Below are 144,179 nucleotides of genomic sequence, written 5' to 3'. Positions count from 1 at the left end.
TGAGCAAATGGCTGACATCCATTTCTCGTAAAAAACAAAATCTGTCAATACAAACCTCTTCTCTGTGGAGGCCCATATGATCCTATTAGGATCGGACATGGTCGAAAGAAAAAAGAAAAAGAATACCATAAAAGCTCCATTTTTACCTACGCTGAGCATGTGGGCCGTTAAGTCTCTGTAAAGAAAACATGAAGAAATTATATGAACCTATAATTATGTCTGATTAATAAAATTACATACTTAATGTAAATATTATGATATAAATTTCATATATCACATGAGTATGAAATGAAATTTATGAGGAAAAGAATAAAATCCTTTCCACATAAATTTTAAAAAGATCTCATTGCTCCATCTATCTAGTAATCATAATAGTAATTCAAGAACCTTGTCTATCCGCTTAATTCAGCAGGGTGAAAATTTTTCTCAGTTCAGTTCATTCAGTTGTCTTGTAATTTGTTTTCAGGATTACAATCCAAGTCCAATAACAACACAGAGAATCAGGGGTTGTGTGCGGAGAACTGTTACTAACTTGCACGAGAAACCGCGACCAGGCTACGCAGTTTGCACTTTCTGCATTTGTCCTGCCGCACTTTGGCATCGAGCAGATGTATATCATTTTATCGGGGGGATTCAGAGAATGTATGTATATTTTATATCATATTTGTATAGGCGTACAGTTAAAAATATATTTTTTACTGGCCGTACAATCCGATGTGGATCTCGGCTGCCTCACGAAGAGGTCTCATAACAGATATTTTTTACAAGAAATATATGATCGTTTGCTCGGTCCACAGCTTAACAGTTGATATTCCTAAATAATACACGTGATTTAAGAATGTAACAGTCTACATTGAAAATATTTAACTTGGAACAGCCTCAGTAAAATACCCATTCGAAAAATCTTGGATCTTTTCAAGCTGACTCAGCTGGCATGCGATAAATCTAGGGTTGATTCCCATGTCATGTTCTAACATTTTTATCAATTAGGTTTGTTTCTGAACCTGTTTCGAGTTATGTATGGAAGATTGATGAATGTTTCATTGTTAAATCTTGTGTAACATCTTGAAGAATCTATAATTTAATTTAAACTATTAAAAAGTACTAGTATGTCAGTACGAAAATTCGAAGAGATCCTTATGCTATCTATGAATCAAAATTTGTATATAATAGAATATGACCTGGTATTCACCACTTAAGAAAATTGCTTTACAATAATTGTTTTGTTCACCCATACGCACTTGCGGCAGGCCGCTGCGGCTAGCCGGCATACAAAAAACGATATGCGGCAGGCCGCTTCGGCTAATATGTTCTAATGTTTTAGAATATAGTCATATTTCGGTACATAACTGTGCAGTGGTGTTAAGATTTTTTACATTTATTAATTTTTAAACGCATTTATAAAACCATTAGCATAATTTATTACGAGATAATTTTTGTAAAATATTCACGATAAAAAAATTATATTGATAATCTCTGTGATCCCAAATTTGACAAGAATTAGGCATTTTATTATTCAAAAAATCGGCAAGATTAACACATTTCAAGATGATTCTAAAGATATTTATTATAAGCTATGTCTTTGACCATTCAAGTGTGATAAACATCTTATGAATAATGATTGCTTTATAATAATTATTGACCTAAGAATAAGGTAGTGTTTTTTTGAAATACGCCATTTCTTTTGTCATTCCCCAGTGGTTAAGCTACAACATACGGCCGTAGCCATAAATTGACAAACTATAATTGAAGTAGGGAGTAAAATGATATTGACGTGCGTGTTTGAACATGTACCGTTTAAAAAAAAATAAAAAAAAATTCGGTTAGGTACATGTTCAAACACGCGCGTTAACATAATTTTACTCCCTACTTTAATTATAGTTTGTCATTTTATGGCTACGGCCGTATGTTGTAGCTTAACCACTAGGGAATGACAAAAGAAATGGCGTATTTTAAAAAAACACTACCTTATTCTTAGGTCAATAATTATTATAAAGCAATCATTATTCATAAGATTTTTATCACACTTGAATGGTCAAAGACATAGCTTATAATAAGTATCTTTAGATTCATCTTCAAATGTGTTAATCTTGCCGTTTTTTTGAATAATAAAATGCCTAATTCTTGTCAAATTTGGGATCACAGAGATTATCAAAATAATTTTTTATCGTGAATATTTTACAAAAATTATCTCGTAATAAATTATACTAATGGTTTTATAAATGCGTTTAAAAATTAATAAATGTAAAAAATCTTAACACCACTGCACAGTTCTGTACCGAAATATGACTATATTCTAAAACATTAGAGCGAAAGGTTTAAAAGAATACTATTTTATGTAACAAAAATACTTCATGCAGTCATCAAATGTTTAAAATAACTATAAAGGATAATAAGGCTTCAAAATTATATAAATAGATTATCTACAACGTTTAAGGAGTGTCCAGGATCATGGTTTGAAAATACAATAAAAACTAAATTTTGACCTTCGACGAGCATGTACCCCCTTAAGAGATTCAGATTCACAATTCACCAAGCACGTCTTTATAGCGAGCAGCAGCCATATTGTAGATCCAATCCATGGTCCGAAATATGTGTATCTATATGACAAGGGTGATCGACTAAATCTCATGGAGCAATTTGGGATAAAAAAAGTGTATTCTAAAAAAGTCTATGTGGATGTTAATCTGTAAAAGACTTGTTTTCGCAGGGTTTAATTGAATTTTAAAAACTAACCCAACACCATCTGTAAGTTGTCTTATTTCAATGAAAAAAATATGCATGACTGACAAAGTTTAATGTGCACTATTTATGGCAGTTCTTAACAGCCTACCTCCACCCTTCACCACTGCTATCTATCCCCAAGGCTTTCTATGCAATGTGCTGCTCACCCATCTAATGGTTAAGCAATCAATGAAATGTAAAAACAATAAATTATTGACTACGTAGTATACGTTTATACAGCAAATATTTTAAGTAATATTCTGTATAAAATCTATATCACGTTTGCTTAATCTTATCAATGCTTTTTTGTTTGCAGTATGAGAATTGTTTGAACAAATTCCACGCTCACCATAATGTGGATGATTTGATTTACATGGCCCGAGCTGTGTCGTATGCGAATCGGCTCCAGGAAGCCAATATAGCTTTGCTACGAGCCAGACGAGTTGGGCCTTGTAACGGCTCTCTACTCTACACCATGGTACTCATCCTGGAAGAATGTCCGCCCACGTTTTGATTGGTCACAGAAGTTTATTACTTTCAATACTTACCTATGTAACTACCTACCCACAGAAAATTGATTAATTTTTGTATCATAAATTTCATGATTTTTCCTTTATAACATTGATGATTTATTGTAATATATTTAGACCAAGCAAAGAAATTACACGTTACACCTCCTTACATTTTTAAGTTTAAGTCGACCGCCCAGTTAAGTACCTCTTGGATTGATGATTGATAATAGAAAGGTAGTTTAAAGTATTTTAATAAATAATTGATGTTTTATGATAAATGTTGAATTTCATTTTTTCACCCTTTCCTTTGCTCAGCTGTTAAGTTATAAAATATTATTATATTCGCAGAGAGCATAATATTCATAGACTATAGATACATCTAGACGCCACCCGTTGCATTGCTAAATGAAGCTGCGTGCCATGCGTTTGGTTTGTGGGCGAGCGAACGCATTCGTCTACAAATGTTCGAGACCATAGACCATTTCGGTAGTGCTCGCACTAGACGCTCAGAATTAAAATATAATTTTCTATTTTTTTTACGTTATATAGTATTTTTAAGCGGTTAAAATGCAACCATTAGGTAAAGATATCCATAATTTAAGTTATTTTAAAGAAACTAGGTCACTGATATTAAAATATATAATAATATACAAATAAATTATCACGAACATGTATCAACTTACCTATGAAACGTAATACCATCTGTTTGCTTATCAGTACGGCTACCATATTTTAATACAACACACAAAACCATCTTTCCTGCTTAAATAATTAAAAATATTTACCAATGACTATGTTTAACACAAAAAATAGCAATTTAGTAACACGAGCTACGACGCTACGTGAAGCGATTTACCACAATTTGTCGGCGATTCTTTTGGAAACTAACTCAAACATATGTAGACCTTTTATCTTACTCTAGCGCGTGTCGCAGAGATTATAAGGGTGCCGAATACTTTCCCACTCGCACTCATGCATCGTTTTTGTTCAGGCCTTGATAATATTACTAATTGCACTTTTGGAGGAGTCCACACTGCTCTAAAGGGATCTTATAGAATATACTATATCACAATATTTGTGAAGGTGACATTCTTTATGAACATAAAACACAATTTTAAAACATATCTGCTCGATTAATGGAACCGCTGGAAGCTGTGTCCCATTGTATTCTTACCAAGCCGCAAAGGTCAATAATACTAACATAATTTGTAAAAAGCTTCAGTCACATTACGGCTAGTTATGCCGTAATTGGATATAATACTGGTGACTAAATTGGTAAAGCGCATCGGCCAGAATTCAATGTATACAGGTTCGAATTCTGTCAGGTGTCTTATTTTTTTAAGTACCAATGTTTCTGAGGTGTTTTCAAACAGTGCAAGTAGGTAGGTATATTGTTCTTGTCGGTTTATAGGAAGCCAGCGGCAAACAAATTTTGAAAATAGCTGATATACCTACTGGATTATTTGTTAGGTTAGGTTTTCATTTTTGTGTTCATGAATTTTGCCAAAATCAGCAATAAAAATTGGCGCAGTTCCCGCCTGGCTTCCTGTAAACTGACTTGCACCGGTATGTAAATCAATGTCCCGCAACCTTTTCTCACCCACGACACACCACAGGTCTTCACAGAAGACAGTGACACACCGCATGTAAAACAATTTATACACCAAAACATGGACCCCACATCCTGAAGGGGGACCCCAGACTAGGATATTTGCCCCCCCTACCTATCGCTAAGGTTAAAGACAGTGTGATACTCTAAAATAGAGTTTTTAAAATGGTGTTTGAGGTATAATTAATGGTATTGAATGTTTGTATTTATTAATACATCCACTTGAATTATGGTTAGTTGTCTGGTTAAGAATATTTGTTTGTCGAATATTGACACAATAATAATAAATAATTATTGTAACCTACAATAGAATGTTTTAAATTATTAATACCAGCGTAGTAAAATAGCGCTGCAGTCAATTATTTTTAATATGTGAGCAAATTTGTAATTTATGTTTATCTTACTTATCTGGTTGACCTGCCACGCAGTCCCACCCCTGAGCCTGTTCCCCCAGGCTAGAGGCCTATCAGTCCCCCACCCTGTGGGGGCCATGCACCAAAATAACATTAGTTTATGTTTTTTTAGTTGATACATAATTAAATATACATAACAGACGAGGAAGAATATACATTTGCATGTATTTGTATTAATAACAAATTAATGTGATACCTGAGCTTCTTTCAATGAAGGTAAAAGTTTTATATATTTTTTGACTTGATATTTGAAAAAACAACCCGAAGTTCTTGGTTATACTACATTCTCGAAATTTTTAATTATAACTTGAGTTGAAAAACTTTTGCACACATATATCGTAGATATGGTAGCTGAACTGCAATAGCCTTGTCGGAAATCCAAGAATATTCTTTTTTAACCGAAATCCAGAAAATAGCCAATGGAACATCTGCAAAATTCAGTTTTTAGAGTCCCATCGTTTCTCAATTCAACTAATTCCTCTCAAATTTATAGAGAAAGCGCTTCCATAGAATTTTCGGCATTGGTTGCGAAAGGGTTTCGAATCCAGTCGTATTGATTGTATGAATGTAATGATGAAATTTCTTTTGCTGCAAAGTTAATTGTTTTTGAGACGGATCCAAAATTAATTGCTTGTTTTTAATGGTGGTCTGGTAGGTCCTTTGATACATTTGTAGAGATCCTTGTCTTAACTCCTTCTAGTTTATCAGAGCACATCAATATATTATTTTCGTTCTGACTTTGCATTGTTTTATTAAGTTCATGCAGGTGCTTAAATATATGAAGTACCGAACATATATTTTTATATGTACGCAAATTTGGTTATTAAGTAATTATCGTATAATATACAAAAAAATTTTTTTTTTGCAAGCAATGCACCGCGACACACCTACCAACGTCTAGCGGCGCACCGGTGTGCTATAGAGCTACAAGCCTCATGACAGTGTTAAACAGAGTATGATTCTCTCAGTTCAGATGGCATCCTAGTTATTTTCGTGGAGCGTATGTGGCATAGGTGCTGGTGCATTATGGCTCATCCATCAATATTGACCACGGCACTGGGTGTGTAGAAAATGATGGGTATTAAGAAATGAAAAAAATATCGACGTCATCGTGACATTATTACCATAGAATACTTCAATGTAGTTACTAGGTGCTGGGAAAATTCTAGGGAGAACAATAATTATTATCCACTATAATTGCTTAAGCAGTGATGTGGTAAATAGACGGATAAACTTGTATTAAATAGTATTTCCAGTACCCTAAACATGAAAGGCGCATCTCATAGACTAATATACTATATACTATAGATAAGCCACATCAATGTGTAGAAGTGGTTCAAAATCATTCTCTATATATCTCTCTCTAATTTGGACTGTAGGTCTTCGTTTTAAAAAATGGCTCGAATCTTGAACTGGAGGTCTTTGTTTTAAAAAGTGGCTTGAATCTTGGACTGGGACTTAGGCGGGAATTAAAAACAAAAAAATATTATATGTTTGACATTTTATTTTTTGAAATACACAGAACAGCATATACAATAAAAATATAAATACATAATATTACAACAAAATATCATCAAATTATCGAAAACAGAATGTAATATGACAAATTCAATAAAATCTTAAATCAAAGTAAGGTTTAACATTTTTCAATTAATCACAAGAAATTTTACTGAAGGCTTATATAATTTATATTAAATGAGATAGCATTTAATTGGAAGAATTCCATTTGCAATGCAATATTGAAACTATGTACACTGATAAATGAGCGGAAAACATTGCAAAAATAAATAGGTACATTTTCATTATAGACGATTAACGCCATGTTAATTTAAATACTTACACAAATTAATTCATGTAGTTTTATTTTATATATTCAAGGTTTAAAATGATAAAATGTCATTTACTCTTAAAGAGTATTATATTATGATTTTCGCTAGAGAATCGATTTTTGATGAACACATCAGTTTATTTTAAGTACCCCTTAAAATATCAAATTTATCAAAAATCATGAGAATTTTTATCCTTATGTATAAATAGGTAGGTACCTTCTTCTTCTTTCTCGGCACTACATCCCGGGGCGGGATTTGGCCTCCTCTACAATTGTCCTCCACACGCTCCTTTCCCTGGCTGCTCCTCTCCAGTCTCCAGCCCTCCCCATCTTTCTCCAGTCCTCTTCGATACAGTCAGCCCACCTCTTCTTTGGTCTGCCCCTAGACCGTTTCCGCTGTGGGATCCACTTGGTCATGATTTTTGGCGTCCTGTGCTCAGGCATTCTCTCAACGTGTCCAGCCCACCTTAGTCTTTGGGATCGACAGAATTTCACCACCGTTTCATGTTTTATTAACTCTTCTTACTCGTGGTTGGTAAATTATCACACCCTTTTACTGCACACCTATCCTTTGACATTATTTAATAAATTTTATCTAATATTAATTATTACTAGTCAATTATTACATACGAAAAGTATTTAATTTCACAAACGTTTTAGTTGATTTCAATGTGTTTTTCACCAAACCGGTTGTTTTTTGTTTCATATTCATTTGACATTTGAAAAATCCAGTAAACAAAATATAAATATTCAAAATAAGAACTCTCGACCTAATAAACTTATTTTCATAGGATAAATATTATGATGTATTATATTCCATTTTAACCTCTCTGCTGCGAATGTCTCAGAGCAGAGTACGTATGGTTAGTACGTTTGATTCCTGATCGGTGTGCCATCTGTTGAAAGTCACATTGTTTTTTTTTTTTTTTTGTAATACCTCATGGATTCATGAGTGTTTTCATTTTGGATATGATCTGGAGTTAAGCGAATGATGAATAATTATTTATTTGTAATTCAGTTAAGATGACACAACGAAAATGATAATTTACACATTATTATTTAAAATAGAAAGGCTAGATCAAAAAAAATGGCGCATCAAAAATGTTAAAAGATAAAAATATACAGTACGACAAACACTTATTAAATCAATAAGCACGATATGGTCACAGAATAAATTGAATCGAGATTAAGGTACAAATTTACTGACGTATATTTTTGTTTGGCCCATGATATAAACTTGTAATCTCTATCTGTCTATCCGTTTGTCTGATTTTAACGCAAAATCCACTCAACCGATATATCAATTATACAACCGAATATAGCAATTCAAATGACAGAAAGGAGTAGAATCAGGGTAGGGAGGCCTTTATCCAACAGTGGATTGGTTCAGGTCGATGTCGATAAGGATGATAGAAATAGGTATACTATCACAAATTCGTTTAACCGCTAGTAGTAGAATCAAGTTGCGGAACCCTTCATCCAGCAGTGGATTGATCCTAGTTGATGATGATGATGATAAAGGTATGAATATGTATATAAATATAATATCACTTATAGTAGGTATTGTATTTTTTTGCAACAATACTAACATCCATATATCACAAATTAAATAATATGTCACAATTTATTATAAATTATAACAATATACCTAATAAACATGCTGCACAATAAAAACTCTTTAATATGAAATATTATTAATAAATTATCTAGAGGATAATTAAATAACTGGAAATAATTGAAATAAGATTTCTCCACTTGATAAACACAAGGTTCAAAGAATATATTTATTTTATAAAGAAACATTAATAAAGAATGAAGAGATAATAAACATAAATTATAATTATTTAATCCTTCACGATCCTGCTGGGTGTCGTATTTGTTTCAAAAAGATCTTTTCTAGTAGTTATATATTTTTCAGAAGTGTTTTAAAATAACGTAAGTATGACATTTCTAAATCTTGTAATTATTCGTTGAATAAAAAAAAAAATTATTACACATGGCAAATATAAATGTACAATATAGCTGGATAACATCTATGATAGCTGGTCACATTTTTCACCGCCATTTTGTAACAGTAGTTCTAGTAGATTTCTACAATATCCAGTCACATGACATACCGCCATTTTGTTAAACAGTCGATCCAACAGATTTCTACGGTCTGGACTGCATACACATCATTTAATACCTCTAAGGCATAAAGCCCATTGACGCAGCGAGTGCGGCGCTCGCGCAAAATTTCTACAAGTGGCGCGTAAATCATCAAAAATACAACGTAATCAAATACGCCAGCGCCCACTGGACTTAACGATGCCTTGCGCCCCGCCTGCCGCATGAGTCACCGTTTTTCGCTTCTCGGCGATACGATTTAATGAAAATACAAAGAAGTCCATTCATTGAACACGGCTACCAAAATTACGCTGCTCGAGGCGTTGTCGATCGACGGGCGAAAAGCAATTATTTAATTACAGAGAAGTCATTGTTCCGTGTCCTATATTTCGCTGGTTGAATAATGTCGTCGTAAATATTAATGACAAGCCCCGAAATAATATAATATTTTTATTGCTTTGTTATGAGAGACACTGTAAAAATAATTATTTTGTGCTGCTTGGGCCGCTTATTACATAGGTGAAGGGTAATGCGCGGGAAGAGACGTGTGATTATGGTTATGAATAAACACTGCATTCGCCGACTTCGCCCGCTCGACGCGTTCTATGAGCACTATCGCTTAGGTGTATGCCTGATACACCCCCCTGGCGCATCTCATGTGACAGAAGATTTTGACGTATGATAGGCAACGACAACAAACTTAGTATACATAATATAATCATAGACAATATATGACAAAATACAAATATTAAATAATTATTAATTATACATGATTCATACGCTGTCATTCGAAAAGGTGGATAATATCTACTTATAATTTTGTTTATTGGTTGTCTTATTATTAAACGTACTTAAAATTGGGATTTTTAAAGTAACTAGCGTTGGATATAAACCTTGCTCATCATAAATTAATGCATAACGAAACATTTATGAACGCACAAGGTCTAAAGATACAGTGAAAGCCATCAATAATTTGTAAGATAAATAACAATAAATAGTATAATATTATTATATTGTGACATTGGAGTGGTGAAAACAGTTTTTGGTGACAGCTATGACTGTTGCGAATGGCTTTGCAAAATATATATTTTGACGACGCACCAATAAAAATATATACAGGTGCTTTCCAAATTGAAGCACGAAGATGTTGATTATCATTAATTAGTATAAATGGAAAACAGGTAGATAGGAGCCGTATTGGCTGTTTTGCGAAACTCTTTTGACCAGACCATCCATGCGGATGCGATTGTTTTTGTTCGGGATATTTTGACGGGGTACTTAGTGAAAATGGAAAAATGCGAATTTTTCGCGTAATTTACATGGAAAAACAATAAAAAATCATATAATTAAATTATTTAAAAAATGTTTGGTGTTAAAACTTGACGGCCACTCAAAATTAATTTTCTAGATTAATATAAAAGATAAATATTTAAAAAATCGTGTTAAAATTTTAAATAAATATACATAATCGTATGCACTTAACAAATTTTTTTTAAAGCAAATTTAATTGTTCAAGCATCAAGTCACTGAATTTAGAGAACTAATATCTCTCACGATATAATCTCGAAAACAAAAAAAGCACGTGCACAAACGTAAGCTAATAATAGGCAAATTGATGACCTAATAAAAAATTAAAAAAGTTTGTTGGATGGTTCTACTTAACGTTCATCAAATATATCATATCGAATAACTCACGCACTATATCAGGAAAAAATAAAAAAAAACGTATGCAGGATTGCGCATTAGCTATGCGACAAGAGATTTTACTAAAAGAAATATTTTTAAACCCACGCAGTCAGGTTTTGCATACAAACTTAAAAATTAAATAGCGCGCTGAATACAGATGAAAAGACAAAAAAGAATCATGCACTAACGTTCACTACCAACGCACTAGTGTTTACAATTTAAATTTTGAAAAAAATCCAAGTTTAGTGACACAAGTATCCAGCATTTAGCTGGGTCACCCAAATTGAAATGCAAATAACCCCCTTAATGTGCGTGCACAAACGAAAAAAACGCGTGCACAAACGTGCACTAACGATGCACAAACGAATGCACTAAAAAAAGTTGAAAATTCAACATTGGGTGACCCAACGTTTAGCTGGAACACCCAATTTGAAATTGGAATTTTTCGGTTATTATAGGTGCACAAACGTTGCACAAACAAATGCACACAAAAAAAGTTGGAGTTTTAACATTGGGTGATCCAGGTAAATGGACCTGATGATTATTTCACTTCTCTCCCTCCCTCCGCTAACCAGCCAATTACTAATCTACAATTAATGATTAGTCAATTATTGCTGTGTACTAAAGCTAATAAAATCCTGTTTCGATGTACCTACAATGACACACCATTGTGAAGCTGAGTTGTTCGCAAGCGTGGGAAATGTGGGTAGTTGTTTCCAAGCTTTTTCTTAACCTTTTTACATCCGCGGACCACAAATCAAAAAATATTTTGCGGACCATCAACATTGGAATAAAATATTAAATATTTATATTTACACTATTTTTGAAACAATTGTCAAATTCAACCTGACTTCAAATGTTCGGTTTCTAGGTAAACCACGTCCCCGTCCTTCTATGAAACGATTTATGACTATTATATACAATAGTGCACCGCCATCTTTAGATTAATAAGTGGGCAATGAATAATGTCATTCATTCCGGAAATGACTTTAATTCATTGTGAACCCTTATAGGTGCACGAGTTCTGAAAGATATTTATTAATTGAAATTTAATATAAGCTTTTAAAAATGGATACTAACTATTTTTGAACTGCAGAAATTTTGGCGGCCTACCCAAAATTATTCGCGGACCACCGGTTAAGAAACTATGATCTATGTCATATTTTTCAATAATTTAAATCAGAAATAATCCTGATATATCTACATAATAGAAAAACTTTGCAGCTCCTATATTAATAAATTAAACTTATGTCAAATGTGGATCAACTATAAAGCTCTCCACACACGATAACCTCCCTCTCTGGGCGGAGGCCTATATATGCTTCACGTTGGGAGTACCAATCGTATTTTAGCATCGTTGTTCTTTCCCAAATTTAAATAATCCATCTTTTCAAGAGATTCAGCGTTTACTTAGTAATCATGATAATTTCAAAAATGGGTTATACCAATTCAATTTACATAAATTGATAGTATACTCAATCAGCTCAAGATGGGCAGCGTGGAGAGACATCCTGGAGGTGGCCAAAATTCATACTTTCCAAGAACGTCGATCCGGTGTTGCGTATGAAGACCGCGCACATCTACCTAGCGAATCGCACGTAACCTTCAAAACATATGGATATTTGGATGCGGCGTTCTGGCGTCTTCGGCTCGCAACCCGAGAAGCATCCAACTTAAGCAACAAACTTAAAAGTCGGCGGAGCTCCATTTGGCAACGTGTGTTTTGTGAACAACGATGATATTACATTGACGTATTCGACACGTTTTGATGTGAGAGCTGGCTTAGGCTCTTCGTACACAATGACCGCTTTACCAATGCAGAGCATAAAGACCTCCATCCAGAGGGGAAGTGATTTTAACAAATATATTTCCTATTGACGTCCCTATGTAAAGTGCCACTCTTAAATAAACAGCATGCTGTCCCCTTTCATTTTTAGTAACAAATTCGTTATGTATACTTACTTACCTATTATATTATTTATTTTCGTTTATCTCAAACAGACAAATACACCAAAAATCTTTAAATTGTCATATACACCATCTACTGATAATAATTGGAGCATTTCCATGAAATCTAATCTCAAACAGTGATGATTTTAGGTACGTGGAGGTCTGTGGCGCTGACAGGTTTGGTGGCACTCTTGTAAATTTTTGCCTGTATGATAAACTGCCATTGCAATATATATTACAATAGCATAGTTAGATATGCTGTTAGGATTTTTATGCCTTCATTATTTTTCAAACTAAGATGTCGATACTTTCTAATGAAGCGACCTGCCGTCTGCTTCATAGAAAACCGTCACTGCTCTCAAAAGTTGTAATATTTGTGTCCGTTCCTTCATTGTCCACTATAGGTACACACTAATGTCAACGTCACACTAAATCGATGAAATTTCCATAGCTCACTGACGATATAGAATTGAGCAATGAATATAAATTATGTATTTTCCTATACCTACACGTAACATACGCCTAAAAATATGTCATCGGTAAATATAGCGGTATCAACAGCTCAAAATACAAACTAAACAAAAAAATAATATATACCGTAAAACGGGGTGAATAGGAATGTTTTCAGATTTAAAATTCAATTTAAACCCTATGCTGTATGACTGAAAAGCTAAATTCGCTGGCCAAAACTTGTGTCTGTGATTCAGCAGTATGGTTTGGTGAATGGGAATACTCAATATTCACTAGCCATCGATATTTTCCCAAAATTATGGTCTGTTCCTATTCAGCAGCGAAACGGGGAGTCAAAAACCGCAAATTTTATTAAAACACATGATTAAATAAAGAAATATTTATTTAGAAAACAGAAACTGTATTATTTCTTTAATCAGTGAATTAGCTGGAACAAAATTATGTATCTATTTAATTGTGTTGAGTTCATTCCTGGACACAGATACGTTCGACAAAGTTTTTCAGACATGCAAAACATGCGAATCGCAACAAACTTTTTCACATATGATGAATAACAAACGGTCAAGTTTCCTGTCCCATCGGAGTTTCCAAAAGGCAGAAAAATAAATTATCTGTCAAATAACATATACATTAGAATACAAACGATACCATTTTGGCAATTGCACCACTCTGGATCTTTTTACCGGGAACTGTTCCTATTCACCACGTCATTCCTATTCACCCCGTTTTACGGTATATATGTTAGTCTATGACTGAATTAACTGATAAATAATAATCACAAAATAAAATTATTAATCATTTTTAAAAATATTTTATCTTTTATATGACGTGATTGAACCCATAGAAATTTTTATTTTTTATTATCGCATTATTTATTATTTGAATGAAGCGCCAAAGCGACAGTCCTCGAAACTAAATATATCTGGAGATAAGCTTTGCCTTATAAGCTTATAGATTCGTATAAACAAAACCAGACTACCCCGATGCCCTTGACACGCATTTCATACAATAAGCTCGCCAAATTCATCTCGAGTAAATCGATATTTCAATGCTCGCTAGAGGCGCTGCGTTGTCGTTGATAATAGATGGCTCTTATTTATATTTTTTAAATTATTAATGCATATATTCAATTCAAAGATAGGCGGTAGATGGTAGGCTTCAAATAATCGGCTACTATGGAGCCTTCTCCACTGGTATACATATTGATACCATTGTTCAATAGAGAAATTGTTCTTAGATAATGGAGTTTGAAATATTAGCCAGAAATTCTCATTTCAATTTTAGTCTTGATTTTTAAGGGAAATATATTATTTTTTAATTAAGTCTAACGGAATTCAGCAATCCACAATATATAATTGAATTAATGAATACTCACAGTAAGGATTATTCGATTTTATGACTATGATAATTTTTACTTAGAGTAGAGGTTTCTACATCAAATAGCAATATTAACTCCAAATCTTGAAATTTTGAGATGTTCCCTATAAATAGAACTAGGAACTCCGTAAGGCAAACTAGTTATTAATGTGATAGTGAACACCCACTGTGGCCGTGCGGTTTAAGCGTTGGATTATAACGCCGTGGGTCCCAGGTTCGAATCCTGGGCCTGGCAAGTACACATATTGTTTTTCAATTTGTGCATGTCAGGGTATGGACCTAACAGGTTGAGCAAGTGGCTGACATCCATTTCTCGTAAAAAACAAAATCTGTTAATACAAACCTCTACTCTGTGGAGGCCCATATTATTATGATCCTATTAGGATCGGACATGGTCGGAAAAACTATTACTGTATTTCCTTGTTCAATTTCAATCCCAAGAACAAAAAAACAACACCAAGAGGCCATCCATAGACTGAAACCGTATGCGGTTTAGATCCGTGTGCCATACTAAACTTATGATTTCTGTTCATGAAAATATATTTTCCAATAATATAGTTTATGGATGTCCTCTAAGTAAATCACTTCAATTACTTTTTGTGATAACCAAGTTAACATAGTGGCTTATATAACTGTAATTCGTTCAATCAGTAGGTAGTTCAAATTAAATATTATCAGAATAATTTTAATAAAACCACAATAAAATTAAAATGAGGCGGTATGATGCTAAGTTGTCACTTGCTCCACTAACCACTCCACTATGAAATAATCAAAGAAAATGCAAACTCAGCAATATTTATGTTGTGTTTCAACAGCTATGTATAATTTTGTTTCAATGTAATTTTACATAAATTTACAGGAGTAAAATAACAATTTTTTGATTTTGGTCTGAAGTTATCGTTTCATTAGATATGAAAACTAAATTTGTTTTCCTATGTAGTCAAAAGTAGCAAAATTAAATGATTATATTTTCTTAATCATAAATAAGTATTTGTTTATATTTAGTCCCTAGGGTGCAAGAGAAGTATTGGTATTAGATGGAGAGGATTAAAAACAGTTCTCACGGTAAAAAATGCAGTATCAATACATTTCTGACCGTACTCTGATTCTTAATCCCTACACTGTGTAGTGGAGGCAATGAAAACTAACGTTACATTAAAACAATTTGATTTCATATTCACATATATTAGTATAGAACCTTTACACGAAAGCACTAAGACATCAAATAAAACTTATCGCCTAGACAGTATTTATAAATACACTGGAGTGTTTTCTATAAAAGTGATATACCCAAATATTCTTCATGAATATTTATTTATATTACATTTCTTATTTTGTTTATATTGCTGCTAACTAATGATATTTTAAAAAAATTATCAAATTATCATGGGATCTACATTTGACTAATTCCCAATAAACATATACTCGTCCACAAAATAAATTACAATTCATAAGTCTAGCACACAAAGTTTGATCACCGAATAATTTTTGCTAAATTATTATCTTTCTAATTTGTGGTCATCACGAGAAGCCAGACAATTTTTATTACTTAGGTGTAAGCATCGTATAATTAGGTAAATTGGCTTTCTTAACATGTACCCCAAAGGAAAGAAAAATACATTGCTGTTTCTGAATAATATCACTAAAATTATATATTCTAGCATTCAGTAAAAAAGGCAGTCGGTGTTCAACTTATTGTAAAAGAATATTTATAAATTTCAGACATAATATTATAATATAAATTATTGTACCGAAATAATTCATCTCGACCCGAGCGGGCCCCTCATATTATTTACAGTAAAAATGAGATGTATAATATCATAATAAAGTAAGTATACGACAATATACACTATAGATAATCCACAGTTTCGAAAATAACACGTTATCAATGATCGTTTATAATAGAAATCATTTATTCATATAGATATTTCAATAAAAAATATAGAGTGAATCTATCATATGTACACTGGTAATTGGAGAAGAGAAAATAAATAAAAATATTTGACAGAATTAATAAATTGCCAATTCCGTTTGAAATTATAATAAACTAGATATAATCATACCTAATTATTACTTTCGAGAAATGTCTATTTGAGCCCTATTATCTAAATGCAGTGCATTAAAACACTAAAGTTTACTTATAAATAAATAATTATTCCAAAATCAAACCTACCAGGTACCACACGCAAAGTAATTGTGATTACTTTGCATTCAGCTTACCGTAAATGAATAAAAAAGTGGTAATACTCTAACCGATTTACATGTAGTGTAAAATACCTCCCTAAAGAACTCCTGAGTTATTATGAATTCAATTATAAAAAAAACATCCAACAATAGGTACAGGGTGGATAAGTGGCCTACAGCAATGATTATTAAATTAAAATGAGATTCTGAAAATCACACGAAAACACTAAAATTTTTAGATGTACAATTTTTGTCAACGAGAGTTAGGAATCGTTTTTTAAAAATATTTTTTTTTATATTCCTGAACATTGTCATGAGTCATAACCAAATCTCTCAATGGTAAATGACATGACATATGAACAAAAATGAATTAATTTATAATTACTCGGCCACCTATTTACCGATTGCTTTAACTATTCCGAGTGTTTCAAATAATATGATTTTAAATTGGGCTCGTATAAATGTCGGCTTTTGTGCATACTAAGCTCCAACATAAGATCATTTGATTTCACCCAGCAACCTGAGGAACCTCGGCTCTCCTTATGCATAATCATAATATGTATGTATGTAAATAAGTGGGTTTATGCATTTATTATTATATTACATGGAATGGGTATGCGTTTTGTTATTATCTTCCCATTCCACGTAATGCAAAATTCCATTTTTTTACACACTTGCAACTATGAATAGGGCTCCAAGTCTGATCCTAACACTTAATTATCGGACAAATCAAACTATATTTTGTAAAACATGTTGCAACATTTAAAATAGCAACAATTTTTTAATGAGATTTCTAATTAAAAACGATATAATTTATTTTATACATATGATTTAATAATGCATCCATTGTCTTGATTATAAAACAAAAAATATTATTGTTTTAAATCATTAAAAAAAACCTAACCCAAATAAAAGATGTCAGAAATGAAAAATTAAAGTTATAGTAAGTTAGGTTTTTGTAAATGAGAAAAAATTGCCAATATTGTTAACCGTTTCGTCGCGGAGCATTTAATTACTATTTAATTACCACATTTAAATAACATGCTAATAATATTTATTGGCCCTGTGCCGTCAACGGTCAATGAGTTAATGATAAAAATGTTTGCAGTTGAAATTTAGTGCATGTTTAGTAACAGGGAATGTTTATTGACAAATAAAATTAAAGACATAAGACATATCGGGATATTCTGTATGAAAAATAAAGCATATCAGTGTTTTATTTAAAGAGATTTAGTTGAGACATATCAATAAACATTCTCTGGGTCTTTAGTATGCTGTATAAATAACTGAGCCAATGGATAATGATTATGATAAAAAAATTAAATGTATACTGAGTATGAATCAGCCAAATTTTTCGATGACTAAGTGTTAAGACTGATAAAAACATGAGCAATATCATTGCGGAAGTGATATGAATTGTTTAGGAAGCACTAGGTAAAAATATCAAAACATAAATTTACAATTAAAAAAAGATTTATGATTTTAAATGCAATATTTTCTATACAAATAAGTTTATCAATGCGCTTTTGAACGATTTTACTTTTGAGTCATTTCAACTATTCTAGGAGTCACTTTAAAGATCGGCTGAATTCTACCGACTGAATAAAATTTAAGGTACTTTTTTATGCCCGCATTAATTTATATTTTACATAATATTATCGATAAAAATAAAAAGTAAGGCAGTTCTAAAAAAATATTTAATTTCTCTATATTAATTTCACATCACACAAAACTTTGATTAAAAAACTAAGAATTAAGTTTTCGACGCGATATTTTATGATTTACAATAACAGTAATATTGAAAGAGATAAATAAAGTAAAAACACAAATATTAATTCTGTCATATACGAATTGGTCATAGAAATAATTTTACTATGTAGACCGAATATGCTTGTAATGTTTTTTTTCACTGGTACAATATGCTATGCTAGTGAACATATTATAAATACAAAACATTTTTTATAAAAACTATCAAAGAAATAACAGAATTAAACCAGCCTCTCAAAACTCTGCTACCGAGGACAACGAACATGCTACCGCTCCAAGAGAAGCAGTGTCACATGTCTCACTCGTCAGATCGTGCATTTCCAAACTCAAATTATATTCATTTCCATATGATCGGTGCTTACGGAACCTGTCGTTGTCTCCTGTCACAGTGGAAAAGTTCAAAAGGCAAGCTTTAGAATTCAACCATTTGAGCAACAACTCAACAGTACAACGATCGCAATGTGCAATATAAAATAAGTTTAAAAGAGAAACGGTAGCTATTTAATAAATAGATCATTTCAGACCATCGTCAGGATAGTCATCATTGACATTTTAAACATATTTTGCAGAATCATAACACATTCTGATTATTGAACTATTTAAAATGAAATCCACAAAATTAATGCCAACTTAAATATCTTTTATTGTGTTAACTGTCAATTCATGGTGGAAATGCATTGTAGTTAAGTACTAAAAAAATTGCATTTTATTAAATTAAATCAATAACTTAAATATAAATTTATTCAGATCTTGTCAAACCGAAGATGGCCATTAGGTACAAATGATAATGTGTAAAATTTTAAATAGTATATTTTGCGATAAAATTAAGTAGCATCATAAGAGAATCGCTTATCCTAATGGCCACATGGCATGGGATGTGGACTAAATATTGATTACAGGCGCAACTCAAGACAATATTATGTATCAATAAAAAAACTACACAGAGTAACCATTAGCTATCAGTAGGAATGTCATATTGAAAGAATTATATCGATAGTTTTTTGACATCCCTAGGCATAAGGGTTTTTAATGCTAATGTATTTTATCAAAACATTGGATATACTTTAGTATAACACATTCACATATCGGAAATATTTAACTTTAAAAAATATGAAAACAGAGAAGACACTGTCATTTGATGCATCAACAAAATAGAAAAAAAAATATGATAATCTCCTGATGGAAAGAATAAAATAAATTATGTAAAATGAGATGCAAAATGAAAAGGGATACCATTGAAGTTGATACAGAAATCCTACCAACTACATGGGCATCTTATCATTTCTTAGAAATCCAATTAAAAAATATATTCATTTAAATACTAAGGACACAAAATTATTGTCAGGATAATTGCTCAAAAATGAAGGTAACATAATTGATATGAAAAAAGGCATTATTTACAACACAGGATAATTTGGTATGTGATGGCATACGATTATAGCTGCTGTTTTTACACTTTTTTAGTTTTCTTCCATAACATATTCCAAATTGTACATTCTTTGATGTGGCAAAATATTAGAACTGCAACTTTATTGGTCAGAAAGTAACGTTAAAGGATATCTGCATCTGAACAAATGTGAAAAAAAGTTGATATGGATAAAATATTTATCTGCTTAAAATGCTAAAAGATAAATAAAACTTCAATTTTTATAAAAGAAATGATGTGATGTTTATGTTGGGATGCTAATTCTGCTTATTTTGATATAAAATACTTCAAAATATCATATAAACTAACTTTTGTCAGACTGATTTCAAAACTTTGTTTTCGCTCTTCTGTAAAATTGTGTAAACAGCAGTTATAACCGTTTGCCATCACAATACCGAATTATTACGACTGATGCATATCAAAAATAAAATATTCCCTGTTCCATCAAAACTGTAAAAGTAAAGTACGTAACGAACTTGCAACATTATGAACATTTTGTCGTTGTAAGCTATACAGCAAAAAAAGTCAGTTTTCTTTTAGAGTTACTTTATGTATAAAATTGAAAATCTCATAACAAAAGTAGAAAGCTAGAAATTTGGTGAACATATCAGGTTTCACTTTGAGATCAATAATATATTCCATCATTTTCAGTGTGGGCAGCCACACAAAAGTTTCCTTATTACTCCTCATTTTACCCATCTTTATATTATTAAATGATAATTGATTCAATGGTTTTATTTTGATTTAGGTATATAATTTTTATATTTATTATTTATCTTATAAAGAAAACAGTCCTGCTCACGTTATTTTGTGTTTAATCAATAGAAAAAACTTATTTATATGTAAAAAACTAACTAACGTTATATGAAAAAATATGTATGGTCAATTATTACAAACGTAATTCAAAATTTATTGTTAATATTCTGAAAGTATATTATAGACCAGTGATTTTTAAACTTTATTTGTAAAATCTCGCAGAATTCCTACCCGACTGACAAGTCATTATGTAGTCATAATTTTTTTCATGTGATGATCGCATCCGAATTGAATGTATACATTCAAATGGCAGTGATTTTACATGTGCGATGCATGCATAGCAGATACGTGTATTGTAATGCAACCGCACAACAAATCGTTATGATTTTGTAAGAATTACTTTACTATTATTATTATTATTACTTTTATTTTAATTCAAGGACTCCATTGAACAAACTAAAACATAAAATCGTCGGAAACAAAAATGGCAGATTCCATTGTAGTAAAATGTCAGCAGGTCAATCTTAGTTCTTTCTTTTAGGTAGACTTTAGTTATTAGTATACATGTTACACCGAATGTGCGAAATTGACTATTACATGAAATGGGCAAAATTTTGGCTAATTCATGTAATAGTCAAGCCTGTTGCCTTATTCATGAATTAGGTAATTTTTCTGCTGAGTACATGAATTCGCCACGGTATGGAATTCTTGAACTGTCAACATGACAGAAGAAAAAGTAAATTTAATACGGATGGTTTTATTATTTATAATTGGACATAATATAATATTATTATTATTAGGTTAGGTTAGGTTTTGTAATTCTGAATTAAATTATTCAACTGAATGTCCATTTTGAGGTTAGCTATCAAGTGTCAACAAACTATCACAAACATTCAATCGACCATTGCACAATTGATACCCAAACACGAATCAAATCGCGAAAATACTTTTCAATAAAATTCTTCCGTTATCATATTATAGTTCTAGATTTTTTTTTGCGCATAGTAAATGGATATGAACGTCATTCAAATCAATGACATTTGACACATTTGTTTAGTTGCAAAAAACACCACGGAGCGCGATCATCTATTTTGACCATAGATAATATAAATGTACATTTTGACCAATCCATGAGCATTTGATACATTTAGTTTAGTTGCAAAAAATACCACCGTAGCGCTACTATCTAATTTGTCCAAGACATGAAGTAGGCAGAAAAATTACTGCCGATTTCACGCACTCTCCAGATATTTTGTCTAATTTATGAATAAGGCAACGGGCTTGCATTTTTCATGATTTAGGCAAAATTTTGCCCATTTCATGTAATATTCAATTTCGCACATTCGGCGTAACATACATACAACATTTTAGAATAAATATTAGAAGATATACCTGTAAAAAAGAAATTATACACTTTTATTGACGTGTCAATATTTTAGGAAAATAGACATTTCCACTTTTGTTTCCAAAGCCAGAGATGCAGTGCGATGATCGCCTAAGTAAAATTACACGCGTAATGATTAGGTGGCCATTCGATATAATTAACATGCTATTTAAATGTGGTAATTAAAAAGTAATTATCTAGTCAGCAGTCAATGTGTTTTACGATCCAGATCCATTTTTCATCTGCATGGAATCGACTCTCAAAATTTGTACCTTTCACATTCCTTCGCAATCTTGGAAGGAAATCACTGTTATAGACAGTGGTATATTAAAAAGGAATACGAATCAAAATTAAAAAGCTCTGGCGCAACCGGTCCACAAGTAAAACTCTACAACCGTGACAAATGTCAACTTTATCTACTTTGTCTATGACTTTCCTCTGGTGGCCTACGTTTTCATGAACATTATTTTTATTCTAGTAGCTTTTTGCCAGCAAATTTTTCAAGAGGGAAATTCATTAAACTATGTCATAATAATAAATGAGTGTAAATTGATTATAATATTATTCATAAATGTGAAAAACCAAATACTTAAATGATTTTAAATTGATTGCCAAGATAAATTAAAATAAATTTGATGAGATACATTCCTACGTTTGTTGCGCCCATAACTGACAAAATGTAAAAAGAGAATATAAAACATTAAGCTAAATACCAAGGCCTTCTATAGTCAGGCCGAGGCACTAAATTGTGAATTTCGATTGTAACGCTAATTACAGCTTATACTTTGAATGCAATATGCTAGGGTTTGTAAAAAATAATAATTGTTTCATATTGAGAAGAAATGGTAATACGGTAATTAGTATGAAGCATCTGAAAATTTTCATGGTTACTGCAATGCATTCGGAGTTAAACAATAATTAGCATTACCATCGGAGCTTGCATTTATGTGACATGACCTGACTACACACGGCCTTGGTTAAATACTAAAAACAAATAAGAATTATAAAATCTTTCAAGCCGCTTTCTATGTTAATAAATTATATACACACAATAACACAATAGAGCTGAAAATATACGATACGGATATTTCAGGTTACAACTACACGAACGTCTCGGAATAGTTTAGATTTCTGTCACGATAAATTTATTTAAACAGTCCAATGTCGATATAATTCTAGCTATTCACCTTCGATCAATCAGTCGAACTCGTCAAAATGCGCACAATCTAAAACTGCACTCTCACCAATACAACAACGCAGCACTGATACACTAGAGATGAATTCAGGGTCGGGCAGCGCGGGCAGCCTCCTCGAGCGCCCGCACCTTGAGCTCCCGCTCCCTCTGCTGCAGGCGTAGGTAGTCGTCGTGGGGTGGCGTGTTGTGCTGAGCGTGGTGATGGCGCTCAAGCAGCAGCTGGCGTTGCAGCTGGTCGTGAGCAGCGGCCTGTTGCGCAAATTGTTCTGCATAAGGACGTGATAGAAGTTCGGGGTGGCCGAGGCGGCTTCGTTCCCAGCTCTCCTGCTGTGCCGCCGCTGCTGCTGCTTGCTGCCCGGGATGCAGGTGCAGGTGAGTATGCGAGTGGGCATGGGTATGCGCATGCGTGTGGGCATGGTATTCTGGGCTAATGCCAGCCATCTGCAGTCTCACCATGGGGTCAGTAGCAAGAGCAATGCGCTCGGCCGCCTCCAACTGCGCAGCAACGCCCCCCGGGTGGTGGTGGGGGTGGTGCTGGGAGTGCGGGTGCTGAGGCCCCCCTGGGGGGCCCTGCTGGGGAGGCGGAGGAATGCCGAGGCGTTCGAGCCGCTCTCTCTCCAACTGAGAGAGGGTAGCCTGGCCGGCGCCAGGTGGCCCACCGTACAGGGAGAAGGGATGGACAGGCATGCCGCCCTGAGGCGGGGGCACGCCGTACCGTCGGTGCATCTCCAACCAGTGTGGATCAACGCGTACGCCAGCCGCAGCACTCTTCATCATGTCCTCCTTGAGGCGGTCACTGAGCTCCCTCTCCCTGAGCTCCCGTATCTCGCGGTCCCGCTTCTCCCTCTCCAAATGCTCCAGCTCGCGGGCGCCCCCAGGCCCATACATGGAGTTGAGCTGATATTGCAGCATAGGGTCCATGCAGTGACGCTGAAGGTTGCCAGGACTAAAGCCAGCATGCGGACGAGCATATTCCGACAGCTGCCGTAGTGCGGGCGTATCCTGATATCCCTGCCGGGGAAACCGGTCGTAGGGGGACGGCGCACTCTCCAGCGTACCCCGTGAGGGGGGCTTTGTATCTGGCCGGTCTGGGGTGGAGATCTTTCTCGCATGGGCTTGCTGGGCTGTCTTCTCCCTCTCCTCCCGGTCCCTCTCAGCCTGCTTGCGAAGACGCTCCTCCCTCTTCCTGGCCAGCTTCGAATCGGGTACGGGTTTGAAGACAAGATCCGTGCGGGTGCAGGAGTTGTAGTCACCCCTGTTCCAGTGCCGCAGGAAGATGGCGGACTGGGATCGGTGGCACTCCGTGTCCTCAACTTTGGGCTCGGGGGAAGGCCCTTGAGGGATGTGAGCGGGGCTCGGAATCTCCTCCTCTTCCGGAAGATGGCCGGGCGTCTCGAGCTTTAGTACAGGGACATCGGAGGTAGGCCCCTCATCGAGCGGAGGACGCAAGCGGTGCGGGTGGTGAGGCAGGGAGAGGGGCGACCCAGGCTTCTGGTGCTGCTGTAGGTTGGCGGCCACCTGGGCGTGCATCCGGAGGCTTTCTAATGAGCTAGCGCCAGGCCCTGGAGGTAGCCCTAGGGCCATGTGATGGCTCAGGGGGGCGGGCTGGATCATCAGGTGGTGGGGATTCCCAGGATTCCCTGGCAGCAGCTTTCCATGGTGTCTGACCAGCATCTGGTCGGCAGGCGACAACCGCTCATGGTGGTGGGAGTGGTGGTGAGAGTGGTGGTGGGCATGGCTGTTGGCCACGTTAATGCTGGATGAGGTGCTAGTCGTCTGCGAAAGACTGGCCGAGAGGTGGCCATGTGGTGACCCCGAGTGCAAATTCTGTTTCTGCTGGGTATTGATCTTGTGCTGGATGGACTGTGAGGCGCTGCTGGAAGTCGAGTGGGAGATGGTAAGAGAGTGACTGGCGCCTGCCTGGTGGGGTTGCTTCTCGGTACTAGCATGCACCGAGCTGTGGTGACTGGTAGAGTGGTGCTGGGTCATAAGAGTCTCGTGCATCTGGTGCCTCTCAGTTGATAGATTGGAGTTACGTGGGTCCTCCGTAGTCTCCGATATCTCTCGCAGGGAACGTGTGGTCACAGACGAACTGGATGAACTGTGGTGTGACGTCAGCATCGTGGACTCGATGGATGGAGGCTTCCCGAGGGCCATGGCAGCCTCATGTCTCCCGGGTGCGCTCACCGGGGGATTATGCATGGGGGGAATAGGATGTGGCTGAGGCATAGGGCCATATCCATAAGGGTAGGCCACGGGGTAGCCAGGATGGGGATGAGCATAGTATGGGTGCATAACATGGGCGGCCGCCGCCGCTGCAAACAGGGAGTGGTGCAGGAGAGAGTGATGAGGGTGGTGCATGGGTGGTGCGAAAGGGTGTGGATGGGGGCCAGGCTGCTGGGAGGAGTGCATGACGGGACCAGGGATCGTGGTCGGCAGGGAAAGGGGTGTCGGGTTCATCAGATTTAGGGCTGAGTGCGAGACTGGTGGGTTTTGCTGCAGGGGTGACGGGGAGATCTGGCGGGACTGAGAGGGGCTGGCCGGATGACGGGAGAAAGGGGGCGTGGTGGAGAGAGGACTCGAGTTCAGGTGCGGACCCGAGAGCTGCATTTTGATGGGCGTCGGAGTGTGGGGGCTCTTGATAGGGACTGGAGGATTGGGCGCATCCATACCACCCTGGTGTGGCGTTGGTGGACCAGGGACGTGCGGCGCATAATCAGGCTCCTTCTTGATGCCATCTATCCTGGGGCCCGGAAATGCTCCTGGATGGAGGACGCCAAGGGACCCGCCGGGACGGTGACTGTTCCCGATATCCCCGGTGGTGTCCGGCCCATGGGCGCCAACCGGTGGATGACCGGGGACTCCAGAATATCCGGGGACCTTGACCTCTTTCAGTGACTGTAGTGGATCAGCTAGGCTCTGATTCGATCCAGGCGACATTCGATGCGGACCCACATCCGAAACTTCGAGCTTGATCTTAAGATCCTGAGGAACAAGTGTGTCAACAGCGGACGGTCGGACAGAGCTCTCCGATGAATGCATGGGAGGCATGCCAGGGTGCACAGACAGCATCTGAGGGATTGCTGGCCCTGCAAGTTTGTCGACGCTCGGATGCATCGGTGGCGGGGGGTGGCCGTAGGGATTGGTCACGTAGCCGTAAGGAGGTGCTCCAGTCGGTGGTGCGAGGGTGCCCGGGTGAAGAAGACCAGACATTGGCGGAGCTGAGACGGGCTGGTGACCAGTTCCCAGTGGCGGTTCTGGCTCGAATGGGAGTCGGAGGTGTGGGCCCTCCGGTCGGGGAGGGAGCCCAGCAGGTGTTGGCACCTTTGGAACTGAACCATTTGGCGGGTCAGATCTCTTACCCGAGGCAGAATTCTGATCGGCAGAGTTCACGTCCTCGGGTGCTGACTCTACCCCCCTTACGGGCCCGGGTGAGGGAGTTTCTCGGTCCCTAGGGTCAATCCGGGGCGGCCCGCCTGAACCCGGTGGTGGAGTACGTCGTTGATCAGGGCTGGGTCCTCCCCTCCGATTGGAGGCATCGTTGGCACCGCCACTTACTGTGGCCGTGTACACCGTTTCTGTTTTAGCATCCGGAGTATCATCCCGTGGCTCTAGCTTGATGACAGCGCTAAGCGGACAGGGGATGGTCCGCTTCCCCGAGTCGGTGGATGGCCCGTCCGCAATGAAGCCATACAGATTCATCCCTCCGCTGTACTCCTTGACGGTGTTCATGATGTTCTCATTCAGGGAACCATAATCGATGCGATTCAATCCGGTCACCGATTCCACTCCCGTCTCCGATGCGTATGCTATCCCGTCCGGATGATAGTCGGAATTGACAGCTCCGTCTGGAATGCAGTGCTCGTCGGGACCACCATACGGCAAGAGGTGAGAGCGAGCAAGGGGGTCCCTCGCGTACTCTTCTTTGACAGGCCGCCGGATAAAGTCCTCACAATCGACCTCCTCTTTGATTTTGACCCCGTCGACAGGGTCAGCCGCTGGTGGCGAAGTGATTGACTCTATCTTGATATCGGATTTCACCTCGCCCGATTTGAAAATGTCATCTGTCCTCTCAGCAGATCCGTCGGAGAGAGGATCGATTTTGATTTCTTCGGGAGGGGGACGGTCGTCCTTGTCAAAGAGGAGATCACAGCCAGGAAGAGGGACATCTGCCAAATCTCGATCGTTGATGGCCTCTTTACTATCTGAGGAGGGCGTGATTGATGCTGCATCCAAATCCGGGTGTTCGACCTTCGCCTCATTACCATTGGGAATTTTGATAATATCGACACTGTCAGGCGTTTCCTCCTTGACCGGAGTAAATTGTGCCAGCTCGGGGTCGGTCTCACCGTTATCAGCATCGTCAGCGACGGAGGCACTGTCATTGGTAAGACTCTCGGTTGGACTGTCAGAGCGGTCGGCAGGACGCTTCTTCTTGAATATGGTGACGTCGCCATCTCCGGCATTCTCTGTCTCGGAGTCGTCTGGGATACGTTTTTTGACCTTGGCGGCGTCCGCCCGCCCATTGGCAGCGCTCTTCCTCTTATCCTTGGGTGCCCCGGGGCCGGCGGCACTCTTTTCCGTTGAGTTCGGCTGAGTTTTAGGCGTTTTGGCTTTGGGCCTGCCGCCCTCGTCGGCATCGCTACCATCTTGGGTCCGCTTGGAATTAGGGGTCGTGCGCTCCTTGGTCTTGTTCCTGGTTCTCATCCTGGCGGGCGGGCTGTCAGAGCCGTCAGGGGTGGGGCGTGTCTCAACTTTGAGATCTCCAGCATCCCTCGAGTCGCTGTCATCTTCGGAATTGTCATCCTCTGTGACAGAGCTAGTCTCCCCGGGTTCCCTGCCGGGGGTAGGCCTGGCGGCGTCCTGAGGGGCAGGTGCCTCCGGGGCATCCCTCGGGGCGCCTGCCCTGGATGCGCGGGTGTTGCGGATGCGGCGCAGGGATCCTCCCCCCTGTCGACGCCTCCGGTGGGGCCTGTTGTTACTGGCGCCCGGGGTCTTCTTCCAGAGGTAGTAGAACTCAACGAGTTCAGATGTGTCCTTGTGCGGGAGCAGGTCTTTCCTTATGCGGAAGAAATTCTTGCCAAACTGCCGAATTCCCTTCACGAACCTTTTCGCTTCCTCATCAGTCCACTTCTTGTGGACACCTTTGGGGACGGGACACTTGACGAGGGCCTGCAGGGCGCGGCCCGGGTCGTACCCTGAGTCGTGGAGGATGTCCAGCGCGTTAATGGTAGTGTCGTCGCGGCTGGCGGCGACGCAGCCGTCGTCCGGGGAGCCGCCGTCACACATCCCGGCGAAGGCAGCCATGGACCTCGCGGCCCTCAGGTACATAACGAGGTCGCGATCGCTGGCCTGCGCGGGCATCCAGCGGAGCTCCTCGCCGCCGGGATCGGCCTCCTCGGGCGCCGCTCCGGCGGCCCGCATGTCCGGCAGCAGGGCGTAGATGTCTTTCGGCGACTGGTTGGTGCCGCTCGTGCGGACCTCGCCTTGATTCTGCGACATCGCGCCGTCTGCCGCCACATGTATGGACGACGCCGTCGAGATCCGCTCGTCCCGGACACCTCAGCGTCCCATTCGCTGTCCCGTCGACTGCGGTCCGACGGTCTTCACCGGTTCCTCGAGATCGCTTCGTTTTCGATTACTGAGATAAACTGTAAATGCCAAAATGCAAAATTGGCAATGGCCACCCCTATACAGCGAAACGGCAATTCAGTCATAGCGAAAAGCTATCGGCGCGAACTGATAAACTATTATTCATATTTACGTTGTAAGATTAACGCGATCATAACACATCGAAACTAAAGTTCTTCGCAATCGCAACATAAACCCGTCCAAATGGACTCTCGACAGCCTTTTGTTTAGCTTGATTGAGTTACGAACCACAGACATACCATAGATTTATTATGATGGAAGCATTTAGCATCCAATATTGGAATACCATATGGAATAAATAAAAATAAATATTTTTTTAAAGTTCATAATATTGAATATTTCAAAATATTAGGAATAATTATGTCGGTATGATAATGGTCGGGAATATTTATGCCATGTTGGATTAATTTTTTATATCTTTTATTTAGCTACATAACACTTCATTGATACCTAGGTAGGTACCTACTTAAATACTTTTTATTCACCATATTTTTTTAGTATTGACCTATTGACTAGGAAACGACTGAATTAAATTAATCGGCATCCAACAATATTTATTGTACCTACCTACATTATTTAGCATTTTATCTTCATATAGAAAATACAATATTTTATAATAATAAATTGTAAAAAGAAAGTTGAAGTGTGCCGTCCAAGAATAAGTTATGGAACAACTCACAGAAGCACAGCATTTCAGAAAACAAAAAAAAAACTTTTAATATGACGTTGATTTTATCTACCTATCTATTTTTAATTAATAATGTATGTAGGTATTTTTAAAAAATGTGCAGTGTTGAGGGATTGAAATATATGTGATAACCCAGTATTTTAACGTCATAATATTATTTTCTGGCTCTGCGTTCAACCGACTTGGACTCGCATAGAGGTCAAGGCTGTTTTCTGTTAGGACCAAATGTTTGTTTAACGCTTGCGTTCTACCTGTGCTCCTATATGGCTGTGAGACATGGCATCTTACTAAGCTTCAAGAGTTTCGGCTTTTGAGCTTTGAGAATCGATGTATCCGCCGAATCTTAGAAGTACATTGATACGACCGCGTTAGAAACACCTGAGTTCGTGAGCAGATACAACAGCCTTCGGTGATTGAAGTTATCACGAAGAGACGCTTTACGTGGCTGGGACACGTATTCCGGATGCCGCCAAAGAGTGCGACACTTCGTAGTGGCACAGCCTCAAGGGTTCCGTCGCCGTGGTCGACCCTCCCTCACCCTGCAGCGGTGCTACAAGAGCGACCTACGTGCTGCAGGTCTGACATGGCGGGAGACGCAAGAGTCGGCGATGGACCGATGGGAAGTGGCGCCAACTTGTGCTTGCCCTATGCCCCAATGTTGGAACGTGACAGGGTGGAAGAAGAAAAAGAATATTATTACCTACCGATACATAGAGTAATAATATTATTATTATCTAGAACTAAATTAAATATGTAAACAAATATATTTACACAATGGATCAGGAGCATTAGATATTTCATGATCGTATATTTCACTGAATGCAACATCACAGTTCGGTATCAAACTAATACGGGCGTCACGGTCTATGGATATAAATGTATATTATTTTGACAGATGTTTATTTGTCATTTTTCTAGTTTTGCATAATATTGTGAATTTGAGTATTTTCCGACCAATCTGGAAAGGAATTGTAACGGCGCAGTAGAGTAGATATTTTGATATTTTTTTTCGCTGGTTTTATTGCTGGATCAATGATATTTATAGCCTCGAAATGATTTGAGGCCGGAGATGAAAAAATAATAATGGCATAATTTTCAATGTACAACGGTGTAAACAAATCTACTTTTTTCGAAAATGACCGAAGCTTTTTGTACTAAGGAATCCGATGACTCGGATAACGAACCTCTCTCGCTGATAGTCACAGAAAGGAACGGGAGAGATGACGAAGATATGCCACAGGATTTATCAAAAAATGTATGCAAGAATTTATCACCTGAGCTACCGCAAAAATCGTGGAAAGATTTACCGCAGAGTTCGCCGCTAGAACTCAGCACTCGGCCATTATTCACTAAAATATTCGAAATAAAGAAATCATGGAGGAAAACAGAAAATACTGCCATTAGCAATGATCATGAAATTTCCATTGATAATGGCCATGTTGAAAACGGACAGGGGTATTCGAATACGTTTATTACTACATACATCATGCCGCCAATTAAGTTGGATGAAGGAATGTCAGATGTTTGGCTTGATGCTAAATCAATTAATCAGGTTGGACCAATGTCATGCGTGATCTGCTTAGATTGTTTCATAAACAAATCAAAATTGATCATGCACTACATATTAAACCACAACAAAGCTTATTGTGGAACCTGCAGGTACTAATCATATTATAAAATTCGAAAAAAATAATTCTGTTCAACCGAGGGTTTTAATTTCAATTCGAATTGATCTAAGATTTGTACTATTTCATTTGTACTACTAATTTGGGATGAATTTAGTTGTCACTTATTATTTATTAGCAGTTGTTACGTAATATAACGCTATCTATTCTAAAATTGTTCAATGCCTGGACAATTAATTCTATACACAATATGAATAAGGTATGTCAATTTTGTTAATTTAGTGTACACCCGATCCTCTTTTTGCACGGGATACGTTCCAAAGACTACCGTGTAAAAAAAGATAAGGTGCCCATACCAAAATGGTAGATAGGTTCCATTACTTAAAATCAACTCAAAATATGAAATTCTTCAACTCAAAAATAAATTGAATTTATTTATTATTTGTAAATAAAAATATTTATGCATAAAAATACATAGTTTTCGATTTAAATTAAATATATCATAGAGGAATATATTCATTCAGTGTCGCTACTTGACAATAAACGTGCCCGTTTACTGCTGTTTTTCGCTGGCAAAAAATCACTCTCATCTCTGGAAATATTTAATGACGCTAACGCTGAAGCAACGCAATTTTTTGATACATATGTACACATATATACGTAGTTTTATTTTTTTTTCAGTTTTTTAAACCGTGTTTAACCCTTTTACTCCCACGGGGCCGATATTTCGGCCCACCATACCTATGCGAAAACTCCATCTGGGCCGATCCATCGGCCGAAAGTTTGGAACCAAATTTACGATTTATTCCAAATTTTTTCCCGTCATATTTCGTTCATGTAGATGAAGCATTATATTCACTGTGTGTTGGGTGGTGACTAACATTTATTTTAGTGTCGGCATTGTTTATAATTATGCCATACCCTAATAACTCACAAGTCATAATTGCTCTGCTGTCGAACTTGAGACCAAAGAGGGTCATAAAAATAATAAAACATTATTTTTATGACACATTTTAAATTCTGATATTTCTTTTAGTTGTTTTATGATTCATATATCACATTACAAAATGAAATTTGTAATTTTTGAACTAACAATGGATGCCACTGTATTTTTGTTGCCACTGTATTGTTTCTATCCGTGGCACATAATTCGACTAACTTTCTTTTCAAATAATAAGTCTTTACCAAAGTACAAGTGAGGCGTCCAGTTTCAATTTTTGAGAAAACCATGAAAAATGTTTTTAACCATTTTTTGACATTGAAAATATTATTAAGACTTTCAATTTTCAATTTCAATTTATTTATTTTTACATATTGTGGACATTACAAATTATAAGTTTAAGACGTTCACAACATGACATAAAAAAGAGATAGATAATGTTATTAAACAGTAGAAATATGTACATACAAAAATATTAATTATATAGGTACATGGAAATACACCGGATGAGTTAAGCAGACCCTATATTAAAAATTTATAAAATAACGTCCACCTATACTCATCCTCACGTAGGTGGAATATATCAACACCCGAAGCAATTTCGTTGAACATAGTTATCGCCCTCCCAATTGGCATTACCAGTGGCAGGTTGGTTCTGCACCTTGGGAGAATAAACAACTGATGTTCTCTATTTCTAAGATAGTTATCAGGGACACACAGGTCAACACTGCCCAGAATGGCAGAGTTCTCATTTATACCTCGTATTATAGGACATATTATTGAATTAAGAACAAGATTCATTTAGATTAGTCTAACATTTCATGTCCCGATGATGTCTTTGTATATTGACAAGATCACTTCATCCCCCAAGTCTGTTTTTTATGAATCTATAAATTGTTTACAGATATATGGTTCAAGATAACAATGCTTGGCTAACGCATTGGCGTTATCACATGCCCCTGCGCTGTTCTCATTGTGAAGATGAATTTTTAGAAGAGGACGGATTAAGAATGCACTACAGGGCGTGCCATCTCCTCTCGCATTGCCGCATGTGCAGTCTGATGTTGCCATCCGGATCCGTTTACAACGATCACCTTAAAAAGAAGCACATGGTTACTGTGGGTCACATCGACGAACAGAGAGACGCTTGGTCCACTGTTCAACCGAATTCCTGGAATTTTTCATGCTCTCTCTGCGAAAAGAATAATTTACAGAATGGAGATTTCGTAAGGCATTTCTTGTACCATCACAAATTTTCTCTCAAGTGTCTGGCCAGTCTGGTGAACGCGAAAGATCTTGGATTTTCAGTGTCGGGGGCGAGCCTGGAAACCCTCACGGGGTCCGTCGAACCAGAGAGACCGCTTCAATCCGAAACCTCATGGGAAGAGAAAAAAATTAACGCGTCGCCTGACGCTAAAGACGCGATCGAGTGCAACGATAATGCAGATGACAATTACCAATTCATGGAAGCGCTGATTCCAGAAATCAAACAAGAAGTTGTGAGTGACGATGAAAACGTGCAGAGTAGTTTGAATTTTGACACAGCGGATGTTAAGCATGAGTACGAGACGTTGGAGCCAGGGACAGATCTCTCTCTTGCGAATGAGAAGTTTCTCCTCAGATATACCGGAAGAGAGGACTTTGACTTGTCGGTCGTAGAGTTTGTACCAATTAGAAAATTCGATACAGACTATATTAGCGATACTTATGTAGATATGAATATGTCTGTCGTTACGGCTGATAATTTTTTACGTTACGATGCCGAATGTAAAGTGGAAAAGTTTGATATGCTCTGTCCTCTGTGCTTTCCAGCAAAAATGTTTCCGTCGTTACTGGAACTCACCGATCACGTGATCAAAAATCACAGTTTGAAATACGTACCGAACTATACGTGCCGGTTGTGCATGACATTTTTTCACACTCACTCAGATATGCAAAAGCATATTGTATCGGAGAAAGAAGACTTTAGGCACTTGTATATGTGTCAGATCTGTGATACTGAATTTGAGACCAGGGAGTTGGCGCGGAGTCACCTCTCTGTCCATTGGGAAGTGATGATGGATGTGGAATGTACTAGTCCTCAAGTCGGGTTCAAATGCCGCTATTGTTACCGTTTGTTTTGGCACGAGATCGATCGCGAGCGTCACCATTGCGAAGAGCACTTTTCCGCGTTCAAGGAGAACTTCTATAAGTGCACTTCCTGCCAAATGATCTTCAGTGATAAGGTAAAAAATTTCACAGTACACAAAACATAAATATTTTGTCACAAAGCGCACACAAATTCTACACAAAAAAATCTAGTATTGTCACTTTGTATAGTTTATTTATTAATTACATTCCATTTTACTGTTTACGTTTTTGAAACAGGAAGATATTAATAATCTTCAGTTCCATTTTTAGCAGCATTTATTTTGAATTCACCGAATGGCTAATTTGGTAGCAGCTATCAAACCCAAAAATACCGACATTCTTCCAAAGTTACCCATTACGGACCATGCAGTGATACACTACCGTTGGGTTTGACATCTAAGAGCGGAATGCACAATCTAAGATTTCGTTCCTAAGGATAAGTCGCCGAAAAGCATGACTTAACTATAGACAATCCTGAGTATAGAGTTGAGGAATCCTTAACCATAGACTACTTTTGTTATGAACACGCCCCCTTCTGTATTACCATTTACCACTGACAGGTGCTGTCAAAATAATTTCGCATGTCTATAACACAGTCCATACACTCAAATTCATTTAACAATGTATCTCAATGTGGATATTGATAGTGTTAATTCGTTTGGCATGTACTTGCAGAATATTATTTTATTTTTATACGCCAGCCCGCAGAAATACAAAATACCAGGTGAAAAATGACACTTGACGCTAGTGTTACCATGTTAAAAAAAAATCTTGTGGTGCCTGTGGAATCACGTATAATGACTTATAACGGAAACATAAGAGTATTATAATTAAATATTAATATGTATTTATAGTTATTGCATTTATAAAATGCAGTTGTCATATTTTTGTCATCGTTTAACAATTATAAAATAATTTACCTAATTTACCTAACAAGAATTTTTAAATATGGTATTATTTTGAATAGAAATGATCTTAACTAAGGACAGTGTTTCTGCATAGTGTTTTCTGCTAAGGAAATTTTAGTTATGACAAATGTTTCTGCATTCCGCTCTAAGTAGTTATGAACTCTTAATGATTTTATTCCATTCCAAGCTGTGAAAAATGATTTTAAATTTGGTCGATAAGGTGTTTTCGGACAATGGTATATTTTTATCCAAATTTTTTTTAGCGAATATCTTCTTTTCTTTCTTTCGACCATGTCCGATCCTAATAGGATCATATGGGCCTCCACGGTGTGGAGGTTTGTATTAACAGATTTTATTTTTACAAGAAATGGATGTCAGCCACTTGCTCAACCTATTAGGTCCATACTCTGACTCATACACAAATTGAAAAACAATATGTTTTCTTGCCAGACCCAGGATTCGAACCTGGGATATCGAATATTCGAATATCTATCTCCAAGTAAAATAGTCTCAATTATAAATTCGCGGCAGGTGAAGTGACAAATAGTGCATACAACGGACAATTTTGATAGATAATTTATGCAGAGGATTCAGTTTCACTGTTTTGATTTATGTACTTGAAACTAAGAATGTTTAAGTTAACAATTCGTCAGCTGAATGCAGAACTATTCTAACCCACATTTGAAATATTTTGCAGTTTTTTGAAACAGCCTACTTCAGTTATTTTTATTTGTATAGAAAAGTGTATGCATCATTTTTTTCATCAATAATCCTACTAAAATATAATGCATACATTTATCCATAAAAATAATAAATAACTTCATTAAGTTTTTTCAAAGAACTCTCCTGTAAAAAAAGTTAAATGTATGTTAGAATAGTTCTGCATTCAGCTGACGAATTCTTTTATTCTGCGCCCTGTGAATCTTGAAACAAAAAATCAGATACAATATGTTTGGACATGTAAGTTCAAGGCTATGAAGGGCATCAAGCATAAATGTCATCGGCATTAACTCTGACAACTAATATAGGAGGCGGATTAGAGCGTGTAGATTTTGAAATTATTTGTTTACGGGCAACAAATGGTATGTAAAATTTTCTCGGTTGTCTTTTGTAGTTGTGGTGGGCATGCCACGTTACGGTAGAACACGGCGATGCGTCGAACATGGATGACAGTCTGGCGTGGTGCGCCTTTAAGTGTGTTCTGTGTTGCCGAGTGTTCAAAGCGGTTGGCGATCTCCGCGAACATTTCCTTGACCTGCATCCCACTGATCGCAGACTGTACTGCGCAGTTGCCGGTTGCATATCGAAGCCCTTCAAAATGGGGAGATATCTAAAGCAGCATCACGAGGTAAGCGAATTAGACCACAGCAATTATATGTTGAACCACTAGAGTGACTAGAGACTCACCGGCAATATGATGAAAGTGAATAGATGAAATAATGTTGATGGAAAGATATTGCATTAATTTAAACTTTTAATTGACTTTTAATTTGTGATAATTGATTGAATTCCTCATAATTATCTACATTATAAAAATATTAATATTCATTTTATGCAGCTTAAGTACCTAAATATGATTATACTAATGTTTCCTGAAAAGCCAGGTAGATTTAATTGAACAGAGAATGACTAATTATTGTATATCGTCTCTGTTCTGGCAGAACACACTAACTGGAGAATACTAGTTTTGAGTAATTTGACTTTGAAGTTGTTAAAATGTTTGAAATGGTCTATCATGTGAGTTTATTAAGTAATTGTAAAAGGATGACTTTAAAATAAAGACTGTTTATTTATTAAGAAGGTTTCCAGACGGTAAAGTTTGAAATAAGGAACATTTTGGTACGACTAACTCAATATGTCATTTTTTCGAATTAGCGTCTTCTGCCAGAACAGTGACGATATTATACGTATTGCTATTTTTGTTTCTTAAGCGCAGTATAATATCGGTTTCCATAGACTCAAGGTTATGTTGAACAGACTTATTTTATTGAGGGTATGGTTGTTGGTCATTCACCAAACCCAATAGTTATTTCTGTGGACATCAAATACATATTGAATTATGGCAGAAAGGGAATCCAAACATGTGACTCTCAACTTGGGAAACATAAAGTATCTAACTATTATTCAGTCATTTCAAATGTAGATTTTTTTTCAGATTGTCCACAACATCGGTCGCAGCAAAAGCTTAGCCGCTCTCGGTGGACTGAATCGGGCCCTACAATGCGAAGAATGCGGCAAAGTCATGAGGACCGTTCGAGCCGCGGCCACACATAGGACTGTTGTCCACGGCCACAAGTCGACCACACGATTTAAATGCCGTCTCTGCAACGTTGGCCTACCTTCCATTCAAGACAGGTAGCATTTGATGACTAGAGACCGCTATGTTAATTCTATATGTTGCTGAAATTGTGACAAAACATTTTAACTCTCAGGCCTTTGGGTAGTCTCTAATGGACTACAGAAAACTATTCATCTTGATTTTATTTCGAGGGAGTTATGCATTTGAAAGAAAACTATGTTTTTTATTTTATGCACATCTTTTACATGCTTACAGGAACATTCCAGACATTGTTATACATGGTAATACATAAACTTAAATTTTAGAAAGTGGGATGTCAAAGACCTGACTAAATATTTTCCCTAGCCTCCGGAGAACACAAAATAACATGGCTTTACTTTTTAAAAATCTTGATTTCTTTACCGCACCTCATCAACTACTTTCCCATGTAAATACTTCATGCCCAGATATTCCACGCTTTGATTCTAGTAATTAACACCCGTCCTGCAGTGACGATCACTGGTGGGATGCCCACTTACCTCCCATAAATATTTATCATGTGTGCGTGGCCATAATGTTATATTTCTTTTCAATAAAAATGTGTTTTCTTGCAGGAAACTTCACTACATGCTGTTACATCCAGGAATTGCTCCATTTAATTGTACCGTTTGTGGAAAAGGCTACAACAACAAATCAGCACTGTACACACATCGATCGCAGAGCCATTCTGTTCATCTCATGACCTACACATGCTCATTCTGCAATAAAAATTTCAATGTAAGTTTGTCACATAGATCAATTTTTTTGTTTTCTTGTTTATTTTCTAGGCCAGCAGCATGACAATTCTTTGGTTTCTTTTAATTTTACAGAAACGCGATTCATATAAGGAACATTTACTGATTCACATCGGCCCGAGACATGCTTGCCCGCACTGTTCGAGGATATTTGTCCAACGATCGAATATGCTGCGTCATATAAGACTGCACACTGGTGAGAAACCTTATCCATGCGTACACTGTGAGAAGACCTTCGCTGATAAAGGTGCCTGCAATGCACACATAAGGTTGGAATTGTTACTCTTATTTTCTGTCACTATTTCATTAATTTATGTAACCTATTTTACACATAATTTATGCATCGATGATAGTTGAATTGTTAGAGCAGCCGTCAATGAAGCTGTGGGTTGTGGGTTCAATCCCACAGCTGGACAAAAAAAATGCATGTTGTTTTTGAATGTATGTTGTATCCAGTGTAAGTACCCAATGGGTATGGTGAATGATTAATAAAAATTTATAAAATATATGTTAATATAACCTCTACTCTGTGGAGGCCCACATCCTCTGTTTAGGAGCGAACACACTAATTTACCTATTTTACACTGTCCTTTATCATAAAAAATATTGGTAATTGTTTTTTTTGTTATTATAATACTTGTTATTATAAATTTTATTTTTAGGACTCACACCCGTCAAGATGCTCATCCTTGTATGTATTGCGGCCAGGAATTTTTACAAAAACAGAAACTCAAGTATCATCTAAGAAAACATACTGGCGAAGGTGTGTACAATACATATTATTACATACCTATCCATTTATTAAAATTATGTATCTACTGTCCGACAACAAGAAATTGGCAATAACAGGAAGTCGCTGTAGTCTTCTCAGTGACATACCTGTCATGACGGCAACGCATGCTAGAGGCGTCTTTAAATAATGTATTGGCTTTTCTTTTAGATGCGACTCTTTTTCTTCATTGCAATAAACCAAGAGTTTACCAATAATAGTTCTAAAATCACTCCTGATCATTTTAGACATATGTTTATTATAAATAGATTCAAATTACGTAAATTGATAGATCCCTACACAATGGGAGCGTAAAATGAAATGATAAATTTCGGGGCGTTCCTCATTTGAAAACGAAAGTGCGTTTAGCTGTACTGGAGGGGATTGTTAGTTCACAGTTTTAAACACGTGGACAAGAAGTTCTTGTTCGACATGCATTACTTACATGTCAGAATGTTAACATAAAATTCGACCTTTAGCAGACACCTAGTGGCCAGATCGCAATGATTTTTGGTTGGAACGTTGGACATAAAGAGAGAATTGAGAATACGTACAACTCAATCATAGACCTATCTAAACCAATCTGCCCTGCACCACACCTTAATCGGGTGTAACAGACCACCCCAGTTTTACCCATACCCCACTTCTATACCCTTGTGTTCAGTCATTGAAGGAATGGTTAGTTGTCTAGCAAACTTATAATTAAGAATTGTTTTAAAGATATTATTTCTTCCATTGCGCAGAGCGCTCATTCCTTTTGTGTCATATTGATTTGCAAAATTAGTAATATTAGATTAAATTACAATGATAATACTGACAGTTTGTTATTTTTCAGATCTGGAAACATGTGTGGTTTGTGAGAAAAAATTCACCAACCAGACTAATCTACGAGAGCACATGAGGACCCACGATGACTCTTCACCCATTTCCTGTGAGCAGTGCGGTAAGGAATAAAAATAAGAAGTGTGACAAGTGATATTTCACTGTTTTCTTTTCTTGCATGTTGACAACCTGGAAAATATTGTTCCTTATAATAAAAAGATCAATATCAAATTTAAACAGTTTTCATTTTAATTAAAAGAAAACACAATATTTATAGTACTTATACCAATTAATTTAGCAAAGATCATGATGGTTTCGTTCACTGCTATTTAGGTTTCTGGGTGACCACTGTTCATATTGCCATGTGAAGTGTACCTTTGTTTTACTTTAATACTTTAATTAAATATTAGTTTATTAAAAATGTTGATGCCCCCGGACCCCCAAAAAATTGAAAGAGCCCCCGGACCCCTGAAAAATTAATAGAGCCCCCGGACCCCCGAAAAATTGATAGAGCCCCCGGACCCCTGAAAAATTAATAGAGCCCCCGGAGCCCCGAAAAATTGATAGAGCCCCCGGACCCCCGAAAAATTAATAGTTAATTTTGTCTGTGCATTTGTTTAGTGTGACCTATTAAAACTCACATTTTCTTCACAAAAAGAGTAACAATTACAACAATTTCAATTTTGTATTTAAAAAATATCACGCCATAGACCCTCTACGCCTTAGATTATAAACTAATTTTGTCTGTGCGATTGTTTAGTGTGACCTATTAAAACTCACATTTTCTCTCACCAAGTATTCACATAAACATATCTATCTTTCGAAAGAATCATAATTATTGGTTTATTCATACAATGTTTTTTATGAAAACAAGTGTCTCGAAATCTTGCAATTTTTTTATTTCACTCGTATAAAACCCTCTTAATGCATGATGAATGGAGTACCATCATTGAATGATTGATATAAAGACACCTGCATAATAACCAATTTCCAATATTTGTATTCAACAGGCAAGGTGTTCATGTCTCGGAGGTACATGGACCGACACATCCGTGACAACCACAGCAGCACAGCAGAAGTGCATCTGTGCCCCCTGTGCGGCCGAGCCTGTCCCCGTCTCAACGCCCTTCGACACCACATCCTTACCCATGCCACCCTCAAACAGATGCAGGTCTGACACCCTTCCATCTATTTAATTAGCAGATTGCATTGTAGTGAAGAATGCCATAAGCTTACCTTTATATAGCTTTTGAGCGTATTTGAAATTAACCATTTTCTTCTGTGGCATTACAACTTTAAATTTGCACATATTTTGTAATTTTCCGTCTGTCTGAGGGCGGCACTTTGCCGAGAGATGTCACGTGTACTGCTAGAATACGACAAGATTAACTTGGGGCTTGATATTATTCCCCACTTCCTTGATCAAAATAGAAATATAAAATACCATGACATAACATGGAAATTTTTCCCCATTGAGTATTTTTAGTTATATGGTAACATTTAAATGTCAAATCATTTTACATTTTTTTTGCACCACGACTTATAATCTTCTTACCATCATTTTTGAAAACTTTTTGCATTATTAACACGAACATCAAATGACTTACAGCACACATAAAAACGTCAAATGCTTTTATAGTGAGCGGATCGAATAGGGAAGCGCGTGGGGGGATTTTAGTACATCAAGCTGCTGCACATCAAGTTAAACTTTTTGCATTCTAGTTTTGTCTAATTTTTTGTCAATTTTGTTTCTGATTCAACTTACAACCGGAAAAAATTCATACGATATTATAAAAGAAATGCTTACATTTTTGTATGCCACCCAAATTTTCCTGGCAGCAAAGGGTTAAATTAAGCGTACTGTAAACACTTAGGCTAAGGCCACATAGGCAGGTGCCTTGCTTAGTGGCTACGTGCTAGGTGACATATTCTAGCGAACGGACGCACACTATACTATCGCAATGGCCACACTACACGCTTTGCGCCTCGCTACGTGATTATTAGTCACCTAGTGAGTCTCCCGGTGAACAAATGTGTTGGTTATTATTGTTAAGTGTTATTGTGTCACCTAGTGAATTTGCAAGATGGCGGATGTTTCTTCAGTATAACAAACTTCAAACACCGTATATTTTGAGGTTATGAATAATGACGCATGGGATGAATTGACATTATGCACCCAACAACTTCGAATTTGAGACTTTCGAAATTTTAAACATAAATTCTCTGTGAGAAGTAGCTTTCTGGTTAGTTTTGAGAGTGACATTTCGTTGTTGACTTGGGCGCTCCGAAATGTCAAATGAATTTGTACCTAAGCACGTAGCGTGCAATGTGGCAGTAGTGTTTTAGTAGACAAGCATAGTACCTAGCTCAGCATTGGCGAAGCACCTACCTATGTGGCCGAAGCCTTAATGTTCATACCATTCTCGATATAGCTTTAGTGGCCTCCTTAATCTTTATTTTGTAATTTTTCAGTGTCTTCTCTGTCCTAAACGTTACAATGGAAAGAAAAGTATGAACAAGCATCTCAAGAAACGGCACGGAGTAGGCCTAACAGATGATCGCTACAGCTCTAGTTTCTATCAGCTGGATCCAAGACAGTGCGGTTTGGGTCTCGACGAAGATACTATATGTCGAGTCTTCGGCCCAGAGAAGAATATCAAGTCGAAACTACCTATTGACCTGAGCCAGATGACTTTTGCCATTCACAAGCCACCCAAGAGTTCCAGAAAGTATGGAATCGCTCCGCAAGATGAGGATTCCGATACTGACTACAAACCTGCCCAAAACATTATTAAATTATTCAGAACGGATAAAACTGAACCCATTCAGGAAGAAGGACCCGTGTCCGGCTTGGAAATCGCCGCTATAAGAACCCGAGTCAAACGGGAAACCTCCAAGAATGTTTCCTACGCTTTCGGCTCCGATGACGATGATGACAAATTGTTGTTTGCAAAACAAAAGAAAAGTAAAGTCAAGTTAAAAAAGAAACATAAAAATGTGAGCATTGTAAAAAGCGAGATGCTCGATAGCTTTGTTAACAGTCAAGAAGAATGCGACATTCGAGAACCCATGTTTCCCTTGGTGGAAATTAAATGCGAACCGGCCGATTACGACGACGATGAGTGCAATTAAAATGATACTTGATTTATTTTTACCAATGTTCTCTCACACAACTCCAATAATAACTATAATATAATCAATTTAATATTATTGCAAACAGATTTATTTATATTTAAAGCGTAATTTTATTTAAAAAATCGCCATGGCCGTACAAAATTGCACCATTCTACCCAATAGTGTTATTATTTAAAATATATTTATTTATCTAGATTATAGGTGTACTATAATACTTATTATAGTACGTATAGAGCAGCTTTTGTAAATATAATGCAATGTTACCTTGCTGTGTAGTAGTTAAGGTTAGTAATTATGCCATTTATATTTAAATAGAAACCTATTGATATATGAAGCAGTACAAACATTTAGAAAATGCATAATATTTTAACTGTAATTTTTCAAAAATAAAATTAATGTGTAATAGTATAATTATTAATTGTGGTTTAAAAGTAAATAGTTATGTTAGATTTTTGTTACTCGATTTTTTTTACATTCCAAATATGAATATTGATTTATTGCTTATAACTGAGGTACTACTTTCTATTTACTAATTAATCAGATCTAATAGCGTAATGCAGATCCATAATTAAAATATTGTAAGTAGAAAAGGCAGACAATTTGTAACTACGCATTGCATGTTTTGTCTCATTTACACTAAGGCGTTCAAATAAGAATACCGTATGTTTTTCTCACTCAAATTAAATCGCTGATTTTGACATCGTAAGTTAGATGATTATGTTTTGGTTCTGCATTACACTTTAAATCTTTAGGTCGAGTGAAGATGTTTATTTCATATTATAATAAAATGGGACTATGAGCGTTTTAGTAAATAGATTTTCAGCGAGAAATCGTTGTTAGCCATTTCCTTTATCTATTGGATCAATGCTCTCAATCTAAACATGCTTGTGAAGACATAGTGTGAAATTGTCACCCGCGACCCACATCTTCTGAAGCAGAAATTCATCCACTCGGCCAATGGGGTGATTCTGTTCCTGTTTGAAGTGTAATATCTTTTATATTTTATAGATCGGCTTGTAGACGAAATTTAAATACAATTACACACTTAATTTAATTAATCCTGATCAGTGCTAGCTCGTGATCATATAAACATGGGGGCCACAGTTAAAACATATATTATATTCAATTCTAAAAATACGTTCATGACCAGTTTACATGGGTATCTTTATTTAGTATTTTGCATTTTTTTGGTATTTTCTAAAAACAACAAACGATGGAATTTTAAATTTAATTACCTTCGATTTGTCAACACAAAATATTAGTGGGGCCCGACCTCCGTGGCCCTTAAAGAAAAGCCGCCCCTGATCCAGATATTAAAAATACAGTCAATATTGTGTGTATCATATTAATAACAAATTATTAAATACGTAAAAATGTATTACGCCTAGGTACGTACATTATAAATAGTTTGTAATTGCGTAATAGGTATATGTGCTATGTAAAAAATTGTATATATTTAAAATTTAAACAAACAGCACATTCACTATTTAAAAATATCTTATTTTATCAAGTATTATCACTCAATAACCAATATTAAATTTCTAGGTACCTATTACCACTACCAAAGCAATATTAATTTCAGTGATTCACAATAATTATTGCAGAATTTGATACATACCATATTAAGGAAGTAATTATTATTTGTGCAAATATTAAACAATATTTTGATTGCATCAATCGGTACCTGATACTATATTAAATTTAATAATACCTACCTATATTCCTTTAATATTTTCAATTCTTCAAAAATGAGTCATGGAGTAATTTTTATTAGAATTTCCGCTGAATCATTTTTTCCCCTACCTTAATGATAATGAAAAAAAATCATTATAGTGATATTTTAAACTTAGATGTGAAAAATCTTTGTGTTTTAAATTGTTATGGGCATTATATTAAGTCAAAGTACTCAATAACCAACCACAATATAATAAATATAATGTAAATAGTGTCATTTTGTAAAACTCAAATGTCATAGATAATTAAATTAAATTAATGTTAATTCACCAAAGTTATTATTATAATACTTCTAAAATTCTTATTTAGGTAAATGTTTATGGAATAATGTGCAATTTTCATTAGGTAATAAATATAAAATGACAACACAAAAAAACTCATCTTTTCCATCACCGCTTTTTAAGTATTTTGATTTTTATTAGTTTGATATTTCTATAAATATATTTTAATTTCTATTTTGTACCTCACCGTGTTGATGTGAATAACAACGAATCTTGCTTGAGTATTTTTTAGATTGCTCTGACAAAATAATTTATTTCGTAAAATTACACATTTTGATATAGTTTTTCTAATGGATAGTTCCAAACATGTTGAGACTAGAATTTTTAACCACAGCCTTTGATTGGTTTTGATAATTAATCCAAAGACAATCCTATTCAAATCAAATGATTTGCTGTGTCTATTTCATTTTGTGTGATTTACTATTACAATGGAAATAAACAGCATTTAGGGCAGGAAAGAGAAAGAAAAGTATCAAGTCTTCAAAAAGGGTGTGAATCTTTTGCAAGTATCCGAATGCAAGAATTTGTAAAGCGACAACTTTACCTGTAAAAAAAGAAAATCCAGAATGCGGTAATTTTCTTCTTTTTTAGAACTTTCAATAAAAGTATTAATGCATTTTCAGCATTGTAGGACTGTACTGCTACGACTGTACAATGGAAACCCTATAATGTTTATAAAAGTGAGCCGTGAGAAAATGTATTTCCTTCCCCTCTCCAATTTGTTATTCTTTATGCTGGCGCTCTACTCTATTGATGAGAAAGTCAGGTGACCTAGGGCAATACCGATCACAACCAAACAACATGGCAGCCAGATTAGGCCATCGTGCGGGCATACTATAGAGCAGAGGTCGGTAACCTTTTGCACATGGAGGGCACAATACAATGCCATGTTGTTTTTCTGTGAAGACTTCTTATTTAGATTGGTATTGTCCTAAGTCATTTGACTTGGGTAGCAAATTAAATTATGGAACACTGAAATATAAGAAATATGTGAATATTGACTGCATGTTTGCATAATAAAATATTAGATGACTTATATGAAATTCATTTGTTTGTTCTTATTTACCATGTCAATATTATAATGAATGCATTACACTTTTTTTAAATACGTGTTTTAATTATTATATGAGTATAAATTTGTGTTGCTATTTCAGGAGAGTAGATTTTTGTTTATCATAATTAATAATATGTTTAGCTTCTATAGATGTTCACTATTTTTGTTGGATTTTTGAGGATATATTTTTATGCACATCTTGATAACTTTATATTGAATGTTACCATTTAAACATTACTATTGTAGTTTTTATTATAGTTTTCAGGATATAAAAATATATGTGTAAGATTAAAAATTTGTTTGAAAAGGGAATATTTTCTAAAAGTACCATTTGAACAAAACTTCTCATAATATTTTTTAAAGCTTTTTAAAATTTTATTTACTTACAATATGATGTTTCAATATTATATGAATTACATTGGTATTCAAATAGTCGAACAATACTTCAATTTGTAATATTAAAATAATGTAATCACATTATAATAAAGTAAAGCTGTAATGAGTATATTCTGGGTGATGTTAAAATCATCCACTTTGTGGTAGTTTCATTGATATAACACTTAACATTATGTTTCCATCTTTCTATTGTTAGTTTCTCAAAATTATTTAACAGTGGTGTACTTAAAATAATAGTATCAGGGTAGTGCTGTCACCTAAATCCTGATAATCATTGTTAAATGCATATTAATAAATTTTAATAATTTTGTAATACATTAATACCCCGCTTTATGGCCAACATACGCTCCTGGAAAGTTGGCTGTAATGTGAAATATTGTATAAAGAATCATTTATTAACATAAAAATCCACACAATTTTGGTAGGATCGCTTCCAATTTTAGAAAAAAATCACATCTGTCTGCGTGCTCAGCGGCAAAGTTTTACAGAAATAAAATCTGTTTATGGATCAGAAACATAGCAAAGATTATGTTTTAAAAATCGGTTGCATATTGTAGTATCTGAAATATCTCTGATTTCTTTACCGAAGTTAGACAATTCAATTTGCAAAGGAATTTAATTGCTTTTGATTTCCATTTCCACAAATGACGATTTCATTTTTATTAAACAAAATATTATTTTATCATTCATGCAATTACATTTATAAATGTCCAAGTTATCAATTGTTGTTTTTATTCTTGGTAACTTTCATAATTATATATTATGATAAGAATAAACTTTAATATGCCAAAATGCCAATGTTTTCATTTTGTTTTGAAAATACATACAATATTATATGTTACCAACCATGATTATTATATTTATATTATAATTTGCAATCCAATGTGAATTATTATTTCTTAATTGATGTGAGTATTTTTTAAATAAAAGAATTCTTATAAATCGAAGATAATATGGTTGTTTTATTACTTCCGTGTTTCACACTATGAATATTATGAACATAAGAATATCAATGTTATAGAAGGATGAAGGAACATTTTGGAGTTCTAAGTGAAGCAATATGGTTTTATGCGGCATAAAACTTATAAGATTAATTTTCCTGTCGATCTGTTTTTTATTTTTTTTTGCATTTTATTCATCTTGTTGAATTGTAGTGAACTTCAATGCAAATCGTTATCGTTGTAATCAGCCTCCCCCAACCGTGAGAATCGTTTGAAAGACAAGAAAAAAATGGAGGTTTATAAGAAGAATCACAATGGCAGTGGTGGCGAACCTATGGCATGCGTGCCACGAGTGGCTGAGTGGAGATGTTTTTGCATGGCAGGCGTTTGAAGGGAAAAATACCAATAATAATAATAAACACAAATGACAGATCGCATTGAATAAAAAATAGCAGGCAAATACAATTGCATAGGTCGGTCCTTAGGCTTTATGCGTCATATATAACATTATCGCACTAATCTCATCAGGCGGCGGGGGATGCCGTGCCACGAATCTCTAATTTTGATCGATTTACAATGCTTAACACCACTGTAGCGACATAATGCCTCATCTGATCGGAGCAATTCTGGTGTCAATTTGTGCGTAAAGAACCAAAGTAATGTATACATTAACAAACAATTTCATTTCTACCAAACAAAAAATGGTTGCTCCAAATAGGAAACTTAACAAGTGGTGGAGCTAGTAGTAGTAATTCTGGCAGATAGTTTTAAAATTGGTGGACCGAAATGTAAGGTAAATGTACCAGTAGTTGACCGTGTACCAGTAGTTGACCTTTTTTCAATAAAATGCCCAAAATAAGAAACGTAGACACGGGATTGCTCTAAATTGTAAAATTGAGACAAGTGAAGCCATCTGTGGTCGGATTGAGGAACTAACACATCACCATATGTCATAGGAGCGTCATAGCAGCTATTTGAAAACAACACATCACGCCGTAAGCATTTTATTTTTAATTTCTTAAGTAAACTGTTAAGGATATCAGTGGATGTAAGCATATGGCAATTTAATGTTTTTGACTTCATAATATCATGTTAATGCATTACGGGCAGTCATAACATTGAAGTATCGATATCATTTGTAATTTTTAAGTTATATTTACAAGGAAGCAAGTTTGTGGGGGGGTCAACTACTCAAACTTTTTTTAATACTTTTTCAGTAGTTGACCAGGGTGGTCAACTACTAGATAAATTAAATAAAATTATGTCACTTCGTTTTGAACAATTTTTACATTCATAAGTATGGAATAATGATTATTTATTAATTAGAAGTGTCTAGGGTGGTTCTGTCCAGTAGATGACCTAGGCGTCAACTTTTTTTTTTGGTTTTTTTGGTTTGTGTATTTTTTCTTCGGAAAACAAAAATTTCTTGAATTATAGCCCTGAATATATAGCAACTGAATGAATCAGGCCAACAATAGCCGACAACTTACGAGAAATAGCGACGCGAGAAAAAAAATGCAAGGCATCACGGAGGATTTACTTTGGTCATTATAACGTACCCATATAATTAATAATGTTAACGTTAGTTTTACCGCAAATTGTTTATCAGCCTACCTCACCATACTTTTTTATATAACCTGCCTGCTTCACCATACTTTCATATAACCTGCCGCTCCTAGGGGAGCAGGGTCTTAGCCAAAAAAGGAATCGAGACAGTGTACCAGCAGGTAAAAGCCGACGATAAAGAATGCATAACCGTCATAGTAACAGGGAGTGTCGGTGGGGCTGTCACACCAACGACAGTCCTCTACAAGTACAAAAGAATTCCTCAAGACATTTCCGAATATGTGGACTTTGTCCATGGAGCCCTTAAGCTGTAACAGTACCAGGAGAATCGTAAAGTGTGCTTTCAATGGTTACATCAGAGGAACCCAAGCGGTATTTAGAGGAGTTCCTGAGTAAAAACATTGATGAGGAAAATCTTGAATCATTCCGCAAAAACAATGAACCTGATAAAAATGATAAGTCACTGTTCGCACTGTGGCGAAAAGTAAAAAATGAGTTGGAAAATATCACTCCACCTGACCCGGTCAGACTCAGCGATGACTCAGCATTGCAAGAAGAGGAATCCGATGATATGATGTCTTTGGCCGCCTGGAATACTATGAATTATTATGATGTTTCATCTCCAATCGCTAGGGCACCTGTGGCTGGTCTAACGACTTGTGATGGTGATTCGTCTCCAATCGCCAGTGCACCTAAGGCTGGTATAAGGATTTGTAATGATACTTCGTCTCCAATCGCCAGTGAACCCGTGGCTGTTCCATCAAATATTCGTAGTCCATTCAAGAGACATTTTTTCTTCCCCGGTGAAGGGGAAGAAAAATTCAAGAAGATAGCAAAAAAGGGAAAAAACCCCCACCCCACTTGCCAGGAGTATTTCCTAAACAAAAAGAGGAAGAAAAAAGAAATGGAACGGTTGAAAAAAGAACGAGCTGCAGAGAGGCAAAGAAAGAAAGAACTAAATGAGCAAGCAAAGGAAGAAAAAAAATGGGGGAATTGAAAGCAGTCAAGAAGAAAATGCGTTTTTCTTCTGAGTCTTCTAACCCAAGTGTTGAAATTTCAGACTCAGCGGAGAGTGAATGGCATATATAAGTCTAGTGATGAAAGCTTTAAGCCTAAAACTCGATGGCTGCCCGTTATGAAAGTCATTAATGAACATTATATTATAATACTTCCCGGGGAAAATCGTTTATATTTCTAAAGTAAAAGCTACTATTTCATCGACGCAAAGTGCGGGAGACTATGGAAATGGCCAGAGCAATCCGATGTACTTAGCCATGAATGGAAGGCTGTAGTATCCGGAATTGGACTTTATTTGGAATATCTAAGGATTTTTATGTTAAGTTTTATTTTGGTAAGTACTGAGCCTATGCGTTACTATGTAGTATGTATGTACTTAGTTGCTAAAATAAATATATTTTTGTATTTTTAGTTTGAAGTAACTAATTTTGCACCTTTTGTTACCCGAACAAAGCTGATGATTGGCTGTCAAACAAAATCCTCTCCTATGTAACTTGTTACTAAACCGCCCATTGCTACCAAGTTGATTCAAGTAGCTATGGGCTAGAGTGGTCTGACAGGAAGCCCTAAGGCAACTCTGATGACAGATTTGCCATAAAGCCTTCGGATTAGACATGGTCAACTACTGAAAAATATAGTGGTCAACTACTGGAACCCCTGATTAGACATGGTCAACTACTGAAACATATAGTGGTCAACTACTGGAACTTTCAATTTTTTGGATGGTCAACTACTGGAACAAAAACATGGTCTTGAAAAATTGAACACAATTTTTTTGTAACAGACCCTTTCTTAATTTTTGTCTTGTCATATTAATTAAGACATTTGATCCATTATGAGTAGACTTGCTTTGCCAACATTCGGTGTAATGCTAAACGTTAATCGTTATTTTTGCTGAATTTTTTTCTTAAATGGTCAACTACTGGTACGTTTACCTTATGGCGTAATTGAAAAAAGCGATAAAGCTATGTGTGCTATATTCTGCGAGTGGTGTCTAGAAAATCATCATTTTGGAAAAGAGTTCTTAAAAACTATTTGTCCACATGAAAAACTGCTCGGCACTTCAGACAGTTGAAAAATAATATTTGGGAAATTTTGGCACGCGTACGTAAAAAGGTTCGCACACCCTGCACTATGGAGTGGTTGCAGATCATTTATTATAGAGGTGACATGGACTAATAATTATTATTATGTCGATGCTTTGTGAGCCAGCGAAATTTGACAAGCGGGTCATGTGTGTTGGCGCTACATTATTAAAAATCTTGGAAAACACTGTGTAGAAGATAAATATATTTTATTTACAGACATTGAATTATTATGACGTTAATTATTTAATATGAAACACCCTTAATTATTATTTATTATAGCTTATTAATTGTATCATTTCAAATAAGTATACAATAAGATTTTTGTGTGAAAAGTGCAATACCTACAATATATCGAATCGATATAAATGAATTGAAATTCGGCATTTTTTTAGAAAAATATTATTGACACTCATAGGGTGATTTTCGAAGAGGTTGAAGACTTTTTTTTGAAGACCCATTTGCTATTAACTGATTTGTGTTTAATTTTTCAAAATATTGTGTTTTTGTGTTGTTATTAAAAATAATATACTTACTTTCATTTGCATTATTCTTTCTTACCCTGGATCCTAATAAAGTTTTTATTGTGGGAACTTTTTATAATGAAAATACTTACGTTTATCATAAATTGGTTGTAAGCTGAAGTATTGACAAAAAAAATTCTCAGTAGGGCGTTTTTATGTCCGAGTACTACCCATTTGCAGCAAAGTGTACCTAATTTCAGAGGGATTTATTTTGGTTCACAAAACGAGTAGGTACACACTGACATTTGTGTGCTCCCTCCGTGGGAGGAGTCCAATCTCTTTGGTGATTTTCGGTTATTTCAGGGAATAACAATTTTTAGGGTAAATTTTAAGATTAATTTTCTTCTCTGGCAATTTTGAGTCCGAATCCGATGACAGCTGTCACTTGTCAGACTTTGAACTTATAAAAAGATTGTCGCGGCAATTATTATTTAATAGTAAAGTGTAAAGTTACGATGATGGTGATCTGATAAAGTCACATTTTAAATTGTTTATAACATGCAATTCAACAGAAGCTCCGTGAGACGATTGGATGTCCTCATTAGAATATTGAGTAAAAAAAAGGTTTCTATTTTGCCCAATTACCTTCGAGCGTATTCCAGCGGGAAAAAAGTGACAATTGGAGAAGTGTCCAAGGATATAAATTCTCCCAAAAATGTTGAATATGTGCCCCGAAACTATTGTAAGTACCTATCAGGTATAAGATTTTTTTGTTCAACATTCTTTATATACCACCGTTTTAAATATGTATTTAAACAGCATGGTCTTAACCAACGAGTTCAACCTTAACCTATTACATACTATCATAGCCATATCAGTTTTATGTCAATTTGAATGAATTAGAATATTTATCATGGATTGTATTTTCTGAGAGCAATTTCTTGTAGTCAAAGAGCAAAGTGTTTGACAGATTTAATTTGAGAGAAAAAGATATAGGAGAGCAAGTGACATGTCTGTCAGAGAAATTATTTAAAAAATGTTTAGTAAGTATCTTCACTGAGATCGAAAAGGCCACCCACTGTGAGTAAAGTATTCAATCCTGACTGCTTGCGTACAATTCTCATATTGTTTTTTGAATTCATAATGTATTTGGATCCGGGGTATGGGCTCCAAACAAAGACGTATTAAATGGACAACTCATTTCATATTGGCGATCACGAGAAATAGTGCACGAAACTTATTCACAGATGTATAGGTAGACGTCACGTGATCATATGACGTTGCATTTCCATTATACGATATCAAGCTTCGAGAATTTAGAGTAATATAGCCTTTATTGTAACGGCGTATTAATGTCATCGCGTTAGAATTCTCGGGTTACTTACGTCTTCCGGAGATTCAGCGAAACGCTTCCAGGCATTCAGCGAAACGATTCCAGACGCAAACTGGGAATTCTGCCCTTAATTAATAACTTTAAATATTTTTGTAACTCGTTATTTATATTATTATTCTTTTTGTTGTGTGTATAATAAATACATGCCTTTTATCAATTAATAACACAGTTTCGAAGTATGAATACAGAAGAAAGTAGGTACCTATGATAATAATACAAGAGAACGGAGGTAGATAAATATAACAAAAAAAAAATAGTCAAACACAATTAAATTTTTATTGAACGCCATTTATTCGAGATAAAAACAAGTTATAAAAATATATTATTATTGTATGTTTGACGTATGTATCTTCGTACATTTATTTTCAAACAGGCGATACCAGTTTCATCATCGTTGTTTAATTCAAAAAAAGGTTTGTCCAGTATTTTTGAGATAACCTAACGTGGACAAAAAAATATTTATAAGCAATTTATCAATAATATTCAGAATGAATTAACCTATGTCGCAATATGTGTACAAATATTTATAGAACTACCATTTATCTATTAATAGTATTATATTCACCTGCGTTGCACCTAAAACGGGGATTTCTATTGACGCGTCTTCTCCGATATCCATATCATCCATATTCACACTTTGGTATTCAATCGGCTGGTCCACTTCGCAAACATTTGCTTGATTTTCAATACAGTCACTATTTTGTGAATCGTCATCGTTATCGAATTCCAATACTGGTGTTTTCGTTTGTATATCAATACACTAAAAGAACAATAAAATTATGTATTATTTTAGTCAGCATTTACTTGGCAGAACTCCATTTTACAAAATAAATAAGTACCCAGGTACTTAATATTAAACATCAGAAATTTTGAATTTGGAATATCCGCCGCGACGGAAGTGATTACATACCTAAATCTGAAAAAGTCTGATGATTTTAATATATATAATATATATAAAAAACAGTTTATCATTAGTATTGTGAATGAATTAACCTATGTCGCAATATGTGTTTATATATATATTAATTAATTATTGTTCGCGTAATCACCAGCCAAAATTCATTCGTATGTATGTATTCATATGTATTTCAATATTATGTATATATATTCATTTTGTAACAACTATGTAAATTTATGATAGCATTTATATATAATAAATTTCTTTATAATATTAATTGGATATTTGTATGCAATCTTATAATCACCACTAAAGAAGGCACCGCATCTTTTGTTAATCGACGAAGTCCATTCCTTGTCGTGATGAAATGTTTTCTATCAAAATGATCAGAACATATTACACATTCATCCGATGGTGTCCAACATGGATCGCATCTTAATACTCTAAGTATATATGTCCAATGTAATCGCCTTTCTGCTTCGCGAGGAACTCTAAAATTTAATGAGAGATAATAATGACAATAAAACCGCTAAATCCATTGACATAATACTACTATTCTCCCTTCTTCATTATTTCACTTTTTAATTTGTAGCGATTCAATTATAAAAATATATACTTCCCAATACATTTATCGATTTCGTGACAAAAAGTATTTTTAATTAAACAAACGATGTCAAAAAATATGTTTAATTACATATAATAAATTGAAAATAATATTACCAGTCCGTTCATGCAAATCAATTAGCTGAAGTACGGTGCAAACAGTACTACCATATTTGAAAAATTGAACGAATATATACCTTACTGTCATTACAATACGGACCATATTTATAAATCACCATTTGTGCGTTGAGCCCTCCTAGGAATGGAGAAATCATCGCTGCCTGCGTAAAAATGTTCGGCCATTTCTGTCAAATTGTTCTGTCATTGAATTGCATCGAATAATATCGTTTGTCAATATCTAAAAATGGCATTTTATCAATAATAAATAATACTTACACATGAAAAGTTATCCCATCTTTCTTGGAGTGTTTAGTAGAATTTTTTTTACAATTTTTAACTAGGCACATTGGCATTTTGTAACACAATAATAACGGCGGTGTCGAAATGTAACGGACGCGAACGGCAATTAGTTCGATATTTTGTATGGGCAGACCCAGTGGTGTCGCCAGACCGCTTGCAAGCGGAATGTTCATTTGAGCGAAGGATACCGATATTAAAATATGAATTTCGCCATCCGGCAGACCCGACACAAAGTGAGTGTCATTTTAATTTCCACATGATTCGTCCATATAAATGTCATTGGCTCCAAAGGGGTTTAGTGAAATCCTAATAACCAATTTTAGTAGCAGTCTGCTAAGATTCCTTCCCACTGTTGAGGTCTATTTGTAAATTACGATTTACTTGTTCGAATTCTTTATAAATGGACATTTTTCCATTACCCGTGCATGATTAAATTAAAAATCTCATTGCCACATTGAACAGATAAAACAGGTTGCTTATATTTTTGTTCACAGTGCAATTGGAGATCAATAACGAAAACAATCTTCCACAGAGTAGACTGAGACATTTAAGATGGATGCTGCAAAAAGATTCCCTCGGGCAAGACATGTTTCTACTTGGCCCACCAGGGCCAAATAGGTAATTCAATGCGAGTTGGTTATTATACACTTCAAGACAGCCCCGGATAAACAATGGCTCACAATAGATTTTTATGCGGCTACCAATCTAAGCACTAAAAATAAGTACCTTTTGTAAGAAATATCAGAATTACACAATGTAGTGAATATATGGAATTATATAAAATTATATATACAGGTCGATCGCGGGGCATACGTTTTGGACAGTCATGAAAAATGAAATTTCGTGATCAACACTTTATTAATAACGGAATAACAAAATAAACGTAAACATAAAATAAAACTAATGTAACTTTGAAATAAACTGAAAAAATAACATTCATTTGTGTCCAGGTTGCAACAAAGAATCTTGTTTATGGGCATTTTCGCCAAAGTTTGTACATGTTTGAAATTTAGGTAATATTATTTTTTCACTCTAATTAACCATTTTTATATAGCTAGCAGATTCCTTGTTCTATTGCTGAATTGGTGATAGCAATTTTTCAGCAAAATATTGATGAATACAATATTTATATCATTTTTATTATGAAATTGGGCATAATAAGTTTCCGTTCCGTGACTACGAAACTAAGCTTATAAAACATGAATGAGACACTTTTTATCACTCAAAAGAGCTCTATTAGATTAAAAAAACCATACACTTAAAAATAAAACAACAAATAGTCAAAAAATATTATTGAATTTTAATTCTTGGGCACATTTCGTTCCACTCCGTTACCCTATGTCTAAAATGGCAGAGCATTTTTCCTTTAGTATTTGAAAAAACCAATCAATGTTCGTTCTGCTATTTTTTTAAAGACAGTAATCACTTTTACTAAATTTTATTGGAAAAATACATAAGTTTCGTTATTTAATAATCAAATGAAAAATAGTTAACGTTCAACTTTTTTGGGGACATTTTCGGAATGGAACGAAATGGTAACGGAATGTAATTTGTAAAGCTAACGTTACATGTTACCATAAAAACGAATTTTTGTTTTATGAAGTTTATTTGAATTTTTTGATAGTCAGATATTTATATTCAAGGTGCGTCACAATAACAAAACAAATCAAACTTAATCACTAAAATAGACATATTTTATAATAAATTTCACAATACTAGTAAAATAAGGTAGGTAATAATTTTGGCACACTATACATTACCATAACTTTTATTTGGCATTTATATTATTTGTAACTCAGATAAAAAATATTTTAAAGCAAATTAACAATATATGAAAAAAATTAAATCAACAAGGGATTCGGACGCGAGTTCCTAGCGCGGCACGGAGTATATAACTTTTACGAAAATAATTACAGTCGAACTCGGTTATTACGATCTCGGACATAGCGAGATCTCGGATGTAATAAGGAAACATTTGTTGACATTTGGTTTATGATTTTCGCCATATATTTAATTTATTCACTGTTATAACGAGCAACTTATCGGATATACCGAGCTAAAATACTGTTAATGTGTCGATCGTTTTAAAACATTTCGACCCTAAACATTAAAATCCGATTGGACAGGATGCCGCCAGGGTCAGATTACGTTTATGACACTAGTAAAGTGTCTAAGTACCTACCTTATTGGTGTTTCGCCGACAATAATAAAAAAGTATCCACGCATATGGCTGAAAAATCCAAGGTTTGTGAAGTCCGTAGGTACCTACCAGCGTTCATTACAATAAACAACTTCTTTTGTAGTTTATGAATTTCTTTTATTTTGTTTACTGTCAATTCATGGTGGAACTGCATTGTATTGTTGTTTTTATTTAATAAAACGCAATTTTTTTATAGTACTTATTCCACTTTTAATTAATATATTAGGACCGGTTTCGTCCGCCTCAGTGGGACATGTTGTTGACACGGAGTTGAAAATTAATTAAATTAAAATTAATTAAAAGTGGAATAAGTACTATAAAAAAATATAAAAACAACAATAGTTTATGAATGCCATGCTCGTTTCGGGGATTTTTACGATGGTTTCCAAATTTTTTATTTTCGACTTTTTGTGTAATGTGACATGCTCATTTGAAAATACCTATTCTCTGATATAACGAGTAACGCTTATAACAAGAAAATTCAGTCGGTCCCATCTTCCTGTAATAACCAAGTTCGACTGTATGTTGTCTTGAAATTTACTTGTATTCATCAACATAAAACGTAGCTATACAGGTTGATTGTAATCAAGACGTACTTTTCTGACATTTCGCGAATACCTACAGTTCCAGGTATTAAATCTAATAGGGTACACATTTCTGTTAAACGTGACAAAAAATACTTTTTCATACATTTTTATAAATTTCTATGCCTAAAATGTATGGAGAAGTTTTAAAATTTTGGTGGCGTATAACAGAAAGAGTATGACAGAGCCAGTGCCTGTCTCGCAATTATTTCAGTCTGGTGTTTTTTCTTTTCCTTCTGTTGTTTTTTTATCTCTCCATACTTTTATCTGCGCTAGTTTTGCGTATTCAGACATATCACATACTTTTTTAATCTTTATTATATAGTCAGGTTATTTTCTATATTTTTTAATGAAAATATTTTTGTTTTTCATACGAACAGACAAAATAAAACTTTTTATAATCTATGAAGAACTTAACACACAATGTAAACCCAACTTTATGCATTCCATTTCGTTACTTTTACATTCCACATATACGTTACCACCAATATAGTTTCGGAATGGAAGTAACGGATTCTGTTTCAGAAGTGTTTGAAGCCAAAATTTAGCTTAGTTTTATTATTAAACCTGCGATATGTTTTATTATATCTGTAGTATGAAAGATAAGCTCCATATGCCTATAGTATGTGAAATGGAAATATGTGATTTCTTACCTTACAAATCGTGGTAACAGTAGTGGAACTTCTTAAATGACTAACCCAGAAAGCAACCTGTTCCGATAGCGATACCGATACACACCAACAATTTAAATTGTAAATGGCGATCAGTGTTATACAAAAGTGTTGCTACATTAAAAAAATACATATTTATAGTGGAAATTTTTCGCCTTCATGCTAAAATCGTGGTAACGGAATGTGGAATTCCACTTTTTCAAATATCCTGGGACACTTGAAACGTGATTTTTTTCAATATTGGTCCAAATTTACGGAAAAACTGTATATTTTCCAAAAATATATAATTAAACACTTCGAATTTAATTTTACACACTCAAAATTAATGACGAAATCAGACTTTGTTTATTTGAATTTAGGGGTGGGACATGGTAAAAACACACTACCTTTCGATCTAAATAATCAATTAAAAATATATACAGGTCAGACAGTTGGATTTAACTGATCGAATAAAGTAAATTAATAAATTTTTATGTTAAAAATACATAACTTTCCAATATTCTATAATATAATAACTATGAAAAAATCAATCAAAGTCATGGGACATGCCAAAAACGCAATGTACAAACTTTGGCGAAAATGCCCTTATAATGCTTGGCCTGTCGGCTTACTTTTATTTTACGTGCATTCGTAACATTATTAATATGGCCTATAACGTTGTGGGTCCCAGGTTCGATTCCTGGGTCTGGCAAGTACACATATTATTTTTCAATTTGTGTATGAGTTAGATTATGGACCTAATAGGTTGAGAAAGTGGCTGACACACATTTCTCTTAAAAACAAAATCTGTTAATATAAACCTCCACCCTGTGGAGGCTCATATTATGATCTTATTAGGATCGGACATGGTCTAAAAAAAAGTTTTCTCAAATATGTCATCTATCAACATGTTCAATACCTTTTTCGGACTCAATCAATACAGATCGTGAAGTTGTTGTAACTAATACTTATCTTTTTTGTTTATTTACTATCTATGTAATAAAAAACCATTGTTGTATAGTTGTTGTATCAACATATAGAAATAAATAAACAACTCTTTTTTCGTTGACATGATGTAATATGCTACATCAAATTGTCACAATTATTCTGGTCCCATATTTTCATATGTTATTAAAATAATTTTTTATAGGCGACAAGTTGCTATGCAGTATCTTGAACTCACCCAGAGAGAAGCCGAATATGTTGCCCTATCACGTGACACAACGGAAGCTGATTTAAAGCAACGTAGAGAAATCCAACAGGGAACTGCTAAATATTTTGATCAAGTATGCACCTTTTTGACGGACTACTTTTTATATTTATGTTAAAAGTAGCAATCTAAACACTTAATCGCGAACATCATCAATAAACACAATAAATTGAATCTGTGCACCGTAATTGTCAAGCGGTACTACTATAGTGGACAAAAATAAAATTAAAGTTTTACAAACGGGGTTATTCTCAAGTATTTCAGAATTGTGCAATTCGGACGTTCAGTACTGTTTATGTCACTTGGCTTGAACTTATAGTATCAATCAACTATTGTTATATTATTTGACAATGATTGTTTGGGGAATAATTGTGATATTAGCCTTTACCTCTTGTAGTTTTTAATATTTGCCTTTTGATAATCACATATAAATGACATGGAATAGTTCTATCATCATTTTCGTTTTTTTATCAATTATATACAATTTTTCCTTATTCATGTTTGCATTTTCTTTATTTTAGAGTGCGGTTCGTGCAGCTATCGAAGGAAGAATATTAGTTCTAGAAGGAATAGAAAAAGCCGAACGCAATGTGTTACCTGTGTTAAATAATTTATTAGAAAATAGAGAAATGCATCTCGAGGACGGTCGCTTCCTAATCCCTGCTGAAAGATATGACAAATTGCTACAGGTGAACCAACTTATTATACATTTGATTCTTTCACATTATATATTACTAACTGACCCGGCGAACTTCGTACCGCCTCAGAATCAATAATCTTGTGTTAACTAATTAGCTGAATTAAATTACTCAAAATGAATTAAGTTCAATAAATGTGCAAAAATCAAATCAAAAGGAAATCGATTACATATTTTTGGTTGCTTCAGATTTCGAAACATGATAACTACCAAGCCAACCTTCAGTTGTAAATTGTGCGGTGACAAGCCAGGCAGATCCAATAAGTTTAAAAATTTAGTTGGATAGTTGGTTGCTTCGTTTTCGTTTATTACACAGTCGATAGATTTGAAGGAATGCATTGGACCAACGATTTGATTTTGAATTGTGAAGTTTGAGTGATCCACATCTTTGTTCTTTGCCGCAAAAATTGCTCGTTCACTCAACCAATTGTGATTTTTGTAGTTAGCAATGATGTTCGGGAACACTTTGTTGATGAGGTCTTCCTTCGCTGAGACGAAATTTAAAAAATTCAGCGGAAACGAAATCAATCCGTTCGATTCGTCGACAGGAACACGGCCGTTACCGATAGTCAGCAATTGCTTATAGAAATCTTCGGCAGATGGATCGTTTAGCAATACAACTCGCATGTTTGTCGTCAGCTGAACTTTCTTCACATAGCGCCACAGAGTCTATGATTTGAGGCAAGTGTATATTTCATCAGCAGCAGTCCATCTTGGAATGACTGGTAGTGTTTGGCGGAAATTGCCAGATAGTAGAATCATTGCGCCACCAAAACATCTTGAGTAATTGCGCAGATCTTTCATAGTTCGATTGAGTGCTGCCAATGCGCATTTGTGCACCATTGTGCATTCATCCCAGGTGATGATTTTACTTGCTACCAAAACTTTGGCCATTGCTGAGTGTTTCGCAATACTGCTTGTCGGTGTTTCAGTCGTTTAAAGGTTTAACGGTAATTTCAACTCTGAATGAGCCGTTCGCCATCCTTCTTACAACGTGGCCGCTATCCCAGAAGAAGCAACTGCTACAGCAATTTCGGATCTCGCACGAACAGTGGCCAAAATCAATAACATGAGAAATATCATTCATTCCACGATGTGGAGTTGGCATTCCTAACTTGACTAACAAACTGCCGCACATGAGATAACACATGTCTTCAATCATAACCAAAGCCTGGTTATGTATCTCCTCATTCACTTCGAGATCGGGATTCTCTGAACTGACACGAATTCGATGTAAAATGTCTTCTGACATGTCATCCTTGAACTTGTTCTACAGTTCAGGTGGATTTCATGGGAAGCATGTCGAAATAATGATAGCAAATAATGTGCGCATCTGACTTGGAGATGCAGAAACAATTGCTACAGCGATTTTCATGTCCCAATGAATATCGTTTTCAAGCAAATTGAGCTGTTGACATGCAGCACAAAATGTTGGACACACTACACCATTGACAGTTCGAAGTGATTCAAATGATGTCGGCCCACGAACATTTACCATCAACAACCGCAAGTAGAAGTATTCGTCATTCTTCGGATAAACTGTGTAAATGTGACCAAGAGCATCATTAGAATGCACATCCGGATGATCAAGAACCGCATCGCCTTCTTCCGACGTTGAAATTTCTGCGATGAAGCGTTCCAACGTGGCATCTCAGAGTAGAGCAACGTTTGTACAAACGGATCGCTTTGACAAATTGAAAAGAAACTGGTCAATGTTGTTGCTGGATATGTTATAGCACGTTGAGCAACATTTGATGCATTGAAATAAACTCGTTGACCATTCTCCAGATGCACCGCCAAATGTACAGCAGTGGGATGACGTTCATGAATGGGGAATGAGAAAATACGCCAAATCGATTCATTGCAGCTCACATATTGACTAACTTGATAGTGCGTGATTTCATCGTTGGTATTGGGAGTTTGAACGCCAAAAACCACAATATCGCTGCCTTTGGTGACATATTTGCAGATGTATTTGATGTACTTTACTGAATTGCAATACTCATGTATCAGAGATGGCGTTGTATACGGTTTTTTTGTGATTTTCTTACTTTTCCAATGCGCGAGGAAGCTTCTCAAGGCCGAGACGAACAAAAAAAAATTCATCGAAATCAGTCAATCAGTTCTATATCATCAATAGACATCATCAAAAAAGCCGTTCCATACGAAATGTATAAAAAAATGAATGTTCTTCATAATTTCTTTTTCCGACATTTTAATAGTTATTCTGCTATTCAGGGCGGAGACAAATCCAACAAAATAAAGATCATAAAAATCGGTCCAGCCGTTTTTGAGTTATAAAATAAATGGTGTAACTAACCCGACTTTATTTTATATAGATAGATAGATTAGATCTTCTGGCCCGCGGCATTGTAAATAACACTGGAAAATTAATCACACAATTCAAAATTACATAATGAAGCAATTATCGATGCGCGCACATTCACAAATTTGATAACCTCACAAAGTGAACATTTTAGAAGGCAACTTATCGTTTGAAAATCACGATCAAAATAGCTGTCTACAACAAAGTCTTTCGGTATTATCTGAGGCTGAACTGAATCAACTGTCAAAAAAGCCATGTTCATACTTTCTTTTGTTTGTATGTTTCTTGTCTATTGTTTCTTTCATGTATCAGAGATGGCGTTGTATACGGATTTAAATTTTTTGTGATTTTCTTACTTTTGGAACACGCAAGGTTTATCGTTCAAATTCATATATATCAGTCAAAAGCCATTCAATACAAAATGTATGAGAAAATGAATTTTCTTCATTATTTATTTTTTCCGTGATTTATCCGATGTTTTAATAGTTATTCTGCTATTCGGGGCTGAGACAAATCCAACAAATCAAAGATCGTAAAAATCGGTCCAGCCGTTCTCGAGTTATAAATGGTGTAACTAACCCGACTTTGTTTTACGAGGGTGGGTCAATAATTCCTTAGAAAAAAGCATTAAAACAGTTTTTTTTTTTTTTTTTTTTTTTAATTTCTCAACATAATCTCCTTGGAGCTCAATACACTTGGTTAGACGTTTCTCAATTTTTTTTAAACCGTCAGAAAAATAAGTTTTCGGAAGGTCCTCAAAATAAGCATTTGTCCGATCGATGACTTCTTCATTTGAAAAAAAACGTTGTCCACTTAGCCATTTTTTTAAGTTTGGGAAAAGGAAAAAGTCACTGGGGGCTAAATCTGGCGAATACGGTGGGTGGTCGACCAATTCGAACTTCAATTCTTCAATTTTAGCCATTGATCGTAAACATGTGTGAACACGGGCATTGTCCTGATGAAAGAGGATTTTTTTCCTGTTTAAATGAGGCCGTTTTTCTTCAATTTTGTTTTTTAGCTGGTCCAATAAAGATGCATAATAATCCCCTGTTATTGTTTTTCCTTTTTCCAAATAGTCAACGAAAATAATTCCACGTGCATCCCAAAATACAGTAGCCATAACCTTACCAGCTGATTTTACGGTTTTCGCCTTCTTTGGACATGGTTCGCCTTTCGCAATCCACTGCTTTGACTGTTCTTTCGTCTCGGGAGTATAGTGGTGTATCCATGTTTCATCTACAGTCACAAAGCGACGAAAAAATTCATCCGGATTGCGTTGCATGAGCGACAACAGGGCTTTAGAGGCCACCACCCTATTGCGTTTATTGTCGACTGTGAGCAAACGCGGCACCCATCTTGCAGAAATTTTTTTCATGCCCAATTTGTCATATAAAATAGAAATGACGCTACCTTTTGAGATCCCTGTAACCTCAATTATCTCACTCAACTTTAATCTTCGGTCACTTAACACCATATCGTGGATTTTATTGATCATTTCTGGTGTAGTCACCTCTACAGGACGTCCTGAGCGTGGTTCATCCTTTGTTGATGTACGGCCACGTTTAAATTCATTTAACCAGTTATAAATAGTTGCAAGTGAAGGAGCAGATGTGCCGTGAACTAAATCCAACTCATTTTTTATTTCCTTTGCTGTTAACCCTTTTATATTAAAATGTTTAATAACAGCTCTAAACTCAATTTTCTCCATTTTTGTAAACAAGCATTTTTTTTTTTTAAATGTACGAGAAACACACAAGACGAATCTGATTGAAACTTCGCAGCATACTGAATCGGTAGTGCCGCTGCATGAAAACAAACCGCTTACAGTACTAGTCGCGCCACCTGTCGGCTTTTCTAAGGACTTATTGACCCACCCTCGTATAAATATAGATTATGTGTGGAAAAGCAACTGAATATATTGCTTATGGAATACCTTTTTTTTTTCCGACCATGTCTGATCCTGATAGGATCATAAGGGCCTATTTGTATTGACAGATTTTGTTTTTTACGAGAAATGGATGTCAGCCACTTGCTCAACCTATTAGGTCCATACCCTGACACACACAAATTGAAAAACAATATGTGTATTTGCTAGGCCCAGGATTCGAACCCTGGACCCACGGCTTTATAGTCCAATGCTTAAGCCGCGAGGCCAACGTGGGTGTCAAACCTACGAATACCTACGCTAGTAAATTATTATGTTTATATTATGTAAGATACTTCAGTTTCATTTAAACAATCATCTGTTTTTGTAAATACTTGGCGATATTATAAGCATGTACTCATATTGACTTAAATTATTTTAATTTATCCATGGGATAACATCTGTCGTCATAGACAGTGCGTCTGCTAGGGATAATGCCGCCTGTGTCAAATAAAAAATGTTTAGTTAAAAATAATAGCCTGTTTACACGTGCATGGATCATAACAAGAAAATGCATGTGTAAACATGTATTATCATGCAAGTTGCAAGATTGCATGTATGAATCAAAAAAGTTCGGAAGTTTCTGAAGTTTGGATTTGTTCTATATCTGCGCCTGCGCAGTAGGACGATAGTGGCGAACCTGCCGGTAAAAAAACGAACTACACCACGCAGATTCATTTTGTGGTTAACCGATTTTCACAACCTGCCACATATTACTATAAAATGACAACATCGCGACTCGCTTACAAATGATATTAGCTCTCACTCTTGAAGAATGAGATTAGCGAGACATTCAGCACTTTTACGTATAAACAGTTATTATCGCGATAATTTAAAATACACGCTATTACTGCAAGTAAATCCATGCACGTGTACAGGTGCTATAAAGTAAAGTAAATCACCATAAGAGTCTTCACAGAGAGGAGGTTATTTTACCAGATTTTTAATGAGGAATAGCTGTTAGCCATTCTCCCAACTCAATGGATTCTAGCACTGGATTTTGAAAAAATAACATGCACTCATGGCCAGCTACAGGTTCGAGTTCGCAACCTACAATGTCATATTAATACAAAGACAATAGCTCTACCAACTAGGCCAACAGGCAGTTAGTGATAGATTATTAATAAATTAATATCTTCCCGTTATTTACTAACAACACATATTACTTATGACTTTAAACCCGACAAGTATGTTTGCATGGACAAAATGCACAAAAACCCTGGTCTAATAGGCTAATTGCAAATTTAAACCTGACTCTTGATCTGTAATAACCAATCTATAACATCACTATTACTACTATGCTTGCACCATACTTATAAAGTTAATTTTTATTTACCGCAGTTACACGGAGAAGAAGAGGTGAAGAAATGGAGACTGGAAAGGGTGGGGGAAGGTTTCCGAGTGGTGGCTTTAGGATTACCGGTTCCTCATTATGCTGGCAGCTCTCTCGACCCTCCGCTCCGGTCACGATTTCAAGCGAGGCATGTTCCATCCAACTCGTATGAGGTAAGAGAAATTCACCATACGTTTTAATACAAACGCTAAATAATGAAAACAAAATAGATATTTTAATATATGGATATAGTAATTCTATTCCTGGCGAGGTGTGTATTCAGGTATACTTTTATCTATGAATTCCAAGGAAACTGAAAATATAAGGTTGTTGATAATATTAAAAAAAATAAAAATTATTTTTGTACAGCTTGTATTTTATTTTTATGACATTAGAAAAGCTAAATGAAATCAGGCATATAAGCTAAAGCAATGAAGATGTGAATACAAACGTATTTTAGTTTAACATATAATATAATATAAGATGGATATATTCTTCAATAATGATTGAAATATTTTACATGTTATCTACATTTACGGCCTACATGCTCAGCGTAGGTGAAAATGGAATTTTTATGGTATTTTCAGAGCATAACCCTGGACATTCCTTTAAATTAGTAGATAATATATATATATATATATATAAAATTTTGAAGCCTTATCCTTTATATTTATTTTAAACATTTGATGACTGCATACACGCGCGTTACCATGATCTTACTACCTACTTCATTTATCGTTTGTTAATTTATGGCTACGGCCGTATGTTGTAGCTTAACTACTGGGAAATGCCAATAGAAATGGCGTATTTCAAAAAAATACTACCTTATTCTTAGGTCAATCATTATTATAAGGCAATCATTATGTGTAGGATGTTTATCACATTTGAATGGTGAAAGACATAGCTTATAATCAGTGTCTTTAGAATTATCTTCAAATGTGTTAATCGTACCCATTTTTTGAATAATAAAAAACCTAATTCTTGTCAAATTTGGGATCACAAAGATTATAAAATATTATTTTTTATCGTAAATATGTCACTATATAATGTTAACATTAATTTTACTAATGGTTTTGTAAATGCGTTTAAAAACTAATAAATCTAAAAAAATTTAATACCACTGCACATGGATGTACTGAAATATGACTATATTCTAAAACATTAGAGCGAGAGGTTTAAAAGAAAACTATTTTATGCAATAACAATATTTTATGCAGTCATCAAATGTTTAAAATAAATATAAAGGATAATAAGGCTTCCAAATTATATAAATAGATTATCTACAACGTTTAAGGAATGTCCAGGGTTGTGCTCTGAAAATACCATAAAACCATCATTTTGACCTACGCTGAGCATGTGGGCCCTTATGTATTTAATTTATAGTTTATTGGCAGATAGTTTATACACTCTAATATGATTAATTATGTATTACTTTATTAATAATAATATCTTAAAAGACCAATATTGTAATCGAGTCAATGATGGAAAGGAAATTTCTTGAAATAAAATACATACATGGAAGAACAAGTACCGACATACATTCTTTTGCCATGCTGACTAATAGTTTTTATATAAATATAATAAAGAAATTATTGTAATATTCAAATCAACGATTGTTGAGCTAATCGTAACTATGTACATGTGACTAGGTCAAATTCACATAATATAGCTTTTTTCAGAATCAATGTATCGTCATATTTAAAATATATGGCACTATGTCACCAAACCCAGTACTGAGATTGTTTTGAAGTTACATAAAATTTTTCTGAAAAGTCTAAATATTACAGGATCCATTTTTTGACTCTCACTCGAATCCGCTATGAGATGGATATTCAATAGAACCTCGATTATCCGGAAAAAAATTGGGAATGAAGGTAGTCTGGATAACGATAAATCTGGATAATCGATAAAATAATAAAACATCTATTGTACTTTCAGAATATTTTTTTTTTGTTTTACTAATTATTTATTTTAAATTGTATCCTTTTCTTATAATCATATGAGACTGATCAAGAAGTAATCCGGATAATCGTGGTCTGGATAACCGAGGTTCTACTGTATTTAATTGAAATCATAATGAATTAATATGTGGCTAAGTATTTATAAGAAATATTTAAGAAATTAAGATTTTTTTGATTGAAAATAGCAAAGTATTTTATGGTAGGTATTTTGGCATACTCAACTTGAAAATACCTAGATGAAGGACATGATACACCATAATTCAAGTACGACGATATTTGATTGGATCCAGGGCATGGCTCCAATGCATGAACCGGACAGTTAACAAATTATAAATTCTCTTAAAAAGTTTGTTTACCTTTAAACTGTAGAGGTCCACATACGCTGTGTTGAAGTCGATATTGATTTACTTGTTTAATTAATACCTTGAGAGATTTGTACAATTCGACCTGAGAAGATAGAGAACATAAATAATCATTATCAACTATATGCCTACGTCATAAATTTTGACTTAGGAATCAATATTTTTACTTAATTAGAATATAATATTAATTTTTACTAACAAAATAGCTAATATGTAGACAAAAGGTCACAACGAATACCAAAACACTAGACTTTTATACCAACACGAAAATAAATTGAATATTTTGTTTACACTATTTTACATTTTATTTTATTAAACGATGATAGAGCTAACCCCAAAAAGTTTGGGTGTATGTAAGCCATCACTAATATATAATGATATTGGCAAAGTGGGTAGGTATCTTCTGCCTTCATTTTTTCATGTAATATTATAAGAAATATTTTTTAAATTGTGTCGTTAAAGCAATCGAAACTGGTACTAATCATTAATAAACTAAGTCAAATAAGTCATATATTATATGTTGTGTTTTTGTGTAATTTATATAAGGTATTTGAAATACCTCCAGATCACAATGTGTATTGGATAAATTCTGAAAGGAAGGCATTGGGTTGATAGCTTAGTGGTTACTGGCATTCGCCAGGCAAGCGACAGATGTATGTTTAAATTACATTCGGTCCTACATTTCATCTAGGATTTTTCTATATTTGTGAGGCATTTCCAAGTTATGTATTTTTAATAAAGAATGCTACAGTCTTGAATCTTCTGCATACTCAGTCTTGAATAAAAAAATGTCTAACTATTTCCTACTATTTTTTTATTGAATATACACAAGGTTTAAGAAAGTGTGATTACAAAAAACCTCAAAAACATATTATATTGAAAAAATCCTAGAAAAAAATTCGCCCGAATGGGACTCGAAACCACATCTTTCATTTTCCAAGAGAGCGCTCTCGTTTTTAAGCTATAGATCCGTGTATGATTCATGCGAATTATTTTTATAACTACGTTTTAACTGAGGTACTTTAAAGATGTGAGTTTCCACTCGGCCCAAGTTTTTTTCTAGTAAGTAGGTACTTATGTATGTTTTTGAGGTTTTTCAAAATTATGTTTTTTTAGCTTATTTTGATGTTATTTGACCATGTTAAAAATTACGCGTATTACAATATTATTATCTCATGTCATATGTTAATGGTGGTGACCCACACCGTAAGTCTCTGCGGTCGTGCTATGGCTGAACCTTCTTTTTCTTCTTGGTCGGTATCTCATGACTGAGGATCGCGATCCACATGAGTTGTACGTTATATAAATATATGACACATACTAATAGTTTATGTACATCTAAAACTAATTTGACATTATTTAATCTACTGTCAAAAATAAATAATAACTGTACATCGCGATTCATACGTCATCACTCGTCAAAGTACTGCTGGCAACACTCTCGTCATTTGATTTCTTTGGCAACGAGGGCATAAATATATGCAACTGTCTGCGGGCAGCTGTCGGATTGAAACTGGTCTCCACAATCTTCTTACGTATTATGTCAATGTATTCCCTTTCGAAAGCCTCCGTCTGTAATGAGCATCTTCTGTTATTTTGCGTCTCGCAGTCACTATCTTCGTCTTCATCAGAGTCAACACCTGACGAAACACTCAGAGAAGCTGTCATTGGTATTTTTTTGCCCTTGTTTTTAAGCTTCTTGGTACTAGTCTTTTCGCTCGGACCTTCTTGGAATGTAATTACATTAGACGGTAAAACAGTTCTCGTATCGTTTCCATATGAAGCTTTCGCATAGTTTTGAATGTCTTCAGAAACAAGTGAAGAATTCTCCTCCATTTTATATTCTTCATCTCCGTCTGTCGCATAGGTCTTTTTAGAGTGCGATCTTTTCTTTTTGTATGTTGCCATTTCTTCTGCTATGTATAATCCGCTTCCAAAACTTTTGACTTCCGGAACACTGTGACGGGACTTTGAAAGTCGATTTATATCTTGTTCAGTCGCGAAAGAAATGAATGATGTTTTCCCAGCTAAATCTAGCCACTGTAAAACTCGCTCAGATAAAGGGTTCTTGTCAGTGACACTGTCTTCTTTTGATGACCCGTCGGTACGAAAAAGATCTTGGTTGTTTCGTAGGCTTGTATTTTTTGGTTGTTTATTGTTAGTGTTTTCGCATAATGGCTGTGACGTCGCGCTCAGGAATAAGTTCTCACATATGGTTTTGGCGGACGTGGGACTCAGCGATGGGCTGGTTTGGCGAGGGTAACGGTTCGGTTGCAGGCCAGCGGCAGGGGCGTTGGGGTATGCCGCGGGGTCGTCGCTGGAGAGGATCGCGTGGCGATGCCCGCCTACCCACACTGTCCGCACGAAGAGTGGCCTTTGGGATGACTCCCAGTGGACTAGCATAATAGTCAACCTATACGGATAAGGGTGTTTTTCCTCTCTGTGGCTATATTCTGAAAGCAAAAAAACAAAATGGCGTTTAAAACACAAATTAAGTATTTATTCACAAAGGTGATCAAATATATTCAACCCTGCGAGGGCATATGATTATCTATCGGCGTATGTCCTTATTATTCAGGTTTAACAACTGAAATGTGCTTTTATTAGGATGAGATGTTTCAAGATTACATGAATATGTGTGATATATCAAAATTGTGACAGAATAAAATAATTAGATAAAAACAAAACATATGTGAAAACAAAAGAAAGCAGATTTGAAAACAGAACAAAATAACGTACAGCCTACAAACTTATCTGAAAAATGGGATGAGGGAGCCACTGTCGAAAACTACCCAATCAAGACTCGTAACTGGACAAAATCTGACATTCGAATGAAATTTTCAAAATGGCGTCCTATGGTAGTTTGTAGTTCCATTTTGGCCATTCTACAGATAAGTTTGTAGGTCTGTAGTAGACTTCGTAACAGCGTTGCCAACTGCATAACTTAGGTTCATCTAATGATGATGCTTCTACCTACCAGAGGCACCTAGCGGAAAATACGAAGCTTGCAATTTGAGACATTTTGATAATTTACAATTTCAACTGTATTAATTAATAATTAATATGTATCTGAAAACATTAAAAAAAATATATTTTTTGTTTTAAGTCAAAGATACAACATACAATTGTAAAAAAATGTTATAAAATGTGAATTTGTCACCGGACCGTATCTTATTATTACAGTATAATATTTTATGGTCATATTTATTATTACAATTTAGTTTATTAAGTTTTCAATTGTCCTCGTAAAGATTTTTGACTAATTCATAGTTTTAATATTTTTTATATTCATTTTTAAAAACATCAATTTTTATAAATACTTATATAAATGTGTATAACTTGCAATCCTTTTTAAATATACCAACATTTATAAATCGGAATCAAACGTTTTAAATAGGCAGGTTAAAAAAAAGAAGTGATTGCCAAGACATCGCACGATACTGTTTATCCTTGATAATAAAACTACCATCTTAAAATAAATAACTTTAACTCTATATTCGATGATTAGGAGATAAACGGCTCTGAAGTTTTAGTAATATTTTTTTTTAATTTCTGAAAGCATTAGTAAAGTGAAGGAAATATATGTATAATTCCGTATTTTACTTTAAATTATGCAAAAACCAGTGTTTGTTGGCTTAAATGCAAGACCTGACTCCCAAGATAAATGAAAAAATAAAATCGTTATTAAAAACGTCAGCAAGTCATGCCACCATAGCACCTATAGGTTGGGGATATTGTCTCAACACACCACTAGTAAGATATAATTAAATGTTTTATTAATTAAAATAAATCATAATATAGTATAATATTATATAGTTATTAACTCATATAAATAATTAATGATCAGTACCGCGTAAGTCCTCGTAGAATGATGTTGCAAAAATGAGGATGTAAAAATCGTGAAAACATACGTGATATTAATATTTTTGGTTAGCGGAACCCATTGCGAATCTCTAGAAAACAAACATCCCAAACATAAGTCAAGGATATTCATTTCATGAGGGCGGAATAGATGTAAAGATACTTGATAAAAATTGTTTCGACGATTATGTACCTAGGTGTAATAAAAATGTTAACCGACAAAATCGTCAATATTGCCAAACCTAAAATAGTCCTTTCTTTATATTATGTGATTGTAGTTAACTAGAGTTTATTAAACCATCATGGTTAATAGCAAGAAAATCTGATTAAATTCGTAAAAATAGGTAATCAGATATATTCACACGTGATAATGGTAACGCACGATTATTGATAAACACATGTTTTCTGTTTACAAATTTTCTTTTGCATGTCGTGTGGATTGCCTATATATCACGTGAGAGCGCATTTTGGTGAAGGTTTGACAACCAACAATAATCGAATTCGTTCGCCATAATTCACGATTTTGTACCGAATAATGTTTTGAAGCGTGCGGGAATATCAATTTCTAAATAAAAACAATTCGCAACAAAACGCATTCCTAGCACCTCGATATTATACATAAATCATTTTTAGAGATAGATATCTTGGTACCAATTTTAGAAGGTATGCTTACTATTAATATATAATTGAAAAGCAATTTGAAACCTATTTTAGTGCCAAAATTCCGTAATAGTTTTTCATTGATTTAATTTCAGTACTTATCGTTTGTTTTGTTTATGAAACTTATATCAATATTTGGTTAAGGCAAGGTTAAAATATGAAAAAAACTACAGTCTAAATTATGAAATTAAACTCTACATTACAAGAAAATCCATTAAATTTCAATTCGGCCACATAATTAATACAACATAGTTTCCAGAAATAAGACACTATTATAAAAAAAAACATTGTTAAATGGACTAGATATTACGTGGCATCCTAAAATTTTCAAGAATATTTTTGAAGTCTATTTTATTTTGTAACTCGTTTTAGTTTCATCGTTGTTTGGTTTAAAAATAGTATTTGTCAATGAGTTTATATGTAGTTTAGAATGTTTATTTTTTAGGCATTTTTATGTAGTATGTAGAGACATATTATTTTTACATGTAACGAGACTCAAAAATCTATAGACTACACTACTAAACTAAACACGACAATTGTCGATTCGAGCGCATAATATTATTAATTCAACATAGTTTCCAGAAATAAGGCAATATAATAAAAAAAAAACACCGTTAAATGGACCCATTACGTGACATCCAAAATTTTTAAAGAATATTTCTGACACTTGTTTTCATATATTTGAAATTACTGTTAATAGAATTAGTTTTTATTATTTAAGGCACTAATTGCTCACCATGGGATATAATTTAAAAAAAATGACATAATTAATTAGTTTATTTAAGTCAAAAATCTTAGACGTTTCATTAGAGTCGGAAGTAATAGCGTTTGTTTTAAAAATATAGATTTAACTACTGAGGTTATTGATAATTAAAAATATGATAATCGAAAAATTGTAATGGATTAAATGATTTAGGCATCACCTATTTATTTTAACTGATTCAACCGCTTAACAATATTGAACTTTTATAGTAAAGAAAATTCCCTTACGAGCTTTATGAAAATTGAAAAAAAACAATTTCACTTGCGACACCTATCCGCGACCAAAATCAGCGGACTACTGAATCTCAATATCCCCCGCTTTTCCTTATATACCCGCGTAAACTTTTCAGGATATATTTATATATTTTATTTCGCATTAGAATAAAATTGTCCGTTGGCTTTCTTCGTCTACTACGTCATCAGGCATAGACACGCACATAGCCCATTCAATTTCTGTTACGTCGAATATAATTTATTCTCGACATTTTATTTTTTGCAATTATTATTATCATATTTACGAAAATGTCGTTTGCGACATAGTTTATTATCGCATTAAAAGGCGTTCTGGGTGGCGCCTAAACTTTGATACTAATGTCAAATTAGGGGAAGATAATCTATACAGGTACATCGCTAAACTGTTGGTCTATACCAGTGTCTGCTAAACTTTTGTATTTAACTGTAGAAGGGGAATTTGTTTCGTGGCACACCAAATAAAAATCTACCAAAAAAAAAAAATACATTATTAAGATAATAATCTTAATAATACAACGGTGGATAATGTAAAATATAGATAATATTTTTATTAGTAGGGAAGATGCAATTTATTTTGAGAAAGAATTATGTCAAAGCGTGGGTGTAAACTACATAAACAAATACATAACTCCTCTTCTAACATCTGCAACCGTTTTATTATTATTTTATTTTCACGAAAGCTGGGAAACATAATTCGCAAAAATATAACGATCCAAATGGTAACAGAGATTTAATGGCTGTAGTAGCTAATCGAGGATATTGACTCCAAGTCGAAATCCAAAATGCTGATAACTCTAGCTCAGAAAACGAGGTTTTGTACACAGGATCGTTTTGCAAGCATATTAAACTTTCTTCCACTGTTAATGTATGGTGTGTACCATCGTATCTTGCGAAAGGATTGATGACGCACTCGTAAATTTAATAATCTAATGATGTATACTGTAACACTTCTGATATATTTTTTTCAATTTGTTTGAGTAAGCGTGTACGCCTGAACCAATCAAACTGTGGGTTTTAAAATATAGAGTGTACCTAATACACTAATATAGACAGATTCACAAGCTTCTTCTTTTACGGCACACCTAAAATCTTTCACGGCACGTAGTTTGGAAAACACTGGTCTATACAGTATTGCTATGTTTATATATTATGGGGCGTTTAATAGCAAAAACCGATAAGTCCACTATTCAATATCAATAGGGAATTAGGTACGTTTTATGCGTCAGGCGTAACTAGTTGGTTTTAACGTTAGTTTCCTTTTTTTTTATATCGTAACTTATTTTCAAACTAGAATAATATAATATATATTATTATATGTCTATTAGCTGATTAACCCATATTTGCAATACATCTCTGAAAAATAAAATCGAACTTGTCAATATCTATTTATATCTCTTAAAATCTGTAAATCGTTAGGTTAGGTTGGATTAAGTGACATATATAATATAATATTAAGCACATATAAGGATGGAGTTTAGTATATATATATTGCCATACTACGGACTTGACTACGTAAAACGATTTATTAAAAAAAAAATCCAATTCATTCTACTGTTGTTTATTTTTTTGTAATATTATTTTTATCTATTAGGTTTTGTAAATTCAGAATCGCGATAATTTGGGTGAACCAGCTTTGCTATATGATTTTGCGTTACATAACATAAGAATTATTCGTGTGTAAGTTGAAGGAAAAGGGGCCAGTTTCTAAATAAAACATATCGGAGGAAATTGTGATTCTACTATAATTTAGTAACATTAGATTCATTTTTTTATAATAACACCCCTTTTTCTTCACGTAAAATGTTTAAAATTCATTAGTAAATATTTTGTCATAAGCAAACATAACGGTTAATATAAATTCGTGGCTCTGAAAATCTAAAAAAGGAACTATAAATCATCCAACCTATTATTTCATAATAAAATAGTTAAGTAGGTACTAAAAATATGTGTGAAAGATTTCAATGTTTCAGTATTTTAGGACAATATTACATTGTATTATTCGTTGTCTTACATAAAATATCAATATTACACGAACAAAACTCGCATGTTCTAAAAGTGGTGAACTTCAGATTCGAAACATAATCTTCTCAGTTTTCCCGCGTCGGACTTTTAAATGTTTTGGTAAAATATAGTCCAAAGAGAGGATAACACTAGGGGCGGCAGGTTATATGAAAGTATGGTGAAGCAGGCAGCTTATGGTTAGGCAGGCTGGTAATTAATTTGCGGCAAAATTAACGTTAACATTATTAATTCTATATATACGTCATAATGACCAAAGTAAATCCTCCGTGATGCCCTGCAATTTTTTTTATCGCGTCGCTATTTCTCGTAAGTTGTCGGCTATTGTTGACCTGCTTCATTCAGTTGTATGAGAAAGCCGATTTATTGCCCCTCTTTTTATTTAATACCTCTATGGAATAACAACTCATGGTATTTGTGTCTAGTTGAAAGTCGGAGAAGACGAAGAAGATCTCTTTCCACCTCCTCGACGGACGAACCGAAATTAAAAATGCAACGTGTTTTATAGATTTAAAATGTTCGTTTCGAGAAAAGTGGTTTTGCACATTTTTGTTACACAACATTGTCATATATTGAATATAAAACCATTTTCTTTTACTTTGTAAAATGAGCGAGAATTGTTGATAAATTGATTAACTTTTACGACGTGGTATTATAGTACGTATACCTATAAATGCAAATTGCAATTCTGTTATTCGGGCTGTATACAAATCGCTTTGTCGCTTTGTTGAAAACAACTTCTGCAAAACAATGCGATGTCGTGTCGTGTAGACATTACCCTCCACGAAAATAATTAGCGCCGACGAAGTTGTGTATGGCTTAATGGCTTAAATGCGGCTGCTATCATCGGCCATCTTAAATGCCACGTTTTAATTTTAACTCTAGAGACCAATTTAACTTCAGGAAATTGGAAACGGGGTTCCTTCCCCTTTCGCGTGGGAGACCCGTTGTCATAATAATGGACCTATTTACTCATATGCATTCTTGAAAACATGATTTAAACATTTGATATCTACTTCAGCAGAACATAGTAATAAGAGTAAATTGAACATTTAAATCAAAATAGGATAACACATTGTTGGGTTTTATTTTATTTATAAATTCTATACAATAAAATCTAAAATTTGTAAACTAGTGCAGATTCTTGCCTATGCGGATGACATTGAAATTATTTCCAGATCCAGATATGCTCAAGTATAAGGTGAAGTGGATAGAGGAGACAAGAACCCGTCCTGGATTGTTGGGCCACTTACGATGATAATGATAATACAATTATTAGATACAAATCAATAAAAAAAAGAATGCAAATATTGAAACATTTTTGTTATCCACATTGGATTTAGGCTATCCATAGACTGACACCGTACGTTGTTTTGAATCGTATGCCGTACTACACTTATATTATATAAGCGTCTGGCCATATCACATACTTAGTAAAAATATATTTCCATGAACAGAGATCATAATATTATGTTTAGGGCACGTGGTTAAAAATCACATACGGCTTCGGTCTATGGATAGCCTCCTAGATTCCATTTAATACCTCAAAATTCATAAATTTATTACCATCGATAAATAGCTCCGCATGAGGTACACATATTATTTCAAATACACATTGAAAAAATAACATGTGAATTTGTCAAATATGGGATTCGAGTTGTAGATGTTGAGAAATTATTTTGGATACTGAAGTAAGACTAATAATTATCGATAAATTTAAAAATAGTTTACTAATTACACTTAATTGAATTCTATATTTAAAAACATCGATTGGTATTTTTCTGCTTCTACGCAATAATTACTAAGTCATATTCTGAAAAGACTTCGTTAACAGGTGAATTCAGAGGTTGTTGGCCCATAGCAACGTTTATATTTTATTATTAAAAACAGTAAACACAGAACCATAAATCAAACTCATAACAACTTAATTACGCACCTGATTTCTTATGTATGCACATAGTAAAGTTTTGAGGCCTTTGTGGAACGTTTCTGTGAGCAGATAGCTTTTTTGTGTCGCTTAAAACTTTTTCTTTTGTGTTCCGTGTTAAGTATTATTTTTCTCTATTTTTCCGTGGTGTTGATTTCTTGTTGTTGTCTATGATTATCGTCATTAGAATATTATTTTCTGTTGACAACTAAAATCAAAGGGAATGTTATCAATACAATCTTTCCCACCAAAGTGTCCCGCCCACGACGAGCACTATTTTTGAAAAATGCGTTTTATACATATTGTCGACAGCTGATCCTTTATTTCGATTCTGATAGGGCACCGCCATCTTTAGATTAATACAGCCTGGGCATAACTTTTTGCACAAGCAACGAGTGGTCCACTGCCATACTATTTATTGATAACGTACTCGCAAGCGGAGTTTGATATTCTATAATGACTGAAGAGTATAAATAAGTTATTAGTTATTGTCGTTTAGAATCGACTGTCACATTGACAAACGTCCTAGTGTATTATGATATTATTATACACAGAAGAAGTTTACCAACTTTGATCGTCACTTCCAATTATTAATAACACTTTCTTTTCTTCTTTCGACCATGTCCGATCCTAATAGAATCATATGGGCCTCCACAGAGTAGAGGTTTGTATTAACACATTTTTATTTTTTATGAGAAATGGATGTCAGCCACTTGCTCAACCTATTAGGTCCATACCCTGACAGACACAAATTGAAAAACAATATGTGTACTTGCCAGACCCAGGATTCGAACCTGGGACCCACGGCGTAATAGTCCAACGCTTAAGCCGCGCGGCCACCGTGGGTGTAACACATAACCACTAAATCAGATGAACTCCAAGGTCTCCAAGATACGTTAAAATAATCTGAAAGAAATCTGAAATTAAGAATACTCCGACAAGTGAACACGACAGACGCGTCAGTATGAGTACTCTATAGACAATGACAGGCAATGACAGGTCATCCATAGACAACGGGAGGGGCGAAAAGTAGGACCAGTCGTGTAATGTATCGTCTTCCTTCTTCAGTGGACAATGAATAGGGTGTGTTCTGTCTGAAGCATTCGGTACCAATACCACGTTCCGTTAGGTAAGGCTCTACGATAAATATGGAGATCACTGATGTTTTGTCAAGCATAATTTTTGTACTAACTAAGATTCCTCGATCCTTCGATATAATAAGACGCATTTTTGGCAATATTTAATCTTATATAGATGTCTTTTTTTAAATCGGAATTTCGGAAACGAAGATTGAAAACATTCCATTTTCGTATCGTTTTCCATTCGTTTGCAGAGGTCTACGTCTACGCATGTCTACGCCTCTACGGTAGAGTCTACGGTTATCCTCTTCAATTCCATGTATAAGCACCACATTTAAATTTAAATGACATTATGAATGTTTTCATAATATGTGAATAATATTCACGTTGTATTTAAGTTGTGATTCGTAAAATACAAGATTGATTGACGTCTCTGGCGTAGACCTTGCGTAGACATCCCGTAGACATAGCGTAGAGGCAGTTTTGCTATGTCGTAGAGCTATTGAATAATATATTGGCAGACTTTTTGGATATTTAAAGTGTGCTACTATTGTTTTGTAGGATTAAACGAAGATTGTTTAGATGTTATGGATAATTTCAATAATGTTTAGGTCAGAACTCTGCTAAGAACTCGAATTTTTATAGTAGTATTAATAAACAGCAAATACCGCTCAAAACTTAAACTAGGAAATGAAATTTGATTCTAATATGTGGTTCCTCGCGATTTGATATTTGCGTAAAGAAGTAGCAACAAACAAATGAATATTGAATATTGACGAATTGAGAGGTGAGTAATGAGTTTCGCCGCCTACTATGCACTGGTTGATTAGTTTCTGTGAATCCGTTTAAACTGTGTACCTACGCTGACGTTACAGTACCTTCAGTCCTATAACTCCTATAGCAATGTATTGATTTATATTATATGTAAAGAGAGATAACACGTGTATCCTGCAGGAGAATACTTAATACATATATTTTTTTTATTAATCCATTTGAATTCAATATATCTTCCAAGTACAGGTTTCCCGAATTTTTATAAATGCTTTGAGGCATCCGTGAACCAAAGAATGTTAAAAATCACTGTTCTAATATTTGAAATACTATATTATTGTAGTGAACAGGCTCGCATGTTCAATTAATTAATATTATTTTAGAGCACCGTAAAAAGCTTTATATACTCGTAGGTAGGTACTAAAAGCTAAAAAACGAAAAAAAAACCATTTAACTAAGCATACGGTAACATGTAGAGAATTTAGAGATCGAGGAAAGATATTTAAATGGAGGCATGGAATACTATACATACATATAATATAACATATCCAGTATAGAGTAGGCCGTACACGTGTCATGGGCTCCGTTCTGCGGAGACATGTGCAATGCGTAAAATATTGAAACTTGTTACGGAAGTAGTTAATGTAAATTCGTTCTATAGCGGTATTCTATTAAAGTTCTCTTGTTAGATAGACTATTTTACACATCTGTACATACTATCAGCTGAAAGTGTGTTTATGCCGTGACTGCCCTTCGCAAAAAAGATGGCGGCCTTTTCTAACTTTTAGAAACATTTCGTGTTTAGTGAGTTCTTGTCTCTTGTTCGAAAGGCCCCGCGACATTCTGGATTCTTAATCATGATGTCTGAAAAGTAGTTTTAATAGTTTGCGAACTTGCTCGTCTTTAATAAAGTTATCACGCAACACTTTTCATTAAAAATATTTTATTCGCTGAGTTTGTGGAATTGTTTACGCTATAAAACTAAATGAAAGGGTTATGCTACTTTCAAGCAGAATAAATTAAATAATATTCACTTATTTTTACATTTACTTTGAGTCACGGAAAATTTTTGCAAGGGATTTTAAGATGTATAAAGCTAAAGCGCAACCCACATTGAGGTGCATGTCGCCTACTTTCACGGGCTGCCGCTACGGGAAAAAAAAGTGTGGAATGTCATTGTTCTTGGTGTTTAAAATGTTATCAGACTGATGCTCCCATCCCGTAGCACATTTTGAACCTTTAAACGAACATTATCAGTTGGAAAAATCTGCCGTAATCATTAAAACAACAATGAGGGCACTTCACGTTGAACTGCACTGCATCGGCACCTGCATGACGTTTTGAACGTTTTTATCATATTCCACATGCCTGAAGTTTTCGAATGTCATGTCAAAATCACGATTTTTTGTTTTTAGCGGTTGGCACTATGTATTTTCTCTGAGAATGTTGTCTATTATCTATGATCTGCAAGTTGGGTTCTATTAAAAATAATATCTATAGATGTCATGTCAAACGTAATTTTAACGTATGCACACTTATAAACTGTTAAAATGAATTGAAATTAGCATGAATAATTAATAATAATTCAAATTAGTAATAAATTATAGTAGGCACTCTTCACCAGTGTCATTCCTCAATGAATTTACGAGATGGTGCACGTTCAAAATATTCTGCAAAATGATGAAACCACAGACAATTTTTTCGCCTTGGCAGCGTGACAGTAGGCGACATGCACCTCACTGTGGGTTGCGCTTAATAGTGCACCGTTTCCTAAAGTAAACCATGGTAAAATGTATACTGTCATATGAAGATTTTGTGCATTCCTAATTTGAATTTTATATAATTTATGAAGCAGTGCCAAAGACTAACAGCAAACCGATTAGTAAAAAATTAGACAGTGGCATTTAATTTTAATGAAATCTTTGGATTGTTCAAGTCTACTTCACATGCTATAAAAATATGTAACAAATTCAATAATAATAAAAAAAACCAAGCTCGGTGGAATAAATCCGATTAGCGAGTAGCTTGCCGCATAATCAGAAAAAACGAAACCGTATGCTCTGAAAGAGATAATTATTGTATGAAAATAACTGTCTGATACGGAATTTGATGGTGGTTTTATTACTCTGACATAAACGTTTGGTGTGAAACTGATTATTAAGATAAAAAGAACTTTTTATGTACCACGTTTTTAAATTTTCTGTTGAATCATATAAACTTGACAATTATATGTATTAATAAATACTTTTTTTGTACTTGATAGAAATACTGAATAAATATAGAATACTGAATTGTCATTTTGACATTTCATATTGATTTCCGTAGTAACGTACGTATATATTAATAATTTAGTTGCTAGGACCCCCTTAGTAACCTATAATAGTGTTTTACTTTTTACGATTTTTTTCCGAAACATACAAAACAGAATTCACTGAAAATGAATTCAATTCTGCTTAAAAATGGCTAAAAGTAGTAAAAGAATGCATTGCAATGCAAGTGTCAAATGTCAAATGTCTAGCTAGTCGGGAAGTTAGTTAAAAATCTTCAAACGTCCAATACAAATCTTGGACAAACAAGAAAAAAATTGTACTGGACAAACAAGAATACGAGCTAATAAAAACGTGGTAAAATGAAATTTTAATATCTCTTCGTTACATATTTAAATATATTTGAATTAAAAGGAATAAAATAACACACTGATTATTAGTACATAAATAATACGTTATGTCATGCTAATGCTGCCCAAATTTTCAAATTTTTCATGTAGGTAAAATAACGTAGTATCAAGGAGATTGGGAGATAGTCTTCAATCTCTGCGTAGTATGCATTTATTGGAGTTTTTTAACTCATAAAGAGATTAATAATCATCATCTTTATCAGATCTATCATTGGTATAATTTAAAAAAAAAGTGCGGCCGGCAGCCAATACAATTGCTAATTTGAAACGCTGTCACTTTTTGGGTGAAAGAACATTAGTTATGTTATTACTATTATTAGCTATTATAAACTTATTGTCTTGTTTATAAGTTGTTTATAAACTAATGACCTAATACCGTTATAATGGAAATTAATTTATATCTAATGATACAATATTACAAGAAAATTAGTTCAAATTTTAGCCTTAGTTTGGTCGACTTTTCTTGTTATTACGTATTTGAAACCAATTAAAAATTATTTGTTCTGTATCATTCATTCTATTGCAGATATAGAAAGAGTTATTAGTTCGTTGGCCGTTTAGTATGAAGTATGATTGAACATAGTGGGTTCGCGTGACGATTCACTGCCAAAGTTGTAGAGCATCAATTAAAATGATAATTGACCTAACCGCAATACAATATTGATTGCGGTTTATTCAAACCGAGTCGCTTACCGCAGCATGTAAGTATGTATTGTTTATCCGAAAGAACATAAGCGGCAATTTGCATCTTTATACGAGATCAATTTAAAATATTTTTTTATTTGTTTCTTTGTATATTATCACTAACAAACTACCAAGAAATAATGTAACTTCGTCAAGATGAATTCTTACAGCTTGCGATGCACTTTTGGAATACTGAAAGTGTATTCTAAACCATTGACTTCAAATTAGGTGCTATTGACTCTCGTGGGCGTTAATAATTCAGAAACACACATATTAGAAAAAAAATCGGTGTGTATACTTATGTACGCGCGTTAGAAGTTATACTTCTTTGGCGTAACAAAACAAAAACAAAACTTGCGATAACCTAGATTCTTCGACTAGCTCTTAATTATCTTGTTAAATTACACACTCAAGAAGAAGGGCCGCTCATTGGAGCGCCGTTGGTTTATTTATATACACTTTAACTTTACTAAATTATATAATTATTTCTCGTTGTTTTTATTTATTTTTAAAGTAACAACTGTCACTCTGACGTATAATCGTTTGTTTACGTAAGAATTGCAAATGGCCGACAATAATAAATTCGTTGCCTAGGCAACGGAACAATTCTACTATCAAACTTGCGTTTATATACAACTGTGATTCGCAGCTAACTTCATACTGTCGCGCATTTCGTAACGGTATGCGCGCGCAGCTCTCAATTTCACCTACAAAACTCCCCAAAAGAAGTATAACTTCAAAAAAATTAATATCAAGCGGATTCGGGCCAATATGCTTTTTATCAATTTAGCCACATGCACAGTGCCTACACCACATTGTCCTGAATCCGGTGGAAGCGGGTTCGAACCCCGCCCAATACCTATATTTTTTCCAACCTGTTGGGTAATGTATCTAGATTTGAGATAAGGATATAGATAATTAATTATACATGATTGATGATGGATTAACTTTATAAACGGTCTCTGTTACCTTATCTGAAATGATACGTTCATGATTATTGAAAAAAAAACAGTTTTATAGTTAACATGAGAGGTCAAATACAATTTGACGGTTCGTGAGTAATTTGAATATTTAAAGTGGATTTATTACCAAAACGAAGTTATCAAAACGTCAACATTAAAAAATATTTTTTTAAATTACACGAAACACTTTTTTAAATTGCTTAATCCAAAAATAGCCATCGGTTTAATTATGGCCCGAAGGTTAAATGGTTTATTCTATTTCTGCTCAATCACAATTTTGATTAAATACGATGTTAAATTTAGACATCCTTGCGCTGTAATGATATCAATTATTACAAAATTGCCAACTGGAAATTTAAAAACAGCTCGAAGCGATTTTTGCGAAGAATACAGTTTTCAGGCAAGATTTATATTTAAACAAATTACTCACGGTGCGATTATTTTAAATTGGTATATTGAATTATACAATTTGAACATTATGTTTACGTCAGTCAAAACTCACTGAATTAATTTAAATCATGGCAGGTATGCAACTCATATATTTTGAGCTCAACAGGTACAGTAATTAATATTTTTAATAAAACACATTTTTTTTGTACTGACTCCACTTTTTTATATTAAATAATTATACCGGTTTAGTCCAGCATAGAGGAACATTTACAACTGATATAAAATAAAACATTTAAAATAACCGAATTCAAAAAAAAATGCCATATCCTTTATCGGACGTTGACGATGAATTTGACCATTTTATCCCTGTCACTGCTCTAAATAGGGATGGAGTGCTGAAGTCAATCACTGAGGTTCTTGAGCCAGGACATTCTTCTTCTACCAGGGCCTCGATTACCGGAGATTTTCCGTTGCATGATAAGATGGAGAAAATGATATCTCTCGAGATGCTGCATGATGTGGCCGAAGTATGCCAACATTCTTGTTTTTATTACTCTGGATTTCATCCCCTCTGTTTTAATCACCTCGACATTAGTAGTTTTGACTTTTCAGCTGATTGTGTGTCTGTCCACCCATATTTCAAAAGCTTCAAGTTTTCTGATAGTTATTTCTGTGAGTGTCCACGCCACACCTTAAGGGTTCGTAGGGAACATCCCCACATCGTTATCATGTCAAAAATACACGTCCGATATTTTTAACATTGTCATAATATACCTACTTAATTACATGATTAAATGAATTATTTAATTTAATTTATCCATCTAAACCCATAGCAATATTTATTATTATTATACAAATAAATAAAGCAATGAGAGTAAATTATGTAATAACATAATGATGATTACGCGGTATTAGAATGATTAATTAAATTAAATACGCCCTATTTCACGGTGACATATATCTACAAGAAAGCTATGGCGTTTATTTTTTGTTGATCGGGTTCACTCAGTCTCACCCTGTCGCCGCGTTACAAATCTCTACAAAGAATGTGAATGCATTAGCGTTAGTATACACATACTGGAGAGCGAATCAAATAACCCCTAGGTGAGTAAAAACGCTCGCTGTATGTCGTTGTTTAAAGCTGATAATAGTATGTCTATAATAATAATAATTGTTAATTAAGCTAATATTTTTAAGCACGCTTTTTAGATGTGATTAAGTAACGACTTAGATAATCATAGTATTTATTCTGAAAAATTACTTATTTCCTCATGAATAAAATCATATTATTATGATGAGGTAGGTAGGTATGTATATTTAATAATTAATGGATAAACCCGAGCCGCCACTGCACCTAACCATTTTCATTCTGAGTCCCAGGCTTAGGTCGTGGCTACATAGCATTTTTTTCAGACGTGGAAAAGCATAATACATAATGTGATTATCACTGACAGTTCTTACATAGTTTCTATCATAATATAGGGTTATTTTCTCCACGCTCTCTGCCGCTCGAACCATCGATTATTATTCACAGTTTCATTATTTTTGGCACTACAAACCTTGGCGGATATAGGCCTTCCCCAAAAACTTTCTCCATCCTGAATAATCCAGTGTCGTTGCTTTTCGGTTGGTTTGGGCAAACATCATTAAATTCCCCATGGCCGTCCAGGTCTTCTCTTGCCTCCAAGGGATGCATACGTAATCCGCCTTACTGGTTGGTACCTTCACCGGCATTCCATACACATGGCTGCGAGAGTGCAATCTCTTTTCGCTCCCATAAAGTGTGTATAATTTTTCATTGTACCTCGACCTCAAAATGATATTTTCTTTATGGGACTTAAAGATTCTTCTGAGGACAAAGATCTGTCTGATACATACATTGATCGCCAATATTAATGAAATTTGATGACGCTTTGATCACATATATATTAGTTAATTTCGGCACGGAAAACTGACTGGTTTTAGGTTCCCTGCGATTAAAACTAAAATAAAAACTATACATTCCAATTACCAACGTACCCAGTAAGCATATGTTTTCCGTTAATCTCACCATAGATGTTAGTTGAAGGAATTTTGTTATACTTTGGGAAATATTTTATACGAATCGTTTTAAGATTTCTTATGATTGGTTTGAACTATTTTGAAGTCCCTTTTAAATTTTATGACGAATCGATTGCGTCATTTGCGTTAAAGCAAATCGCCACTGATTCTGATGTGTTCTAAAGTATCTTTATCCGGTTCTGATAGCTGTCATCTTATTTCGCAATCACCGCGTAAGTATTTCTATTGACTACTTCTCTCATTATGTTCACCGTAAAAAGGTAACACTGCTCAACTCTGTTGTTTAATATTAGTTTACGAGCGGCCGTGAGAATTGAAGATGGCGCCGTGGGAAGTCGCGAATAAATTATTATCATTGCGATATGTCGCGTGACAGGACACCCGCCATTTGTTTTCCAACTACACAAACTGACATTGTGAAATGCATCTTGATAGGGAAATGTATAAATAGTAACAAGGAATTTACAAGGTACATATCTATGATCCGTATGACCTCCGTATCAGCTAAGGGTTTCAATCCCCAAAACGCGCTCGATTTCTTGATCCAGAAATGCTAACATTGGATATGCACAGATGCATATTATATTTTTTTTATCAACATGAATTTTATATAATAGATATGTTTAATACTGAAACCACTTTAACGACTCTATGATAAGTATTGTAAACATGAAAATAGTTGAAGTCCTTATAATTCGCGTGGATCACAAAAACATCAACTTTATTGTACTGTTTTGTAAAATGTAGAAGGTAATAGAAGTTCCATAAATTCGCGGAATGGTGGTAAAAGTAGCAAGTATTGGGGTTAAAATCATTTTTTTTATTGTTAGGTAATCCTTTTTAGGTATACTTGTGCAATTTCAAGTTGACTATTCCATTAAATCGCTTCCAATATTCAAAAGAACAAAACAAATGAAAGTCTATGATATTTTTTTAAATGTCAAATATTGAGCTCCGCGCAGAAATTAACTTCCTCGCAAAACGGGAAAAGTGTGGAAACCATCCAAAATGAAATGAAATTGGTTTATGGCACTCTTTGTTGTGGGAAAACCATGATTTATGAATGGTCACGAATATTTAAACAAGGTAGAGAGTCATTAGAAGATGACATCACTACACATGAAATGGTATTAAAATCGAAGATGCCCTTATGGAAAATGGTCGGCTAAAACTAATCGAAATCGCAGAAAGGTTCAATTTAAGCAAAACAACAATATCCAGAATTATACACGAAAATCTTGGGATGTCAAAGGTAAGAGCAAAATGCGTGCCACGAATGCTTATGCCACATCAAAAAAGTTACCGTATGGATCAATGTTCAAAGCGGTTTTTAAAGCTGTCTGGCGTCAATCAAGAGGAACTTATCAATACAATTGTTACGGGAGGTGAAACGTGGGCTTATCATTAGGACCCCGAGTCAAAACAGGAGTTCATGCAGTGGTATAAAAGGGGTGGTTCAGCCCCCAAGATGTTTAAGGTTGTACAATCGGCTGGGTAGGTGATGGAAACAGTGTTTTGGGATTCACAAGGAATCCTGTTAATCGACTATAAATCTACGCTAATATTCTAAGTCGCTTAAAAGAATCTATTAATTAAATTAAAAAGGAGGGGCAAATTAATAAAAGGCGTGTTCTGACTTTATGACAACGCACCTGTTCACAAGGCTCGAATTCCAATGGCTGCTATGAGAAAATGCGGCTTCCAGGAATTGCCTCACCCACCTTACAGTCCTGATCTGGCACCTAGTAATTATTACCTGTTTCCAAATTTGAAGAACGATTTACGTGTAAAATGTGTTTACGTGTTTTGATGATGATGAGTCTATATAGTTAGCCGTAAACGACCATTTTGAAGGCAAATCGGAAAATTATTTTTATGAAGGTTTAAATATAAATAAGGGGTGGACTTATATATTGTGTTACTTTAAATGGGACCGCGTCTAAGTAACATTTCATAATAATTCCCTTTAGAAGGAACACTCATTTATTTACACAAGTATAGCTATGCATATTATGGTCCATAGTCACTATCACTCGTCCGAAAATACGCAGAGAAATCTCGGCGTCAATGTATGCAGCACTCCACATTGTTTTTATTCTACAGCGTCCTAGAACCGTCTAGGACGTTTTCGCCCTGGAAAAAATCCCCCATGACATAAACCTCCCGTTTAAAAACTACTCGTATAAAAAAAATGATCCTTAACCCCCGAGGTTGTTGTATAATTTTTAATTTATATCAATATTTTGCTGTGTCAAATATGGTTATTAATTTTTTATTTTGTCAAATTACACATTTAGTTTTGGTAATTTTCTGTTGTGTCAAGGAAATTTGATTTAAAAGCTTTTATTGGGGGTTAATGGTCGGAAGGTTATTGATAGGAGATTAATATGGGTGGGTATTTTGTCCTATTACTTTTCAAGTTATGTTACAGTTCAATCCGCAGCTAACGTTACAACAAAAAGTAAGGCAATTATTATTTGTTTTGTATTTGAAGCTTTATTTGCGTAGCCTTGGAAGTTTTGAAATACTATCTTCGAAAGTCACTTTCGATCTGATGTCACCATAAATATCCGCCTTCCCTAATGTTGCTATTGTCTTGGTATTAACTTTTCCTGGTCGATAAATAAAATGGGGATTTCTCGCAAACAGGCAAGGCCGCGCGCCGTGCAAATATACCTGTCAAAATGGCACAAACAAATCAAGAAACGCGACGGCAAGTTACGTTTTTAGCGAATGCATCTCGACATGCGCCATCTTGGGAAATCAAACGCTAACTTGCTGACGTCACCGTGTCCCACGCCATTCGATTGAAATTCACCCGATATGCCGCAATCTGCATACCTTGACATTCAAATACCCACCCATTTTAGTATTATTATTCACAGAGAAAAAATGTCGCGTATAACGAACCCCCTTACTACTAACGTCGTAGCACGAACCCAGCCAACTTTATCGTGCTTTGTGATACTTGGAATATTGCTTTGCTTTCATAACATCTACCTACTTGTTGTTAAAGTGAACCTGGAAAATCATAGAATGATTATTATGGGTTATAAAAAAGTAATAAAAACAGATAGCTGATACAACGTTCATATTTTTGCTGTTCATAGTACTGTAGACATGGTCCCCACATCCTGAAGTGGGCTCCCATGCCACAATGTTTTCCGCCCCCCCTACCTATCGCTAAGGTTAAGAGCATGCTCTAAAGCAGCGTTTCCCAAAAGGTATTCTGCGAACCCAAAGATTTTGCAAGGTAAAATTAAGAGTATTCCATGTATTCAGTGTTATTTTTAGTGATTTGTTGTATTTATATGTTAATCCACTTGAGTTATGAGTTGTCGACACTCCTTTTATGGTCGCTAAGTAATTTACGACCCCTCACCGTATTGGATATACAGTCATTTTTATTAGAGCCAGGAAATATACTAAAAATAATTACACGTGAAATTTAAATATATCAATTATTATAATATTGCATTGAATTGCATCGCACAACCACATATTTTAAAATTTGAATATTGTATTAGGAAAATAGCGCCGCAGGCGACTTTTTTACTATTAGAGCAAATTTGTGATCTGTTTTATCTCACTTCGCTGGTCGAGACGCCTCGCCGGGCCCCCAGGCTAGAGCCCTCTCAGCCCCCCTTTTGTGGGGGCCATGGCGGTAGATAACTCGTTAAAATATATTATTGAATGTGTTTCATGAAAATTAAACCATTAGTTGTTACTTGTAGGTATACAATATGACGCTGCTATTTAAAATTTGAAAATTCTGAGAAGAGAAACCCCGGTCCCGAACAAAGACATCATACTAATATATAATGGGTCAATCTATAAATATAGTTATTTAAAAAGGGTTTTCGGTAAAGGGGAACACGAAGTATATCGGTTTATCAATTCATAACAGAACTTCCCGCAAAAAAAATATGAAGAAAGTTGCCAGGTGAAAATTATTTGACCGCAAAGTGGTATCTCCGCTTTTTAACCAAATGGCTGCACATCGTATGTGTTCCGAATTTAATAGTTATGCCATTTAGTTGTTTTTTTTTCCTTTTTGTCATTTCAGTAAGCTAAGATAAATAAAGTATTATATTATTGTCGCTATATACTGTAAAGTGATAAATATATAAAGCATGACAGTATAAGGGGTCATTCTGTTCACATAATGTTACATACATGATCAAAAAGTATATCGAGCAAAAACAAATACGACGACTGACGCTGTTCTTCTAGATCTAATTAAAATAATAAATAGTGATATATATATCTCAGCCTGAAGGTTACATTCTGTCCATTTCTGCATAGGGTTGGGTTAAATATATATATATTTTACTGAAAATATCTCCATCGTTCAGATGACAACGACAATGACGATGGTGATAATATCTCTCATGTCTGCCCAAAGTGTACTCAGAGTGATAGCTGATCTTTTCATCGTTGCATCATGATGTACCTACTATTTTGCTACCATTTTATGGAACATTACATTATATCATAGAGTATGTTAAATTTTTGTGTTTCTACCCAAGAAATATCTTTTATTTTGATACATTTATAATATGATACCTTCTTCAATTATATTTTTTTTAAATAAATATCTTTATTATTAAATAAGATTTTACAGTTTGTTTTCCGTAAGTAATATGTCATATTCCCCTACATATTTAATAAGTTTAATGCCAAAATTTTTGTGAAATTCATTTGTGAATTAAAAACATATGTCACCATAAATGCGATCGAAAAGATAGCCGCCCCAGTACGTCTTTTCTCAATCAAAGTTGGACGACTTATCAAATAAAGGAAGCGAATATAACGTTTTCAAAGACAGCTAAAAATACTGGAATTCTAGTTAAAACAAATCAGAGCGTTGGAGCGGAGCTCGGAGCACTGGAGCAATGGGATTTTACCCGGAGCACCGAACATTTGTAGTGCTCCACTGCTCCGGCTGTTTTTTTTTATTATTAAATTTTCGTCCTAAAATCGTATATTTTGACACTTTGCAACACTGAATTTATTTTAAATATGGCACACTGCCGAGTGATAAATAACCTCACTTTTTGACAGAAGAAGTAAATAATGAAAGACGATTTGGTGCCGGAATTTTGTTTAATAGAATTAATAATGAAAATAACGATTATTCCGCTCCAACGGTCTGAAACAAATAATATATAATTTAAATTTTAAAACGAATAAAAATAAAACTTTCACTGTACCAACGAAATACAGCGGTATCCCTATCTCAGCGCTCGGTTGAGCGTTTGGTTTTATTTGGCATTAATCCATCATAACGTTTGCAAAGCATTCTTATAATTTTGTTTGACGAATTACCCTTTGTCTACTTTCCAAAAGTAAATAAACTTAGTCTTCACTTGTAAAATATATTGATATTCGAAAAAATCATCCTACAATTCTGTTGACGTCGTTTTGGTACGAGAAAGTTATCGTTTTCTATTTTGCAATAGAATATTTTGACATGCACTTGTGATTTATATTTAATACTTTTTGCGATAATAAATGTTAAAACTTTACGAGTTCAAAGTATTTTCTCTACAAAAATACACTCTAAAAATGTATCTTGTGAAAATATAGCTTTATAAAAATGTTGTGTATTGTTGGCAAAATTATATTAATTTATCGTTGACTAGTGTAATAAAACTTATCAAATATATTGTTTATTATCGGGGTCGTATTTATTATATTTTTCCCTAAATGTAGACAACATTACGAACGTTTCGAAAATAATTCGTGCATAGACAAGGTTATGTATTATGTACCTACCTAAAATATATTCTTCAACTATTTATAACATTTTTATAAATAATTCACAACGAATGGTCTTTTGTTAAATTAAATAAGATGTCACGAGGCTATATTAGTTTTATTTTTCATAGCGTCTGTATCATTATTATGTTTAATAATTTTATGTGAACGCTAGATCCAGCGATGATGAACCATTTTAAAAGGATAAGTCAAAATTTAATTTGTGTATTTAGGAAAGGACAGAAGAAAAGTAACACATTTAAGCGGTCGTAAACTCGGATTATTCAAGAGTATAATCCGAGTAAGGAGACACTCCGATCCATCTTATTAAATAATATTATATGTGTCGAAACAACGTGTTCAATACGGGTTTTTTTTATAACACCGTGATAATTAATTGTCATAATTCGTTATGACCAAAGAGTTTTGACTATAAATGTAAGAAGTTTTGTACGCTATTTTTTTATGACATTTGAAATCGACTACATGACTAAGTTGGTAAACTCCATAAATATATAGATTTCTCAATAATTATTGTCATTCCGATTTTCTTATATACGTAACGGCAGCCATTTTTATATTCATTGTGATTATCTACTTACTCGAGTGCAGTTATTAACGGTTTTCATAAATTTTACACGATTTTTCAACTAAATAATAATGCCGAGGTGTAGTATTATTTTTTGCTTCTTATCTACTCATCGTGACAGATTGTCTTTTTATACGCCCTGACAATAAATTGGCGAATGAATGTCATAAATGTGAAGTTCTCTGCCTGCAATGCGAAGTCACTAACTTCATCAGTGGACCAGTGGTCCTTTTTTCTTCAATTTCATACATAATTTTGAAAAACGAACAAGAACGACAGGAAACGAACCTGCATCTCTTGGGTTTCGCGCCCTGCACATATATGCTACGAGGTGACATACGAATTGCGAGAAACTTTCACGATTGGCACTTAACCCTGCCGGATGTCTTACTTTTTTCAAAAAGATTTTTTCTATTGGTTATAATATATTTTCTCAGAAGTGTTTTTCAAACGTATGTATGTTCAATAATTAGAATGGTACATTCTTAAATCTTGTGAATTATTCGTTGAATAGAAGAAATAGTTAATTAAAATCATACGTTTAGGCTCTTTCTGTATAGAATAATGTTTTTTTACATATTATTTGGTTGTACCTAACTACAGTTAATTTCGTTAACCTATTATTAGTACCGTAATTCAAACTACCAGTCGCCAATATTAAGGAAATTTGAGAAGCGCTAAAGTTGCATGAGTATGAGTCAATTTTGTCGTAATTAGGTAGGGGCAGGTGATTATATTGGTACAGCACATTGGCCGGAATACGATGGATGCGGGTTCCAACTTGCCCGGCACCATATTGTTGTTTTCAAGATATTTTCTACTAGATATGTGTCTCGAGGTGTTTCCAAATTATGTATGTAAAATATTCGTTTTGGTGTCCCTCACTTTTCGTGATTCCTTTTAAATGTACTAGTTATAATCTTCCAGCGATCCCTGCATTCCACCGTTCGCATTGGTGAAGTTTCGATATGCTCGTAGCGTTACCTGAACAAAAACTAACCATAAGTGCGAGTGGGAAAGCATTCGGCACGCGTATATTCTCCGCAATATTCGTTGAAGTACGATATAAGGCATTTGAATAATCAACTTAGCGAAGCTGGAAGTGTAGACGGTAAATATTGGTAGTACAATTAATTGAAGTTATAGTGTGCGTTATACGCAAAGAAAACGGCTTCATATAGCCGGACAATACCTTATCCCTTTAGTATTTATTATTGATCTGAGGTCTTTCCCTTAGTAATTGACATTCGATGTTTCTACTAACAATATTTTTTTTTTCCAAATTATTATTTTTCTTTCTGGCTATGGTAATTTATAAAATAGATCGTTGCAATGAAATATCTAAATATTTAGACATTGCATGTAGGTTTTTGAAAATATTTACTATTTCTACTAAAAATACACTTTCCTTGTTTTACGTTCATTTTATATAGGTATTTTCAAAAGAAAGTCAACTTGTGACACGTGACAAATGACATGTGGTATTTTGTAACTTGAAGGCTGTCATGTAAATTTATGACAAAATATTTTTTTATGTTCAATAAGATCGGTGAAATCAGTCAATGGTAGGGGAGGATCATTGTGCGGAAACACGCAATCATAATATACGATATGAAATCCACGACTATTGATATATTACATGCGGATTTTAATATATATGCAAAATCTAAACGAAGATGATAGGGGACGATCTGTAAAAGGTTAAATGATGACAAAATTACATAAATGGAACCCATGATAGAAATAAGTTACTGGATGAAATGTATCCATGTATTTATATAATATGGCTGCAAAGTATTAGCGACGATATGTGGCACTTCCAACCAACCTGCTCTTTCACGTACACATAACGTCGGGGTCACCATTGTGAGATCGTTTTGATGGGTCACTAGTGAAACACGTGTAGGTGCTTAATATCTTTTTATTTAGGTTGATTGTAATATATTATGTTAATTTATCAAGGTATGTGTTGCAACGCAGGATATTTTTGCCTGTCCTGATGCCCGCAGCGAACTGCGTAAGCAGGTGACACCATAGAGCTATGAAGTTACCAAGCCAGATCAACCAAAGCCGTTGAATAAAACCTACTCTACAAAGACTGAGCCTAAATATAAGTATTGAATATTTATGTGAAACAAATGTCACACTGTTGAACATCTATCAAAAACCGCAAGCATTTATAACACAATTTTAGATTCATTCAGTTCCATTAATTACTGAATAGGTATGCAGATATTACCAATATTTTTTAATTTTATTTATTAAGGGGGGGACATGCTCGGCGTAGGTCAAAATTGAGCTTTTATTGCATTTTCAAACCATGATCCTGGACATTCCTTAAACGTTGTAGATAATCTACTTATATAACTTTGAAGCCTTATTATCCTTTATATATATTTTAAACATTTGATGACTGCATAAAGTATTTTTATTACATAAAATAGTATTCTTTTAAACCTCTCGCTCTAATGTTTTAGAATATAGTCATATTTCAGTACAAACATGTGCAGTGGTGTTAAGATTTTTTACATTTATTAATTTTTAAACGCATTTATAAAACCATTATTATAATTTATGACGAGATGATTTTAGTAAAATATTTACGATAAAAAATTATATTGTTAATCTCTGTGATCCCAAATTTGACAAGATTTAGGCATTTTATTATTCAAAAAATCGGCAAGATTAACACATTTGAAGATGATTCTAAAGATATTTATTATAAGCTATGTTTTTGACCATTCAAGTGTGATAAACATCTTATGAATAATGATTGCTTTATAATAATTATTGACCTATGAATAAGGTAGTGTTTTTTTGAAATACGCCATTTCTTTTGTCATTCCCCAGTGGTTAAGCTACAACATACGGCCGTAGCCATAAATCGACAAACTATAATTGAAGTAAAGAGTAAAATGATATTGACGCGCGTGTTTGAACATGTACCGTTTAAAAAAAAATAAAAAAAAATTCGGTTAGGTACATGTTCAAACACGCGCGTTAACATAATTTTACTCCCTACTTTAATTATAGTTTGTCATTTTATGGCTACGGCCGTATGTTGTAGCTTAACTACTAGGGAATGACAATTAATTATTATAAAGTAATCAATATTTGTAGGATGTTTATCACACTTGAATTGTCAAAGACATAGCTTATAATTAGTATCTTTAGAATTATCTTCAAATGTGTTAATCTTGCCCATTTTTTGAATAATAAAATGCCTAATTCTTGTCAAATTTGGGATCACAGAGATTATCAATATAATTTTTTATCGTAAATATTTTACTAAAATTATCTCGTCATAAATTATACTAATGGTTTTATAAATGCGTTTAAAAATTAATAAATGTAAAAAATCTTAACACCACTGCACATTCATGTACCGAAATATGACTATATTCTAAAACATTAGAGCGAGAGGTTTAAAAGAATACTATTTTATGTAATAAAAATACTTTATGCAGTCATCAAATGTTTAAAATAAATATAAAGGATAATAAGGCTTCAAAATTATATAAATACATTATCTACAACGTTTAAGGAATGTCCAGGATCATGGTTTGAAAATACAATAAAAGCTCAATTTTGACCTACGCCGAGCATGTCCCCCCTTAAGGAAAACAAACAGTTACATTGATTACAAATATTTATAAATATAAATCAGAGAAATGATTTTGCATCAAGCATAGTTTTCATATATAAATTATAATGTAGTATAGTTAAGCCTAACAAGATATAAAGTAAGAAAGTAGTAAGAACATAAAATATAAAGAAATTACATAAGAAAAACGAGAAAGAATAATATTGAATAATTATCGACAAAAAAGTAAGTAACATTTTTTAATATAAGTATATTATATTTATATGTATATAATATATATATAAGTAATCTAAGATAAAACAGAAAAAGAGAATAATAAGAAAGGAAAAAACATACACTTAAAATTCGTTTAAAGTCAATTATACAACATTTTGGAGATATCGCGTTTAAACGAAACAGGTGAATTATTGAAAGGATCAACGGTGGAGAAATATAATATACCTATTGTAATTTAAACAAGAGCGCCGAATAAAGGTGTTTTGTGCAAAATTAGAATCATTACGACTGACATGGTACAAAGCTTGGTTTCTTTCGCATATGAACCCAGAAACTTGAATTTGTTGTAAGTATATGGACTCGATGGTTACTCTCGCATCTCGAAAAGTCAAAGCACATCTATTAGAAATATAAATATTTGTATGACTATCAATAATTGAATCACACTAAAAACGTGTGGAATCACTATCAAATTTTGTACCTAATAGAAAAGGTTTATATTTTAGAACTAGCCGTATCACCCGGCGCTGCCCAGGAGTGGAATGGTTTAATATTAGAAAATAAAAATTCAAAATTTTATACGTACAGTGCAAAGGATTGAATTTAATAAAAGTAAAAAAATATAATATTAGAGATTTTTATTTTGAACATAATATAGTATATTTTATACATGTATTGCATTTAATTATCTTAAAAAGTAGTACATATTCAATTAATTGGTTTAAGGCTTTTTTCTATATAATATAAATAGCCATCCATACTATAAATATCCAATCCATCATTCCAGGACTTTTCGATAGACAATATTTGCGGCTTTTCCATTTGGTGCCAAAATATATAGATTTTTACTACTCCCCACTCTTGATGCCGCTACATACAATTGTCCATGAGTGAAGCATTCCGATCTAATGTGGCAGCACTGCGTTGCCCGCGCCGCGCCGGCTCGGTTGGCTCCCTGCCGATTATCGATTCTAATAACACAATTATTTGCATCTAACTTTGCAATTTGACCTCCGATCGAGCTGAAATAAACGCCAATATTTTTTAAATGTACACTTTCTAGCGGTATTTTCAATAAAAACGGGGATTGCAACATTTACTTCCACGTTTCAAGGCATTTTTCCGCAAATGCCGTAAAACTGTCCCTGGGGTGCAACGGGTTAAATCTAAAATTCGAGACCCCGACCACGCACTTCGGCTCGTCGGCCTCCGTCTAGTCTACAAATTTTGTCAAAATCCGACTAATTGTCCGTGAGTGAAGCATTCCGATCTAATGTGGCAGCACACCGTTGCCCGCGCCGCGTTTAGCGATTCTAATAACACAATTATTTGCATCTAGCTTTGCCATTTGGCCTCCGATCGAGCTGAAATAAACTCCAATATTTTTTATAATGTACACATTCTAGCGACATTTTCAATAAAAAATGGGGGTTGCAGCATTAAATTCCGCGTTTCAAGGCCTTGTACCCGGCGACATTTTCCGCAAAAACCCTAAATCTGTCCCCGGGGTGCAACGGGTTAAATCTTAAATTCGAGATGCCACGACCACCACGCACGCCGGCTCGTCGGACTCCGTCTACCCTCCAAATTTTGTCGAAATCCGACTGCGCGTGTGGATTTGAATAAAGAAAAACCGATACGAAGGTACAAACAAATATATTTTCGAAATTATAGCAATATAGATTTTTCTATATCAGTATAGTCCAAACGCTCTTCTAGCAACGCTACCGATTTAAACAATCAATACAAATAAATCAGGGTATTTAATAATTATATTTAACATTTTGTATACTGTGAATCAGTATGGAAGCGTACAAAATTCGCAATATGTACTTTATTAGATTTTGTAAACTAATGATGAAGGATAATGTTTGAACATTTTCAATAAGGAGTCATTGCTCGTCTTTCTGGATTAATCCAATGTCTTGCATGCATTGTATAATATCATAGATTAAGTGTCGCGTCAAAGTGGTGTGGCGATGCTACGACATAGTGCATTCACCGCAGCTTTGTGAAAATATTGCGATATAGGTATCTTAGAGAAACAATGGAAAATTGATCGCCGTAGACAAAATTTCACATGGAAAATTTGGGGCACGGATAATTGTCTGTGCGAATACTCAACCAACAGTATATTACTATCAAGTTAAAAAGTTATTTTACCTCAGTTATCAGTAACTTTCTGTAAATACCAGGATTTCTTCGTGGAGGAACATGCCAGATAAAATAAAATATAATATATTTTATTATAGGTATTGTGTTTGTTATATTGTTTTATTAACAATACTTTTTCACATTTGTATGGAAAATAAATATCAATTTTTTTATTTATTCAGAATGGTACATTTTTTATTATTTAAATTGCATATTTTTGGGGAAAAAAAGAAACATACTTACATTTTTATTAGAATTGCCTATCACTTCGAAGATTTTGAAGTACCCAGCGGAGCTTAGTTATTCGAATGAATCATAGATGGATCGATGGCTCAATGTATGTGACAGTCATCCGGGCAGTGATATATTATAGTTCGAGTTCCATTAAAGTCAACCTTTTTTCTAAGATTTTTTCCAATAAATCATCATTTTCTAATAGTGTAAATATTTTTAAATGTGGAGAATCACTATCAATTAAAATATATGTATAAAATATATAAGGATTATCAAATCTGATATATTAGACTTATAATATATATATATATTATACACACTGAACATTTCTCTCAATGAGTTGATTGTATCACGAGCTGTATGGCATGTTGCATCATCTTGTTGGAACCACATATCGTCCAGATCAACATCATCCAAGTCATCCCAGAAAAAATCAGTAGGTTATCATGTTTCTGTAGAATTGACAGTAACTGCATTGCCATTTTGGTTTTCAAAAAAATACGATCCAATTACACCTCCAGACCATAAACTACACCAAATTGTCAATTTTTGTGGATGTAAAGGTGTTTCAAGAATAGCATAATATGGGTTTTAATTATTCCAAATGCAACAATAATTAATTGTACGAAGCCATTTAACCAAAAATGAGCTCCATCGCTGAAGATGATTTTTTCATAAAATAATGGATCTGTTTCAAGTTGCTCTAAAGCACTATCAGCAAAGCGACACACCAAATGTATTTTATACGCCTTAAAATGCAAATGTTTATGAACAATATTCCATGTTGTGCCATAAGAAAGTCGAACGACGTGTAATTGATTCACAACATCTATATTTTCTGCAGTACGTTTACGTTTTTGACGTTTTGGATTCATAACATCACATACCTACATAATATTGTCTACTTCCATACTAGTTGTGTCTTTATCTTATCTTCTTTTATTAATGAATGGAAATGTATACACTGATGAATTTTCCGGATATGATCGTAAATTATTATTATACTCAACAATTAAATCTGATAACTGTTTATATTTGTCCTGTTATTTTCCACAAAGACTTCGCCGTCGGTCATAAAATCGAATCGTTACAAAGTGTTATGGAAAAGCTAGAAGAAATATATTTTATATAAAACATTGTTGTCAAATGAAACCCAGGTATATTACTATGCAGTATGCGGATAGTCCAAAATGCAGTTTTTTTATTATTAATTTATGGGTATTTTTTCCGTTTTCGAATGTGCTACATCTCAAAGTGATGTAATTACGAGGCAATTATACACAATTAATTTTTTGACAGCACATCGGGTATTATTATTAATTAGCCCATAACTTTAATTCAAAATGCTATTCAAATCAGAAACTAAATTAATAGGTACTATTTTTATAAAGTTATCCCACAATGACTAAAATAAATGTTCATGCCACATTAGGACAGCGCGATTTAATATAAATACGAAGGTAAACACAATTTAAAAAATGTACGTATGAATGGGTAATATAATTAATTTAGTTAATTTGTTAGTAAAAAAGAGTAATACTAATCAAACAACAGTTCAATGAACACTCATTTTATAATTGTATTTTTAATTGATTAAATCATTATTATTATTTTTTAGGTACCTACGTAGGTATTTTTAACTAATTAAAATACTTAAAATATTTTTTCCGCAACTATTATAATATCTCAGTAGCATAACACTCCAACTTACGCAGAATGTTTCCCACTACCATTTATGTTTACTTACGTGTCAATCTAAAATTGGAAAAGATAAATCTTTTACATTATATTATTTGAATGTTCTTTTATGGATTGTCACCAGGAGCAGCTAGAATCCCTCACCGCTGAAACAAAAGTGCCTCCTGAGAAGCTGAAAAAACTTCTATCAGCAGCTTATGCCCTCGCCAACCCCGAGCTGACTCCAGGAGCTCTGAGGTTACCCGATTTTCCACTGGACTCACTGCCCAGGGCTGCCAAATTAATGGTAAATTATTATTAATATTGTTCTGTTATAAATATTATTTTAATTAAAGACAAAATATGAATACCTATTCAACGTATATGCATTTTAAATGCACGATTCCCTAATAAAAATAATTAATTCCCCCGCGATAAATACGGATTGGAATAAAGCCGGGAATTTGTCAGCCTTAAACGGAAAAGTTTTTTTTTTCAATCTACTTTCACATCGTCACGCAATCGACATAGCAACACTGATCTCATTTAATGATAGGGTTTAAGTTTCTTTTTTAAAAAGAGTTTGGTATTGTACTAGTATTATGACGTTTTCTAGAGTCGTTAACAAACTTTGAGATATGGTTTCAGGCTTGGATGGCCTAGAAAAATATATTGTCAAATATCTTAGGCATACATAATATTATTATAATTTGTAAAAGTAAATAAGGTACTGTAGATAAGAACATATTATAAACGATCGTTTTAGGTAGGGATATTAATTGAGGAAGATATGGCTTGATATCTGTACAATTACATTTGATTACAAATCAGTAGTTTCAATTTACTTATAATTTCCTGATTCGGTACATCTCTCAGACTTTAATAACATCGATAAAACAAACAATAATTATTAAGTAGATATATTTGTTGTAAAAAAATGTTTTTTCTCTAATTATTTTACCATTTATTGAATGATAAAGAATATTAGAATTTTGAGTTAATAAACGGTATACTATACCTTTAAATCATTTTTTGAAAACTGCGAATCAATTTCAAACTCCGATATAAAGTTTTACCGAATATAGTTTACTAAATAATGTGTAGTAATTATTAATAATCAATAAATTTAATATATACAACGCGTTATAATAAAATATTATTTTGAAAAATTGCAATAACCACAGATAACTTATAAAATGAAATTTGCCAAGAGATATAGCAAAGATATTTAAAATATCAACATTTTATGTCGTCATTAATAATCAATGTTGATTATTATTATGAGATAGGACATCAAAATGACACAAACATAATTTCTACTTACGGATTGCCCCTGACATACACAAATAATAATTCCTTTTCAACTTATTTAGAGCGCTTATCCCCTTAAGAGACATACTTCACGTGTTAAGTACATACCGTTGCTGCATGGCTAAAAAAATAAATACAAGTGATTTACCGATAATAATCGGTTTGAACAATCGAGTGATTTGAAACCGATATTATAATACCGACTGGCAGTAGAAATAGCTGATGATGATATCATTGATGACGAAAGTGTCGACTTTATTTCTGCGATTTTGTATCCCCAATAAATAAAGCGATCACTAAACTTTTTTAAATGGCAATAAATTAAACACGTGCAGTGGTGCGCTTTAAATAAAAAAGGGATAAAACACTCATCCAAATTGTTATGAAACATGCTATCATAAAAAAATCCGAACCACCACTATGTGAATTTCCTACTCTGCTATTTGTAGCATGCTATGCATTATTCCATGTTATATGCAGTGACGTCCTGAAGAGTTTTTTTTTTTTTTTTAATTTAGACTTCATCATAATATTATAACAGTAGATATCCACACCTTTTTCTATGATTTAATAAAAAAAACTGAGATGATATTATCAGCCTTTCGTATTCCCGCCCCCGACAAAATTATTAAGCGTAATAACCAGTCAATAGTTTCGATTTTAATGCATTACTTCGCAGTTTGGAGGACGATATGAAGTATACTATGAGAAAGTTGTGATTCTCTGATAACCTCACAAACTGTAATTGATATCATCTGAAAATTAATGACACCAATTAGTGGATTAAAAATATTTAAATCTCTCGGTCTTGACGATATACGTGTCATGAAAAAGAAATATATTAACAGTGATTCCTTGCCGTTTTACGAAATTATCAGAATGCGCCGTCATTGAGTGTAATGACAAAATGAAATATATAGTATTTTTTCATTATGATTCTTTCATATATTTTTTAGTTTGTTCGAAAACGCAAAAACCGTCCTAAGTACGCCAATGTACATTGCTTAGTATCGAATGCCGAACGTATCAATTTCATGTAATCTATTGAAATAATACTGACAATTGCACCGATGACTATAAATAATAATTAATGTTTTAGATAACTTTTTCAAAATCCCCATTATTGTAATGGAACTTTAACATGAAATCAATTTAAAAAGGTGTGATAGGATACAAAATTTCCTTAAAACGAGAAGTGAATGCTGAACCATGCATTTTTTTTCAAATTTGTTGACTACAAAGTCAAACATTTTTTTTAATTATCATGTATTGACAATGTGAATTTTGAATACACAATTTTATCATTACACCCTTTATAGAAATTTATATATAAAGTATGTTATAGTTTGCAAACCTAAATATTCGCACATATTTTAAAAACAATTTTTGTAGTGAAACTACTTTAGCCATGGGTGTGGTTCGGTCAATAGAAATCGAAGTGAAACGAAAATTTATTCCGAGGGGCTTGCTATGGTGATAATAGCCCATTACATTTTATCTGCCATACTCAATTAGTCGGAGTGTCTAGCGTCTATATCTCGAATTTCAGGCCAATGACTTATCAGTTATTTGCTACGGTTCGATTGAGGTGGACTACGATTAACGGAAAAATATTACAATCGATGATTTACGTAATAATATTTTTGTTATCATAAACCGATAATTTTATCTGTTGACAAAGGGATAATTCCCGATAAACTTTATTCTTTATGTTTATGACATTTATATTAATACATTTAGCACTATAGTATTGCTGCACTACCTCATTTATTTTCGTTATACCATGGACAAGTTGTGGTACATACTTAAACAGGTGATTTTCGACTACAACTAACCACGACATTGCAACATGTGATTTACCAATGCCTAAATACCCAACAAATTAATAAATTGCGTAATCGGATACGTATTTCTTTCTATCACCATGCATGTTCTACGTTTTCAAATATCGCGATTGAATCTGGTTCAGACAATTATATTATGTAATTTAATTTAACTTAAAACAAATTCAACCAAGGTGTACATTGTATATAAATTCTGTGTGTTTGGTCAGTTAGTTGAAAACTGATATTCTTCATTAGAACGGCTTAAAAATCTTATTTATTCTTGTAAACCAAGAAAATAATCTGAAATGGTAAATTATATAAAACTAAACGTCAAATACTGTAATTTGACCAAAGACCACAGTTCATAATCTAAAACGTGCGCTCTTGTCATGTTGATCGTTTTTCAGCGCTAATGAATGCAGTTTGGCTTCAAAGAAAGTTTTACACAAATTGATTTGACGAAAACCACCTCCCGCCATTCCCCCCCATTCGCCTAAATTAAATTAGTATAGTCAGGATTTTAAAATCAAATTAAATTATTCAAAAGCTCGCTCGAATTTCACTAATTTTCCACTGTGTCTAATGACTTATATTTTCAACGCTTTTCATATTATATTACGTGAATAAAGTTTTTCATTTTAACTATTTTTAGAACCATGAATTAATTATACACATAACTTCTGTAACTTATAAAACTTTTACTCAATCACTTTTTTTTTAAATTCAGAAAATTACAATAGTTTTAAGTAAATTTATGTGATTCAATGAATTATTGCGAATTAGACATTTGACAACTATTTTTTTCCTATGTTTTTTTTTTTTTTGATACCATGTCCGATCCTAATAAGATCATAATATATGGGCCTCCACAGAGTGGAGGTTTGTGGTAACAGAATTTTGTTTTTACGAGAAATGGATGTCAGCCACTTGCTCAACCTATTAGGTCCATACTCGACTGATACACAAATTGAAAAACAATATGTCTACTTGCCAGACCCAGGGTTCGGACCTGGACCCTCGACACTATAGGCCAACGCTTAAGCCGTACACGAAAGCCCCATGTGCTGGCTCATTTCGGACCCCCATTCTATAAAAAATAAACCATAAAAATATGAATTAATAATGCTTTTTTTATTTTGTAAATTTTTCATAGTTTTTCTTCTTCTTTAAAAGAGGTAGTTTAGAATGAAACTTAGGTCCTGATAATATTACAAAGGAAAGGTAATTCTGTTGACGAGGAAAATTAAAAGGATGGGAATAAAAAGTCTCGACATGAGTTATAAGAAGCTCTAGTCTAGACATAAGACTGCGTATGGTTCGCTGTTATGTTCTCCCAATCATTTTACATGGCCTAAATCAAGAGATGTAACGACAGTTGACGATTTCGAGATGTGGCTGTATGGAATGTATGGAAGATGATTTCTGTATAGATGTATGGAAGATGATTTCGAGATGTGGCTGTACGTGAAACCAAACTTTGTACCATATCAGTCGTAGCGGTTCTAATTATATAAAATGTAATGTATTTACTTATACATATATATATATATTCTTTTATTTTTTATGTTACTTTTTTATTTTTCTTTTTTATCTTTTGTATATCATTTAATTATTCATTATTCTTCCTCATTTTTCTCATGTAATCTTCTTATGTAATTTCTTTATATTTATGTTATTTGTACTCTCTATCTTGTTAGGCTTAACTATATTATAATGTATATATGGAAACTTTGCTGGTTGCAATAACTTTTTATTATTATATTTTAAATTTCTGTAATCAATATGTAACTGTTTGTTTTCCTTAATAAATAAAATAAAAAATAAAATAAAAATAAAAAATGGAAGATTAGTTAGACTAACAGTCTGATGAAAGTTTACAACGTTAAACGAATGGAAAAGGATCGAGAAGTTTGCGTGATATCAAAACCATGTTTGAGAAGACAAAAGTACGCATTCCCAAGTTATTATCCAAGAAAAGATCAATGGTAAACGTCGCAGAGGTCGACGCCGCATTTTGTAGCTTAAGAATCTCCGTGATTGATACGAGTGCGGTTCCATCGAATTGTTTCGGATAGCAGACGATAAAGCTAAGATCTAAGCTAAGATAGATAGAGGATGGTACGAAAAGAAAAAAAGATTCAGGCGGAAATTCGAAAAACTGTTAGTACTGGAGAACTTTTATTTGTAATAAAATATTGTTAAAAAATTACTCGCAGCTTGGATTCTGGGTGGAATTTTCGTTTTTGTAGTATTATAGTATTTTTGTGGAAAGGAATCACTTCATATTTGTCGTGAATTGGCAACCCTAGTTATATTATGTCTAAATAATGTTCCATTTTAATTATACATCCCTCAAACCAATGCATTATTATTATTTATTTATTTTGCGATTTTACCGAGGCTTTGACTGCGTCTTGCTGTCATATCGCCGCTTCTCTTCCAGAAGGGGTTCAGCAGATCAGATCCTCACTCCTATTCTGTTAAAGAACTTTATAATTTCATTCTTTTTTTGCTTCATACTTCTGGCATTCCATTGTACAATCCTAATTTGACTTTTATTATCCATTTTGTTGCAGAACCTCCCCCAGAATTTCTCCTAAATGTCCTTCTTTGAAGTGTTTGTATACCCAGTCCACTGCTTTATTTATTAGTTGCTTAATTATCTGCTGCCTGTCTCTACCTTTTAGCAAGACTTTAATTATTTCCCCCATCGCATTAACATCTGTCTTCCCCTTTGTCTTTTTCCTATTGTTTGCAGGGTTTACGCTACTGTACTGTACCTGTTATTGTTGAGCCTGAGGCTTCTCCCACTGCTTCTTCTTTCTTTTTGTTTTCCTTTTTTTTGAATTATTTCGTTTTCATCTCTTCCCACGTTTTTTTGTTTTAATATGTCAGCATAGATTATTATTATATTGGTAACAGTGTATGTATTTATTTCTGTTTAGGAAAACAATCCGCAGCTTTCAGTTCACAGTGTTATATACATGTTATACCCGTACCGTGCATTTTTACCGGAAGACGCCGTGAAGACGATCACTCCCATCTTCAAAGAGTTCGGCATTGACATGAGCGAACCGGACTCCACTGTATTGATAAACGTCTCTTCGAAGCCCGAAGAATTTACTTCAAGGATTCAAGTGATTACCAACAGGAAGCAGGCAGAGATCGAGGTGCCCAGTGGAAGAAGTAGGGTGCACCCCAAGGAGAATTTTGTGGAGAATGATTACCAGAATCTGGTGCTAGCGGACCTGGCGCAGTCTCATGCTGTTTCGGATATTTGTATTATTGGTAAGATTTTGATTTTTATTCTTGGTGGTTGGTTTCGGTATTAACCATTTCCGTCTCCGAACTTTTGTATTCTGAACAATAACTTCCCAATTACCTACGTACCCACTTTTGTTTTGAAAAGCTTTATCCTTATATTATCTAATTATACACAAACACATTGTACTAATATTGATACTATCAACCGAAGGTACCTACTTGATGGAATTTGAATTTAAATTCTAATGGATTTAAGTTTTGTACTATTCAATTTGAGTAGTTTTTTTCGACATCTCCAGGCACTATAATGATCTATTATTAAGTTTTGACGATTTATATACGCTTATCGAGTGTATTATTATTGATAAGGTAGGGGGTGTTTTACAAACACTTCAACCATTCATAACTTGTTTGTTATATATTTTTTATTGTGATCCTTGACTTAATAGGTACCTAGGTGATAAAGTTTTTACCTACTTTATTGTATTGATTTGTTATAAAAGTTAGAGTTAATTGTATTCGTTGTCAGTGTGTATTTGCCTTTTGGTGATTACATTAGACCTTATTACATAGTACCTGAAGATGGGTCGCAAAAAACGACTCAAATGGAATAGTACAAAACTTAAATCCATTAGAATTTACATTATATCTACCTAGTTTTAAAAAAAATCATAAATATTATCATATGACAGTTAAGGTGTCATGTTTTTATTTGGTCCGCTGAAAATTGAAGCATAAACGAAAAACTAAGCAATATTTCAATTCCAGATTTTTTAAAACCATTTGTTTATTTATTATGGTTGTTGCAATATTATTCTGGAATGGATAGAAAGAAAAATCCACTGATGACTAGTTCTTCTTTATCTTCTTTGATTATATCCGCTCCTGGACACGACACGGCGTCGCCAAGAATCCCTGTCGGTCGCCCATCTTCTTGCATATTATTGCATCACGTATTACGTGCAATCCGTATTATCAAATTTATTTCTGGTGAAACAAGGTAATGCATCATTATTTTACAACATTTTTTTACAACGTTTTTCTTGGCTCGTATTCTTATTTGTCCGGTGGTTCTTTGTCCGGTACAAATTTTGCAATCTATATATCTCTAACTTCCCGACTAGCTAGACATTTGAAACTTTTAGAATATATCAGAACACGATGCCAATGCATTTTTTAATACTTTTAGCCATTTTTAAGTATACAGTATAACCCCTATTTTACGTTTTTTAAGGGACTGAAGAAAAAAAAACCTAATTGGAGGGAAAATGTAAAAGGGGGGTATTGAAAAAAATAACATTTAAATTTTATGTTACTAAAAAAATAACGTGTTATTAAAAAATAACATTCAATTTAAATTTTTATGGATTTTTTTTTTATTTTTTATTTAAAAAATCATGTTTGTTCATCATTGTCAAGCGCGCGTAACTCGCATATTTTGAATATTTCCGACGTAAATCGCGGGAAATAAAAACGTAAATGCGGGTATTAAATGTTCTGAAATACATCGGGACTGAAAAAATTACACGCAATTGCCGGGAAAACGTGAATTCCGGGCACGTTAAAACGAGGTTATACTGTAATTGAATTCATTTTCAGTTAATTCTGTTTTGTATGAAAAGTTATTTCTTTATTATTATTGGTTGCTAGGGGTCTGGGGCCCTAGCAACTAAATTGTTAATATATACGTGCGTTACTATAGAAATCAATATGAATGTCAAAATGACATTTCAGTATTATTTCTATCAAGTACAAAATTTTTTGATCGTTTAAGCTAGAGAAGTCGAGTTTATGATTCAACAGAAAATTTAAAAGCGTTGTATATAAAAAGTTATTTTTATCTTGTAACTATTTAATCTTAGGGATACCTCAGAAACATACATAGTATTCTCGATTCTAATTAGGACGATAGTTAGCTGGAAAAAACATGCTGTCGCACTTTGACAATGGCCATTAAGAATTTGAGACAGTAGCACGCCTTGGTATCTAATATCAACATTTGTAAATTCGATGTAACATTTTACAAACGTCAGTGGTATTTTAATTTTAAAGTTTTTTTTAATTTTTTATTTGTAATATTCTTGCAGTTAAGTTATTAAAAGACTGTCGAATTCATAGTTGAGATACGTAATTAGTTTCATCAAAGATTGTGTAGATAATATAATGAAACGTACATCAAAAGATAGGGACAGCGTGTTCGATTTAGCTGGCTTCTTTACGGTAGATAGATGATAGAAAAAAATTAAGACAATTTATTACTAACTTGTAATGTCAAATTTATTATTTAGTTTCTTCAATGACTAATGTATTTTTTTAAAAGCTCGTGAATCTATTCGTGTGTGCGTAGAGTTGGGTGTCGGGAATTCTCGAGAAATTTTTGAGAATTTCCATCCCGAATTTCGAGAATTGAAATTTTTAACATTTCGGGAAATCCCTGATCTCAAGAATCTTTTCTCGAGATTCGGGATTTTTTTATTGTGAAATATTAATTGAAAAACGAGATTTCTATATGAAAAAAGTGGACAGAAAACACAAAAAGTTCAAAGACTGATCGGGGCATTTAACACAATTAAGCCAACGTCGACTCAAAATGAGCGCAATATTTCAACATCAGGGAATTTCGTGTCTCAAAAGCGTACGCGAAATTCTATTTTAATAAGTAATGTTTTGAAATATTTTTGTTTTCCTACTTCCATTTTTTTGTCTTCTTACATACATAAAAAATCATATTTTTTTGGAATTTGTCTGTTTTTACATTGATTTTGGAATTTTTTACAGGTTTTTTTTTAAATGTCCTGATATCTCAAGAATTCTCGAGAATTCTTTTCTGAAAATCCCGAATCTCGAGATTGAGATTTTCTTGGGAAATACCCAACTCTACGTGTGCGCAATACTGAATACACCTAATGGAATAATATTTATAGTTTTCACCATAGATTTATCATAATAATATTATGATAGAGCCTTCGTTAAATTATAAGATTTATTTATTTAAATTATATACTTTATTTTTGCCAAAAATCATGTGAAATGGAATCCTGGAGGTCGGGTAATTTTAATCTTATGGTTCTGGAATCAAAATAATTGCAGATCCTATATTGAAAACAACGCTATGTGAAGATGTCAAGAACTATGCGTAGACGCCTATAATATGCATTTTCCTACAATTTTTATTCCGCCACGGATGGAAAACATGTGCAGATATATTGAGAAACATATTTGCAGGGTTTTTTTTTAAATCTTTCATCGGAACTAGTGACGTGTGGTCTTGTTTTTATCAATGCGCGCAAAATTTTGCGATGTTTTACTACATTTAATTTGGTAGCAATGTTTGCAGGTGTGGACTTTTTTTTGTGTAACACCAAAGGTTTACCAACAATTTTAGTAGGTAAGTACATATAATAAGCGGGATGGTGTATGTCGGTATGTATTAGGCTAGAGAGCTTTGGCATTGAGAGTCAGTGGCGCCGCATTTTAAACGAAATTTTATTCATAACATCTATATCTCATCAAAATTTGTCGCAGTATTAAATAAAAGAAAACCTATCGCAGACTTGTGCTATTTTTTTATACCTTTCTGATTTATCATGACAATAATATTAACATGACTAGATGTTGTGTCGTTCCGACGACACGATTGATTTTACGCACGATGCTGGATTGCTCGCTTTCGCAAAAAATCTTCGAATTGAATACAAACACGCGAATTTGTAAGCCACGACCCCAGATAATATGTAAATTATTGGGTATGTATAGGTACCAATAGCAGTGACGTGCGAAATCTGTATTACAATAAGAAATTGCAAAACGTAAAAGTTAATTAAACTAAAAAAGTCTGTGAAATTCTGCCCAGTATGTTTCGATACTAAGGTAATGCGAATAATTAATTATACTAACGGGGAAAAAAACATCTTTCACATTTAGTGACACTTTATCAGTTGATAATTTGGTTAATGTGGAGCATAGAGTGGTCTTACTTTTCATATTTTCTCAGTAATCCCGTGAAGGTTCGGAGAAACGAATATCAATTTTTCGAAGATTTTAATATTTTAAATATAGATAATAATAATATATACCTATTATAAACTGCGGTGGCGAAGGGTGGAGATAGGCTGTTAAGATCCGATATAAATAGTGCACATTAAATTTTGTCAGTCAAGCATATTTGTTTTCATTGAACTAAGACTACAATGCGTAGATAGTGGTTGTCAGTTTTTAAAATTCAGTTAAACCCTGCCTTATCCAAGCCATAGTAGATAATGGTCAAAAAATATTCGTTTATCTATAAAATATCTAAAATGATGCCATTAAACCATATAATTTTAAATATTTTATGGATAGAAGAATATTTTTTATCTATTATTGTTTGGTTTAGGCGTTTAATGAATTTAAAAAAAAACTGCCCAACACCATCTGTATATGAGTATTCTTAATCCAATGAAAACAAATAAGTATGACTGAAAAAGTTTGCACTATTTTTGTCGGATCGCCCATGGCATACCTAAACTATTGTGGTTTGGTTTAGGCAGGGTTTAATTGAATTTTAAAAACTAACCAGCACCAGCTGCAAATTGAATTCTTTGTTCAACGGAAACAAATAAGTATGATTGACAAAGTCTACTGTGCACTATTTATGTCGACCCCTCGCCACTGATAACCTAACGGCCTTCTTTAAATTGAACCTTTTTAGTCGATAAAAATACGACCTTTTTGTATAAAATCATAAAGAACTAATTCTGAAACCCCGGGATTTCAACATTTTCAATTGTGGGATTTAGGGATTAAGAAATTAGGCGGTATCCTGGGATTCGTGATCCAGAGATTGCAAAACCTGATATGGATTGTGCATGGTATGCATGTAAATACAAAATAATTGTATTCCTTTTGACAGCTTGACATTACTATGAAATTGTTAATATTGAGCTAGCAAATGAAACTAAATCTTAGGTATTACGACGGAGGTATGAAAACATATCACAATCGATCAATTATATCGTAAATGGACGACTGGAGTTACAAGAAAATATCATGTCATTAATTTTGATTAATATAATTTTATTTTCATGAAGGAAATTCGGTAATACTTCTCGTAAACCTCTTCGTTTTAAATAATTATGAGTTTTCTAAGAATGAACGATAAATAAAAATTAATAAAAGTGGAATAAGTACGATAAATAATTTGCGTTTTATTAAATTAAATTAATAATTAAAAACGCCACTGAAATCTTAAGTTTATTGTAGAAATATTTTATTTCTTACATAAGCACTTGCGACAACTTTTTAACTTTTTTTCTACGAGAAAAACTAAAATAATCCGTCTTACTTATTCGACGTGGAGGAAAAATTCAACAATTTTATTGCAGATGAAATAAAAAAGTTTTTCGGTTTATGTGAGTTTTTCTCGGCCCACAACCCTAGGGCTGTTACAAATTTATTGCGAGTAATTTGTCTGCACCGACATTTTTCACTGATCCTACAATTTAGTTTGCGATTTTTTCTTTTTGAATTGCTATTTATCATGCCTGCCTACCTGTGACGTCAGACTCGTGAAAATTGCCGAAAATAACACATTTTAATGTCTCCACTTTGAACTACTTCCGAAATAGCGCAACCTTGCAATAAAAACACTATTCTTTATGTATTCAGAAACCTGAAAATAGAATTGAATAAAGAAGATATACCTACTGGTATATTATAGTTTTTTATACATATATTGTAGGTATATTTTGTATGTTTTAAGAAATCAAGTTTTGGAAGATTCAAATCGATAGAAAATCGATATAATATTATTTATTCTAGGGAGACAGTAAATATATCGTCTCGAAAACCATATTTGGGCGTGTAAAATTTTCTAGAAATTGTTCACGAAATAAATTGGAAAGAAAAATAAAAAAAGTGTTCGATTTTGCTTGTGGGCGAATCTCAAAAGATCAATAAAGCAATCTCGAATTCTCGAGAATCGAAAAACGTCGAAAAAAAGCCCAAGTTCTTCCATCCCATTAATTTATTATTTTTTAGATTATAGCTAATGAATTGTTTGGTGAAATCGATTTGAAAAATGACATTAATTTTCATCTGATGTCCAATAATTCTCAATGTCAAAAGTTTTATGGCGAAAAGATTGCTGAGCGATCTAGGTAAGTGTTAGATGGCGATAATACTTTTTTTTCTATGTGCTGTCTGACCATCGAAGTCTCGTGATCATGATCAGAGTGAAAATTATTACTGCCTGGCAAAAATACATGATGCCTGTCTGGACCACTGTATTCTCCCAAAATCAATTTTATTATGATGATGTAGGAAAGAAATAGTATTTTGGTTGCAGGTCCCAAAGGATGCGGGAAGAGTCGTGTGGCCAACGCATTAGCACGCGTTTTAAATTATGGAGCGGAATCCCTACCATTGTACAGAGATGTATCAGCCAGGGAACTTCTCCAACGTCGTGTTACTCTGCCGGGCGGCGACACTGCATGGGTAGCCGCCCCTCTTGTTCGAGCAGCCCTAGCCGGAAGGATGTTGCTTCTAGACGGGCTTCACAGACTGCATCCGTCGACGGGGGCAGTGCTGCATAGGTTAGTCGTACAAATGACAACATAAGGCAATTCGCTCGTTTTTTTCATTTTCTCAAAGAAAACATTTTAATACTTTATAGATAGCATTCTTTTACGCCTAGTTTTACCATTTATAGTTTATAATTTATAAATGTGGTCTTAGTAGTACGTTGCGAAAGGCATTGGCGTCTTATCCGGGGACTCTGGGTTCGATCCCGGTGGAGTCTTAATACATTTATGTTATTTTCTTAAATCCTAAGTGTTTGTCATTGTTTCACTTCTATTACTACTCTACTGTTTCACTACACTACTGTCATTGGTGTAGTGCTAAAAAACAAAAAAACGCATGTAACATTTCCAAATTACAATCATTACAATCATATCATTCACAAGTGTTTTCAGATTTCACCTAAAGTTCTCCTACAAAAGTCTTTTATAACATTGTATTAGTTTTAGATACACAGATGCCATTAATGAAATCTGAGAACTAAAACGTTTGACCAGTAAAAACGTAGGTTGGATTTAGAAATTATGTAAAAAATTAATTATTTCAAGCCAAATTGAAAAAGTTTGAATGAAACTTTCTCATAAAATAATGTACTTCTACGTAATTCTAAAATTGCATGCTTCATATATTTGTGCTAGATGCCTCTGGGAAGTGTAGGACCTTAAAGCAATTTCTATCTTTTTTCCATCAACTATTTCAAAACTCCAGTGTGGGGGATGATATATTTTTGTTTTTGCTTATTTCTTATCGCTCCTTCACTGTCAAGAGTTGTGTTTGCTATGCCTCTTTAAATTTATCTGTACTGAGATACAAGGAAAATCACCTGTTGCACTTCATTTTATCAATTTTAGATTGGTCCATGACAGAGAGCTACAATTATATGATGGATCACGTCTATTACGACACGATCGATATGACGATCTCCTCAAGTCCGGCCTTACAAAAGAGCAGCTAACTGAAAGCGGAGTATTTCGAATACACCCTGCGTTCAGGTACCTATAGTATAAGTTTTTGTTTTTCTTTCATTCTCTTTCTCAGTTTGTCGTTTAACTACATAATAAACCTTTTTGATTGGCATGGCATGTATTGGTGTAATTTCTAGGATAATCGCATTAGCGGAACCACCAACTCTTGGACAGGGACCATTGTGGCTTACACCAGAATTACTCAGTTTGTTTACCTTCCATCATATGCGAAACTTCACCAAAGATGAAGAAATGTACCTCATACACTCTATGGTAAGATCATATTATATACTTATTAAAATACTCATTTTTTACATGGATTTTTAAAGCAAATGAATATAGTATTTACTGTGTTTTGCATTACACACGGGTTTAGATTGGGTATATTAATACTGGTATATTATTATAATAATATTGCACTTTTAATAATTTTATTTTTCACTACTAAATAGCAAGTCCCACACCACACCACATTTGCTTCCATAGGGAGCAGTATGAAGTAACTAGTCTTAGATGTTACAAATATTATGTAAAAGTAACTTTTTAAATTGCCATTTTCGCTCCTAAGTACATGGTCTTCCGGAGGGGTGGTTATATTAACGGACTTATTTAGGAGGTATGGTTATTAGCCATTCACCCAACCTTCTGTGTCTGTTCACAATTAAACACACAATGTGATTTGCTAGATGCTGGACTTAAACCTGCGACCAGCGGATTCAGAGACAAGCACTTACTTTGTATTCTAAAGAAAATTAACATACATAATAAAAACAGATTAATACATTCCCAATTATATTTCTAATAGAAATCGGTTGCAAATTCCTTCAATTATTGTCTGAATTCAAATAAAAACTTAACAACACATAGTTTCTTTTTTATTTTTAACAATCAGCGCCGCTATTCTTAACAGTTAACACTTTAGCACGTTTCCATTATTTTCATTGCTCCAAATTAACACGGAAGCATTCCATACACAAGGCGGTTATCGACGGCTGTCAGCGGCTATCTACAATAATTGGTAAATTCGTAATACGGTGATAATTTAGGTTAAATTCGGGTATGTTCGTGCTGGCTGATAAGCCTCAACCCAAAATATTTGTTTTGAAACGTAAAACATAAGAAAATAACCTACTTATAATTTTATTAGCCATGTCATTGCGATTGCGGCATGGAATAAAACAATTATTATGTTTCTACTAGTTGCTACTAGGCACTCGATATTTGACAGCTCACGGGGAACTATAAATTAATATAAATATTTTTCAAAACAGTCAGATCTTGCATCTCAATTCTCAATATGTAAAATTGACATACTTTATTTCGCTCTAAAAGTTAACACAGCCAAAAGAGGGGCTCTTAAAAGATAGCACTTTTTGACAATGTGGTATATTTATCATATGTAGCTCTTTTTGGATGTGTCAGATCTTGCATCTCAATTCTCAATATGTAAAATTGACATGCTTTATCTCGCTCTAAAAGTTAACACAGCCAAAAGAGGGGCTCTTAAAAGATAGCACTTTTTGACAATGTGGTATATTTATCATATGTAGCTCTTTTTGGATGTTAAGTGATATGTTAGAATAGCCCCGCTGGTTAAATACCTGAACAGCAAGTAATCAATTTTATTTGTCTTTCTGTTTACAGTATGGAAAAATATCTGATTCCTTAAATTCCATGATACATCTCGCCCACACATTGAGAACATCTAAAGATTCTACTCTCAACAATCTATCTGCTTCTTTGTCAACTCGACAATTGCTTCGAATTGCAAACCGAATGTCTAAGTATCCAACCGCTTCAGCATATGATACCGTTCAAAGAACATTTCTGGCAAAGTTCCTACCGAACTTAGCCCGGAACGCATTGGAAAATGTTTGCAAATCACTTTCTATAATACCAGGGGAAGAAAAACGGACCATATTCGGTTCAAAGAAGAAAGACTCTCCTAATATGATTTGTAAAATAGAAAATGGTTTTGTGACAATTGGGAAAACGAGTGTGCCCGTTTATAAAACAAAAGCTGTCACTAAAGTTCCTGATATTCTTTTCTATGATGTACCGCAACATATCGAATTATTAGAATGGCTGCTTCAAGATTTTATCTTAGGAAACCATTTATTACTTGTCGGAAACCAAGGAGTCGGAAAGAATAAAATCGCAGATAGATTATTGCAACTCATGAACAGGCCTAGAGAATATATTCAGCTACACAGAGATACAACTGTACAGTCTTTGACAGTACAGCCGACTGTCAAAGATGGAATGGTTGTTTATGAAGACTCGCCTCTGGTGAATGCCGTCAAATATGGTCACGTTTTGGTGGTGGATGAAGCAGATAAAGCTCCCACTCATGTCACTTGTATCTTGAAAACGCTTGTGGAAAATGGTGAAATGATTTTAAGTGACGGACGCAGAATCGTACCCAAACATTTGGTGGAGACATCGACTTATGAAGACAGCGTTCTTATTCCAATGCACGAGGATTTCAGAATGATTGTGCTGGCCAATAGACCTGGTTTCCCCTTCTTAGGAAATGACTTCTTTGCAGCATTAGGTAAAATAAAATATTGACCTAGTCCGTAATCTAGTTATGTACTCAGTTTAAATCTCATTAGTCAGTTAGTATTGATGTCATAATATTTAACTATAGTATATTATCACCTTTCGGTACCTATTTCTCATTAGTAAATATAACCCTAATCATTATTTTCATTTTATAAATAAGAAATGATACAGCCATTAACATTTATAACATGGTTGATAAATATTTTTTTTAGGTGACCTTTTCTCTTGCCATGGAGTAGACAATCCATCGATCGAGTCAGAATTATTACTCCTACGTCAGTACGGTCCGGATGTGCCATCTGAAGTCACCGACAAATTAGTTAAAGCATTCGCAACACTCCGTAGTATGGCCGACCAGGGTCTGGTCACATACCCTTACTCCACTAGAGAAGTGGTGAACATCGTCAAACATCTACAGGTATAAAGAATTAATAAGATGATACTGTCCCATATTGAAATGAAATTAATCTATGTCTCCATAGTATTGTTAGATTTAATATATTCATTTACCACTACAAACCTGCCATACTTCCAAAAAGAAATGTAGTAATCTTTCTATTTAGATCCAGAGCATGGAGCCAAATGGGTTAAGTGGTTGGCCAATAAACATTCCTCGTAAAAGTTCACCTCTACTGTGACATATTTTTCTGAGTTTGATCGTAGCAAACTTTTAATAACAGAATTAACTAAAATTCATTTCATTGATAACTGAGATAGCATTTACATGGTGGCAATCCGTTTTACTACAATACAATACTAATTGTATTAAATAGTTTAAGCTCAACAATTGAAATAGTTATCAACTAAAAAAAATTGCCTGTGGAATTTAATTACTTCTTGACTTTTATGATTTGTAATGTTTCAGAAATATCCATCGGAAGACTTGGGAAGTGCCATTAGCAATGTGTTTGATTTTGATCGATACAGCACAGAAGTGAGTGACACTTTGGTTCGTGTCCTCAAAGAAAGTGGCCTTCCGGCAGCTGGTATTCTCCGCGCAAGAGATCCACTTGCTAAGAAGCATTTAAAAATGTCCATTGATAGGAAAAGCGGGTGAGTGGTGAAATTTTATTTGTTTATAATCTGAAATCATATAATATGTACATGTAACAAACACAAAGCACCTTAAGATCACTCGTATAAATAATTGGGACTAATATTTTATATTTAACAGTATTACAAAGTTTAAGCAATCCCAGTTATAAGACCACTTAAAGCCGGTTACCACCTAATCCTCAAAGGCGAATCATTTTAGTGGATTTTGGTACAGTAGAGTGATCATTAATTCAACTTCTACGGTTTTTAATAATAATCTGTTTCTCTCCTTTCTCCAGGCTGCACGCATTAAACTAAATTCTTTCGCAAATAGCATTGGAAAGTGGAATTGAGAGTATGTGGGCCACAATTTTATACAAATGATTGCAAGCGGAATGATCTTTAAAAACTATTATCCATTTCTCATATATTGTTTTTTTCTCGTTTGCTACAGTCATATTCAATAAAAATTTGTTCAATAAACAGATATTTTCGTATAAACCAGGCATGGCCTACCCGCGGCCCAAGGCCCAATTAAAGTTGTCAGCTTTTTATATTTTGCATTTTGGTATTCATACAATAAAAACAATCATTCTCGTAAATTTAACACATTTATATTATATTTTGTGAAATTAGAACTTTCTTGTGCTGCGTGCTAGTACCTGTTATTATGCTTATGCCCACACACTCGGCAAGCGTCTCCATTTAACGTGGAGGTGGAATCAGCGCCTCCAAATTTACTAATGGAGCTAATAGAACTGCAATCAAGCATAGAGTTAAAGTGCATGTCGAAGGGAATAAGCTTGAGTTTTATCAGAAATATACCCTCGAAGATAAATTTCCAAAATAAAAACGACTGGCAATGTGCATTACAGCAGCATTTGGGACTACATATCGCTTCAAATCGTTCCTTTCAAAATTAAGTGTAGTAAAAACGAAGCGTCGCAGCAGGTTGCTCGATGAAAACATGACCATTCAACTGCGATGCGCGTCGGCTAAATTACCAGTCAATATGAAAAATATATCAAAAAATATACAAAAACAAGTGTCACATTAATTATAAGATACCTATTAACATACTTTGAATAAGTTCTTTGTTTTATTTTTTTATATGTGTGGCCCACTTAAGCTCAGTAATATTTTTTTTGGTCCATCAAACGATTTGGGTTGGGCACCCTTGGTATAGACCAGGGGTCGGCAAACTCTTGGGCCAAAAGAGCCAAATATGTATGATTTATTTAAGTGAATTAATTACATGTTTAATCATTTATTTATAAAGTGAAGAACATTTCCCGAATAAAACTAACGTAAATATATTATGTTTTTATTGTTGAAATTATAAATATGCTTTTTACAGAATATGAATTACACACAATTTTCACGCATTCCTTAAAACTAATGTGAACAATGACCTTCCTTGCAGTTCTTAATTTCAGGCACGACTCCAAATTCTCATTGGTTATTTGACTTATCTAAATGCTCTTTACAATTTTCATGTTTGAAAATGATTGTTCACACACATATTATGTAGACTCGAATATAGTAAAAATAGCAAATGCAATTTGTTTCAACTAGTCATAATATGAGTTCGAAAGGCTATTCCATGTATTAAAAATCAAAGATCTTTTAGAGCCCTCCGTGTCTTGTGAAATTAAATTGCATTTTTCTCTTTCCAAATCTTCAATTTTGGCAAGACCTACAAATTTGGAGCTCCATTATTCATTAAATCTACCAATTGCATTTAAAAAGTGCTCGTCTCCAACATCAAATGGAGAAAAATTTTATTTGTCGACTTTTGCAATGGGTGGATTTAAAACAAATGCTAAGGTTTGTTCACCATTTTTAAATTCTTGCAATCTCCGCATAATATATTCCCTCATATTTCATATTGCTGTCCTAAAGTAATCAGTGCTAATGAGAGCATTACTATTATCAGAGTTATTTATATGTTTCTGTTTTATTTGTTTATAAAAATCTTAGCAAAAAATGTTGTATTATTTAGGAATATTTTACACTGTATGTGTTGTACGTGACCTTTTTGCATTCCAAAAAACGAGACATAAAGTAAACAAACGATCATACCTTTTTTGCATCAAGCATCACGGAGGAATAATTAGACTCGTGACAATGTCATTATATAATATAATAAGACAAGTGTTGTACACATCAATGACAAATAATTAAAATTGTGAATTGGGAATTTGGCAAGAAAAGAGCCGCACGCCAATACCCAAAGAGCCACATGTTGCTCGCGAGCCGCGGTTTGCCGACCTCTGGTATAGACTATAGAAGGTCAATATCGCAAGTAATATTAAATAATTTTGTTAATTTGATTTTCATGTTTGGTTTTAAGGACAAGACTTTGTACATATACAACTTTTGTTAAGTCAGGATTTTCAGAGGCAATGCGGGACTCAGGATTTGTCTTTTGAACTCGGAACAATCCCGCTCAAATAGGGACGTCTGGCAACCCTGGTTGGGACACTGAAGATGACATTATATTCAATCTTACTCTATATACTAAGTCATTTTCGCTGACATGTCCCTTTGACACTTTTGGCTTAGCAGCCTTGATATAAAACCGGCATAAAATTTTTTAAAGGAGTTTTTCTCAAAACTATAGTTTATATGTTTTAAAAATATGCTGTTTGATCTTATGGCCACAGGTTAGATGTGTCAGCACCAAAGCACGGTAAGGTGGATCCGAAAGGAGATCCTCACGTTGGTGGCAACACTTGGGCAGGAGGTACTGGTGGTCGAGATACGGCGGGTCTCGGGGGAAAAGGAGGACCATATCGACTTGATGCTGGACACCAAGTTCATCAGGTATTTTTTTGATCATTTGAATTTTATTACACATCGTTGATTGGATTAACATTGTGTGTATAATATTTACTAAGTTACGATTATAAGAAAAATGTACAACTTGAAGTGTAAAATAGATATGTATTTTATTATTTTTTCAATTATTCAGATTTATCGTTATCTATAGTTATTATAGTTATCATCATCCTCAATTAGAATAACCGAGACTCCACTGTACTAACATCCACTAAAATGTTCCACCTTTGAGGATTAGGTGGTAACTGGCTTCAAGTGGTCTTATAACTGGGATTGCTTAAATTTTGTAATACTGTTATGAAGATTTATTTTGTATCTATGCTTCCGTACAAATTTGATTAACAATAAGAATTGTAATTTATACCCAAATACCAGCTTAATCGAATGTTAGCATAACAAAATTATGAGAAGGTTACATAGCACCTCAGCTAGCGACGTCTTCAGATAAAAGAGGAAATGGGAGTAGGCGATGATTAGATATTATTTGGCGCTTACCTAACGGTCCTTTTAGCAGGCCGGCCTCGTGCGCCGACCGCATTTTAAAATTAACCTTCATAATTATTGTATTACACTGTAATCGTCCTTAAACACCTCTCAACCAACAAGTTATTTATTGTACTTATCTGCTCACACGAATGTTAACTATCTAACCCAGTGGGATTGGTAAGTGTTGATGCCTGGGTCATTCAGTTACGGCATTTCGCCAGATTAACGTTAACGCTTGCCTAGTTAAATTATCTAGGTACTTGAATATTGTAAACTGTATGCTGTCTGTCTTGAAAAACTGTTCTCCACCTAAGTTCGTGTATGACTCTTGACAAATCTGAATAATACATGGAATGAGTCAGTAATGATTGTACAAAATTACAATATTCTTATTTAATTCACAATCTTTAATATTGTTTTTTTCTTGATAGTTATCTGACCAAGAAAAAGATGACATTCCAGATCATGTGAAGAAGGCTGCGAAAGAAATGAACCGACGTGCATTCGCAGAACGGCTAAAAGAGATAAAGATGAGTGAATATGATGCAAACCTTTATGAACAGTTTTTGGGTGCCGTTCGAACTCAGGTATGTCACTATATTTAGCAGTTGCAACATGTTTTATCTTGAAATTCTATGAAGGTGTCAATTTTATATTGTGCAAGCTTTAATTTCTGTGTTTAGATAGGTAGGTACTCATCATGTTTCTCTGCAATGTTCATTAGATTTAAATAGAAAAATATTCTTTATCTATTATGGTTTGGTTAGGCAGGGCTTAATGAAATTTGAAAAACTAACTAATATCACATGTAATTATGTATTCTTAATTTGACGAAAACGAATAAGTATGGCTGAAAAAGTGTGTACTATTTTTGTCAGTTCACCAATATAATACCTAAACTGTTATGGTTTGGTTAGGCAGGGTTCAATCGATTTTTAAAAACCCTCACCTTTGCTACATTATAACATTGAATTTGTTTTGTTACATATTACAATAGCCTATTAAAATTATACAAAATATTTTTCTCCAAATCTCTTCATAATAAATTGTAGTATATTTTATGTTTGTTTGGCAAAATATAAACAGGTTTTCAAAAAAACATACTTTATAATATAATATATGGTGACTAAGAAATCAGAATGTTAAAATTAGCAATGATATATTATTATACTAATCGAATTAAGATTCATTTTAGATCTAAAACTATGAAAACCACTTTGTAACCTCATAGTCATATATCTGGGCATTGCTTTCCTCGTTGGATCGGTGTCGACTGAATTGATCTGTCTATATTCATAATAAAGTAGAAGCGGCTGTCTCAGATTTCAAAATATTTGCATTTTGATCAACGTGTTGACTATTAACACATCCAAAAATAGGAATGTCGAATAACGCACTTGCACAACAATGCACTACGAGTAGGTAAAGTGGTTAGATAACAACGGTGGAGTGGTGAGGTGAGTCGAGAACAGTTACCTATTTCATAGATTTGAATGAAATATTAGATCAATTTTATCTTCATTCTGCATATTATAATATATTACTTAGGCGGCTCTCGTGGTGCAGTTGGTAAGGCGCTCGCCTTCCACCCGAGAGTTCCTGGGTTCGATTCCCGGTCATGACAAAAACATTTATGTGTTTTTCTCAAAGCCTGGGTGTTTGTGATTGTTCAAAATTACTAACAACCACCTTGTACGAAAAAGCAAGGACATTAATACATAATTCTAAAAAAAAAAAAATATATATATATTACTTACATCTATTACGCGGGCTATCGCTAAATTGATAATAAAGTCTAAAGCATAAAATGAAAAGGAACTGAGAATGAGGTTAATTACTTTAACCACAGTTTTTTTAATTACATAGTCATTTCACAATATTGTAGATTCATTTTTTTTTACAAACATTAATATTTAGATGACATCTAAAATAACAGTCGGTACATAAGTATCTAAAACAAGATTTTTTTATTTATAATAAATAAATTCGACTCTACCCACGTGAGAAAAATGTTTTTTCTCTCATTACCAATTCAACCATAGGTACAAAAAACGAACTAACCTTCTGGAATCACCGTTAAGTTGTAATAGTGTTGTAATAAAAAATGCTTGTATCTTTGCATCAGAGTATGTATGTGTTTTATGTATTTAGGTTGGTGCTTTGCGTGGTGTCCTAGGGTCATTGCAAGCACGTGCTACTGAACGCCATTGGGAGAGACATCAAACATCTGGTGATTTGGATGATACCAAAATAATTGAAGGTATGTACATGTACTAATTATAAATCGAATTTGGTTGCAAATCAGTTCTGTGATGAGGCATTACTATTAAGGCTCTCCACTAGCCCCAAAATGATCCATAACAAAATGTTCTGCATTTCAGTAAAACTTCCTATTGATGAATACAAAATGTCTCCTTTGAGAGCCATTTAATTGCATTACTGATGAAAACAAATATTTCAAAATATAACTGTTAAAGTCAAAATAGCACATTACCTAACTATTTTAAATTAATTGAATATGATAACTTAGAGGAGCATCCATAGAACATCAAATTACTTTCAATCTAAATAATGCCAATTTGCATGCATGAACGTAAATATTAGTGACATCACATTGTTGTTAGTAGGTGACATCACATCACGTCATAAATCAGTATTATGACCAATTTTTTAAATATTTATTCCCTTGTAATAATTAAAAATATTGAAATTGTCAAGAAGTGTGGAGTTAGGGTCCGAACTGCACAGTATAAATTGAATAATTATAAATGAATAGTTAACCCTTAGAATGCTACGCAACGAAATATCGTTGTTTTTGATAATGGCCAGAAATGCTAACAACGATCGTCGTTTTGCTTTTGATGCCTGAAATGTTAAGTTAATTTGGGAACATACTACTGCACCAGTGGTACGAAACATTGTTCAATCTATTTCGTTTTATTGTTGTGTAATATAACCTGATTCATATATGTTTTGTGACTGGGTAGGTTTAGAACTTATAACTATTGTATTTTTTTTCATGGCATCACCCTTTTTACAATAAAAACAATTCCAAATACAAATTTGTTTACAGTCAAATTCTTGGTGGAAGGACAATGTTTTATTTTATTTTATGCATTTGAAATAATAGGAAAGACTTTTACTCAACCCAGTGTTTAAAGTAGAGTGGATTTGTGCTATATAAAAACAGTTTCATTTATAAAAAAATAATGAAATAAAATCATTTGCAATACATATTTTAAATGTTCCAATAAACAAACACCATGAAGACCATTTTCACAAATCACGCATATTGTACGCGATCTTTTGACGAGGCCACCATGCAAAATTTTTCTTTTCAGCCGGGTAGTTTCCTAATTCCACTACTTTGTATTATCCCTCGTGTGGGACAACCGATTGTTTCCAATAACTGATAAAAATCAAAACTCTGTGCGCGGATCGTGCATTTCGCTCGCTCTCGCAATCGCCCGTATGATAGAGCGAGAAAGAGATATGTCAATTACTTGCCTCGTTATCTATTCAAAACGATAAATTAATTACGAAACGTGTTTTCATAATATTCCGATTTCGTAGAATCAATTAGAGTGGTAAGGTGTCTAAAAATAATACAATACTTAAATTTATCGACAATTATTGGTAGCAATCCTCGCCCGGATTTTGCACAACATCGTAGCAGCCAAAGGGTTAATAATATAAACTATAAATAATTTATGTACTACTTTTCAGTGTTTTTATAATAGAATTGAATATCCCAATAAATATTTATTGAGTAATTCACATATAATAATATTATCAATGGCTAACTTCATTTCTGTTATGAGATGGCTTGATATAGCTGATGCGGAATTGGCGGGAAATGAAAAGGGATTTACATAATGATCTCTTAATATTATTATTATTACCAATCCTATTAGCATAATATTTTAATGCCAGACAAAGCAGTAACTTTAGGGTCGATGGTATGTTATCGTAATCTTACGGAAATCCATCTCATTCATGGGAAATACTGTGTTTTTTATGACATCTTTAGTGAATAATCGAAATACGGGAGTATAGCATCTAAACCAGGGATGGCGAACCTTTTTACGTACATGTGCCAAAATTTCCCAAATATTGTTTTTTGACTGTCTGACATGCCAAGCAATTTGTCAAGTAGTTCGAGCAGGAAACAAATGACAAAATAGTTATAAGAATTATACTAGAAAAGTTCAAAAACTATAAGCAATTGAGTTTTATTACTATAATACCTACTTAGTTTGGTTCTTTACGCACAAATTGACGTCAAAATGTCTCGGATCAGATGAGGCATCCTCTCGTTACAGCGATCTCAAGCATTGTAAAATGATTGTAAATCGATCAAAATCAGAGGTTCGCGACACGGCTTACCCTGCCACCTGATGAGGTCAGTGGTATAATATTATTATATGTGACGCATAAAACCTAAGGACCCATCTATGCAATTTAAATTTGCTTATTCTTCAAGAGTATCAGCTGCCTGCTATTTTTTATACAATGTAATCTGTCATTTATGCATGAATTTCGTCATTTCCGTTTGCGCATCGATTGATAAATATTATAGGTAAAAATATTATCAGAAATTAAGAAAACACGCATTTTTAATATTATATAATATATATTTAGGTGTTTGTAAAACTTTTTGCAAAAAAAATATCTTTTAAATTATGTACCTATCTATTTTTTTTCTCTTCAACACAAAACATTCGCGTGCCATAGGTTCGCCATCCCTGATCTAGACTATGGATCAAAATCCATGATGTACATTGTACATGTTTTATAAACGGCACGATTACTATTTTTAAAGTTCGCAAATGCTCGGCAAAATCTACAAAATTAATGAGGCTCTCAATTATAATTATATTAGGTACCTACATTTATATTATAGTAATGAATGACGATTCTAACCAAAAAAAAACTTGATGAAAAAAATGAATTCATTTTTGCCCACTGTTCACATAATATATTATTATGCTCCTGTCACTAGGGTCAAAGTGACATTATCTCACACATGCAGGTGTGACGTATACATTTTTTATAGCTTTCTTATTAGGCCGTTCATCCACCGAATACCTTCAATGCGGCTTGAGATTGCATGCATCATGCTCTTAATTGTGGATGGCTAATGATATGAATTTTTATTGGTAGGTTTGACTGGAGAAGAAGCCATTTATAGGCGAAGATTAGAACGCACACCTCCGCCGGGAAGTCAATTGGAAAAACCAAAATTGTTACGGTTTCTTGTTGATGTGTCTGGCAGTATGTATCGGTAAGTAATGATCTTGAAAGCCATTACCATCTCTTAACATTTAACACCTCCAAAGACAAAATTATGTATGCAATGTGCAACTGCTAAAGTAACGCTAACAACTTGATGAATGCTGTTATACAGTTCTATCCAAAAGGCATTGATCGGCCAGAGGGGTGTGGTGTGTGCGGTTTGGCTACAATAGCATGCCATGTTGGCTTGAGCAGTAAGTAAAGGGTATTGATTTCTGTTTACTGTATATTGACACTTGATTTTCTTAACAGATTTAATTCCTTTGATGGACGGCTGGACCGCTCATTGGAGGCTGTAGTGTTGGTAATGGAGGCACTGCGAGGGTTTGAATCTCGGCTGAAGTATGACATCTGGGGACATTCAGGGGAGACATACGACCTGGAACTGGTATCACTCGACAGACCACCAGAGAATGAGAAGGAACGGTTGCAGGTAAATTATCGACCTAATTATTTTTACTATATGGACCCTCCTACCGAGCTGGCGTCAAAGGGAATTTTAGTAAATAGGCATTTCCAATATTATAACACTAATATTCTAGTAGGTATGTAATATTGAAAGTTATGTTTGGTGGAAAAACTGCTTTGATCGAATGAAGATGTAATTTTTATGACAATATATTATTTGCATAAGACTCGCAGAAGACATAAGATTGTTGAGAAAATTATTATCTGATTTAAATATATATTACAATATTAAATTGTCTCATTGATAAAATGAATTTTTTATGCCGAAAGAACGCTGGTTTATGTGGAACGATTATCATAAAATGATTCTCTTTTCAGGTTATCCGCACAATGCATGCTCACTCTCAGTTCTGCTGGTCAGGTGACAACACAGTCAAAGCTGTGGACTATGCATGTCGTGACCTCTCAGAAAGAGTTAGGGCAGGGTCGCATTGGGACGAAGGGCTCTTAGTAGCGCTTTCCGATGCAAACTTGTCGAGATATGGCGTGCCCGCATCAGATCTAGCGTCGGCTCTTACGTCACACCCTGCTGTGCTAGCGAATGTTGTATTTATTGGAAGTCTTGGAGACCAAGCTGACACGTAAGTACATAATATTATTTATGCATTTATTACCTAATATATTATATTAAATAGCAGTGGCGAAGGCTCCATACTAAGCGATTATTTAAAGCTTACCTTCTATTTTCAAGTATTTAATTTATATAAATAAATATCTATATTGTAGGACATTGTAGGTTATAATAAAAATATTGATTGCCATCTATCGTCGTTATTTATAAGTAGAGCTTTTAATTTAGTCATGTTTCGAATCAAAAATAAATGAAGGAACGTCCAACGTGAGTGCTATTTTTAGAATTATTTCAACGATAATCCAAGCCGAATTTTCTATCGAAATTCAGTTGCCAACTTCATGCATGTCTGGGTTTTTGTTCGAGACTCAGAAGCGTTAACAGACAAGCTTATTCGAAATGTTGATTTGTTTATTGTCTTTGCTTATCTTTAAAAGCAAATAATAAATAATAAGGATGATTAAAAAAAATAATAACTATTGTGTTCGATCACATATAATTTATAAATTGTTATTAAAAATAAATATTGTATTAATTCGAGATTATTATTTAGGTTACTTCAGTCATAGACAAACATAACATGCTATTCACAGTTTATGTCATTTTGACATGTCAAAGCGGTGGTAAAGGTTTATTTTATAATACAAAATTCATTGTGTTACTGTGAATGTGGATAAATTATCTCATATTGTACCGAAATCATTCGCCAGTGCTTTAAATATATAAGTATTTATTAAATTGTGTAGTGTCCCGGTAGAAAATGTGCGAACGATTGCATTTAAAAATTATCAAAGCTTGACCTTCCAAGGGTTCATTTAGATTTGAATACAGCAAAAAAACTTATATTAGACATTTTCACAACAATTTATAAATGATAAATATTTGTTTTTAACTGGCAGTTATACATTAAACAAACTTTTTTGTTGGCGATGCGTATTGTTTGGTTAAGAAAGTATGCGTGGAATTCTACTGCCATAAGTGATTTAAATAATTTGACAAATTCAGCGGTGAAACCTATGACCAGTGTGTCGTTGTCATTAGTGTGCACCTATTCATCAGTAGTAATATCGTAAGTATTATCTTCTTATTTCCCGTAAGTTACCTGACAAGTGTGCTCTTTTTCTCTGATCTCCACAGCTTACCTCTTTCCAAAAGTCACCCTTCGCCACTGTTAAATAGTAACTTAAAGGTGTACATCATAGTATTCATTGATTCGATGCAGACTTGATTGTTTGGGCCCCGCATAGACTATTATAGGGCCCCCGTAACAGTTGAAGTACAGCATTATGGTGGAGAGTGTAAACAAAATATTGAGATGCTTAGTTTACGCTACGGCTACAATTTTTTTATGTTCTATATGAGAACTCTGCCATTTTGCTAGTGTTGTTCTGTGTCTCTGATAACTACCTATGTATGTTGAGTAGTGTTTTTTGTGAATATCTTTTTTTTTCAAGAAAGCTTTGCTATTCAAAGCTGACTTATGTGTGAGTTTTTTTCTTGTTTGGCTGACTTATGTGATTATAACCAATTATTAGAACATAAAAAAAATCATATTAATAATGAAAACATTTGATTTTTATCAAGGAATACCAGATTTATTGAATATAATTAATTATTACAAAGAGGAACCTAATCTATTATAAAGAATGAGAGAAAAAAGAACCAGGAGACATAAAAAACAAAATTTTACTTCAAAAATCCACCAAGATACAAATGAAACACCAAAAAATACATACATCATTGAAAATTAAATATAATTAATATTTCTTATAGTTTTCATGTTTCCACTAAATCTGGATGAATATCAGGTATGTTCCTGGAGGGCAGTTGGTGATAAAAGTTATGAGATATAGTTGGAATTAGCGGAAATAGAGATATAAGGGCTTTTTTTTTCTCTTGGCTAATAGGTAAAGGAGCGTTGGTTATCTGAGAAAAAGTTAGATCAGTTGTTTCCATCCTTTCTGGAACACCTCGCCGTCTTAAACACAGTGTTTTGAAAGATTCTTCTTCTTCTAGGCTTGGTTTGAAATAAACAATTCCGATTTTTTTATATAGGTATCTCAGCCAACGAGCATCGTGCCACTTAAATGGGTTGCCAGATTCGTCTTTCTTTCTCAGCACAAGTGGGCCTTTCAACAAACTGGGAAATTCTAGAAATTCAGATTGTATCATTTCAACGACTTCAAATCTATTTCCGCACGATCTGACTAGCTGAAACCAATCGTACGGGTGGTTAATTTGACTAATAATTTTCTTTTTCTTTTGTTCAATCATGGTCCGAATCAACTTCCGAAGTCTGTGAAATTCCTCCCTGTAGAGAATAGATACATAATTCTCAGTTTCCGCTTTGTACATATCGAACATTTTTTTATGGTTAAATGTGATGGCTAGAGTATAGTGGCTTTCATAAGATGGAAATTTATTTATGTGTTCAGAAACTTTCATCAAATTTTTATCGCTCCATTTATTTGAAAGGATATGCTGACCTAGATTGTCAGTGGTTTGTGAGCCACCTACAGTTGCTTATTTTTTTGTGGCGACAAGATTAACAAAATTGTCTGTTTCACCAAACGTTTTTGGAAAACAACCCTTGCATACTTTAATTTTACTACCTTCAATATCCAAAGAATAATTATATGATTTTAACCTAAATTTTTCCTCACTGGGATCTTGAAATCTAGGTCGGTGAATGGCCGTATTTTGAATGGAAATTAATGACGATATGTAAGCACTCCTTTTTTCATGCTGTGTAAAATTCAAATATTCTTCAAAAAGCTTGATGCGATGACTTTCTATGATTCGATCTTGGCACAACATTCTGCGTTTAGATAAAAGGAGTTGAATACGTTTCCTAATTAACTTCCCAGCCTATGAATGGTATTCTTGGCCACTGTTCCTTTTGCGTTTTCTTTCTTCACGTATACTTCTTGTGTCTTTTTTTGATGATTGCGGAGACTTTTGTGAAACTATTACTTCAATTTCATTATGTTCCAACCTGGTGCTATAGTGTCAGTTATAATATGGCATGGAGGAATATATTATGACGGGTCAATGACAGAGTCATCAGAGCTAGAGCCTTGTACTGTTCTTTCATTTTGGGCATACAAATAATTAAGTTCATGTGTTGAAGCCAAACATTGAAAATTCTGGCTCGATGTATTCGGATTAATGTCATTTCTGCAGTTATTGATATGGTTAGTATCACTAGAGATAAAAGGTCGATCTTGATCCCAAAACTCATACGCGGAGTCAAATGGCAACGTTTTTGCTTGTGCTGAAATTTCACAATCACACTAATATGTTGTTAACGTTAACAAATGAAACTTAAATTCAAATTGTATATTGTGTGAAATTAAAAGCACACTCCCAATAAAATTATGTTTATGAAAAAATAACATAAAGTTAGGAAAGTGTGGTAAACTTACCTTGCAACTTTATCAATGATGTTTTATTGGATAATGATAATGCAAGTATTTTTTTTTTTTGATCTCTCTGACATTATTTTGTATTTAAGTATAACGTATTAATCAATTTAAATAGTTTTCACGCCTTTTATGAGTTCAGAACATCAATACTACACTCAACTAAATGAACTGTCTAACGGCGACTAACACCATAAGTCATCCGTTGTTGCCAATTAAAATTTTAAATTTTGTGCATAATCACATAAGTCAGACTTGTGTTTTTACACCCCGCTTTTCAGAGGGAAATAACTATGTGGTTTTGTTTATTTGTATTATAACGCCATACTAACAGCATTTGACTTATGTGTTTATACACAAGTGTGCAGAATCACTTTGATTTATAGAATCAGTAAAAACCGAAAAATTGAATTTTTTGACTTATGTGGTTTTACACCCCGGCCATAGAATTGTTCTCCCAAGATGCAAAACTAAATTACTTCTGTTATCGATATATTCCACTTATGTGAGAGAGTTTCGGTGGATGTCTTCTTAAACTATAATTTGTAATGTTCGCTCATGTAAATAAATTAATTTGACGATTTGTTATACGTATGTACCTAGATATCCTGAAAGATCGACTATAAATTTAAATATTACTTTTACTATTAGAAGTCACTAATAATATTGGCAACGATGGCCGAGCTGCTAATGCGTCGGCTTATAATGTCATGGTTCCTATGCTCGAATCCTGAGTCTGGCGAATATACATAATATCGTTTTTCACTGTGGGTGGTGGAGCCAGAGTATGGATAACATCCATTTCTCATAAAAACAAAAATCTGTTATTAATACAAACCTCCACCCTGTGGAGGCCCATATTAAGTGCTTATTCTGCAAACCGGCTAACTCCATTTGGACAATTGTTCAGGAAGGAGAAAAAACATAATAATTTAACCACACAGCGAGCAGAACTTAACAATTCCAAAACTACACATTTTTTTTTTACAAATAAGCTGCACTATGAATTAATACACTATTTTAGCTTCCCTTTTATATATAAAGAAAATTTATATAAAGAGCAGAGTTGTTCCATTTACGATATTGGAATTTTGGCACCGGCAGTTGGCTGTTTTGTGTGAAGAACGATTAACGCAGATTAAGCAGTCAATATGATCTCCTTAGGATCGGACATGGTCAAAAAAAAATAATTGTGTTTTGTTTATAGGTTGTTGACACAATTGCCGGTGGGTCGCGCCTTCATGTGTATGGATGTTTCCACATTGCCACAAATTCTGCAGCAAATCTTTGCATCTTCCATCTCAACCAGGCCAACTGAAGGATGAATGTGAATGACAAAGATAGCATAATGTAGGAAATAGTTGCGTATCTAAGGCCACATACGGATCGAGTAAACATGGTTGGTCAGCACAGCACTAAGAAAATATTATATTCACACATACATGTGCCAATCAAACTGTTGACAGATTAAAAAATGTAAATTTTTTCAGGGTGTAAGTACATATTATTATGCTGACAAACAGTCCAAAGCAATGTTTCTCCACTGGTCAGCCATTAGAATGATAAGTACCTATGTAAAGAAACCTTTTAGAAGATGTTCAGAAGTTAGTCAACCATATTTCAATATAAATTTGATACTTATCCAACCAATTTTATTAGAGTTCCCGGCTTTAGATATGTCTTTATGACTGTTAAAAATGGTCGATACTTTACTTTTGTAAGGTCTGTCACCTTTAGTTAACAGTTTTCTATAATAGATAAGTAGGAAAATATTTTAGTTATAATATATAACTATGTACGACTTGAAACAAGTTAATATATTTATTATAATAGTTATGACTATAATATTAATTAATTAATTAATATGTACCAATTTATGTATATTTATTGAAGAAATCTGAATGACAATGAATAATAGTTCTCCTGTGATTGTTTTGTAAATGAATTATATTTTTCCAAATAAAATTATTTTAGTACATACAGGGTTTTTTATACTATCATAATATCACATTAAAATATATGGCTAATTTAACGGCCTTCTCTATTATTACATAACAGATTAAAATTTACAAATTAATGGACAGATTGTATTGATCCAATCGATGGTGCAATCACCATTCACTAACCTTGACTTAATCTAAAATATATGACTTCTCAGAGTTCATATAAAACTATGCTTATTATTGTCTTTACTTATTTTTTGAGCCAACGGTTAATTATATATTTTAGAATATACTTGTGAGTAAAAGCGTTCGAAGCTATATACAATATACTTAACACGTAGCGAGATATCACCTTTTACCCAATATAAAATAAACTTAATTCTTTATTACTAGATTTGATATCTACTCTGCGATAAAACAATAAATTACTTTTAACAATGACAAATAATGGTCATAGATTATAATAAATAAATTAAGACTCTTCTAAGGTACAAACAATTTGAAAGGTCAGGAAAATACATGAATACATAGAGATATGTAGCAGAGATATAACCAGAAATTCAATACAATACTCTTAAAAATACATCAGTCAAAATTAGTATTGTTCTAATTACAATAGCCAAATTATCATAAGTCACAAGACATTCTCAATAACAGAATATAAAGAGTTTTACATACAAAAAAATGTTATTAGTAATATATGAATGCAAAAGTTTTTTGTGTACGTAAATGAATGTACATATAATGCACACAGACAAAACGAAAAAAAATGTACTTGGAAGGAATACGTTTTTTAAATGAAAATGTCAATATGACACCACATCCACAGTTTGCATAAAGAAAAAATCTGTGGTTAAAACACTATTTCCTTTAGGTTTATATTGTTTAGATACGGTAATGATTCACAGGATTGTCGGTTAAAAAGCATTATAACAATTAATTCTGTAAATTATGAATATTTTCTTAAAACATTCTGTGTTTAAAATATTTGATTTAACTTTCACAAACCATGACATTTCGATGTTACAATGAAAATTTTGAGACTTACAATATTTCAGCAGATATGGAATAATAATCATAGGAGTTTAAAATTTCACAAAAAAGTTTGTTCATTTTACCGGATTGATCCATCAATACTGGAGACGGGTCTGTAGTCCAATCCAATGGAAATTGTTCCATTAAAACAAAACCTTGTTGAAAAACCATTACATATAATGATTTAAGAGTTCCGATGGTAGTGCTAATTATTACTCAACTTCGAATGCAATGCGGTAACTTTTTCACAGTAAATGAAGATTTTCGATTGCATATCTCGTTAATAATTAATTAACATTATTACCATCTTTAAATAATCATTTTCTACAAACAGTTTACTATATTGCATTCTAAATATAAGCAAAAACTAGCACTACAATCGAAATTCGCAGTTACTTGCAACAGCCTTATAGAAAGCCTTAGCTCAAGTTCGATTTAATAAGTTTTTTTTACAAATTTTAAATTTCTTTGCTAGACAGGGCATTCAACAGTTTATTGCCTAGATGAGAATTTTCTAATGGAATGATCGGATGTAATCTTTTACTCCACATACCGTAGTTCATAACATAATATAACAAGGGATACCATTCGCTCATCAAATGAAACGTCCTCATGTGTTTCAATTCAATCGGAACCTGTGGCATTTTATGATGATCGAATGTAACATTGACAAAGCTTTTGTTTTTGTGTATACCGCTTTTGACAAACTTCAGTAAAATTCTGTCAATGTCTCGGTGGATGTTGACAGCTTCTGTATCATTATGTGGCTCATTTTTAGTGGGATCATTTGCCGTGACGTATATGACGCAGTCCGCTTTGGAAAATGCTTCCAAGCACCAGATATACGGATCACCGTGTTGCGTCAGTTTGATATCTTTTTCCCACATCAAATTCCAATTCAATTCTGACTGCAGGTACTGCCCAACCAAATTGATGAGTTCCACATCCCGTTTGTTACCTGTGGGATGTATTAACAATACTTCAGGGTGGAGTTTCTTCCTTTTACCTGGAATAAAAATATTATGTAAGTATCAACAATTAATCGTATAGAATCATGATACCTCCCATCTTGTGTGGCTCCATATATCAGTGGCGTAGGGTGGAGATTCAATATAAATAGGGAACACTAAGCCTTTTCAGTCATACTTATTTGTTTTCATTGAACAAATGAATTGCAGATGGTATGAGTTAGTTATTAAAATTCAACTAAACCCTGCCTAGATCAAACTATCATAGTAGAGATAGACTGTGGAGATGCGGCAAAAATACTGCACACTTTGTCCAGTCATACTTATTTGTTGTCATTGAACCAAGAATAAAAACTGCAGATGGTTTTTAAAATTCGATTAAATCCTGCCTAAGCCAAACCATATATTTTCCGACCATGTCCGATCCTAATAAGATCATATGGGCCTTCACAGAGTGTAGGTTTGTATTAACAGATTTTTTTTACAAGAAATGGATGTCAGCCACTTGCTCAACCTATTAGGTCGATATTCTGACTCATATACAAATTGAAAAACAAGATGTGTACTTGTCAGACCCAGAATTCGAACCTGGGACCTACAACGTTATAGGCCGAGTTTAGTGATGTACAGGAATATGGTCATATTACTCCTTAAATTTAGTAGTTCAATCTCTTCAGTGTCAAGAATAAAAAAAGAGTCATCATCAATATTTATTTATATTTACCTGTGCATGTCCACCACATAACGATGAAAATCCAAATAATCGAAAAAATTAAAGCATTCGTCAAGACAGAATATGAAATATTTTCATGAATGAGATCTGAAATGAAAATGTACAAATAATTAGTGACAGTTTGCAATCTCTGATCAAGGTTAGGTTAGTAACCTTTGGTACAGACAGAATAGAAGACATTACTGCCCGTATGAATTTTAAAACAAGTAAATGCGTGAAATATATGCACATAATTTATATATTGTCGATATTCTACTACGTAGTGTGACTATTTTGTGGTTTTCACAGAAGTTACGAGCATTATTTAAGTAATTGGAAGATTTTGTATGTGGTCAGATATTGCTAGAAAGAGTATTATATTTTAAAGACTCAATTATCAAGTCCAACGATTGGTAAAATGCTTAAAATAATCAATTCCTTCTAGAAGTCAAGCTCAATGATATAAAATATATTTATGTTATTAAAATATTTACCAAAATATAGTATGGGACCTTCGACCGAATCACATATTTCTTTAAAACATGTCTGATTCAATGCTGTGATGTCAAAGGAATACATCCCGGTAGTCTCTATCTGATGAACGTGGACCACTTCCTGTCCCGATTCTCCGTTGACAATATGTTCGGTGCATTTGACGAATTGCAAACAGACTTTCACTTCATAAATCTGTTCACCCAAATAATTATTAGGGGGTACGATATGAATATATACGTACTCAGGATCAGTTATGTTTAAGTACACGAATGGGATCCATGGTTTTGCAGCTTGAAATACTGGGAAAAAAATATTTTTGAATTAACTAACATTAATGAAAACAATTATTTTAAATGTTGCTAGAGATAATTGACAACCAGATATGTTATCTATTGGGTGTTAATAAGAAGCATGATGAACTTATAGTACAGTTTTTTTCAACCTGCGTAACTAACCATAATAACATCAAACCTTCCAACAACCCACACCTATCATAACAATCGGCAGATATAATGCAATTAGCTGGGCGCAATTAAGAGATCCTTTTTTGGCAACTCATCTACACATGTATCAGCAAACTGACCACTGTGACGTTTCGATCGTCATCGGCAGTTTCTTCGTTCCCATGTAACCAAGTCGACCGGTGTGAGCCGCACTTCATCAATAGGGAGACATATATCTAATTATTATGTATTACGTCGATGCATGGAGTGCCATGGGAGTTGGCAAAGGATAAAGTGTGCCACTTAACCCTGACAATTCCTATGTTGAACTTGATTACACAGCAGCATTATATTCTAAGCGGGCCGTATCCAATTGCCGTAATACTTACTAGTAGCTGGTGGGAATAATTATGAATTACGATACGTGAAGCAGTTCCCTTTATGTAAATAATATTCAAGTCTATAATATTAATCCGTCTGTGAAACATCTACGTAATAATATAAAGCTCAAGTACCCACACACATTCTTGCTCGATGGTTTTACACTCATTCGAAGATGTCTGTGTACCATCGCGCTCGATTCTTTTTTGTTCGATATCGAGCAAATGGATCGATGCGAAAAAGATTCAAGGGCCGTAATTCTTGCTCGATGCTCGACAGAAATTCGCTTGAGCATAACTCAACGTGTGCGCTTTGACTGGGCTTCTTGTGTCGAGCTGCTCGAGTGTGTGGGCGCAACGACGAGCATGTTTCCAAGTCAACATGTTCGATCGAGCGAAACCGTCGAGCAAGAACGTGCACAGGTACTAGGCTTATTATATTATCATGTTAATAATCACAGTAGAACCTCGATTATCCGGACTAATTGAGAATGACAATATTCCGGATAATCAAAAAAAATAATAAACCATCTATTTTATCGTTTTAATAATATTTTTTTTAAATCCACCATTTTTAACAAATTTTATATATTTAATTGCACCTTTTTCTTATAATCATACAAACTGATAATCAAAAAGAAATCAGGATTATCGAGGTCCGAATAACTGTATCCTCATTTCTTTTGCTCTATGTAATGAAAAAAGCTAAAAATACTTATTATTATAAACAATACTGTGTGTTGTGCATCTAATAGATCGTAGTATTTTTGATTAAACTCTTATTTTTTTCTTGCTAAAAATAAATATCAATAAAAAACGGAAGAATTTCTGCAACTTGTATTTAAGTGTATTTTTTTTAAATTTGGCACCTCTGTAATCATGAAATAATTATAAAAAAATATAATAAATTAATCATGTCAATGTATAATATTGCCTATTATTAATTCTGATACCACTAATTATTCTTAAAATTCTTAAATTAGGTTGTAAAAAAAAGTTATAGTAGTGTAATGTGCAAGTAGTACAAAATTATAATGGTTGTGTGCTGTAATAAAATATGTACATAGGTATTTAAATAAGACATCATAATTCAACAACAATTACCTTTCTCTTAGATATGACAATATAAACAGAGTATAATATGTAGATTTTTTGATAATTTCAGTACAAATAATTGTAAAATAACAACAATGTAAAATAAAATAACAAAATCTTGTTCTGTATAACCAAGCAATAAATCGTTCAGATATTGTTTATTCTAATATTCTTAATATACATGTGAAACTTGAAAAAGTAATCAGTAATTGAATAGCAATAATGACATAACACTGAAACCATTTGCTAAGCAATTTGCACAAGTATTTTACAATAAAATGCCAGTATTCAAAACCAGCGACTATAGGAGTAATATTATTACTCAATATCATTTAATGTCTAATCATTATCTAACATAATATTAAGTTTTATGTACCAAATTGAATACTTACAAAGGGATTGTGCAGCGGGAACAACGAAGGCATATTTCCCGTGTGCCATAGCGGTGCTGCTTTCCGCCTCATAGTCGAGAAAGAAGGTTTCGTTTTGATACCTCAGAAACTGGTCTGACCAATGACAGTCGTAATTAAGACTGGAGAGATTTGCAGACGGACTCCGTTGATAGACGAAGATCTCGCGGCAATGGTTTTTGTAGTCATCGTAGTAAGATTGAAAACGAAACCTCAAACCTAAAAAATATTGCCATTGAAGTACTTGATAAAAAATAATTATATAATTTGATTTTATACAACTGGTCTTCGATACAGGCTATCAAAAAAAATTTACAAACAGAAATATATTGTCGACGGTTGACAATATACTTAAATGTAAGTACATCAGATTAAAATCTCTGTATTTATTTTGTCTATGTATTTTACTTTCATTGTTTTTCTGAAGACAAATTTTGGAAACTTAATAAACCTAAGTACCTACTGAGATTAAATGAAAAAAAAGTATAGAAGTCTAATATTTTTATGAAATGATACTGACCGATACTGACGATAATTAAAAATATGAAGGTCTTTCTCATGGCAGAATCCCACAACCGGTTTAATTAACAAATATTTCTCACTTGTGGATACTTGACGAGTTATGGGAACAGGTGCACTTGTACAAGTTGGTCATTTTGTCTTTATCCACTAGTTGTTAGTACTTACAAGTTCACACGAGTTAGAGGACAGCGAATAATATCACGCCTTATTGCACTTGTACGTATGCACCATTAGTATATTTCTCCAGTATACCATTCGTGGGATTCTGCCTTTACACAAGTAACAATATTATTAAATTTATTAGTCATAAACATTTTTGTATATTACACATGTTCATAATACATATAGAAACCTACACTATACTTGATAATGGAATATAAATAAAAGTTGAATACTGGTCTGAGGATCCTGAATAAAATTTTTTTTTCACACAACTATTTACTATCCACATAGCAATATTTTAACCTTTTGTGAAAAGCCTACCGACTACTGTTAAGGTGTCGTTTTTTGATGACATACAAGTCTCCTATTACCGCAGCTCACAGTACTCTCCATGGTAGAAGGTTTGAAGGTAAAGATAGAGTACTCAACCATCAAAATCAAAGACAAACAACCCCGTAATTCACATTTTTAAATGTAGAAATCACAATGAACACACCAGTGGTTGTTGCCAGATTTTATCTATTGCCATCTTCTAATTGAGATCTAAAACAACATAAATCTACTGTAACCCAGAAACAAACTAGAGCCTTTGCACCAATTTCACAATTGCACAAATTCTTGCACCCAGAACAATTCTAATCATCTTAATAATCAATCTACAAAAACCTCTTAATCATGTCAATGCAACAGAATAATTTCCAAAAATACCAGGAAATATTGTTATTTTGGATAGAATTAAATTTATTGTTTGTATTCATTTTTTGAATTTAAAACAAAAGATAAAGACAGTTTTTATTGTCTTCTTAAGCGCTGCCTAGACGCTCATGCTTTACGACAAGCTTACCTGTGCAAACCGGTTTGTATCGGGAAGCCTGTGTATATGGACGGGAAAACGGAAGCACGCGCATACCCAAAAGCACTATAAAAGTCTATACCGCGCAGGCAAGTCGCTGCCATCTAGCCGGCGCATTAAAATAAAGTTTATCTTTTATTTACGAGATTTATAAGACATGCAATAAGTTTCGTTTTGGTTTATTACTGCACTTAATTGATTGAGAAAACCAGGAATGTAAATGCAGCAGTTCTCTTTAGTCAAATAAAACTTAATATAGAAAGGCAACAGAAACTTTCAAAACTGAACCCAAATTCGAACCCTCACGCTGCCGCACCCCAAAGCGCCCTGAATTAAATCGAGAGAATTATGGCAACCTTAAGTTGTGTGGATGATAGATATACTTACATAAAAAAGGGAGAAATATTGTTATAGGTACTTAATACTTACGTTCCCATTGGATGTTTGAAAAAGTTATGTTGAACAATGTATAGTTATAGGAGTACTCGTTGTTGTATGTCCAAAAGAATGGCTTTAGTAATACATCGCCCAGATATGTGTATCTTTTACTTTTGTGTTGGAAATGAAAACTGAATGCGGCGCATGTGCTACTGTTTGTGACGAAATACTTCACATTGCACAAGTTTGTATTGTCACTGTCCTCTCCAAATAACTGCGAAAATAATGAACACATGAGTTGGTATTTAGAATACAACGTAGTTAATTCCGGTAAAGTACTCCATACCTATCGTTTTTGTGATCGAGATTTTTTTGAGACCAAAAACCAAACTAAAACCTTTTCTAAACACCAACTACAATGAAGATATGGAGTACTATAAAATTACCTCACATTTTACTGTTAAAAATAGTTAAATAAGAATAGAGTAATTGTGTTGCAGAGGTGGACACGAGCTTTTATATTATTTTTTTTACGAAAACAGTTAATTCCATGTAGACAATTATAATAATCACCTTTTTCTGTCGGCGCATCGGCTTTTCGATCCAATAATCATTAATTGAAAATTTTCATACATTTTGATACACCATTATCACAAACTAAGATTATATGAGGTAATATTAGGTTGGGGAAGGTTAGATTAGGTTATGTTACGTTAGGTTAGGTTTATTTTGGTCTAAAAAGAAAGTTGTAAAATCTCATGTCCACCTCTGCGGCACATTTACCAAGAATAGATATCATGTTATTTTTATTTACCTGTGTAGTGCAATCTATATTCTGGGGGGGTCTTTTGGCGCATAGTTCATGAAGACACTGAACACACGAGATTAAACAAAGTATTATACAAATGGAAGAGTTCTTAGGTTTCATGTTAGAATAAAAATGCGACAAATAGTTGTAATAAATAGGTGACAGTCAATCACTCAATCACAACGGTGAACAACTAATAAACGTCATCCAGTGATGCTGCTACTGCAACATTGAAGTGAGCTCTGCACATCTTTGTATGTGTCCATTGATTTATGTTAATTATATTCACAAATCTTTAAGTGATGCCTTTATTATGCCAAGCTGTAACAAAAACTTTAACAATACAAAATACAATACAGTAGGCATGTGACTTCCGTGACTATAAACAAAACATAACGTGCATAGACATAACAAGTCAGTGTTGCCATATTTTGAAAGTGGAATTATAGTACAGTGCCTTCAAAATTATAGTATTTAGGCAAAAAATATAGTACGCGTTGAGTGACCAATAATTTTCTGCATTTTCAAAAAATTAAACGTAGGGTTATTTACGTCTTGTTTTTTTAGACAAAATATCCATGAAGGGTAATTAACGTCTCGTTTTTTTAGACAAATTCAAATGTTAAGTCAGTGGTTTCTAAACGTTATGTTACTACGCCTCCCTTTAAAGAAAAACTAAAACTAGGCTCCCCCCTTATTTCATTAAATAATACAGACACCTTTTTAAATAGTCAACAATGTACCTACTTACGAATACAAAACTGGAAAAAAACAAGGTTTTACTACTTATATTAGATCAATTTTTGACGAATGTGCTTGTTTATTAGAACAATCAATTTCAATAGTAGTCAATCCAAATTCAACTTCGTTCATTGACAAATGGGTTCTATCATCCCACATCCTGAAGCGGACATCCTGGGGCAAGATTTTTCCACCACATATTGAAAATATTTAATAGTTCCGAAGCAAAGCAGCGCCTTTTTTTGCTATTAATAAAATAATGTGAAAAGTGCATTAGCAAACTAACCAAGAACTCAGTAAATAGATTTTTGTTTGCTTCAGAATAATTTAAAAGTGGAGACATGGCGAACTTTTTTTTGTCATTTTGATTTCCTATGCTCCAATTTTTTATGATTGCTTTCACTTTGACGTTTTAAATCAATGAATGTATTAGTGGTCCTTGGATTGATTTATTCGCTCATTTTTTTTTAAATTTCAACCAAATACACGTGAAACACACCAACCAAGTAAGGGATTATAAAATTAGTCTCCATATTTGCAGAAAGGTTTGTAAACAACCTTTTATAGGACTGTTTTTTTGTGTAGTTTGTAGCTAGCGGCCATTTTATAAACTATGCATTTGAAAACTGGAAACCTGTGACTACATTAATTATGTTAAACTTTTCGCGCCTCCCTATGCAACACTCCCGCCATCCAGTATGGAAATCGCTGTGTAAAGTATTAACATTATATGTTAATTACCTTTTTTTAGACATGGGGATTTTTTTTTGCTTCTCACGGATTGTTTTTCTTCTATTGGCAACTTTTTTTACCGATTTCTCAAAATTATAGTATTGTGGGCGTACTATACCTGTTTTATATCGTACATAGTACGCAGACGAAAATTATAGTACAAATACTATAATTATAGTACGGTTGGCAGCACTGAAGCTACGTCAAAAGTATGTCTATGGATACGCCGCAGCCAGTGATGTGAAACATTTTTAGGTTGTTTAAGTCCTGCCATAGATCAGGGATAGGCATATATGACGTCAGCGAGAGTCGAGAGCCACATTCTGTATTTTCATATATAAAGAGCCACACCATAGTCACGTTCTCATGTAGTATTAAATACACAAATTTAAATTTAATTACATTTCTACACAAATCTTAATTGCTATAATATGAAGTATAAAAAATACATATGTAAATATATCATCATCATCAGGGGCGCGACAACCCGGTGTGGGTCCTGGCCTCCTCCAACAGCTCCCTCCACCTGTCCTTATCCAGTGTGGCCACTTTCCAATTTGGTACTCCCAGAATACGGCAGTCACTGGCAACTCCATCTAACCAGCGAATCTTTGGCCTCCCTCTTCTTCTACGTCCTATTGGATTGCTGGACATCACTCTCTTTGCCGGTTCATTGTCATTCATACGGTACACATGACCTAGCTATCGCAGTCTCCCAATCTTAATTGATTGAACTGCGCTGCAATCTTCGTACAGTCCGTAGAGCTCAGCATTATATCTTCTCCTCCAATTGGTGCCATCCCTGATCGGTCCATATATACGGCGGAGAATTTTTCTTTCAAAGATGTTCAGGGCTCGTTCATTTCGCAGAGTTAATGTCCAGGTTTCCGATGCGTAGGTGAGCACTGGCTTTACAAGTGTTTTGTAAAGAATGCTTTTAGTTCGACGAGATAGTAAGCGGGACTTAAAATAATGTCTTAACAGACCAAAGTAGCATTTATTCGCAGACATGATTCTCTTGTTGATTTCTTCTGTAATATCATTATGTCGAGTTACAAGAGATCCAAGGTACGAGGGTGGGTCAATAATTCCTTAGAAAAAAGCATTAAAACCGGTTTTATTTTTGTATTTTTTTTTTATTTCTCAACATAATTTCCTTGGAGCTCAATACACTTGGTTAGACGTTTCTCAATTTTTTTTAAACCGTCAGAAAAATAAGTTTTCGGAAGGTCCTCAAAATAAGCATTTGTCCGATCGATGATTTCTTCATTTGAAAAAAAACGTTGTCCACTTAGCCATTTTTTTAAGTTTGGGAAAAGGAAAAAGTC

General features: G+C 34.1%; 5 protein-coding genes across 5 annotated transcripts in view; 3 read left to right on the top strand and 2 right to left on the bottom strand.

The window, feature by feature from the left end:
• LOC147073804 (RNA polymerase-associated protein CTR9 homolog) overlaps positions 1-531 on the top strand; it is an 8,628-nt gene extending 8,097 nt beyond the window's left edge. The window contains exon 5 of the mRNA XM_085944693.1: positions 467-531. Within this exon, the coding sequence (XP_085800819.1) occupies positions 467-531 (65 nt within the window). The remainder of the gene's footprint in view (positions 1-466) is intronic.
• Positions 532-10,844: 10,313 nt separating this feature from the next.
• On the bottom strand, positions 10,845-29,265 carry Gug (arginine-glutamic acid dipeptide repeats grunge). The gene has a single exon (XM_085944451.1). It carries the CDS (start codon positions 28,888-28,890, stop codon positions 23,476-23,478), a length of 5,415 nt encoding a protein of 1,804 aa, XP_085800577.1. The 5' UTR covers positions 28,891-29,265; the 3' UTR covers positions 10,845-23,475.
• A 1,292-nt stretch (positions 29,266-30,557) lies between these two features.
• On the top strand, positions 30,558-43,268 carry LOC147073802 (uncharacterized). Its single transcript, XM_085944521.1, has 10 exons — positions 30,558-31,387; positions 33,198-34,518; positions 36,446-36,679; positions 37,487-37,686; positions 38,224-38,386; positions 38,479-38,672; positions 39,066-39,166; positions 40,008-40,115; positions 41,005-41,165; positions 42,467-43,268. The coding sequence occupies exons 1-10, from the start codon at positions 30,864-30,866 to the stop codon at positions 43,124-43,126; spliced, it is 3,666 nt and encodes a 1,221-aa protein (XP_085800647.1). The 5' UTR covers positions 30,558-30,863; the 3' UTR covers positions 43,127-43,268.
• Positions 43,269-52,107: 8,839 nt separating this feature from the next.
• Positions 52,108-133,079, top strand: c12.2 (von Willebrand factor A domain-containing protein c12.2). The gene is made up of 20 exons (XM_085944816.1): positions 52,108-52,409; positions 55,476-55,599; positions 59,566-59,701; positions 60,147-60,314; positions 65,914-66,078; positions 100,713-100,874; positions 106,650-106,992; positions 113,294-113,540; positions 114,378-114,518; positions 114,629-114,764; positions 116,136-117,045; positions 117,269-117,474; positions 117,922-118,109; positions 120,758-120,917; positions 121,850-122,005; positions 123,570-123,678; positions 126,582-126,702; positions 126,966-127,146; positions 127,500-127,762; positions 132,382-133,079. The coding sequence occupies exons 1-20, from the start codon at positions 52,226-52,228 to the stop codon at positions 132,497-132,499; spliced, it is 4,218 nt and encodes a 1,405-aa protein (XP_085800942.1). The 5' UTR covers positions 52,108-52,225; the 3' UTR covers positions 132,500-133,079.
• Positions 133,080-133,103: 24 nt separating this feature from the next.
• On the bottom strand, positions 133,104-141,761 carry LOC147073800 (uncharacterized). Its single transcript, XM_085944822.1, has 6 exons — positions 141,385-141,761; positions 140,622-140,844; positions 138,638-138,874; positions 136,327-136,626; positions 135,845-135,940; positions 133,104-135,158 (listed from the first exon to the last, which is right to left on the bottom strand). The coding sequence occupies exons 1-6, from the start codon at positions 141,496-141,498 to the stop codon at positions 134,611-134,613; spliced, it is 1,518 nt and encodes a 505-aa protein (XP_085800948.1). The 5' UTR covers positions 141,499-141,761; the 3' UTR covers positions 133,104-134,610.
• Positions 141,762-144,179: the final 2,418 nt, after the last annotated feature.

The sequence above is a fragment of the Rhyacophila brunnea genome, unplaced genomic scaffold, assembly GCF_057557595.1.
Source record: "Rhyacophila brunnea isolate RB1 unplaced genomic scaffold, BYU_Rbru_1.0 scaffold_17, whole genome shotgun sequence".
Classification (NCBI taxonomy): domain Eukaryota; kingdom Metazoa; phylum Arthropoda; class Insecta; order Trichoptera; family Rhyacophilidae; genus Rhyacophila; species Rhyacophila brunnea.
This window is presented reverse-complemented; position numbering and strand designations above follow the sequence as displayed.

Coding starts and splice junctions, on each gene's coding strand:
- Gug (XM_085944451.1), bottom strand. CDS start 28,890: ATGTCGCAGAATCAAGGCGAGGTCCGCACGAGCGGCACCAACCAGTCG.
- LOC147073802 (XM_085944521.1), top strand. CDS start 30,864: ATGACCGAAGCTTTTTGTACTAAGGAATCCGATGACTCGGATAACGAA. Junction 34,519..36,445: donor AAATGATCTTCAGTGATAAG/GTAAAAAATTTC, acceptor TGTCTTTTGTAG/TTGTGGTGGGCATGCCACGT. Junction 41,166..42,466: donor CCACCCTCAAACAGATGCAG/GTCTGACACCCT, acceptor GTAATTTTTCAG/TGTCTTCTCTGTCCTAAACG.
- c12.2 (XM_085944816.1), top strand. CDS start 52,226: ATGCAATTCAACAGAAGCTCCGTGAGACGATTGGATGTCCTCATTAGA. Junction 100,875..106,649: donor CCAGGGCTGCCAAATTAATG/GTAAATTATTAT, acceptor ATTTCTGTTTAG/GAAAACAATCCGCAGCTTTC. Junction 122,006..123,569: donor TGGGTGCCGTTCGAACTCAG/GTATGTCACTAT, acceptor TTATGTATTTAG/GTTGGTGCTTTGCGTGGTGT.
- LOC147073800 (XM_085944822.1), bottom strand. CDS start 141,498: ATGAAACCTAAGAACTCTTCCATTTGTATAATACTTTGTTTAATCTCG. Junction 140,845..141,384: donor ATATAGATTGCACTACACAG/GTAAATAAAAAT, acceptor TTATTTTCGCAG/TTATTTGGAGAGGACAGTGA. Junction 136,627..138,637: donor TCCCGCTGCACAATCCCTTT/GTAAGTATTCAA, acceptor TTTTTTTCCCAG/TATTTCAAGCTGCAAAACCA.